The following is a 102,669-nucleotide window of genomic DNA, read 5'->3' on the forward strand; positions in this document are numbered from 1 at the left end:
ATGTGTTAATTAATTGAAGTATTCACAAATTCAAAATGTACTTGGTTAACAAAAAAAATTAGTAATTCCATGAGTTGAAATTGACCAATTTTATCTTATAGTATTCTATCTATTTATATAATCACAAAATTATGTTTCGATTTTAAACTATCAGGATAGTTACTGAATAAGTTATAAGTTAATATAATTTCACTAAATTAGTCATTGTGAGTCTGTGCCTCCCGGAAAAATTCTGATATAGTAATAAGAAATTACAAATGAAGAACTCCCTTCGTTCCATTAGAAATGAAACGTTTTTTTTTTGGTCTGTCTTATAAAAAATGAAACGTTTTTAGAAATGGAAACATTACTCTCTCTACTTTTTCTTCTCTCTTACTTTACTCTCTCCTCGTTAACTCACAAAACAAAACCACATAAAATTTTGTGTCGAAAAACAAATGTTGTGGGAGGGATGTTAAAAAAAGAAACCAAAATAAAATGAGATAAATATATATAGAGAAGCGAGACGTTAATGAGGAATCCCAAGGGAGGTGGGCCCACAGGAGGAAATGTCCGGTGCGGTAGGGAGCATTGCACGCAGATATGAAACCCACAGTTGGAGTTGGAATAAATAATGAGACAAATTCCTGAAATTCTTACACCCAACTATCCTATAAATGAAGCCCCTCATCTCTTCAACCCACAAATCAATCAAACATCACATAACACAAACTCTACTTACCCTAAGCCAAACTTAATTTCTCTCTTGCAAGAAAGAGTGAGGGAAGAAATAAAAAGAAGATGAAGATGAGCAGCAGCAGCAAGAGAAGAATATCAAGCAGAGGAATAGCAGGAGTGTTGAGAGAGCAAAGGGCTCGTCTCTACATCATCCGACGCTGCGTCGTCATGCTTCTTTGCTACCATGATTAGCTACACCACACCATCCCACTTCACATGTAAATACACACATCATCATTAAACTAGAGCTAGTAGCTTCACAGTTTTGTACTACTCCTCCTACACTAATCTTGGCCTTTTTATTGTATTATTGTACTAGTTACTATACAATTATGATCAAATACAAACATTGTTTTCATTCCATTTCATCATTTTCGGTTGCTTTTCTTTGCTTAATTTCAAGAGACTTGCAAATTAGTAGCAAGTGTTTTGTCTATTGAGGCCGCTGTGTTACAGAATTTGTGGATCAGATTCAAGAACAAATTTTATATCTTTGTGGTCTGACAAGACAAGATGAAGGATGCAGGGTAGGTGAGTTTGGAATAATCATCTTTTTTTTTTCTTTTGCATTTTGGTTTTGCAGCAACTAAAAAAATGTGTCAGGGGGATATTGATTTTTTTTTACACTGCATTTTCTCATCTTTAAAAAGTGATAGGATCATAGAAGTGTGTGTGTGTGTGTGTGTGTTTCTTTTTCTTGTTTATGTTTGATTCCATATTTTACTTTTGTTTTATTTTCTACGTGATTCGATAATTTCTCAAGGTCTCTTTGGCTTTTATGGATCTTTTCATCAACTCCATATTTTATGTGAGCTTGTTTCATTACATTTAAAATCAAATGTATAATGTTACCTTGCTTGCTTTTATTTGGGGTGTTCTTTTATGAGGGAATCTTCCAACTTTCTTTAGAAAATAAAACTTTTGTTTTTACTTTGAATTAAACGTTGAATTAAGATTGGGATATTGTACATAGAATTATACTCCATTTGTTCATCATTACATGATCATATTTACTTTATTCTTCATCAGTTACTAAAATTTTCATTTCATTTTTATTAACTTTTTAGGTGAATTACGCATTCTACTGATCATTTGACTTATATTTTATTATAAACTTAATATAATAAAAATTGGACTCAAGTATTAATTATTCTCATTCAATTTCCTTTACAAAATCAAATTATTTTTCAAAATTTGTGTATAATAATTCAATAAATTCAGAATTGAGATACGGAGTAGTATTACTTTTTTGAAATAAGAAGCTTCTTTATTTTGGATAACACAAAGTATAACATCATCATGTATAAGCTCTAAATATCAAGCAAATAAAAAAAAAGCGTATGTTGCCCACAACAAATGAGTAGTACTAGAATACATAGACATTTTCCAAGCATGCTTTAATTTTACTTACAAAAGGCCTCTTGATACTATAATATAACTTCCAAAAGTGATTACTTAAACAACTAACAGTCCAAAAAGCAAGATTTGGGTAATTATTTCTCATGATTATCCGATCTTTAATCCCATAAATCATTAAGCGACTTACACTATGATTGCTAATTCAACCATGCTTTTTTAATTAGTCAAACAATTTTTGCTAACTTTTTTCGCAGTCATCCACTCCAATAAGCACGTAAAAAAAGCGTGCTAATTAAATCTTCTAGATACGAAATTAATCATGCTTTATTCGTCTTTTTTTTTTGTTGGGTGCCTATAGCAACAAAGGCATGCTAATCAACCACTTGATTAACTATTAATTATAATAAAAATCGTTATCAGGTTTGGCTGATTTATTTTAGGTTTTGTCCGTTTCTTATTATTGAATGATATCAGAAACATAAAACTTCTTATGATAGTTGCTTAAACTAACCTTGATTCTTGTCCACGACAAACAAATCCGATTCACTTATGTGATTTTAAAACTTTCGTTTTATTATTTTATCAATACTAACAAATAAATTGTATATGTAGCCTATAAAATTACAAAATTAAATAGTGATAAAAACAAAAAGTTGATCAAAACATTGAACAGAGGCGTAATATCGAATAGCTAGAGTTTGGTCAGCTATGAAACTCGTTTTGTGGGGCTGCTCAATTTTGCACCCAATCCATAATAATAATTTTCTTATTTAAAAAAAGTAAGTTACAATATTAATCAAGAATATTTGATTTGTATCGTAGATTCTAGAAGAACATATTCAAAACTGCAAATTACATCCACGTTTCACTAATCTGTCTTTTAATGTCTAATTCTTTAATTGAACTATCTTTTTCTTAGACATCGTATTAACTAAAAGTCTAAAATATAGTACTCCTATTTCCTATATCAAACCCTTAAAAAAAAAGAAAAAAAAAGATGGGACGGGAGAGTGATGGTTTTGAAAGAAAATATTGGTGTCGGCCACAAAATAGTGATCCATCTAAGCATATCAAAATAAAGCCAAAATTCACCCGGCATTTTTTTTGTCACCCCACGTGCACTTCTTATCTTCTCCCCCTCCCAATCATAATCCTTCCTTTTCTCACTTTTACTCTCTTTTTTTACCATAAAAATTAAAGATAGGTTATGGTCAATTTCATATATATGTAAATTAGTTGATTAATTATAAAGCTAGTTGTTTATGTACTATTATATCCTATTAAGATGAAATAGTAGTTGTTTATGATATGTACTACTATTATATCCTATTGAGATGAAATACTAGTTGTTTCCTCAAATGATTGAGATGTCACATTCTTAGCCAATTTAAAAATCCAAAACTCTTAGGCCATGCTTGGTATGATGGAATGGAATGAGGAGGGAATGGAATGGAGATGAGAATGGAATGGAGGTGAGAATGAAATGACAATTCCATTCCATTCTTGTGCTTGGTGAATGTAAAGTTTACAAATGGAATGAAATTGTTATTCCTTGATTGATTTCATTCATATGCTTGGTAACTACAAAATAATATATTAATGGAATGGAATGAAATATGAATAATTAATATATTGATTCTATAAAAAAATATTTATTCAAAAATATTTTTGTCAATATTTTGGATTATATAAATTTGTACGATACACGTAAATGAGTGTGTGCATATGTGGTGTATGTATATGTTGATGCGTGTGTGTATATGTGGTGGTGTGTGCGTATTTGTTGCTCTGTGTGTGTTGTTGTGTGCTGTGTGTGTTTCTGCGTGTGTGTGTTGTGTGTGTGTGTATGTGTTGTTGTGTGTTGCTGTGTGTGTGTTGTGTGTGAGTTGGTGTGTGTGTGTGTGTTTTGCTATGTGTGTTGTGTGTGCTGTGTGTATTTGTGTGTGTGTGTGTGTGTGTTTTTTTTTTCAATTATTAAAAATTTTAAAATTTTAATTTATGCTAAAATTGAGATGATATTAAATTTAAATATAATATTAATAATATGTATATAATTTTGTTAAATTTTAAAATAAGAAGAAAGGAAAATGAAATGGATGGAATATTTCCATGTGGAATGGAAAAAATTTACCAAACAAAGGAATGGAATGGAGGTAGGAATGCTATTCCATTCCCCCATTCCATCATACCAAACATGGCCTTGGATATACATGTAGACTGTAGTCAATATTTCCCACTAAAACAAGACAATTTTACACCTATCCCCAAGCCCATTTAGAGGACCGGTCTAGCACCTATGTAGTTTCGAAATTTTAATTTGGATGGTTTCACAACTTGAGTGCCACTTTCACACTCACATTATTATTCACTTGTACAATTATTGCTACAAATATTATGCCTTTTGTGGAGGTATGTTTTTAACTCTTTATAACTCCCTCTATAGCACCAACCCTCCGTTTATTTCAATCTGCTTTTATTTAGTATTTATTTGGGGATGAGTGTTACTCCCTCCATCCCCGATTAAGAGTCACACTTCACTTTTACCATATATGGTAGTAGGTCCCACATTCCACTAACTCACTCCACTCACATTTTATTATAAAATCAATATAAAAAAGTGGGTCCCACATTCCACTAACTTTTTCAACCAACTTTTCTTTACATTTCTTAAAACCCGTGTCCGGTCAAACTGTGACTGCTAATGGGGGACGGAGGGAGTAATATATAAAGATTTTCATGAGATGATGATGGAAGTAGTTGCCAACTGACACGCCCATGTCAAGATGACTTAATGCCTAAACAGCATTACCAACTCTACTTAATTAAGTTTAAGCGTTTGGAAACAAACAAATGATGGTGGAATAATTTGTGATTTCGTCACGTCCATGATTGGCAGTTAAGTAAGATCTTGTTTTGACAACATAATCTGTTTCTTGATTCGCTGCCTTTTTTTGGCCTTTGATCTCAACAAGAAGCCATTAATTTGTTCGCCTTTCCTTACATATGAGTACAAATTGAATTCTCATCATTTCAAAATTATATGCTAAAATAGCATCAAAATTCCTATTTTGTAGTAGTATATTTTTCTTGCAATAATTAAAATTCTGAAACTTCTACAAAATGTAGACTCTTCATATGTCAGAGTTCAATTTGAGTTATTGTTTGACTACTTCAAGTTCTAGATGTTTAATTAGGATGCTCAACAACTCCATTTTCACATTAAAAAAAGAAAAAAAGTAAACCTACATAAATTATAATGTTCAACATATCTCAACAATCACCGTGTTGTCATAATCAATTGAGATTAGATAATTTTGTACACAATTTGCCCACCAGTGTAAAATGCGCAGGTTGTGGAGACCCTCGATGTCGAAAATGCAACAAAAAAGTTGGCAGCTCTAGTTTTAGAAAGCTATTTTGAGACACAAAGATGGCCCATTTTCATGTTCTAGAACCAAGATTTCAAAGCCTCCTATCTAGTTCAGGTAGACCTAAATATGCCACGTCCCCCTCAACCCAAAATTAGTTTTCTTCATAGGCCCAGCTGCCCCCTTCTCTACCTCTCTCATGGTTGAACACAACCTTAATGATCTGTAACACTCTCTCCAGGTTCATGTACTTGAACCAGTTGTCTTCGATTTCAACAACACATTTTTAGAAGGGCTACTACTGTGAGAAGATGCGATTCAAGATTAGAACTGTTGCTTCGGCTTAAATATATATTCAAGAGGCTTCAAACCAACGACCCCATTTTATATCGCATTCATTTACTACACTTCATTCAGCTCGAAAACAAATATATTCAGGAGTCAAAGAAGAACAAAATCATTCAAAGTTATGCGAAACTATTCACAGAATCGAACAGTTTTGTATTTTTTGTGATGGTGAATGACTTAATAAATTATCAGTCACCTTCAAACCAATGTGATTTCACAGGACTTTAGGCTTTACCTGGCTAGGCCTGTGGTGTAACTAGCTATACATCGTCATGTACAAGTAGCCGCTCATCAATGTATACGCGGCAGATAGGGCATCTCTTGCACTTCTCACAGCAGGTGCTGCATATAAGGATCAAGCCATGATCAGAATTATTAAAGATAACATGAAGAGAGGAGAGACGAACATTCTCATGACAACGCTTCTTCTTTCTCATGCTTTTTAGGTTTTCCGACAAATAAGGCAAAGAAGAGAATGGATTGATAGGAAAACAGTGATACCTGCAAAGAGCATAATGCCTGCAAGGGAGCAGGACTACGTTTATTTGCTCATCAAAGCAAACTCGGCAAAGGATTTTTTCCTGGAGATAAAAAGTATCGTGGGCGTTCTGTGAGATAACAGAATTTCAATATATATGTATATTGAAAGAAATTCAAGTGATTTTTCAGATGGAACCAATGTTCTTATTATCGAAGTATTCAAATTCTTGCGTCTCCCATGAAATATGAGACCTCGTGAATCAAATAAAATAATCCATGAAAAGATGATAGTTTTTTACTCCCTACATGAGATCTAATAGAAGTTAGACTCACATTTAAAAGTCTGTCAAACTCTTCCTGGCTGATATTTGTGATTTCTGTTTGTGAAATGAGTGCTGATTGAAGCCTCCCTATCTGATGACAAAATGTAGCAACATCACAATGAAGTATATTGAATGAAAAATGCATATAGTAAAAAAAAAATCTTTGGGACATAAACGAAAATTCTTCATATTTCAAACAAAATCAATATGCATAGAAGATCACCTCCTTAGCAAGTTCAGACTTCGGCATCTTCTTGACAGTATCAGGCGAGAACGTATTGTACCTGTTAGGAACGAAGGAAAATTCTATGAGATGTTGCGATGAGATCAATATGCATAAAAAATTAATGTCAAATTCTGCTATAGAAGAACATGAAGCTTTCAGTGAAGTAAATTACCCTGAAGCCCATGAAGAATATAATCGAGCTTGCTCTTCACGGCTTCCTTCATCAATTGACCACCATCCCAGGAACCTAAATCGAGAAAATCCATAAAGATCGACAACAAAGTATGATTCTGGAGAAAATTTAGAATTTTTAACGATTTAAGAGGCATTACCTTGATCCACGACGCAGAAACCCCATATAGTCATAAGCACTAGAAGGTAATCTAAAGCTGCTTCCAGTTTCAGCTTCATCATTAAGTAAGACGGAGATTTTCTCAAAGAATCTATATATGGCGAACAAAAATCCAACTCCTTGCAGCAACAGAAGAGGAGAAAACAAAAGCGGAATCGGGATACTTCTAACAGCAGGGGGGGTTCCCTAAAATAGAATTAGTGAATGAGATTTAACTCAAAAAGAAATCGATAACTGTCCCACTATAGATTTCATATCCTGACTTACCTCCAAGTACATGAAGAGCATAACTTGGAAACCAATCAATGGAATTTTCATGATATGCCCACCAATGTCTTGCAAACTGCACATTCTGTTTTCATGATTGTCTTCATCGGGTGGTACTAATACACCGTTATTCCAGGTAAAAGATCTGATATTTGATGACGATGATGCTGCTGCTGCTGCTGTAAGATGTGAACGTCTATGAATTGAAGGATTGTACCACTTAGTACAAATAAGGAATGCGAAGCACTCTGCAACCCTGAGAAGCAAAGACACAAAACAAATATAACTGTTATAGCATGCAACAGATAGGACAGTCAATATGATAAATGAAGCAGGGATATTCATGTACCCATAATTTATGAACAGATCCCACCAACCAAGACCAACTACATTACCTGCATATCATCCCACGAAGAGTAGAAGATGAGTACAACTTACAAATAATGATAAATGTTTCACAAGTAAAAGAAAATAAAGAATTTTTCATCTCTTATGGTTTCTGATACACATTAATTCAGGCAGCCGTTATTAAGATGTGGAGCAATGGGATTATGGAGCTGAAGTTCGGTTACAACTTACAAGTAGTGATATCATTATGGATAGTGGAACTTGAATAAAGTTATAGCTTTATCTCTAGAATTACAAATAGATGTACTTAATACTGAATGACTACTTATGAGTATTGTATTGGATGACATTGCTAAGGCTTTTTCGTGAAGAAAAGATGGCCTTCCTTTAAGGAGTTTTAAGTATAGTATTAAAAGAAATTGTCGAGGCTTTTCGAGAAGGAAAGACGGTCTTCCTTTCAAGCACAAAGTTCAACAAACATCCATTCGCTTCTTATCGCTTACAAATTAGTGGGAGGAACATAGATAGAAATGGTACTGACACGAAACTTAGATTCTCGTGTCAAGGCGTTAGCTAAAACGATGGAAGAGCAAAATGCATATTGATGCTATGGAGTCCTACATGGCAGAGCAAAACGATGGCATGAATGCTATGAAGGCCTACAACAGGACTTAATTAAAAAATAGTATCACACTCTTGACCACTACGAGGGGTGAGGGTTCATCCTCTGAGAGTTTGATAGCTCAGATTGTGGCAGCCGGGGAAAACAATCCCCCAATTCCAGTAGAAGTAGCACCGGAACTGATACAATAATCCCCCCGTCCATAAAAATAAAGTACTTTTGAAATGACACGGACTTTAATACACAATTGGTAAAGTAATATACATAGAAAGAAAAGTCATTGGAGAATGGAACCCTACCCCGATTGGAGTACACAATCGGAGTATCGTTAGTGGAGAATGGAACCCTACCCCATTAGAGTGAATTTTTCCCTAAAATAGAAGTTGCCATTTTTATGTGACGGACAAAAATGGCAAAAGTGATCTACTTTTATGGGACGGATGGATCATTAGTTATTACCATTAGATTCTTATTAGGAATCTCTCAAGTACAAGGGCTCTATATAATGGTTCGTTGAGATTCGTTTAGATATCATAATGAAATAATTGTAATGACATTTTGGTCAAGGCTTTCCTTGTAGAGAAGAGTTATCTATTTCAATCTTATTTCCATTCTCATTATCTTTAGCAAATTTATCATTGATGTTGTGCGACATGCTACCTATGCCACATATTATCAAGAGTATATGGTCCACCCACCTTTCACTACATATCAAATGGTGAGGTGAGCGTGGAATGTCAGAAGGCAAAAACTGTCAGATAGGAGAAGGCAGCTAAGCTTCCATCCACAGATGAGTGTGCAATCCTCTGGTCGATGCAGGAAATCCCCGAACACATGCTGCAGGGCCTTGATGCCCGGCTTCAGTATTCCCACCACTGCCCTTGCCCATTGAGAGTCCAATCGACAAGGCGGCGAGTGTCCCTGTGCAAACCTACTATCTCACGACGTGGCGCCAACATCTTTGCTGCAGTCCAGCCCTCCGCTTCATTCCCAGAAACATCAGCCAACCCCGTGGTTCAGTTCAGGCATTCAGCCTCTTACTTTGGTGCCAACAACAACACCTGTGGTGATTTCTCATCAAATATAAACTCCTTCCACGCCACAGAGTCATGCTTGCAGTGAGCATCCGCCACATCAACGCCTCAACCTATCCCACCGACAATGGCTTAACCATTCCTTCCAGAGATAAATGCAACGCACAGGAAACAACAAGTTCACCAGCCACCCATCTTCATGGCTTCACCAATTAAGAGCATCACGTTTAATGGTTGGTAATAAAGCATACATAGCTTTGGCTGGCCATTCTAGCATGGTTGATTGGTTGTCAGCTGGAACTCCTATATATGATGTGATGTCTGGATACACTCCATTTAGGGAAAAGGCTAGAAAAATGATTGTTGTCAAACTTTCTCAGTCGATGGTGCAACATTGGTTCCTTTGTGATTGTCATGGTTTCCTCAAGTCCACAAGCATGAGTATGAGCCTCCTCGAGACAACACAATGTGTTTAGGGTTCAATCTCAGCCTTGAGGACAAGTCTGTTTTGATAACGGTGCAATTGATATGCATTTGGTGGTTACCTAATCATGGAAAGTCTCCTTGAACATCAGTTACATTCTCATACATTAATTAATACTACTCCCTCCATTTCCTAAATATAGGAACTTTAGAAACGGCACAGGTTTTAATGCAAAATTGGTAAAATTAGAGAGAGGAAGAGAAAAAATGGGTAAAGTAGGAGAGAGGAAGAGAAAAAGTAGTGGTTATCCATTATAATCTTATTTCCATTCTCATTATATTTTGCAAACACATGATAGTCGTTGTGCAATGTACTACTTATGCAGACATATTATCAAGAGTATACGGTTCTCCCGCCTTTCACTCCGTATCAAGGACCTTGTGCTTCATGCCCCTCACGACATTTGTCCAACTCTGTGGTTCCTTCCCGACCTCAGCCACAAGCCATTCTTGCAAAAACACCCTTGTCCCCACCTCTTGTTTACGTGGCAGCACCTGATGCTTTTGTTGAGTCAACAATTGTGTCCGTTTCTATCCCTTGAAATTGTTACCGATGTTAATTCCCTTTTGGCGTCAGTTCTCGCTCCAACAAGAGTGGCTGTTGTTTCTAGTCCATCATCGGCTGACGGTCAGACACTCCATCCCCTTTCGTTACCAATGTTAATTCCCTTTTGTCGTCAGTTCTCGCTCCAACAAGAGTGGCTGTTGTTTCCAGTCCATCATTGGCTGGACACTCCAGCCCCTGTCACTGCCACAACAATGTATGCATACTCCAGCTACCTTGTTTTTCTGAATCTCAAAGTTACCACCAAGATTTTTAAAGGTTGCAGACAGTTGAGGTTTATGCTCTTTTCGTTCCTTCATATTCTTGGGTGTCTTCAGGTTCTTATTTCTTACTCATGTCCATAAACCTAAGTAGAAGCCTCCACCGATCCAAGCAAAGTGTTTAGGCTTTGACATCCAGCCTTGAGGACAGGACTATTTTGACGGCGGTGCTATTGATAAGCATTAATGCAGGCATCCTTTATTTGAAGGGGAACATTGAATGATGGAACCAAAGTGGAGAAATAGTGGATGCCGATTACTTTGGCTACAAGTAGTGGATATCGGTTATGGATAGTGGAGCTTGAATAAAGTTATGGCTAGTTAATATTATGTAGCACATTTTGCAATTATCTTCTTTCTATAAATATAAATATATGTTCTTGGATGTCGAAGGGGACTACTTTTGAGTATTATATTGAACGGAATTGTCGGGGCTTTTTGTGAAGGAAAGAGGGCCTTCTTTAGAAGGAGTTGTCTTTTATTTCAATCATATTTTCTCTACCATTTTCTGCAACATAAGGAGATGCCTTAATTGTTCCTAAAATGGATATCTTATTACAGAACATAATCAATGAGATTTCTTAGTGGTGAGTGAGCTGAACTTACCACATAGTTTCAGAAGTGTAAATGTTGTCGCAGCAATGAAGAAGACCATTGAGATGGAAATCCAAAAGTGCTTAAGACAAAAAAAAAACAGATTTAAACCGTTATAAATATACTTCAGTGTAACTAGCCATAGATAATAGTGGAAATTAGTATCAGATCCACAATCAAAATCAAATACTCTTCTTGGCAAATTAATACTCCCTCCGTCCGTGAAATGTTGTCCAGATTTGCCATTTCGGTCCGTCCATGAAATATTGTCCACTTTGCTTTTATTCCATTTTTGGTAAATGGACCCTACTTTCCACCAACTCATTACACTCACATTCTATTATAAAACTAATATATAAATGTGGGGCCTACATTCCACTAATTTTTTCCACACATTTTTCTTCACATTTCTTGAAACCCGTGCTGAATCAAACATGGACAACATTTGTGGACGGAGGGAGTAGAATTGCTTTAGTCTATTCCTTAAATCCTCCAAAGGGATAACTTTGAACAGCATGATGTGTAAATGTATTCCTTTAGCAATTCAGTATATTTTCTCTACCCACCTTTCCCAGAGAAAAAAAAAAGAACATGTACCCTCCATTGCAGAATGTTTTTTCATGCTAGTCAAAAAGCACAGACAGTGTCGATTCAAAAGCATATTCTAACAGATGTTTTACTAATAACTTACTGGGAGAGTCTCCCAAACAGCTTCATCACTCATACTATCAACATCATCATCTGCAGGCATAAGGGCCCTACACATCCTGAGCAGCAGAACACACAATAAGGACTCAATATACACTCTTTGAACAAAAAAGGCAAGGACCGAATAAAAAAATTTAAAACACCACCATCTATACTAGGATTGGAAGTATTACCTAATGTTATCAACCAAAATTGCAGCCTCTAGAGCTAGCAGAGGCAGAAACACAATCTTCAAATTTACAGCTGTTATTTATCACATTATAGAAACAGGATGAGTTCATAATAAACTTGTGAACTTTCCTAAAAGAGCATTGAGATAGGTATCTGAGTAAAACTGAAGATTTTAGCTGACATTGTATAAGCAACAAAAAAGCTTACCATATCTTTTCTCAAGATGTACACAGAGGAGAAGTTCGAAAGCAATAAGCAACGGAGCCGCCACAATGGCATGAAAAGGCGCCCACTGTCCGTCAAAGTGTTCAAGTAATAATAAAGAGGGATCAGTGAAGTTGGAGGAAAATATCAAGGGAGATATCAGAGCAGTTCAGTATATTCATCATACATGTCGGCCATGAGGCATAGAAGGGGCAGGTAAAGAGAATCTTCCTCTTGCTACGACTGCATGAAATAACCAGATAGGAGAAAAAACCAACCTACAAAAATTGCACAAATACAGAACCAACCAAATATTATAGAAGCATAAGGCTTAACACATTATTAGTGGACAGAGTCTACAATATTAACTAAAATGTAAAATAATACACTAGGACACACAGAAAAATGGTGTCTTGCTCAAGTGGAGAGTCTTCAGGTGTTCTACTCATTAAGCAACGAAGAAAAAGAAAATGAAACAAAAGAAATACGCTCTCAATTGCCTAAAAGGATTCTTCATCACCCAACGGCCTCAAGTTCTTTTCACACAACAGCCACATTTAGAAATGCAACAAGGGATATTTATATTCCATCACTTTTCATAAATTTTAGGGGGTGAACTTTCTCTGGCTAAAGAAAACCCTCCTCTCTACGACTCTACCTCTAAACAAGGTTACTCACAACTGGGAGCATTCGCATTTCCATCTTCATACAAATCACTCACAAAAAAGTTATAGGCACAATGTTGAGAAAAAAACTTACACATAAGCATATTAGCTTAATAATCTTCACAATTCAAAATACAATCCCTTGTTGCCGCATTCCCCAAACTACCTCCAAAGTTTGAACCTTTATTCTAATTAAGATAGTAATATACAAAATTCCTAATGTAGATGCAACTCCTGCACCAATTTAACAAATCATAACCCAAAAACCAAATATCATACAAATAGAGCATAATTCCTAATTCTCTAGCCATCTAATTACACCAATAAAACTCCTCACAGCTCAAAGTATCATTTTCAGTCAAAAAGCAAACAGAGTATAATTAACACCAAAATACACAAAGACGGACAAAGAAGAAGAAGAAGAAACATACCACCAAGAGTAGTTGACAGCATGATCGAGCTTGAGAGAGAGAATGACAGAGAAGGAGAAAAGCAAGCCATGAGCTATCGCCACTTGAAAAGACTTGAAAACTCTCGTCCAGTTCATCATCTCCCCAAATAAGCACCAAAGCGCGCGCGCACACAATTACAGTGAGTCAATTTTTGTATACAATCTATGCATAGCAACGGCTGATTCAGACATCAACGCAAACAGCTAAGGATGAGTTTGGATTTTCAGCCGAATGTCGCTTTTGCATTGATTGAATGTCGCTTTTGATTTTAGTTTGGGCCGTTTTGGGGATTGATGCGTAATGCCCCAATTTGTCAATGGTTTTTTCGTACTTGGGTACTTTTGTCATTTGATATGCCGTTGTTAGATTCCACACTCAATAGAATTAAAATTTTTGAGATCCATTTCGTCTGAATAATTCATACTACTACAAAATTATCGAAAGTATAGTTTCACCTTTTAGACCCCCTGTGAATATGTTTATTCATGTGAAACATAGTACTCCGTGTCTCTTAAATTTTGTCGCACTTTTATTGTACAGGAATTTTTAGAAATATAATGAAAAGTGAGTTGAAAAAATTAGTAAATTGTATAGGTTCTATTTTGTATGAGTTAGTGGGATATAAGTCCACTACAAAAAAAAAATTGAAAAATAAAATGTGACAAATTTTGTGGGACGAATGAAAATAAAAAAATGTGATAAAATTTAAGGGACAGAGGGAGTAATGATAGATCTATTTGTGAATTTAACTGAAAGAATATAACTACAAATTTAGTCAATGCAATAATATTAAATGTGACGCTCATTTTTTAAAAATATCTTCTTATGATTCTATCACTACAAAAAAAGCGATGGTTGCTACCAAATATTTGCTAGCAAAAGGCTGTGCTCGCAAAATTCGAAATATTTTCTAGCACATTTGCGAGCATATATGGAAAAAAAAATCATTTTTCGAAATATTGAGTGGTATTTCTAGCACTGGTATGTGCTAGAAAAATTGTGAGCACCTAATTCTAGCAAATTTACCAACTAGTCAAATTTCCTTCAGTTTGCTAGCACTAGTATGTGCTAGCAAATGTTTTTTCATGTAAAAAGGAAATATAATCATTTTCCTTCGACTATTTTGCGAGTGGGAGTAAAAGAGCTAGCAACTTTGCGAGTGGGAGTAAATGTGCTAGCAAATTTGCGAGTACACGTACAAGTGCTAGCAAAATTGTGAGCACCAAATGCTAGCTAATTAACCAACTAGTCAAATTTCCTTCAGTTTGCGAGCATTTGTATGTGCTAGCAAAACTTTTTACATTTAGGCTGTGTTTGGTACCCAGAATTCAACTCATGGAATTGGAATTGGGGGCTTGAATTCCAAATTTGTTGTTTGGTATTAGAAAAATATGTAGATTTGGAATTGAATTGTAATTCCAAAATTTTGAATTCCATAATTTTAATTCCAAAATTTTAAATGAAGAATTCCAAATCCAACATCTCAATTCCATGGGTCAAAGTGAAAAAGCGTGGATCCTAACCGGGTCAAAAACAAAAAACGGGTCAAACAAAATTCTCGCTTCCTCTCTCCCTCTCTCCCCCCCCCCCCTCTCTCTGCGACGGAAACCCTCCCCTCTTTGGAGAGCTTCCTTCATCTAACAACAATCGATCACGTATTATTAGTCATAAAAAATTTGTTATTCTTACCGTGTTTGTGCTTGATTTTGTTTCAGTTTTGCCAATTTTTTCAATTATCCATTTTTTCAAATCTGTTAATTTTTTGTTCATATTGATTGTAGTTACAAGCCATCTCCGTTGTCTTCTTCCTCTTGATCACCTTCTCGGTTGCAAACTCCATGAAAGTGTACTTTTCTGCGCTCTCTGTTCATAAAAGCTCTTGAGGATTCTTATTCTTACTTACATTCCTTGTTTCCTATTTTTATTCATAAAAACTCTCTTAGCTATTGTTATTTATTGGGAAAATTCATAGAATAGTAAATTTAGTTAAATTAATTATGAGGAATTGAGGATTGAATTTGTATGGGAAGATTTTGAAATTAGCGGCGTGGATATTTTGCTATGTTTGCTGCCCAACTTGTGATTCTGACTCATTCCAATATCTTTTTTATTGCTTTCTTAATTGTTGTAGATGGCCTCTGATTCACAAGCAAAAGAAAAATCAAAATATATCACTTGGACTATTGAGATGGATAAAGTCCTCGGAGCTTGTTTCATTGAACAAATGAATCAAGGAAACAAGCTAGATGGAAAATTTGCTAGGAAGTCTACCTCTTGGACGGCTGCTATACACGCACTTATGGTAAATCTGAATATCAAAGTTGATAAAAACAATATACAAGCTCGCTTAAAGACTTGGGAGAAACACTATGATATCTTGCATCCACTATTAGTATCATGCAATTCTGGCAGCCCAATCACGTGGGATTACACAGCGGGTAGACTTATGGTTCATGATGAAAATGTGGAGAATGAAAGATTAAAAGTAAGTTTATGTCTTTATGATTTCACTAATCTACTTTGAGTGTTTTGGATAAATTGGATTTTGATTTTTGATATTTTTATCTTGTAATGGAATTTAGAAGTTATGTGTTTAGTTTTTAGTTGGATTAATGGTTTTTGCAGCTTGGGTTTGTGTTCATTCAGCTGAATTAATTGATTATTGATGGAATTTTGGATTATTTGGTTGTCTTGCTAGCATAAGTTTGATGTTTATCTTCTGAAAATGAACAGTTCCTTACTCATATTTCTATTTTTCTACAATGAGTCACTTGATTTATATCAGGAACCTTTCACATGCATTATATGACTAGAAATGGTTATGTGTAGTTTATTTAGTATATTAACTATTGCTCATTATTGTTCTGAAGGCAAATTCAAAAATTGGACCATATAGGAGAAGAATTGTGGTAGAGAATTGGGATGATATATGTATTCTTTTCTCTCAAGATCGTGCTGACGGGCAAGGTGCAAAAACACATCTGGAAAACAATGTTGAGGCTGAGGTTGAGGTTGATTCAACTACCATTGGGGATTCACTTGACAAGTGTGATGAAGAAGTTGATGCTATGAGTGAGTCGTTGGCCTGAAAAAGGCGAAAGGAGACAGCATCTTCCTCAAGTTCCCTTGGACCGAAGAAGAAGAAGAAGACGGATTCGAAGATCATATCTGATTGTATGCATCGTATGTCCACTGATTTTGGTGACTATCTGTTGGTGGAGAGAAAGAAGGCTGAGCTTGATATAGAATAGAAAAAACTTGTTGTGGAACAAAAGAAGCTTCTTATGGTGCAACAGAAAATGATGGACCCCCAAGAAATTTTAGCAGCATTGAAGACTATTGAGTTAGATGAGATGCAGATGATTAAGGCTCTGGATTTGATGATGCACGATAGCATATTATTCCATACATTTGTTGGAATACCAGTACAGATTAAATACAAGTGGCTAAAAGTGCAACTTGATAAGTGAGGTTGGTTAGGATTGCAGAATCATCAAAACTTATATATGGTGCAGATTATGGATGGGGGATGACAGTTAAGTATGAATGCATTCATACATACTTATATGGAGCAGTTAATATTTGTAAGGCAAGACAAGGAGGAATCTAGTTGAGCTTCTCAATGTCTAAGGCTAAGATGGGTAGTTTTGAATTTTGTAGACGTGTTTAACAAACACTCATGCATCAATAGTTATTTGTAACTTTCTGTTTATTTTTCAACTATTCTCCAACGAAGGAGAAAATACAAAGTTGGAAGCTTTATCAAACATGCTGTGTGAACGCTTTATTTGGAGTTTACTACGCATATTCTGATTTAATTACATAAGTTTCAGTTTGATTTGCTGTTTGGTGTTGTGTGTGCATACCAGTTCTAAGTCAATATCAATTATTTGAGATATTAAATAAAATATTTGAAATTATAATACAATTCTATTTCAATTCCATAATTACACCAAACAAAGGAATTGGAATTGAATTACAATTCTATACCAATTCTTTAACTATACCAAACAAAGGATTTGGAATTGAATTGTAATTCAATTACTTCCAATTCAATTCCATAGAATTCCAATTCCAATTCCATTCCAATTCCGTGTACCAAACGGAGCCTTAAAAAGGAAATATAATCATTTTCCACCGATTGTTTCGTGAGTGGAATTAAAAGTGCTGGCAAATGTGCCAGCACACATTCAGGTGCTAGCAAATTCTTTAGTCTTATCCAGATCCGCTTTCTTCATTCTCATTCTTCTCCATTTCCAAATTTTCGCTCTTCCATTTCCTTGCATGCGATTTGGAGGTGTTTTTGTTGCCCATGGTCAGTCCAACTTCACATTTTCCAATTATTTGAAGGTATAAGTTTATTTATTAGCTATTCTTCCAAATTCTCATTTTCCCACATTTCAAAATTTTTAAACTTACACTTTTCTTGCCTAGGATTTCTGCGATTTGGAGGTGTTTTTGTTGCCCATGGTCAGCCCAACTTCACATTTTCCAATTATATGAAGGTATAAGTTTATTTATTAGCTATTCTTCCAAATTCTCATTTTCCCACATTTTAAAATTTTTGAACTTTCACTTTTCTTGCCTAGGATTTCTGCGATTTGAAGGTATTTTAGCTGCCCATGGTCAGCTCAGCTTGACATTTTTTCCAATTATTTAAAGGTACAACTTTTATTTGTTAACTATTCTTCAATTTGTGGCTAATTAATTCTAAATATTTTTATACTTGATTTGATTTATATTATTATATTTGTGTGATAGATAGTGAAACGAATAAAATTCCGGTAAGAGAATGGATGTATGAGAGAAAATGTTATAGTGGAGGATTGAATCTGGAATTTATTGATGGATTAGATAAGTTTATAAGTTTTGCTGTGCAACATCCCTCGAGAATGGATGGTTTGAAAATTAGATGTCCATTCTTACGCTGTAATAACAAAAAATTTTATCATCCGGACACGGTTAAGGAGCATCTTTTGAAAAAGGGATTTACTCGAAATTATTATGATTGGAGATTTCATTGTGATGTTGAAGCATCGTCTTATGATGTTGAAGCGTCCTCCAGCTCAGGACAGATAGAATCCATGCATTGTGATCCTCCATTGAATTCTTACCAACATATGGTGCACGATGCATGGGAACAATCAAGTGCTTATGAGCATTGGCAACATGTTCCGCCTACATACATGCCAGAGCCCCCCATAAATGAGTCGCTACATTTCTACAATTTGTTGGAAGCGTCTAAGTCTGATTTGTGGGCAGGATGTGATTATTCTGAGTTGTCAACAAATGCTCGAATAATGACTATGAAGGCCGAACATCGAATGTCGCAGCGAGCTGTTGACGAATTGTGTCAGTTTATGGAGGAGCGTCTGCCAAAACCAAATCGTATGCCTAACAGTTTCTACAAGTGCAAGAAACAAATGCAGACTTTAGATATGCCTCGTCTAAAGATACATTGTTGCATGAAAGTGTGTATGATCTATTGGGGAGAAGACGAGGATATAACCGAATGCAAAGTTTGTGGTCAGGCCAGATTCAAGGACAATGGTAGCAGTCCATTCAAGGAGATGTATTATTTTCCTCTGGGCCCAAGATTAAGACGATTGTATGCGTCTGAAGGTACAGCTCAATCCATGCGATGGCACGCAGAGCACGCCCAAACTCCAGGAGAGATGCGTCATCCGACAGATTCTTTAGCCTGGAAAACTTTTGACAAGACACATCCATCATTTGCTTCTGAATCAAGAAATTTCAGGTTGGCACTTAGCACAGATGGATTTCAGCCATTCGGGCAAAGTGGTTCACAATACTCATTATGGCCAGTAATTTTAACCCCATACAATTTGCCATCGTGGATGTGCATGAAAAATCCATACATGTTCCTCACTGTGATAGTGCCAGGTCCGAAGAATCCCAAACAGAATATTGATGTGTTTCTACAACCCCTAATCGCAGAGCTCAACGATTTGTAGCCTGAAGGAATTCCAGCATATGATATATCAAGAAAACAAAATTTTCAGCTACGCGCAGCGTTGATGTGGACTATCAGTGACTTCCCTGCATATTCAATGTTGTCGGGGTGGAGCACATCTGGACATCGTGCATGTCCATATTGTATGGAGGACTCACAAGCTTTCTCCTTGAAGCATGGACGAAAAACCACTTGGTTTGATTGTCACAGGAGGTTTCTCAATAGAAATCATCGGTTTTGTAGAGACAAAAAGAATTTTATAAAGAACAGAACCGAACATTCTGGTCCTCCTTCGATCTTAAGCGGAGAAGAGATACTTGATAACTTGGAACAGTTTGAATTCAAGAGAGTGTTTGATGAAGGTGCAGAAACATCAAATTTCGAGTTGAGCAAGATTTTGGATGGAATAAACGAAGCATATTTTGGGATCTTCCATATTGGAAGACAAATTTGATTCGTCATAATCTAGATGTCATGCACATAGAAAAAAATGTTTTTGACAATATCTTCAATACCATCATGAATGTGGAAGGCAAGACGAAAGATAATCCTAATGCAAGAAGAGATTTGGAAGAGTTTGGCATACGACCTGAACTTTGGCCATATGACGGGAAATATCATAAGGCAAATTTCACACTTGACAAAGAAAGCATGAAATTATTGCTCAAGTGGCTCAACATTTTGAAATTCTCGGATGGTTATGTTTCTAACCTGTCAAGATGCATTGATATGAAGAAACACAAGTTGTATGGTATGAAAAGCCACGATTGTCATGTGTTTATGCAAAGATTGCTACCAATTGGACTTCGTGAGTTACTTCCACACGCTGTATGGGAACCTCTGACAGAGTTGAGCAATTTCTTTAGAGATCTCACTGCCACAGTGATATGAGATGTTGATATGGCAAAGTACAATGAGTCGATTGTAGTTACCTTATGCAAGCTTGAGATGATATTTCCCCCGTCTTTTTTTGACTCCATGGAGCATCTTCCAGTCCACTTAGCATATGAGGCATTGATCGCAGGACTGGTGCATTTCCGATGGATGTATCCGTTTGAACGGTACATGCGCAGGTTGAAGTTGAATGTAAAGAATAAGGTTGTTGTGGAAGCATCGATATGTAATGCATATTTGGCTGAGGAATCATCTCATTTTTGCACTCATTACTTCGAGTCACATGTCCGTTGCCGCGGTAGAGATGTTCCTCGTAATGACGACGGAGGGGGATCTACTTACCCTAAAGATATGCTTCCGATTTTTACATATGATACCAGATGTGTTGGAAAGGGACTGACACGATGCTTGTCAGAAATCGAGTACAAAGCTGCACATACTTACATATTGCTTAATACACAGGAAGCAAAGGAGTTCGAGCTATAAGTTTGATTTCCTTAATTATCAATTATTGAACTACCTATATACTACTTAGTTAACGATTTTTTAATATGACAGCATGTTCGTTGAGCAATTGCGTGAGTGCTTTCCAGGAATAACACTGCCCCAGATAGATCAAGAATTAGAAAATCACTATGCATCATGGTTTAATGAATATGTAAGTATTCTATATATTTTATTTTGTACATGTTAAATTGTCAAAAAGATGTTAATTTACTCACTACTAAGTGTTCGGTATCCAGGGCCAAAATAATTTGCCTTGCGATAGTCATATGTACTATCTGTCACAGGGACCATTGATCCGGGTCACGAGGTATAATGCTTGTATTGTCAATGGATATAAATTCCACACATACTCTTATGGAAAGAGTAAATCCACGGTCAACAGTGGGGTGTGCATTAGAGGGTCGAATTACATCTATGACGAGGATGACTTCTACGGCATTTTAAAAGAAGTTGTGGAGGTGGAATACCGTGCGAGACCAATAAAGAAAGTTGTCTTATTCAATTGTGTATGGTATAATACGGCTCCACCTCCACGCGGTGGTACAATTATTCATCCGAAGTACAAAATTACAGAAGTGAATATTATGAAAGAGTACCCAAAATATGATCCCTTCGTCTTAGCCAAACAAGCATCTCAAGTTTATTTTGTACCTTTTCCAAGCAAGAAAAAAGACAAAGCGAACTGGCGAGCAGTGTTCAAGGTTCGAGCAAAGAAATTTGATTCTAGTTACACCACCATGAAAGAGGCAGAAGAAGATATGGCTTTCCAAGAAGATGAAGTGGAAATTCACGAAATTTCTGATGATGTGCAATGCATCGATCTTTCACACTGTGATCCTAGTGGTGCAATGATTCCAATTTTAAGAGAGGTTGTAGATGATGATGAAGAAGAAGAAGAAGATGATGATGATGATGATGATGATGATGATGATGATGATGATGAGGAGGAGGAGGAGGAGGAGGAGGAGGAGGAGTGACGATTCCAATTTTAAGAGAGGTTTGTGATTTTATGAATAATTTGGTTAATATTTGTTGCTTTGTTGAATTTAACCCATCATTTTTATTCAGGGATATGATATCTGTATGATTGATTTTAATTAGGGATGTAGACTTTGTGTATTAGAAAAAGATGAATGGTCCTAATTCTCATTTATAGAAAGATGAATTAGGATTATCTTTTATAATTTTTTATACATTTTTATAATTTCTGAAATTATAAAATAATTGCCGGCAGATTTAGATGAATTAGGATCAAACTACAATTAGCTAATTCTCACTTAATCACTTTTCACTTTTCACTTTTCACTTTTGTAGAACCGACCTAAATTCTCGCTGCTTGTGAGCACAACCTCCAGCCTCCAGCCACCGATCAGCCGCCAACCAATTCTCTCCGCCGCCAACCACCAGCCAGTCTCTCTCTCTCTCTCAAATTCAGGAACAAACAAATTTCAGTGAAGATCGCTAGAAGTAAGATCGCTAAAAATCCAACAGCTATGTTTTCCTCTTCCTTTTTTTCTGAAATTTTATCTGTTCGATTGTATCACAGTTGTTCATCTAGCAACGCATGCTATTGTTTTAATCATCGGACTAATTTGCATACTTAAGTGTTTAATTTTACTTTTTCAATTTTACTTGTTTCAATTTTACTGTTTCAATTTTAATCATCTCCTTCACCTCTGAGTGCGTGTTTCTGTGTGAAAAATGGCGTCGACTACAGCTCAACTTGCCAAGTCTATGCCGATTTCTGGCTCCATATGTAATCTCTTCACCGAAATGTGCTTTTTCTTAGATATGGTATTTTTTTTCTCTTTCTGTGTGCCACGAGAATTTAGACAGGTATTTCATATAAAGGATGTTATTTGGAGATTGATTTCCTTTTAGTTATCCTGGTTTAGAGTGCAAAACGTTGGATATTATTGAGCACACTGCCACTGATTCTCATTTCTCCCCTAATTCTCAGTGGAGGTACTTATTGTTGCTTATAAACTAGTAGTAATATATGATGCTTAAAGCATTCCTTACTCCACAAATTAACACGGATGGAATTATCGATAGATTTTAGCCGCTCGAGTTTTTATTTTTCTTTGCTTTCATATTCAGATAAAGCATGTCTGTGTTTGAATTAGAGCTTATGCATCAATTTTGTGTATCTGTATTTTCTCGGATTTCTAATTTTGTTTTGGATGATTACTGATTTTGCAGGTAAGAAGGATCGATCGTTTCTCTCTGGGGCTTGCAGTGGAGTGGTAATTATCACTTCACGTGCTCTAGACGTTTGTGTATTTGCATTCTGATCGCTCCTATTTCTTGCTCCTATTTCTAATCTAAAGTATGCTTGCTGAGAAACAGAAAGTTAAATCTGATAAATTGATGGAATATAGTAACTATTTATGTATGCAAAAATATGTTTTAAGGTAGATGCTAATACGATGAATATACTTGTTCCAACCCTTAACAATATTCCTACAGCTTGCAACTCTTGAAAGCTTGCTAATGTTTGTGCGATGATGATGAGACTCGAAAATAACTTTCATGTGACTTAGCTTAATCACTTTTGGTGAAATTGCCTTTAAGGTCTATTTTATTCAAATTCATATATATTCCATCCTATCTCTTATCTCTTTTTTTACTAGTTTTCTCTCAATTCTCATCTATGTCATAAGTATTTCTTTATTTCTTTCTATTCTCAACTCTAGTCTACATTTCTACAATATTACTCCCTCCGTCCCAATAATTATGCAACATTTGTTTTTTGACATAGGATTTTATATAGTGTTGTTTTGTGAATTTATGAAGAGAGAGTAAAGTAAGAGAGAGAAAAAGTAGAGAGAGTATTATTGTCATTTTTAGAAATGTTTCATTCTTAATGAGACAAATAAAAAAGGAAAACGTTTCATTTCTAATGGGACAGAGGGAGTATAAAAGAAGCCAAATACTGCAACCCGCGATAAATTAAGAAATCCACATTACTGTTTGTATCTGAACAGAGTATATATTTTAGATTTTGTTCAATTTAAAGATTGAATTTCATATGTATTATGTTTGATTTACGAGATTAAAGCTCACAATTTAATACTAAAAAGATAATTATAAGATAATGGGGCATATAATCATTAATATTCTTCCTTCAACTAAAATAACCTTTTAAGTACTGATCAAGAGAATTAGGACGCGACAATGAATGACCGAGTAAGAATAATATATCAAAATAGTAGTAGTAGAATTTAAATTAATTATATTTTCGTTTATTCTCTAATGTTGTTAAACTACATTATCTTCATTCATGACATGGATTAGTATAATCGTATAGTTAGAATCAGAGCATCCAGGCCCATTAGCTCAGTTGGTTAGAGCGTCGTGCTAATAACGCGAAGGTCGCAGGTTCGAAACCTGCATGGGCCACTTTTTTTGATCTGATATGTTTTTTACGTATTTTGTATAGTAGGCGTAATTGATGCAAAAGACACTACGAGTCTACGACTATCTATAAAAGGAATGTATATGTATCTTTTTTACTACTACTATATGGAGTATTACTTAGAATTTACATATCACACATGGAAAATTATAATAAGCCGAAGTTAGTTTAAATTGAAACATAAATTAACCTTTTGTGCAAGGCTATACTTCTTACTTTTAGATGTTTTATTAATTGATATTCAATCTATATTAATCAATAAAATTACTACTACAAGTTTGCAAATACTGACACATTTTATGTATATTGCTAGACATAATATACACTCCCTCCGTCCCAATAAATATGAAAAGTTTACTTTTTGTCACGAGATTTTATGTAGTGTACTTGTATTATTTTGTGAGTTAAAGAAGAGAGCATAAAGTAAGAGAGCGTGAAAAGTAGAGATAAAATTATTTCTATTTTAGAAAATGTTTCATTTCTTATAGGACAACTAAAACGGAAAAATGTTTCATTTTTAATGGGATGAGGTATCAATACGTTCTAGAGAAAGATTATTTCAAACTAAATCAGTAAAAATTTAATGAAGCCAAAAATAAATAATAATAAAAAGATAAATCAAGGTTTTTTCACTAGCAGTGCAACCAAAAATCTTGCACTTTGATTACAACCAACCCTAACCAAGGGTCAAGTCCACGTACCTATATACTTAATTCTAACCTTCCAACACAGAATAAGGAAATATACCAATGATATTTGGTCTATATACATTCCCACTCTCCTTATATAACTGTCCGTCACGACCGCCGGCGGAGGAGGCCAGCGTAACGGCAGCGGCGCACTTCACTTTCTCAAAACCCAACATAAAAAACGAAACACAATTTTTTTCTCCCTCACATACCATGTTAGCTAAAAATAAAACACAAACAAAACTCCAAAAAAAGTGGGAAAATTAATTTAGGTCATAAAATCTTGAATTCAAATTCAAAGAGACCTATGTTAAAGGATATTGATATTGGTTCTTTGCCTCTTGACACTCCCTGAACCAGATTCTTCACCTCCTTTCTCCATCACCGCTTTAAGAGCCTCATGAATCGAGCTTATCAATTGCTCATCACAGCTAGTAGATTCATCATCTCCGGTTATGAACAACACATTCCTCACTCTCCCACCAAGCGTCGTGATCTCCGCTTTGAGCGTTCGCAGGCGGAGGGCTTTCAGCGTCTTGATCAGATCCTGCAAGAGGTCGGACCGGTCCTCGCAGCATATAGACGCCTTGATGACCGGTCTGCCCTCCTCGTCCGGTTCGCTATCCACGGTTAACTCGTCTGTTTCGGTCGGGACCGGGCTTGTCTCGGCTATTAGGGATGTCTGCCGCTTCAGCTCCTTCACGTGCTGGATCACTTCAGCCAGGAGTGAGGCTTTGTCTGTCTAAATAAATATAAAAAAATGTATTTATCAATTAAAACAAAAAGGAATAAAGCTAGGGATGTGTAGAAACCATTGAATCTAAAAGAGTGGTGTGTTGCTTCTGCACAATGTATAAACGGTGTGATTTTTATTCCATGGTTGTGTTTGGAATAAATTAATGGGGATTAATCATGTAAGATGTAGGTGGATAATAATGTGTGAAAATGAGGCAGATAGGCTGACAAGAATGCTTCTTTGTCTGGCTTTTTTGGAGTGTTTTTCTTTTTGAGATAGTATCATACTTCAATATTTTGACTGCGAATATAAGCTTTTCGCCTGCTGGTTCCTCTTTATCATGTCAAAATTAGCGATATTTACGCTTGTTCAGAAATTAATTTCCGGTAGAAAAAATAATGAAAAATCACAAGAAACATCAACAAGTTTTGGTCTTTTGGAGGCTTTTTCTAGTGTGAATGATACACCAAAATGAGGAGCCTTGTCGCATTAATTCCCACCTCATGCTTAAATCTTGATAATTTGGTGATATGGAGTAACATATAGTGAAACACGGAAATAAAAAATTAGTACAAATTGCCAAATAAATCACGAAAGATAACCTGTTTAGCACTTGATAATATAAAGTTAGGCAAAACGACAATGTCTAACGAAGTTCGAATGATGTTTTGTCCACATGTTTTAAATTGAAGTAATTTTATTTTTCAGATCTTGAAAAATATAGGATGAACCAAATTTAATCATTTTTTGTGATTTAGTACTATTTGGCAATTTGCCCTAAAATTTAATACTAGTAAGAAAGTAATGCTTACTTTGGTGGTGCTAGGGAGCAAGCTTCGGAGCTTAGCAAGATGGTTGTTGATTCTCTCTCTTCTCCTCCTCTCCGCTTCGCTGTGGCTCTTGGACGCCGCAAGGGCCTTGGCATCCATGATTTCCTGCGCCGTCATCTTCTGCAGCTCGGCGTGGAGCCCGAAGGGGGCTGCGCTGCTGCCGGGGTGTACCACCTGCCCTAACGACTCCGTGAGGAATCTCAGGTGGTGTTCGCCTTCGTACCCGAACTGCAGCCCCGACGGCCTCCTGCCGAAGAGCCCACCCTGCTGCGGAGGCGGGAGGAGGAACGTCGGGTCGTGGACCGGGTTGAAGGCTTGGACCGGGTTGAGGGCCCACGGTAGGATCTGTGGGACGTCGGCGTAGGCGGCGGCAGCTCCATTTAGACCATTTATGTATGTGGTAGTGTTGTGATGCTGCTGCTGCTGCATTTCTTGAGGGATAGTAGTGTTTAGATTTTGGTTTTGGTCTTCAATTTGGAAACCCTCAATGTTATCGGTTAAGATATGGATCCCATGAGAAATGTTTTCTTGATTCTCTTTGTTGTTGCTGTTGTTGTTGTCGCACATAATATATATGTCTATATGTCTGTGTGTGTGGAAATATGGAGAAAATGAAAATCCCAATTGAGGATTTATAGGAGAAAGAGGCAAGAAAGGAAGATGGCTTTAGGGTTGTTTGACAATCATGCCATATTTCTTTCACATAGAGATGAAAAGAGAGAATATATGATCAACAACTTCTTGATCTGGAAAAAGAAACAAGATGGAGAAAAGGAAAGCCTATTTAGTCTTTCTCTTTGATTCAATTTTGGACTTTTATTTGACAATCTCTTCTCTATATATATATGGGAAATGTGGTTTCTGAGGAAAGATGGGGAGTGAAGAGAGACACCCCTTTATCCTACAATCAAATAACCTTTCAAATTTTTTGCTGTGCTTTGTTAGTACTAGTATATCTTTTTGGTCTATATCAAATTATCAACTCTCACCCCACCACCTCTCCACTCTCCTAATCTTGCTTCCTTTCTTCTTACGGCACTCTATTTTGAATTTTATCTCTCTTACCCCATATCCATTTCTGTAGCTATCACAAGAAATAACTTTTTTAGGGTGTATAATGTATATGGACACACTCACACACCATATTTTAATGTGGAGTGTACTTTGCTTAGTGATTGGTTCAAAGATTATAATTACACTCCCTCAGTGCACACACACACACACACTCAACAAACAGATTGTCGACCGAGCAAAGACAAATAAAATAATTAAAGCTAATTAATTAAGTGTGTTAAATATAGGGTATCCCACGTTCTTCAATCTATAATGTTATTTCCACGCCAAACCTTTCTGCTTCCCCATGCAATCATTGTGTCTTGGAACACACTCCCCTACCTCTACCCCCTCCAGGTTATCTTTATTCTTGCATACAGTTTCTGTCTCTATATGTTTAGCCTCCCTCGGTTTCAGGTGCATGTATTCATGACATTTACTATTTGCTACCTACTGTCCCTTTTCCTATTCAAATTTTCTTGCAGAACAAACTGCATTTAGAAGTTGAAATAATACAAGGAATAATGTGATATTATGATGGGGGACTGGTGAAATTTTTTAGTATGCTTTATTGGGAAGTTTGAAATAATAATGAATATAGTAAATTAGCTTTTGTTGGGAAACAGTATAGTTAAATGCAGTGTTTTTCTTGTCTGGATATGGGGTGTTATGATTTGGATTTTGAATACTAGGTTGCTTCTCAACTTTAATGAAGGGAGTGCTCCTTTTTCTCATATGCCAGCGTTACATATTTGTAATATGAATTGATAATGTATAAAATCATGAATTTCACCTTCTGATTTTGTTAAATTATAAAGAGAATATTTTATTATGCATTGTATAGTTTGGTCAAATGAGACTACACTAAATACATTTAATTATATATTTCTTGTCCTTTGAAAACTTTTTATTTCTATAATATAAGATGTGAAAGAGATTAGTTGAAATTTATATTTTTTTTCATTTACTACAAATTAACTAAATATAGAAATAAGAATTGATTGGCAGACAACCTAATTAGTTTTCGTTGTCTAATAAGAAATGGTAGATTATTGGGTCTAATTTATTACTACTTCCTCCGTCCCGTCTATAATTAAGTGTCCTAAGTTGACCTGGCATAGTTTAATAGAAAATGAATAAAAAAAATTAGTAGACTGTGGGTCCTATTTTTATACTCCATATTAGTTTTAAAATAAAATGTGAGTGTGATTAGTTAATGGAATGTGGATTCCATTACTAAAATTAGTAAAAACTAAATGAGACACTTAAATTGTGGATGTAGAAAAAGAAAACTTGCATCATCAAATTTTATTTACATCAAAATCACAAAATTCAAAACAGAGGGATCTGCATTCTAAGAAAAGAAAAAGGTACAATGGACATGATCATTAAAAATAAAGATGGTACTACTAAAACAAGAAAAAGTGTTTCACATTTGTTAGGAGTCTTCGCAAACAAAGTCTGAGTAATTACACAGTTAATAAGAAGGTTTTGTAGATCACAAAAAGTCTACTAAACTTTTCTTTCTCCTCTTTAGCCTCATCCTTATTTGGATCCACAGCACATCTAAATTTATCTACCATATGCTTTAAATTATGCCAAAATTAGTTTATGGCTTCCATATTGTATTTACTATTTAGTAACTTTATTAGTAGTATAATTATGTATCTGAAATCATTTCGAATGTCAGAAGTCCTACAAAGGAGACTAATTTTATCACTAGAAAATGGTAATAGAAGACAAACCCTAGTTCTTGAAAATGGTCACACGCATGGCTGTTTTGGTCCCATTTTCCATAACCTTTTTGAGCCCTACTTTATCATCAATTTTTGTTGAGAGTTTTTACATATTCTAAATTGTATGTTATTTATAATATTGTTTCCTATCATCATATATAAGTTGTGATTTTAATGATATTTTCAAAGATTTGATGATAGCTCCAACCCCCACTATTTTACAATTGCCCACGAGAAAGTATGCTTGTTTGTGGGGCTTATGATGACATCAGTCTCACGCTTTTGTGACGTATGTCCCCTCTCCACTAAGCACACTTAGTAGTGCTAATTATACATAATTAGTCTTAAACTTGTGGCTTTAACCATGATTAAATGGCATTCGCATTTTTAGTAGCTTGACCCTCTCCAACACTACGGCAAAACCTAAAAAACCTAAAATGCAGTAGAATAATACTTCAACAGTACTGCAAAACCAATCCCATTATAGATTTTTAAGGAAAAATATCTATCTTTAGGTTTGCACTAAAAGTATACCAAAAACACTTTTCATAGTTTGAGTTATTGCATTCAAGTCCAAATCAATTCATATTTATTAAAATAGAAGAAGAGAATGAAGAGAAATTAAAATACAATGAAATAAAAAAACTTACAGATAAGAAGGAATCGGCGGAGAAGAAGAAGATGTGAATTAACCTAATCTAATCTTATTAATATTTGATTTAGTATAAAATAGTGGGTTGGCTCATATTAGTAGGAGTATTATATTATTCAATATAATTTAAAAAATAATCTATTATTTACTAAGAATGAGCGGTCAATTTATTCCACCACCAATGGCGGAGCTACGCTGGGGCATGGGAGGGGCCCAGCCCCCCAGCCATTCTACTTTTAAGTATATTATATATATTCAGAAACTTTAAAGACATGACTTCGTAGTGCAGTTGGCTAGTCCGCCGGCTTCAAATCATAGTTGTTTGGGAGGTGCTGAGTTCTATTCTTAGCCATGCCTTCTTTTTTCAAAGTCCCATGTAAGCCATTTCTTGTCAAATAAATTGCATATTTTTACCTAATTTATGAAAGATTATTTTTTCAAAGACCATGTAAGCCATTTCTTGTCAAATAAATTGCATATTTTTACCTAATCAGTATGAAAGATTATATTTATATTTTTATCTAATGATATATTCTAATTTTTCATACGACTAATTTCGATGACAAAATAATATATTTTTATCTAATGCTATATTCTAATTTTTCATACGACTAATTTCGATGACAAAATAATATATTTTTATCTAATGATATATTCTAAATTTTCATACGACTAATTTCGTTGACAAAATAATCGAGAGATACCTATATTTATCTTTATTCTAATTTTTCATACGACTAATTTCGATGACAAAATAATCGAGAGATACCTATATTTATTTACAGTGAGTGCTAAAAAAAATTTCTTCTTGGACCCCCCACTACAAAATTCCTGGCTCCGCCACTGTCCACCACATAACCCAATTTTATTATATAGATCAATTACGTACAAATTAAATCTTTGAAAATAATTATTTTATTAGTTAGTAATTAAATACTATACGCATGATATATCCAAATCAAATATGCTATCATAACAAAAATAGAACTATTATTGTATTTAAATTTTCTAAATTTTGTAATTTATTATTTAATGAATAATAGATTTCATATTTAGTTATATTAATTAATAAATCTTATATTATATTATTTAATTTAATTTAAGATATTGACAAAATGTCATTGGGGTTAGTGTGTAATTTAGATAAAATATATAGGTATGATTGAAAAGTATAAAAAGTTAGTGGGTGAGGAATATTCTTATAGGTTTGAGTTTAGTGTAAATGGTTGGAGCAAAATCAATATTTAGTGTGAAATTTACATTATAATAGGTTTGAGTTTAGTGGAATGGTTGGAGATGCTCTTAGAGAAGCAACAATGCAGCCGCTCCGGGCGGCGGGCGGGCGCCCTTTCCCTGTGAGGCCGCCACCCACTGGCTGAAAGTCGGGTGCCCGCGTGACATTGTAGGGCTCACGGTGCCCGCAACATGTTTTTCCTTTTTTTAAAAAAAAGACATAACTAAAATAAAAATATATTTATTTCTAATTATTATTTATTCTCTTTTTATTTAATACGAAAAAATAACACTATATAAAATTTCATGTCACACAAAAAAGAGGCCATCTTCCTTGAAACGGAAGAAGTACATCGGTGCTAGCCACATATATGCTGATTTGGGGTGTACATGTATAAGAGATAGGTAATAAAATGAGATATGAGAGAAATATGATATGAATCTATGATCAATATCGGAAGAGTTTAATTACATATATATATATATATATTATTATCATGCATGCTATATTTACGGTGTGGGTGTTGAGGCAATCATTAAAATTTATGTGCTAATGATGCAGCATTAATATAATCAATGGTTTGAATAATTAGTTTAAGAAGTGGTCCATATCCACGAAAATATCGTACTCTCTCCGTCCCGCTTAAGATGACACGTTTTCTTTTTTAGTTTGTCCCAATTAAGATGACACATTTCCTTTTTTGGTAACTTTCTCTCTCCAATTAATACACTCAACTACTTTTTCTCACTCCTATTCAAATATACATCTTTCTTCATCTCTCTACTTTAATACTACCACATACCTTCTCTCTCTCCAATTAAACACTTTAACCAATAACTCCTAAAATCCCGTGCCGGCTAAGCAATGTGTCATTTTAGCCGGGACGGAGAGAGTACAAATTAAAGTGGGTAAACACATAAGTAAAAGGTTAAAATCTGAGTTAGCTAGTTAAATCTGATTAATTTTTCATGTGTGTATTTATAAATTTATTTGCGGTCCTTAATTTATAGAGATTTTTTTTTAACATGACATAGAGTATAATTATTCTTTTGTAGAAAAGATAATTGCCTTTTTCTTAGGGTGGATTGTAAGTTAGAATTGATGATAATATATGTAGTTTTTGCTTTTTCTGCAAGAAAAAGAGAAAAACAAAATCTTGCAAAAGTGACTTTCGGCTTTAGGTTTTGTTGAATCGCACAAGTGCAATTTAAGTACTCCCTCCGTCCTATTAAAGATGACCCACTTTCCTTTTTGGTTTGTCCCAACCAAGATGACTCATTACTTAAAATGGAAACCCCTTTATCTCTACTCTATTCCCTCTCTCTTACTTTACTCTCTCCATTTAACACACAAAATAAAGTTGCATAAAATTCCGTGCCACCCAAGAAAGAGGTCATCTTCCTTGGGACGGAGGGAGTATACATTAAAAAAATATTTTCCTTTTTTGTTTCGTTTTCCTCTTTTAAAATGTTTAATCCATCGAATGTGTGTTAAATAATCTCAAAATGTAATTGAAAATCTTACTTTTTTGGTGTCAATTTATACTTGTGTTTTTAAATAAAGAGAATTTAATGAAAGGGACGGTTCGTGTTAATTCGCAATTTGGCATGAATAATAAAAACTAATCTTGTCTAGATGTCGGAAAGTAATGTTAGATCAATTTGTCAGCAAATTAATATGCTACTGAAGTACTGAATGACGGACCCAGAAATCCAACCTTGTGGGCTCGAAAATAATTAATACTACTTAATATACAATATAAAATACTAATATTTAAATATTCTTTTTTAGGCATGGTAATTAATTAATGCAATCATCCATATTTTGAAAAAATAAAAAACACGTCACACAATATATTGTTTAGACTTACATAACAATTTTTAATATTTTAAAATATTTTATTTTAAACTAGTGATATGTAATGCAATTTTTGTATCATTTTTATTATTTTAAGTATGCTTTTGTTAAGCCAAACGACTCCACTTGAATCTGTGGCCGACAAGTTTCTTCATTTGTCCAAGACGTTCCTTCAAGACAAGCTTGATACTTTTGATCACTGGAAAACAATATCTGAATCAATAGTTATTGCTGAAAAAGAAAAGGAAGTTCTTGAAGATTTGACTGAATTTTCAACTTTTAAATTTGGACATTTTCTTTGATGAAGTAAGTACATCATTTTGTTTACATATGTTTCTCTGAGTTGACAATAGATTACTCCTACAGTTTATATACAGCATTGTAGAACTAATTTACAATCAGTATGCAGAAGAAAGAAACAGAGAAAATATCCCTACACCGCCAGGTTATCATCCTAAAGAGATGAGCCAAATCTTATTTTTTGTTATTTAGAATTAATTCAAATTAATTTAATATTAATTATAAATTACTAATTCAATAGGCTGCTAAAGAAAAAGAAGTAAAAGGAACAAAAGAGGACACAATGGGTGATGAGAATAATGAATCAGCCTCTCCTATCTCACCACCAGCTGCTGGCCCAATGAATAACGCACAAGTTGAAACGAACAAATAAAAGCAACAAGAGAAAGGGAAAGAGAAAGAAAGAATATTGTTAAAATAAAATAACTAAAACTAAGATTAAATAGTACTCCCTCCGTCCCACAAAAGATGTCACACTTTCCTTATTAGTTTGTCCCACAAAAGATGTCACATTTCTTTTTTTGGAAAAAGTTCTCTCTCGCATGAATATAAAAATTATATTTTCTCTCTCCATTTAACAAACAAAATAAAATCTCCTAAAATCTCGTGCCGTCCCACAAGTGTGACATCTTTTTGTGGGACGGAGGGAGTACTATAAAAATTATATTTTCTCTCTCACATGAATATAAAAATTATATTTTCTCTCTCACATGAATATAAAAATTATATTTTCTCTCTCACGTTGAATTGTTGTTCACATTGCTTGAAAGTGTAGTTGACATTTGGTTATAATTGTTGTTGACATGATTTGTACGTGTTGTTGACATGACTTATAATTGTTGTTGACATGGTTTCTATGTGTAGTTGACATGGCTTATAATTGTTGTTGACATGGTTCTATGTGTAGTTGACATGATTTATAATTGTTGTTGACATGACTTATAATTGTTGTTAACATGGTTCTGTGAGTAGTTGACATAGTATGTAAAATAGTTGACATGGCTTGTATGTGTAGTTGACACGATATGTACCGTAGTTGACATGACTTGTATGTGCCGTTGACACGATAAGCACCATAGTTGACATAATTATATTAGTTGTTGACATGCCTAGTATATATATAGTTGACATGATTTTTAATTGTAACTAACCTTAAAAACATGAATTATAATTGAGCATAATTAAATTATATGTTTACGTAATCTTAAATTATATGACTACATCTCCATGTGTAAGTAATCTTAAATTATATAGTTGGATGGGTTTTTAAACTATAATTGTGGATTCTGAATTTTGAACTTAGCAGTTATATCAAATGTTAATTAGTTCAACAAATTATATTGAAATGTCAACAACTTGGTTGAAATGTCAACAACCTATAACCAAATGTCAACAATTTATAACCAAATGTCAACGGCTTGTATAAAGTGTCAACAACTCAGAAAACAAATATTATAATTAATAAAGAAAACCATAAGATAGATGTCAATAGAGAGCAAAATCAAATATCAACAACTAACAAGAAAATGTCAATAACTTTTTGTATATGTTAACAACTAAAAAACAACTCTGATTGTTGTTGACATGGCTTATAATTGTTGTTGACATGGTTTCTATGTGTAGTTGACATTGCTTGTACGTGTAGTTGACATAGTGTGTAACATAGTTGACATGGCTTGTACGTGTAGTTGACACGATATGTACCGTAGTTGACATGACTTGTATGTACCGTTGACACGAGATGCACCATAGTTGACATAATTATATTAGTGGTTGACATGGCTAGTATATATAGTTGACATGATTTTTAATTGTAATTAACCTTAAAAACATGAATTGTAATTGTTAATTACCCCTCCAGGCAGGACTAGGGCAGCTTGGACGCCCTCATCAGCGAGTAGCATGGAGGTAAGTCTGACTCCAACTTGTATTGAAATGTCAACAACTTATAACCAAATGTCAACAGCTTGTATAAAGTGTGTACAACTCAGAAAACAAATCTTAAAATTAAAAAACAAAATCATACAATAGATGTCAATAGAGAGCAAAATCAAATATCAACAACGGGTCTTGTTAGATTGAGATTTTTTAGCTTAATTGAGAATTGAAATGCATTTTCAGCCACTCATTCACAATTTTCGCGCAATGTCAACTACTCAAATATTATGTCAACTAGGGGGCATAATTGTCATTTTCGCGATGTCAACTACGGAGACATTATGTCAACTACGATGTCAACAACGAACATTACTTATGTCAACTACGATGTCAACAACAAACGTTATTTATGGCAACCACGATATCAACAGCAAATGTTATTTATATCAACTATTATGTCAACAACAACATTTTACAAATAATTAATATCAACAACGAATATTTTCATGTCAACGACCTATATTATCTATGTCAACAACAACGTTTTACATATAATTCATGTCAACAACAACGTTTTACATATAATTCATGTCAACAACAACGTTTTACATATAATTCATGTCAACAACAATGTTTTACATATAATTCATGTCGTTGAAGTCGGATTTGACTGCAGAACAATACGACAACGATCCAAGGGCCTTCGCTGCGAAGTGTACTATACGCTCCCTCACAGCTGCTTTAGACTTGTTAAATGTCATCTTCCCATAAAATAGTTCCTGTTTTAATTTTCAATCAATCAATCAATTTCAAGTGCAGTTAGCATGTTATGCAGCATTGCAATCTTCAACTAAGTAATTCGAGTTTTATACTACACAACCGCGCTTGAAAAAATTAACCACACACAAGATTTCATGAATTATAAGATCAAGAACTGATGTAGGAGATTCACAATGTACCTGATGGTGGAAAAAGACTTCCAATACATGGAATGTTGATGAAGAGTTGATCTTATTGGCTATATACAGAGCCTTAGAAGTTACAAATGAATTATCATGGTAACTGCAATCCAATTAGATTCATCTCTCAAATTATGCAAATTGCATAAGCAAGCAATCATAAACGGAAAGTATCCAACAGCTAAACGCAAACCCCTAGATAAAATACATACAAAAAAACATCTTCCCCAATTCGATTTCACAAGCCTTAAAAAAAGACCTAATCGTTTAGAATGTCAACAACTAAAAAATAACACTTATAATTCACATATCAATAGCCAGAATATCAAATGTCAACAACTAAAAAATAACACTTATAATTCATATATCAATAGTCAGAATATCAAATGTCAACAACTTGCGTATCAAATGTAAATAGATTGTCAACAACTCATATATAGTGCCAACAACTCAAAAATAATTTTTGAAATTAAAATATAACAACTATTTTATCTTTTTTATTTTATTTGACACAAGTTCTGGGATTATGATCATACAACACATGTCAATAGCGCATATCAAATGTCAACACAAGTTAGTCCTCTTCATCTCCAACATTTCCCCCAAATTATTTAACCTAATTTTCATTTCCATCGCCCAAAGTAACAAAATTCCTAATCAAACAAATACTAACAAACTAATGTACTTCTACAGTTCTATATCTATTTCTGGCAAATCATAATGTGGAATTCATAAAATCGAGAAAGGAAATTACAAACAGAAAATTCGATATTCAGAAAGTAGAAACTCACATTCCTCTTCTTTAATTTGGAATTTCCTCTGGTGGAAGCAGTGGTCTGGCCTTTGAGTAAATCAAGGCTTCCTCATCTTCTCCACCTCAATCGCCGACAACTCAACCTTAATTGGAAAATGCTCCAATTGTCTCGGATCCCGTACAACCGCGACGCCATTCGGTCCCCGGACCAAGCCGTCGTCGACCAGCTGAAGGCGCTCTCCGATCTCAAGCAGTGTTATGTGAATCAACAGATCTATTTGTCGCCGCCGCACGAGGCGCTCATGCTAGCGGAGATTCAAGAGCGTTAGTCACTGATGAATACGTACGAGATCACCATGAAGCAAATGCAGGCCGAAATCGACGCCAAGGAGGCACGAATCGCGTCTCTACAGAACCACCTGCGAAAATCCGTTGAGAGGAAGATAAATGCAAGTGGATCCACCTCGATTCTCGTTGGAATCGGATTCTCCGACGTCAGTCATAAGGATTTCAATCGCCGACAGCTCCGCTGCAACGACAAAGGTTTTCCGATTAACTGCGGCGGATTCAGCACGGAGGAGGCGGTGAGAAGGAAGGGGATTTAGAGAGAGAATGTAGAGAGGTGAGAAATCACATGAGACTGTTTCAATAGAGGTTGTTTTCATTTGTTTTCATTGAATTTACTATTATATCCTTTCATAATAAATTAATCTAAAAATATTTTTTGTGTGGCAAAATCTGGACAATTCATTTAATAAAAATGAGTGACTGATATTGCATCTCATTTCTCAATTAGCCTAAAAAATTTCGATTGATCATGGACATATATATATATATATATACCTCGAGCATAGCCAGTTTCTTTCCCTTTCGTTTGTCGCCCTCGCCAAACAAGCCTCTGCATAAAACTTTGTAGTAATATATTTCCATTAAATCATTCTCAATTTCTCATTCAATTTCATTGGCACCACCATTATATTCCCTTCATCTCTTTTCTCTCCATAATGCTTGTGAGTTGTGACTGATACCTTCTCCTTTAACTTGGCCGTTCTTTCGATTGAAACCATATATTGCAATAGAAGTTCCCATATACTGTAGTAAGTACTTGAGAAATTTGTCTTCTCACTCTAATAATAAAAGTAATTCAATAGCTCCAAAAATGTATAAATATGTCGTAGTATATACTCCCTCCGTTCCGCGGTAGTTGAGTCATTTCATTTTCTGCACTCTTACTTTACTTTTTTTTCCATTTTAATTATTTATTATCATTTTTCTAAAACGTGTACAGAAAATGAAATGACTAAACTACCGCGGAACGGAGGGAGTATCATATTAATAACTTTAATATTAAAACACCCTAGATAAATTTGAGTATTGAAAGACGGTTGCTGTCACACCCGCATTTTCTAAGGATAGAAAACACGGTTTATCGTGACTAGGGGAGGGTTAAAGAAGCGGGGAAGAAAAGGGGAAACAAACATATTGGTCCAAAATATTTTAATAACTGAAAACTTAGAAAAACAAAGTAGTATCATTTCAACAAAATACCACTCTAAAGAAATAGAGACTGGAACGTAAACAATTTTGAAAAGTGTTTGACTCTCAATTCTAAAAGAATTTTAAGGAAAAGACACACTGCGGAAGCGTTCAAGACACGGAAAATGCCGAGTATGAAGACACGACATATCCAACGATACTAAGCAAGCCATAAATAATCCATGAATTCTGCTCAACATCCTCTCCGTCCGTAGCCGCTCAATCTGCACATTAAGAAAACAAATATGCAGGGCTGAGTACTTGATGCACTCAGTGGACACATGCCAAAACAGTTTGTCAAACCATAACGAGTGATCTTGGGGGTTTTAGAAAGAACCCATGTCACTAAAATATATTTCACAAGTTCGGTTGCAACCGTTTTCCATCCACATTCACCATCACCATATCTGAACATACATGACAAGGAACGTGGCCACGAACCAAGTCACTAGACCGGCCAACTCCAAAGAGATAGCGCACGATCTACTGGGTGTACACTAGTCCGAGCAGGGTTTGCGGCCCTACTGGGACCCGAATTCGATTAAACATACATGGCATAGCCACTTCAGATAGGTTCATTCAAACACAAAACATGGCAAGACAAACAATTTTTACCTCCTTTCACATGAAAATAGTATTTAGGACATAGTCCTTATTTAAAACGAAAGCCTACCTCAAAAGCTTAATTCCTCAACCACTTTCTGTTCCAACTGCCAACGGCGTGCACAAGTTCACCCTTTTCGAAATAACATGATATGCAAAAATTAGACCTTGCAAAATAATTTAATATAAAACAATGCATGCATCCTATTTGTGTGTGCTCAAATTATCCTTCTAACATTTCGTCAAAAATAATATAAAGTCCTCGTATTTTTTTCCGATTTAATATATATCCAAGAAAACTGCCTAACACTATTTAATTAAACCCAATACTATTTAAACTGGCCCAATAATTAACTAAGTAATACTCAACTATTTAATTAAGGAGGCCCAAAAATTAAAAGAAGTAAGGTGGCCCAAAACTTGTAAGGAAAATAAATGGACCAAGCCAGAACTACTCCAAAATATACTCCCTGCCGTCACTATCCATTTCTCTCTTTCATCATTCTCAAAAAATTCTCAAAACAGCAATTTATCTTACAATTCACAAAACAGAAACAGTCTACCCATCTCCCTCTCCTTTTCAAATCTGCACTCCTCACAACCATAGGGACACACAATCGGATCTCTCTCCTTTTAACACCAGCGGCTGCCTCTCCGTCAAAGACCACAGCGGCGCCACTGCCTCAGGCCGCCGTTGTCCGCCACCGCTCCAGGCGGTCAGCTCCTCCGTCGGCAGCGCCGATTCCCACAACCGGTAAGTTCCTCTCCCTTTTTCCCCAATCCAAATCTTTTATTAAGTTCTCTAATGGATCGATTCAAAAATTAATTGGGTAGACAAAGGATTTTCAGGAATTGAGCTCGAAGGTAAATAGAAGGCTACTAAAAGCATTAAAGATTGAAACTTTATCAAAACACAACATTCAACAGTTTCAAGAAATTCAAGGATGAACTAAATTCTCATGGATGTACTACCGTGAGTGATATGCAGTGGAATTTAGGAAGAGAAATATACCTTTGATGCAAAGAGTTGCAGGAAAACAATTTGAAGGACTCTCGGCTCTCTTACTCTTAACTATTTCTTCTCAACTGTGATTTCAAGAATTTATATTATGGAATCAAGATATGGAAGTTCCTATTCATGTAATTGAAGAGAAATTGCCTTTGTGAAAGAAAGAAAATACGGCAGAATGGATGTTGAAATCACAGTGTTCTCTGTGCCTCTCTTTTTCTTTTGTTTTGAAGGAATGAGAAAACTGCATTGTGCAGTTGAAACAAATATACGGGGTTACAGATTTTGCTTGGAGATTTTTCAGGGATGTAGGGATGTTGGTGAAACCGTGTGATGTTGGGAGGTGAAAAGATTTGAAGTAAAATTGGGCTGCAAAATAGAATAAGGAAGAATTGGTTTTGGGCTTCACAAAAGACTTCATTAATTTGAACGATCAGGCTAGATATAGTAGGCCCAATTATTGGATTTAATTCCAAATACTTGTAAACGAAATTTCTACTTTCTCATTAACGATACTCATCGCACATATCAATTTCTTATCCAACACGATTCGACAATATCAACCGAACATTCACAAAATTCCACTTTCATTGGCACTCCAAACAAAACAAGGGCGGTATTTTACTAAGGTCTATCACTCGCTCGTTCACAAAATAAAAATCTTAACGTAAAGAGGTAATAATAAAAGCGGGTGTTACAGTTGCAGTTGTAGGAGGTGGTGACATAAATTTATCCTAAATTTAACGAACATACGATTTAATATAATGAAGAATATACATCGCTAATAAAATGAAATTATTTGATCATCCCTTTTATTAAAACATTTTATTATTTCTTCTTGATTGGGTCAATTCGCAAATCATAAGTTAACGTAAGCCCAAAACTCACTTAGTGGGCCGAACTCGATCTGTATGCTTCACTTTCAACTTTTAATTTAAACTGAGGGCTGAGGCCATAATTAAATAGTGGAGCTTGTTTCAAAAAAAAAAACAAAAAAAAAAAATAGTACTCTGATAAATCACTACTATCGAATCAAAAAAAAAGTTTATCATTAGTGATGTTTTAGAGTTTAATACTATGATTGTATTTTATTAATTAAGTGATGGGGTGGTTGAAGGACATGTTGAATATCTAGCTCAATCGATCGTCTTTCTCACACATGGGTGATTAAATTGGAGATCAAACTTGTGATTATACTATATATTAAGCGCGATTGTGATTTAACCAGAGTTCAAACCATGTTTCTGACTTTCGCTTGAACTTGGTTGGGTACTTATTGATTCAATAACTAGAATTACTGTTTTGGAGACTAACGATGACATATATGTAACTCAGAGAAAGAACAATTTGGTTGATGTGGTAGGCAATTCCTTTCCTTATCAGATTGTGACATTGAAAAAAATTCTTTTGGAACGAGAAATTCAGCCAGCATTAAGCCAACATCGAGTCAATGCAGTAAAGATTCTTCGTGTTGCTACCTAGATGGTGACAGTTATAGAATGTCTATTAAGAAAATAAGTACTGTATAAATTAAGATAGAGAATACTATTTCATGATCATGACAAAAATCTGAATTTGATTCATGGTTATATTTAAGTTTACATTGCTAGTTAAATGATGCCGTTCGAGCTTGGAAAAAAGTCAACAGTCTTGGAATGATTTATAATTCGTATTGGATTGGCGAAATAGCCATTTTATTGGGGTTTTTTTTGGATTTTATATTAATTTCCTTATTTTCACTTCAAGTTTCTAAGACTTCTAGATCATTTATAAACAATGAAACTTTGATATTATTAATTAATTTAATTTTTTTTAAAATATGATTTCTTTGATAAATCTATTATTAATTATAGCACATTTACATAATTAAAGATATATGTAAGTAAAGGTAATATGATCGGTCAACAAGAATGACTCTTATATAGACTTATTAAACACAAAAAGAATGAAAATATGAAAAATATAGCTAGGCTTGAAGTTGAAGTTAAAATTCCTAGGTAATAAATAAATTGATGTTCATAGTATGTTAATTAGTTTTTGGTGTTATACTCTCCCCAAAAGGCATGAATTAATCTTTATTAATTCATCTATAAAAAGTGTGAATTTTATAATTTTGAAATAGTTAAACACATTACTCTTACGCATCATTATATTTAAAACTTAAACTATTACATTACATTACTAACCACTTACATTACCATTTATCTCTCTCTTACTTTACTAATTATACATTAAACTAGTATCGAACCAAATGTTCATATTACTTTTCAAGGAAGGCATAATTGTAACTGTGCCGTGAAATATAAAATCCAGCCACTTAATTAATTGATCAAAAAAGGAATGTGGAAACAATTAATTGGAAATAGGTTCAGTTGCAGATTCTCCTAAACTTTGGAATTCCTATAGTCCTAAAAGATATTCGACTCCCCTTCTCTCTCAATCTATCTCTATCTAACTCCTGTTACTGATTAGGCTGTGGTGGAAGTAAACATGGTGGGAGGTAGGGTTTCAGATCGACTTTAGCAGTGAAAGAGACATGTAGTCATACAGTCAAAGAAACATGGCCTTCAATGGAAATAAAGCAGTTTTAAATACAGCTCCAAATAATTGCCCTACCCATAACACCTACCTACATGTCTAACAACAATTGTATATCACAAAATAAAATAAAGACATTGGTATTAATCTTGGGTAAGCTAATTATTGCTGCCTTAAACTCCTAAGATCAGCCTTATCCCCACCTGCTCTAGAGGTGCCCATGGTTCAGGAACCGGCGGTTACGGTTCGGAACCGCCGGTTCCGCGAGGGTGTTTCGCGGTTACGGTTCCGGTTTCAAAATCGCCGGTTTCGGTTTCGGTTCCGAACCGTCGGTTTTTTGCAGTTCCGGTCTGAAACCATCCGGAACCGACGGTTGCGGCACAGTTTGGGTTCGAAATTTTTTGAACCTGAACCGAACCACGATTCAAAAATTGACAGTTTCGGTTCGAGTAAATTCTCACGGTTTCGGTTCGGAAGGTTACAGTTTCGGTTTTAACCGCCGGATCGGTAAACCTTGGGCAGGTCTAACCCGCTCAAGTGTGAGTTGATCACATTATACAATTGGACATACCTCTCTTTCTCCAATTTAGTTTATGAAGAAACTCCACATGTTAAGAGTGAAATGATGAAGGATCCAAGAATTAGTTTATATCCAGAAAACCTTTAAGATATAGTATCATTGTTCACACTATTTAAGGAATCGGGGAATCAATAAAGACAAAAGATATAAAAAAAAGATAGGGTCATAAATACTAGTAGTACAATTAATAATATTTGACAATGTACCTATATATGCACCAATAATATGGCAATAGGCATCGCTTTCTTTAGTTAAAATCCCAGCCGGCCAAGGCTGACATTAAATTGTACAGCATATATGATCTAAACACTCTACAGGAACATTAGAATTTTGCAAAAAATATATGATCTGCACATGTAAATTTAGAGATGTATCAAACAACGGACGGATTACCTATGTTGTTGGCAAATCTGGTGCCTAAACATCGTACCACCAGCCATCGATGATCCGTTGTTAATACAATCTACGGATAATCCATTGGACATTAACGAATACTAGTTGTACGTTGCCAATTTGCGCTTTTCCAAGAAAAATAAAAAACAAATATATCCACCGTTTACAGAGCTCATATCAGATATTTTGCCTCCCAACAAAAAGGTTTCGAGAATCAACAGCCTTAAAATTACATGAGAGAGAAATCTTGCGAATATCATCAGAAAACAATATGTAAGTTATTGAAAAGAATTAGGTTTTCTTATGATGGCCAAATTTGTAACTAGCTAATCTATTTAACTTGTAATTAAGCGTAACAGTAAACTATAATTAACAAGATATTTCATACAGCAAATTGAGCCCACCATCCCTTACCTAGTCTCGTACATCATACTTTAGCCACGCTCTTGCCCTAACAACCACAAAAGTTGCACTACCACTTCTCTCTATCTATTGCTCTAATGAGTATGCATTCTCCACTTGACACCCAAAACAAGTAGCCAATTTCGCAACAATGTTACCATCGGGAGATAACCCTCTAATCAAAAAGCCTCCTTTTCAGCTTCACGATCAAATTCAAAACCCTATAATCGATGAATCCCCATTTTTCTCCACCTTCCCCTCCCCATTCTTCGATGAACACCAACTCATCTTCCCGGACTTCCACTCCAATTCCAATTCCAATTCCAAACCCCCCCTGCCATCATCAGATCATCACCCCCCAAAACCTAAACAGAAGCAAGCAGTCCCGAGGAAGAGGACCGGAAAGAAAGACCGGCACAGCAAGATTTGCACTGCGAAAGGGATCCGAGACAGGAGAATGAGGCTCTCCCTTCAAGTCGCGAGGAAATTCTTCGATCTCCAAGACATGCTGGGCTACGACAAAGCGAGCAAAACCATCGAGTGGCTTTTCAGCAAATCCAACAAGGCGATGAAGGACCTCACCAACACCAAGGATGGTAAGTTCGCGTCGGAATCCGGGGAGAACTGCTCGAACAATGCAAAGGCGAAAGCGCAGTGCAGAACAGAGGAGAAGGTGATGGTAAAGCGGGTCGAATCGAGCCCTAATCAGAATGTTTTAGACAAATTAGGGTCTTCGAGCAGCAGTCCTCCATTAGATCGAGAAAGGGTTTGTGTAGCGGACGATGTCGGAACAATCGAGAAGCTTCTGGGGAATTCCACTTCTGATCATTACAACTGCTCTACTTTCATGGGATTTCTTGGAAACTGGGACCTGCTTGAGCAATGATCAGATCACAGACTAAATTAAGCAGGTAATTATCCCACCTCAATTTATTCACCCACCACCCCACATTTTCTACTATTTATTGGATATGTACCTATTAAAAAATATTTATGGCTCAATTTGACTGTTTGTAAATTAAATCCCTTGAAAAGCATGTAATAATCTTCTAGTACTGCTTATTGTACTAATTATCTTAATAATAATCGAATTATTCCAGTATCAATCATCAACTCAGCATCTTGTTATATCTATCTAACTGCTAATTTTTAGTAATACTAATGTGAGAGCATACTTAACACAATGTGTGTGTCTTGAAATGGCTGTGGAATCGGAAATTAATCTACTCTTTTGTGTGTGTTTTATCTGAGTGTTTAAGTCATCATGTGTTTGTTTAGATTGTAGGAATAAGAATATGATTCTGATAATAAACTTGGAAGCTAGCTAGTACTTAAATTAAATTCAATATGCGTGACGACATCAAGCTCAAAATCACAATGTGGCCAAAGTAAGTAAATACTAGCTTATACTTTTTGAAGGCATAAATTTCAAGCTATTACCTCATATGGTTTATAAGGTGGTAGTTTTCAAAAATCAAAAGAATGTTAGACGGATCATGAAATCTTGCGATAATATTGTGGTGGAACATAAATTTAAGTAATAACAAACTTATAATGAACTTCATATTTCCAAATTATGCATGATGATGTCATTGTGTTTAAATCTCAGAATTTCCTATAATGAACTGCAAATAAAGTTGTAATGAACTCCACATTATTTTATAATGATGTGTTTGGCGTTTAGCGTTTAAAACTAATTTGGTACATAATACAACCCTACATGCATATATAAACTCTTGAAAATTTAGTACCTTGGGGCTGGGAAGCATGATATATGAATCCTTTTCATCTTCAAAGATGGATTTTCAAAACTACCTTAATTTGCTTCTAGTGCTAGCTTTCCTGTAAATTAAATCAGTTTGCTAATTTGGTATTTATATACTGGTATATAGTGACATTGTTGTGTTGTATACATAAATAACTGGCAATAAAGTTCAGTTATTCAGATGAGCAACCGGAATTCACGGATCGTAAAAGCTATATACTGTATAATGCATGTAAGTAATTAAATACTATGACTATTTGTGGTAGACAAGGGATTTATCATACATTTCATTAATGGTCTGCCAATTTAGGGGAGTACTTAACCTTTAACCAATTAACCTAGGCTATATCCATCCACGCCCTTATTGAAGACCACAGAGAGATGATAAGTTCACTTTGTCATATGTATGTCACTATCAGTATGTACAGTTCTGTATAGTCCATATAGATAATGCTCCAATTAAGGTTCAATCAAATTTACTATATTAAAAGCTTCTATTTATATTTCAGAAGTGCGTCGCAACCTCCGTTATTTTTTCCGAAAAAAAGCCCTCACTAAATATTACTCCTACGTACTACTACATAAGTTTAGTGCTTTAGCCTTTAGTTGTGTACTTATTTCAGTATGTACTACTATCATTAAAATTGTTGAAAAGACTGTCATCGACTCATATGTTGGTTAGTGTGGTTTCCTAAATTAATTTATTAACGAATAGTAACCAAAATAATTACTCCATATTTGCTTGTCACCGAGTTAAGTGCAATCTATTCTACTACTATATGTTATCTTGTGTGGTTTGTATCATAACTCATATATATAACCGTCATTCATATTGATCGAATTCACCTAAATCACATCTATGCATATACTTAATTAATTAATAATAATAGTTATAATAATAATAATAACTAAATTTACCAAGCGCTATATTTTAAACATTTAAATCTAGCCATAAATAAGAAACTTTACTAGTCGGTAGATTTTAACATGAATGCAAGATTTTACTTAATTATGTAAATAAATTGAAGCTAGGGAGTCGGCCCAAAACAGGCGTTTGAAAGATTTTGTTCATCAATAGCAGAATTTAAAGTTTCAACTACATATGTATTTCTGATATTCAATGAGATTTATATCCATTTATTATATTGGCTTACCACACTCCTGATCAAAATTCATGTCTTAGGTGTGTCTATACTATGTTCTTTTTATCCAAGAATTTAAATATACATATATAAATACCCAATCCACTCTACAAATCTTGACTCCAAACAGAGGTGCTGAAAATGACCTTTGATGTATTGGGGTTATCGACTATATTCACAAAAGTTTTGGAAATGTTCAAATATATATAATAAATAAATGCAGACAAAATAATGCATGGTACATGGGATAAAACGAGGAATGAAGATTCTACAATAGTATCCGACAGTTCTGTGCTGCAATCATTTTGCATACATACATACACACACATATATATATATCTACGCATCAAAAATGAAACCTAGCTTATAAAAATGAAAAGTTAATTCGATTTCAGCATCTTATAACATAGCTGCACTTAGCAAGAATTAAATACTCCACGATACTTTGCCTATCTAGCTAATCATGCTTTTAATTGTAAGAGAGAGTTTTGTCGAATAAAATCACATAAACGTACGATGGACTGCATCAATATATAATTATGGTTTATCGGTCCTTTTCAATTGGACTGGAAAATCCAACCCTACTTCCCAATCCCATAAATCTTTGGATGGAAAAAGTTGAATCATTGAAATTACTTTTGTATTTTTCTGCTGCGGCAATTAATGTAGTCGACCACAACTTGGCATGTAATTAACATTTAACATAAATAGAAATAAAAATAAAGATTTATATTCAGATTCACCTTAAAATTGATATTAAATGGTGTTCAATGCTGAAAGTAGTGGGGCACCAATTAAGATGATGGGAAGAGGGGACAGTAGTTATTTGGATAATAAGGAGTGTGTTAATGCAGTCAGTCATTATTATCTTTAAAATTTTCATTTTCATCTAGAGAGTCTTATACAATTGTCCTTTCAGATTAACAAAAAGGATCATAGTTGGATTATTGTATTGAACGATTTTGTGGGTTCCGAGTCTCGGATTTAGATGGTTCTGTTTTTAGTTGCCTCTTTTTGGTACTTTATTTGGTGGAGGGAGATGTATTGGTCGTGGTTTTGTCGTTTACTTCTTGACCATTTGTCCATCTTGTTAATTTAGATAGCGTGTATTGGTGATCTGTTGTTCGTTTTTTAGTTTTATTGAACTTCGTACTTTTGATGCTCACTATCTTTAGTGGTTAGAGCCTTTTTATCCAATTAAAAAGTTAGAAAATTACTAATTCGATCTTCAACTCTTCACCCAAGTTAGCACACATAAAACTAAAATATATATACAAGATTTACCTTAACCATTAATTGATATATAGGAATATGAATACTATATATAATTATAAATTAACTCGAAGCCCTAAGCTTAAAATACCAAATTAAACTAGAATTCTTGAATGACGTATGCAAGTGTTTATATATAAACAAAACATGTCTCAAAGGAAAAAAAAAAATTTAACTGACCAGCCATAGAATAATGATCCAAATAAATAACATTGAAAAAAAATACAGTACCTTTTGAATTAGGAAGATGAATATTGAATCATTCACAACTTCATAGGGTGGTCTCCAACTGAATGCAAATCGTGAAAAGTTTTTATCCCTGTGAATATAGCAGAAAATGTAAAGATATTGGCAGATAAATTGGGAAGTAGAAATCCTCATATCCTGCGATTTTGTCAAACACACAGAGCAAAAGCATGCGCATGGGAGAAAAAGAGGGCCCTAAACTGAAACAAGAATAATTTTACTAAATTTGTCTGTTTATGTAAGCTGTTTAAAGTGGAATCTATGTCCAATAATAGCTATCAAAAATCAAGATTATAAAATCAGCCTAAAGATTTTTGCACACACATATATACATGTGTAGCTATATCAGCCATATTTTTGTGTACTTGATCATCATACCAAAAAAAGTAGATGGGCCACAATTATGCAGCTACTAGCAATTACTACTATATCCTTGGAGAGAGAAAAGATTTAGCTGAAAAAGTAATTAAAAGCCTATAACTTACTACTAGAATAAAGTAAATCTTCTACTTTAAAAATGGCATATGATATACTAATGCAGTAGTTGATGTGTAGGGTTGCGTGGTGAGGGAGAAATGTTAGGTGGCTAAGACTACGCTTCAAATTTCATGTATATCCATGTGATAGCACCTATGTTTTGAAAAAGGGGTGCATTTTCTGTTTTGTAAGAATTTAAGGAAATATCTTTATTTTTATTGATTAGGAGTACATGCTTTTGGTAATTTTGCTATGTACATCAGCCATGATTAATTTCCTGGAGGGTCCTTTTTCCTTAATTGTGATAGTGAACTACTCCCTCCGTTTCATAGTAATAGAGTCATTTTGCCATTTTAGTACGTTCCATAGTAATAGAGTCATTGCCCTTTTTAGTAAAAGTCAACACATTTTTCCACACCTAATTTATTCTCTCTTACTTTATTCTCTCTTCATCTCTCTCACTTTCTCATTTTTCACTTTATTCTCTCTTTACTTAACTTACCTAACACAATTTATCTTAATCTCTGTGCCGAAAAGAAACATCTCCATTAATATGGAACAGAGGGAGTACATAGTAGTACTAGTACTTGTTGCAAATCTAGTGCATAGGAAATTAGGAATAAGTTCTGTAGAATTCTAGTAGGAGTATTGTATCTAAGATAAAGATAATGAATAACTACTATACCTAACTTTGCCGTTTGCACGTCTACGATCCCTAATTCAAAATATCATTTGTTGTCCATCATTGTACATTTTTGGTCCTCTTTACATATTTTTCAATGATTTTAGATATAAATACCCCATGCCATAGAGGTCATTTGTGTACTTTTCTTTACTCACTCATTTTGTCTCTTACTTTTTCCGCTGGCAAAATGAGTAGGATAAAGAACAGTATATGAATGTTCTTCATGGGGTATTTAAATCTGAAAAAAGGTGTAAAATGACAAAAAAAAAAGTACAAATATTAAAGTGGATAAACCGCAAATCATATCATTTCAAAGTTCAAATACGCAGCAAACGATAAAGTCCAGAAACCATTTTAATAATTCACTCTTTAAAGTGTCTAGAATATAGAAGTGCAAGTAATATTTTGAGGTATAAGTGTAAACCACAAAAGCAAAATTTGGAATTTAATAGGCAGTCCTAAATGATGTCCAAAATAGAGTAGGACTTTGATCTATAAGCAACGAAATTTAAGATTCAAATCACATAACTTCATCTTTCACGACACAAGGAATAACTATCTACGGATTATATTATAATTCAAAGTTTTGGATAATTACCATCACTACCTAGCTTCATACTCTGCCGGTAGCCTATTGTGTTTTTTCAGTTTTGACACTTCACTTTTTATTCTTTTTTCCTTTTTCTAATTTCATATTTCATACACTTTTCTTTTGTTTTCCACTTCATTTTACAGTCTCAATAACTTGTAATTACATATTTCGGATCATACACTTTGAAGTCCTTAAAAGTTCCAAAAACGAAGATATATAACTGCGAATTCGGGCTCAATGCAATTTATAACGTACAAAAATACAAAGAAAGAGTGGTTTAAAGGTCAAAGAAACTTAGGCTCATTGGTGATACACAATATTTACAAATTGGGATTGCAAATTAGCAAATGGCGAGTTACTAATATTACACAATATTTACAAACTGGGATTGCAAATTAGCAAATGGCGAGTTACTGATATACCAGTGGTTACAGGCGAGATAGTTGTTTATCACCTTAGGATCTCATGGATTTTCGAGATGGGGCAGAATGACGAGCCCATGACGATGGCTTGACTCCTCCAGCTAACAGCTTGATGCAGTGGTGGCATTTATTTTTCTCCTTGTAGCTTCTAGCTCTAACCGTCTTTTCTCAGAGGCAGAAGAAGATGATCCAGAAAATATCGAGGCTGCTTGAATTAGCGCCCTCTTGTCTTTTCTATTCTTCTCAAACTTTTTAGCAAATTTAATACGCTTAGCAGATGCTGCATCCTCTTCTGAGCTTGGGAGAAGTCTTAACCCAAATCCTGATTTCCTAGCGCTAGCTTCTTCTTCAGCTACCCTTTTCTTCTGATTCCTATGCGTCACCCGCAGCGATTTGTTCAGTGCATAATCATCTAAATGCCTGGAGTCTGATATTCGCAGCAGGTGTACCAATACAGGCTCAGCTTCTTTCTTCTTCTTCATATCTCCTTCCTGATGTTCAAGCCGCTTAAAAGGATCCGCAAGTTTACTCTTATCTAAAAATAAAATGTAAAGATTAGTTTAAGGGGAACAAAATAAAAATCCAGGTGTATTTGTTTGTATACATATGCAACACTCACCATCATCTACAGGGAGTGCCAAGGTCTCAGCATCTTCGGCATCATATTCCTCAACCTTTTGTCTGGCTCCACTCATAATCACATAAGCGCAATTTTGTGGATCAGTTTGAATAACAATCTCATGTTTGCAGCAAGGTGCCTTCATACTAAAGCTCCATATCTGCAGAAAAAAGAAGGTATTTGTAACCAGCTGAGCTGATAATTTTATGAATGAGTTCAGTATCCAGTTCGAGGCAAACAAAATACCTTCGTAGAGTAGTAATTCCCCACTTGCTTTTTCTCTGAATTGAACCTTACACCCTTTGCAATCATAGACTCACAGCCACCACACCAAATATTATAAGGCATCTCAAACCTGTGAAAATTAAGGCAAATGATAAACATGTATTCAAATCTCAAAATATAAAGATGGCATTAGCTTATGGAGTATAAATCAGTATTATCTTCACAAACGCCTGGTGCTCCTTCAGCAAGTAATTATAATCATTTATTGAATTGTTTTACAAACAGTCATGATAACTATTAACACTACAGCCAAATTATTCCTCATCACAGGAATTTGAAGGAAACCATGCCTTTTGTTTGTGAATACTAGACTACATATTGGGATTACACTTGTACTCCAAAACTCAAAATATCCTCCCTATTACCAGAATTGCAGTCAGAAATCATGAAGAAAAATAATCAGATATGGAGTATCAAAAAGTCATTATTATTGCTCAAAATATCCATGAATATATATATATAAGTTGAAAACATGTTCTTTGGAGAAGCAATGATAGCAGCATATAACCTGGTGTCCATTGTCCAAAAGACTTATTGTCATATTACTGAATCAAACTGGACTGGGCATTCGACCACAACTTACATTACTATCATATAATGTCAAAGCCATATCTAGTCCTAATCTTAACATCACTTCCCTCTGTCAGTAAAGCACCCTGAATCCAATAAACATGCTTTTCACATTTGACAGTCAAGGGGTTTAACAGAGGTTCACTAAATATAATCTAGCATGGTTCAGTACCTTATAATCAAGATGCCTTGATCTATTTTTCTTGCTCTCTCCCTCAGAGCATGCTGACCATTGAACTTGTTTAACCCACCCTGCAAACAAATGCAACAAAAGATTATTAGCATATAAATAAACACAATCCTTGTAAAAATGCAAGTGAGGAAGTTAAAGCAGAAACACACCTTCTTCGGCTCCCATTCTGGTGGGTAGTAATAGTTATCTGCCCGAGCTGCTGCAAGCGTCGACTGCAGGAACCGAAATATACTATTAATAACTCGAAAAACAAACTTTTCATTACAATAAAAAAGCGTGAAGCATCAATTAAGAAATTTTTACAATACATTGATTAAACCTAAAATGTGAAGAAGCCCCTCCCTTTATACAATACTACTCCTTATAAACTGTTGTACCCAAGGGGAAAACAAAAAATCACCTTCCTATGAATATACGAACAATTGAATTTTAAAGCTCGGAAAAATACGTTGATGTCGAAGACCTAACTAGAATCACTGTACAAGAAATTAAGAACTGCAGCTGATGCCGCATGATAAATACAGTCTTCCAATCAACCAAACAAGCTCAATTTCGCATAGAACAATCAAATACGTTCCCGATTCCCGTAAAATGCTGTTGTTAAACTCATGAGTCGATCACAAAACAGTTTCAAAGCCTAAACCCTCAAAAATCATATGTGAGAAAAGCAACAGAGAGAGTATTCCATACCATATTGCGATTTGGTTGTCTTGCGCAATGAATTTGATGATTACGGCCAAGCCTTTAAAATTGTGAATCAAGGATTTTTCCTCTCCTATAACTTTTTACTACAGGTAAATTCGGTTTACGGCGTCGTTTTATAATTTTGGACTTTGCGCGTTTTGGCGCCAGGCCCATTGGGCCTTCAATTTTTAAATAATATTCAAAAGCCCAACCCACTCCTATTTTATGATGTTATTGAAATTTAAAATGATGCGTTATTTGTGTTTTATGAATAAAGTATACTTTTAAGTTTTAAATATAACATCTCACACCCATGACCCATTTGATATTATCTCAAAAAATTTTGACAAGTTTGATTCGATTTTTAAAATTAATGAGTTAATAACGATGAATGACATCAACAATTAGGTTGTAAGAATTATCCACCTCATAATTGAGGTGGAAAAGTAGGCAAAAATTACTATTATTAAGAATTTTAGGGGGCCCATGACATACGCACAAACGTAATCGCGAACTTTTCATGATTTTTTCTTATGATTGTACAATATAATTATGATCCAAAGAATAAAGATGATCTAGAGGGATTGTGTGTGTGTGTGAGTGAGAGAGATATGACCATCAATATTCATGTTGTTATTCTTCTTCGTCAAACTTCACCTTCACCTTTTTCTTTTTCTTCCAATAATGATAATGATTTTTCTTCACCTTTCTCAAACTGTTCATCCATTTATTGCTCTATGAAATATGTCAATGATACTTGTCGGCACATAAAATCTTAGTGTTATAAAATTAGGTGCATACCTATCTTATGAAATACTGTACATTTTATGCACTTAATCATTTTATGAAATAATTCAGCTTAATATACAAATCGTGACATTATTTTCTCTGGCCTTGGATAATTGGATTCTCGTTTCCTAATTTATTTAATGGGATTTGACCGAGAGCCTAGCTATGGAAGCAATTTTTTAATTTATTTCCTCACAAAAAGTGAATTTGACTTCCATATATACTCCCTACTTTCAAGATATGAATAGTAACATTGAATTCTAAAACATAATTAATCAAAGAGAATATAATTAAGGAGTTGACAATAACATAATGACCATTTTTCAACTTTCTTGAATTCTAAGCAACATTTATTGAAAACTGCCCCACCTCCACCCCCCCCCCCCCCCCCCCTAATTCTCTCTAATGCCTCATTAAACTCCATTATTAACTAGCTTAATTCTCACATGTAAGCAAGTACAAAAAACCTATAAATTCCCACCCTATTCTCCATAAGATTCAAGCTGTCAACCGTTGAAAATTTCCCATTCCCACTATACAAAATTTGCCCTCATTATTCTCCTTATTCCATTGCTCCATGCTTCCTCTTCAAACCCTTCTCCTCCTTCACCAACTAAACTCTCCACATTATTATGATTATGAAAATCCATCTCCTTCTATACTCCCTTTGCTTCTCCCTCTTCCTCTTCTTGGTTCTCTCTCATGAATTCCACCACCTCGAGAGGCCCATGCCGGCGCCCGGATCACTCTCTCATCGCAGAGCACTAGCTAGCCACAAATTTGATTTCACTCCATTCCTCAAACGCCACCCGCGGGAAGGACCACCCCCGGCCGGTGACGGAGGCAAAATCGACCCACGTTATGGGGTCGAGAAGCGATTGGTACCAACCGGTCCCAACCCGTTGCACCATTAGTTAGCTCGAGCTTGAAGATATTCGGTATGGTTACACTGTTAGTGTGATATGTTACCAAATTAATTCTTGGTAATCACAAAATATACTTGAATTATTTTGAATTATCGTCGAAGTGTTGTACATTTGTATGATGATGAGAAATAAGCTTAGAATTCAAAGTTTACATAAGATACATTTTGATATTTCTTTTAGTTTCGTTAGAATATGGGGTCGATACACATTGTAAGGCATATATTTGGAATTTGATGAATAAAGTTTTATGGGCATTTTAACCGCCGTTATGTATGTAAGTATGTAACGGTGAATGAAATTTTAATTAATGGGGTGTTTTCTTAATTTAGATAGCTCATGAATATTGGTTTAATTAATTTTGTTTGGTCAAAATATTTAGGAGCACATACTACAATTAATAGTACTAATATTCATATTGGCGTGTGTAACGCACGTGATGAGCTGGCTAATTAGACGTGTATTCGGTTGGCCCTTAAAAATCTTTTTTGAAAGAAGTCCATTTTAATCTAGTTCACATAATATCATTACTAAATCCTAAACTTTAGATTTTTTTTTTTTACTTTTTTCATATAAGGATGAAACAAGCTAGGAAGCAGGAAGGGTATTGTTATAATTTTATTATATAACTGATCTAAGTAAAAGAAATTGTTCTTACAGATGATAAAAATGTACAACTATAATGAGGACATACAAAAAAGAGCTTTCGTAAAGAATATATATATACTCCATTAAACAAAAATAAATTCATTCTTCTTGATTATTATTTGCTGTAGCAGTATTAGCACGGCTTCTCAGCTCTTCAAAAGCCTTCATGCTCTCTGCATCGAACCCTCCCGCAAACTGAAACAATTATTCGAAAGGTCATGAGCTCGAATTCCTTATTTTCCGACTATTTTTATTTTTCACCAGCATTTAAAAATGTGTATACCTGATGCACTCTGAAAGCAAACCGGACACCTTGTAGGAGTAAGAATTCCTTGTTAGGTTCCTTCTCCGGTTCATTCATTGCATCGAGCTCTGTTGCAACGCGCTTCATGTATTTTCGCGCTAGTTGAACAGACGAAAGCTTGATCTACATACATAAATGTTAATTTGTGTCATTTATCATGAAAAGCATGATAATGAACTTGAATTTATAACTGATGGTTGCATGTTTAAGCCCTATTTTGATTCTGTTTTGGGATGTTACTTACCTTGCCTACTACTCCAGAATCAAGAAGCCACTCCACTGGAATGCCAAATTCTTTATACCGGGAAACGGCCATGTCTCGTGTTCGTAGCAAGGCATAGACACCATTCTCCACTCTGTGAGAGACGAAAGTTACAAAAACTCAGCAATATAAGTTTGAAAGGCTAATGTTTTTTCTAGAGTTGCGTCGACCATTTGAACTGATTTGAGTAATCCAATTATCCGAGAGTGTCTTGCTAGAGAGAACTTACTTTTCGAGCAACTTATACATCTTCTTCAGAGCAGCATCACAAGGGAGATTCTCATCATCAGTGAATGTTCTAACGAGGCTCTCCAGTTTCCTGAGGTCCTGATACTCGAATGCTGCCTCTCTTAATGCGTCTGCTTTCCCCTCTGGCCAGTCGAAGTGCTTGAGGACTGCGCGCTCATCAACCTAGCACAGATGCGAGCACAAAAGATTCATTAACAACATCTTTTCTAATAATACACGACTCATGTACTTGTAACATGATCGATTACAACTATCATCAAAGAGAAATAATTTCCGAGCACACTCCATTTATGATTTCCCGATTATGAACAGAGCAATTTACCAAGAAGGAGAGCTCCTCGTCTAGCCAGTTTACGAATGCCAGCAAATCATCTACGTTTGTAAAAGAAGCTGCTCTGACTTCAGAAGCCAATGACTGGACAAATTCACCTTGGGTTTCCACATCAGCTTTCACCTGTTTGCAAGAGTTCGAGATTTGTTGCATTGTTAGTTTTGACAAAGGTTGAGTGATATTACTACTGAAAGAAAGAAAATGGAGTTTTAGTATACAGCTAGCAGGAAGGATGATCTGTTCTCAATCTCCCCAATCATGTTGCTTCTTGCTTCAGAGGTGTTTGATGATGTAGAGATCAAGGCGTTTGTATTCTTCGCCTCCCGTTTCATCAATGACTGGTAGAACTCGACAAGTTCAGGAGCCCGGTGAACTTTATCACCACCTGCACCCCCTCGGGTAAGACTTCCCGGTGGAGGCGGAGGGCGAGGAGGCCCACCTGGTGGAGGTGGAGGCAGAGGTGCACCCGGAGGGGGAGGTGGTGGAGGCGGCCCTCCTGGCACTCGGCTTGGAGCACTCGTGTTAGTGTCGCCCGAAGTACCTCCTGACGCCTTGGGGGGTGGTCGAGGAGTCCTTGGAGCGCGTTTCTCAATCTCTACAAGGTGCATTTTGCTGATTATTGGAGAATCGGTTTTGCTCTCACCGGACGGGTCATTTGCGCTTGCAGAGATAATAGGTTTCTCTTTTATAAGAGCAAGCTTTGGGGGCAGAGAAACAGATTTACCATCCACCCTCAAAGGGTCACCAAATTTCACAGCTCTTGCTTGCTGAGCTTTCTCCTTGATATGTTTCTCTCTCTCCAATGCGAGCTTATGCCGGTCTTTGTATGCAGGATACTTCTCATCAAGAACGCCTTCGACTGATTTGGACATCAAATGGAAAGATGACGCTACATTGTTGAGTGAATCACCAGGAGGCAATTTTGGAGTTTCAGGGGAATTGAACTCATCATTCTCTCCAGTTCCAAAGCTAGTGATGGCAATGCCATCTCCTGCATTTCTTAGCATCAGAGCTTCTAGGGGGCCTCTAGGTTTCCTGGCTGGTGATCCTCCTGCAAAAGATCGAGCAGGAGAGGAGAGCACGCTTGAGTCGTCTCTCTTTCCCCACCTCTTCAGCTTCTGCATCAAACTAGGCTTCTTGCTAAGACTGCTGAATCTGCTCGTGGAACTATCAACAGACATATTATCAAAATCCTCACTGTCAACAGAGGTATTGTCGAAGTTGCTCTCCATATCCGTGTCCCCTCCTCCACGCTCTGATCCTGCATACTCCAACATGAGCTGTTTAGCCTTCTCTTGGGATCTTGGGCTCAAACTTTTACTAAGATCGCGAGCTGACACTTTCCCGGAGGGCGTTTGGTAGTTGCGCAGCTCAAACCTTAGGCACGCGTTCACCCAACGAAGATACACAAGCTCTTCAACTTCACTGAATCTGTTCATTTGAAGCCCTTCGACTTGCTTGACGAGATCCTCGTTTGCATGCTTCATTTCATTGACCTCTTCTCTCACCTTGGCAACCATTTCTGTCTGAAACAGCACAAAACTAGATCATATCAAGAATCTTCCAGCAAAATATGCTTGTACAAATATGCAGTGTGAAAAAAAAAATTACCTCAGTAATGTTCGAAAGAGTTCTAACTTGGGATTCAGCAGAATCCAGCTTAACTATCAGTTCCCTCTTTTCATACTGCAGCTCTTTGTTCTTCCTCTTAAGCTCCATCACCTCAACCTCCAACTCCTTGACGGCTTTAAGCTTCTTGTCGAGTTCTGCACTTTGCTGCTCTTTGCTTTGAAGCCCACTAACTTGCTGCTTCAGCAACAAGAGTTGGCCTTTTGTCTGGTTGGCTTCAAGCTGAATCTGCTTCTGCAGTTCCTTTATCTTCCTCCTCGCAGTATCAAGCTCTTTCCGAGCAGCGACTCCCTGCGACAGCTCCTCTTGGAGTTTCTTCCTCTCAGCCTGCAAAGAGTTTATGGTTATGTTGAGCATGTCAATCTCCACTGTCTTGATCTTAAGCTGTTTCTGCAGCTCAGCAATGCTCGACTCTTGCTCCTTGAGTCCGTAGTACTCTAGCAGCTCCCCTTCGAGCTTCACCTCCCTCTCTTCCAACTCTTTAACCAAATCACGCAGTCTCTCCAGCTCGCTTGCATTATTCGCCATCTCACTCTCGTAAACCCTGTCTTTCTCTGCTTTGAGATTGGCGGCCGTGTCATACTTATCAGTAGGCAATGGAAAATCAATCTCCCCAGACAAAAGGCTATCAAATTCTGGCAAATACTCATCCTCAAAATCAGGAGGGCTGCTTAGAGCAGGATTTATGATGCTGTTGATCAACTTCACCTCTTCTTTATCCTCTTCCTCTTCACCCTACAAAGTTTCAAACATCTTACAAAAATGTCAAATTCACATCAACAAATCCATGAAATCAATCACATGTAGATATATATGTATCTGTAACCACCTCTTTGAAATCCCTATCTGAATACACAGCATGCTCCTTCTCTTCCTCCCCTTCATTCCATGCTTCATCATTTTCTACTGCTCAAAGCAACCAAATTTCAAAGTGAATGACACAAATTAAGCATGCAAAATCACAACAAGCCTACACAAATGAAGCTGCTTTTGATTCATTACAATACAATAAGCATACCTTTGGGTTTTTTCGAATTACCCGGTGGCCTCGAGTTCTTGTTACCAGCCTGCTTAACTGCAATTGCTGCAATAGCAGCAACAACAAAGCCTAACCTGACAATCATGTAGGTATTGTTGATGGAAAATACTGTGTTTTCCACTCATAGAATAATAAAAACAGTGCCTCAAGAAGGCTTTCCCTCATCTCCCTCCAACCCCATATCTCATGCTTCAATCCAATAATCCATACAATCACAAGGAATAAGTTTTCTTCTTTCCTAGGATGTCAAATGATAGTACAAGATATTATTTTTATTACTCAAGAGCATTATCTTCACAGAAAATGAGAAAAACTTGCTTGCAAACAAAGTTTCTGATAAATAGAAATATTCAACACAGTCTGTGGAGTAGAAGCTACAGGAGCCACCAATTTTCGAGTGGCCAATTGGCAGTTATCCTCCAAGAGGATTGCAATTCTACAAACAGGTGGTGGGTCTGACTCGCTAACCAGCAAATAACTGGAAAAAAATAAAAAAAGAAAAAAAAAAGGGTGACATTTGATATAGATTTATGGACTGAAAATGGCAACAGTAAATGAAAGATGTAAACTTGACAAGAATTAACCGACTTGTATTAATGTTGCTTCAGCTTCTTTGAGAAATCGTGGTTAGTGCAACTAAATATGAAGTTTTTGGTCCAATTTCATGTTTGTATTTTTGCAATAACTTTTTTTCATTAGATTATACAGAAATATGTTAAAATAGCATATGGTTGGAAAACTAAAAAGAGAGGAGGTAAATTTGAGTATTTGTGAAGGCTGAGAAAAGGTCGAATTGGGTGCATATGGATGGATAGAATTAGTTATCCATAACAAAAGTAGATTAGACCAAAGATCTGCGTATATTATTGGATATGCTTTTTGGCTGCATTTGTGATTATTTCATGACAAATTGAGTGCTATATAAAGCTGGCGCTCACACTAAAATCCGACCAAAATTTAATTCGTTTCTAGTGGACCCCACAATAAGCATGTGAATAAATAGAGTGGCCCATTGGGTCGACTCGAGATTAGACTGTGAGGCCGTTAAGTTATATAGTTGGGCCTTTGGCCCTACGGTTACATGGAATGTTTTTTTTATTTTTCAAAGAAATTTCAAACCGAACCAGATTATGTAGATTAATAATCCTAGGGAAGTAGAGTGATCGATAATCTACATCCTTAAAACCAACAACACGTATTTATTATGAAAAGATCAAAGATTCAACGGAAGTGTAGTAATTGGAAATCTATATCATAAATACATTTTATCCATGAGAACTGAAGCAAAAGAAATCGCTAATTCAATCCCTACATTGTGTGAGACACGGAGAAAATTATCTAACATTTCAAAACTGATTTAATAGTACTCTATTATTTTGTACTACACACATTTTTTTGTTTTTATTTATATTAGTATTAATTATATTTAGAATATATATATTGATGGTTCGAAATAAAAAAAATAGTAAATGGCACTATCAGGGTGGAAACATTGATTTAATCCAATTTCGGCAACATGATTTATTTATTCTTTAGAAGCTTTAATGAATGGCAGGACAATAACGAATTTATGAAAGCGGATTCCGAATTTGAGTCCTCTTAGTTTGTCTTGACTCAGTAAACTTTTGGGTGTTGATAAAAACATAGTTATGTACAACCCCATGACCCGTTGTGTTCGTAAACACACATTAGCTGCAGCCAAATCTCTAATTCAAACAAAACACACTAATTGCCAAATTCGTTCGTGCGTTGTGTCATGTTTTATCTGCGACAACGTTGTTGTTACCGTTACACAAGCTCTTGGCATCAAAATCTGATACTATTAATTTGAATTAAAATTACTCTAGTTAGGCAGCGGCAGATGCCTTTCTACAATGCAAAATCCATCGACAAAATTCACGCAACTAATCAACCTACAATATATTCCTTGAAGCTATACATCATTTCCAAAAACGACAAAATACGTGGATTACAAAGTGATGATCACAATCAATTGATAAGTAGCACAGCTTCCTATAAATAGTATAGTTTCCAAATTGTATCAGATACATACACACATACATTGCAATAATATGGAGTTCAGTTGCAAGGATTTCAAGGTGGGGAAGTGCGAGGGCGAGAAGCAGATCGACGGAGAGACTCTGCCGCTCGTGCTGCAGCCTCCGAGCGAGGCCAAGAGCGACGTCAAGTCGTTGCTGGAGGCCTTGGATAGGAACAAGGAGTGGTTCGACCAGATGATCACCAAGAACAGCGCTGTTCTCTTGAGGGGATTCGACGTTCAGAATGCCGTGGAGTTCAACGACATCATCGAGACCTTCGGCTGGGAGGACATCCGGTACGTGGGGCCCGCTCCTCGCACCCACATCCACAAGAGGGTCTGGACAGCCAATGAAGGCCCCCTCTCCGAGTTCATTTACTACCACCACGAGATGGTCCTTGTAAGTATTCCATCCACGACTAGTCTTGTTTTTCTATTTTGGTCCGTCTCACAAAACTTAGTGTCTTTTCATTTTTACATTAAAATCCGTATTTTCTACTATTAAGACTATTGATAGTGAACGAAGGTGGTAGTAATATCACTAATATCTAACATTTATTATGTCCTTCCAGATAAAGGAATTCCCAAAGAAGGTGATACTATTCTGTGAAGTACCATCACCGGAAGGCGGTGAGACGCCTTTCGTACCGAGTTTCCGGGTGACGGAGCGGATGGTGCAGGAGTTTCCGGAGATGGTGGAGGAGCTGGAGAAGAAGGGGCTGAGGTACACCTTCACAGCTCTGAGCAATGACAACACGGGGTCGATGAGGGGTCGCGGTTGGCAGGATGCCTTTGCCACCACGGACCCTGCTGAAGCCGAGAGAAGGTAATGTCTCCCTTACCTAACATATTTTTGCTATCTAGTATTTGTTTGAATGATCTGAAGGTTGCGTTGCGTGTTCAGGGCGAGGGCACTGGGGATGGACGTGGAGTGGCTGGCGAATGGCGGGGTGAAGACGATACTGGGGCCGAGGTGCTTGACGAGGGTTTTTGAGGGCAGGAAGGGGAGGAGGATGTGGTTCAACACGGTTGTCGGGATGCATGGGAAGGACCTCAGCTCCGCCACCATGGCCGACGGCTCTGAGATACCGGCCGATGTGGTCAAGAGATGTGGGGAGATTATAGAAGAGGAGAGCATCCAGTTCAAGTGGCAAAAGGGTGATGTCCTATTCCTGGATAATTATGCTACACTTCATGGTAGAAGGCCTGCACTTCCACCTAGAAAGGTTTTGGTTGCTACTTGCAAATAAGATCCCAATCACCCCAAAATAAGATGCTCTTCATTACCAAAAATAAAGCCCTCTCCTCTCATCACAGGGCATATATACATGGGCATCTACTGTTACTCTTATATTTAACTACATCGATTGTATCATTCCTATCAATTACTATAAAATAAATTTTTTCTTCTGAATGATTGATTCGTTCACGATAAAAGTACATACTGATCAACCATTTAACACTGAGGAGAAAATACTTCAATTCTTCATTACCTTGCAGTATAAATACATCTCCTATAAACGAAATATATATCAGCAACTAGCACCACCTCTACTCGTAGCCTCTTCAACTTCATGTCGATGAAAATAGGAAGGATTTAACAAAAGAGGAAGATCAACGACTCTATCCCTTCACCCTAAGTTTAACACTAAAAATCACAATCACAATACAAAGACATTACACAAAAGTTTATACGCTGATCACGGTCACTAGGAAGCTGGACTCTGCATGCTGCGCCCACGCCCCCTATTTGCATATCCATAACCTCCTCCTCCTCCTCTTCCATAGAAAGACCCACGATAACGACCACCACCACGATATTGTCCCCGGCCTCCTCTACCAACTCGATACCTTGAATATTCTCCAAATGTCTGCACACAGCAATAAAATCACTAAGAGCCTATCGCATAAACCAAAAAACTAGAAGATAGATAATCAGGGTTTGGACATATATATATACCTCTGTGTCTAACTTTATTTGCTCCGAGTATCTTGTCCTTCCACGATTAGGATCATTATTCAGGGCATTGGAAGAAAGGGAGTCAAAGAAGTCATCCTTATTGTAAATAGGCTGCAGCAAACAGAAACATAATTCAGCATTAGCACGAAATCTTTTACAAATTGCTGGGAATCAAGTTGAGCATTGACTAAAATTGACCTTGACCTCAACATTAGGAAATTCAACATCATCCTCATACTCTAGATCTTCCTCATCACTGCCATCACCGTGTCCTTTATCCTTTGATTGCGACCTATTACCTTTTCCCAGATGGCCCCAAACTTCGTCCTTCTTGAATTTCTCATTCATTGCCATAAAATCAAAATCTTCAGTAAATTTCATAACTGGCCGCTGGTTCTGCAAGGAAGTAAAATGCTCTATTATGAAATTGTATAACATTTACAAAGGAACCAGTAACTGAGCATAAAACAAATTGATGTATGTATGTGATTGTAAATACACATGCAAACAGAGATCTTACCCCAGATCCTCTTCCGCCACGCCCTCTGTAATTGTTACGCGCATAATACGGGCCTCCATTTGGCTAAGGGAAATCAAGAAGATACAATATTAGCTCCTAAAGTCCAGTAGTATCAGATATTCATATCAATTTAATTGTTCATAAATCAATAACAGGATAAGAGTATCCAAGTTAAAAAACATTATGATCTACTACCCAACACCAATCGACTCTCCAATTATTTTTAATTCAGTTCCAAACTCATCTTTCTACTACTACAATTTAACTAGGTTTTAAATATGGAATTCCAATTGAATTGCAATTTCTATACATATTTCTCATACTTTGCTCAAAACTAAAAAGTTAGGAGAACATACTAAATGAGATGTATAGGAAAAAGAAGATAACCAACCTTGTGTGCACGAGCATTTGGTGGCAATGGTAATATAGGTGGTTGAGATTCCGCTGCTCCAGGAGCTGATGATTCAGCCACAGGCTTTGATGACACTTGAACTACTTCCACATCCTTATGTGTTGTTTGTAAAGATTGAGGTGCAGGAGCAGCAGATGATCCAGATTGTAACAGATGCCCTGGGGTTATCAAAGAAGGTGGTGGAGTCTGAATTCGACCGAAACCAGATGGCCCAGCATTAGATGTTACAGGCTGAGATATGGTCTGCTCAGTTACAGCTGCTGGGACAGGTATTGCGCTCTTGCTAGTAGCGGAAGTTGTTCCTGCATTGTCAGGAGCAGAAAATGGAGCCAATGATGGCAAGCTAGAGCTCAGCATTGAGGTAGAGATGGCAGAAACAGGAGCCTTGTTTGGCAACAGATTGGCCATTGTTTCAGATGCTAAAGAAACAGGTTGCAAAGGGGGCAGATTTAAAGACAAAGTTGATGCAGGCAAACTGCTAGAGGGAAAACTAGAAGAGCTTGTACTGTTAGGAATAAACGAAGAATGGTGATCGGGCACCGTAGAACTGGGCAGGCTAGATGCAGCTGTTGGTAAAGATGAATTGAAAGCAGGAAATTGCATCTGTTGCATAGACGGAGTAATTGACATGCCAAGAGGCGGCCGAAGCAAGGACTGTTGCGATAGTTGTGGAAGGACATTAGGTGTGCCATAGAATCCCTGCCAATACATTGGCATAGGTAAGCCACTACCATTTGCATTAGGTGGAGTTGGGCCCCAAGAATTCAAGTTCCCTCCAGGTTGATATAAAGGCAGGCCACTTTGGAAATTTGACCCAGGGAGTCCCATTGGTGTAGAATGGAGACCAAGATCTGCTAAAGACCCATTAGGACCTGTAGGCAAGCTTGTAGGTGGGGCTGTCGGACGTAGATATTGCGACTGCATCAGAACTCAGACTAATTAGAGTAAATTCTTTCATGCATCATATCATGAAATACATTGCAGTACTACGTGCCTGAATGATTGCAGGATCACTGTTAATAGGTGGTGTAGTCTGAACTGGAGGGGAAGCTTTGACCTGCAAATCCTGTGGAAATAGACAAGTAAAAACTTAGGTCTGGAATGAATTGAATGAGGAAATGCAATACCCACATACAGCAAAAGTAATGGATAAGGAAATAAACCAAAAATGAGTCTACTGACAAAATGTGCCAAATTAAAGGTTGATACAATATAACAGCCTGAGATGAAATTATGAGATGAAGGTACCTTAATATCAGTTCCTCTAAACAGTATGTATTCATAAATTTTGTCGCTAGGAGGGACTTGAGGTCCATCCTTTTTCCGTCCTTCTGTTCCAAATGATCTCACTGCAACAATATAAATAAAGATAATCAATGAATTATTTAATCCAATATGAAAATCAAAGACCAAGGAACAAGTTCGAGTACACTACTATTCTCATACACGGGCATGTAAATGAAGCCTAACATAAATTACTATGAGATGAACGAATCAATCAAAATCGATAAATCACATTCAACAAGAAAGAAGCAAGAGCAGCTTTGTCAGTTGAAACGCCACCCTAACTATCAATAAAAAGTTGAGGATTTTCAAGTTGAAACATAAAGCATCCTTGATTTCTAACAAGTACCTTAAAATACATAATTTTATAAAAGCAGAAGACAAACTCCTGCTACTTAGTTATATATGCACAACAAATGAAAGGTTAGACAGTGAGTGCATCAAAAGTAGTTATATATGCACAACAAATGAAAGGTTAGACAGTTAGTGCATCAAAAGTGTATCCACAAGTATTCATCATTTGACGATATGGAATACTCATCATAAGCAATGATTAGAGATTTCACAAGCTGAATTGCGATAAACATCTATCGACTTCGGACACATCTGACAAAAGCAGTCTCTCTTTCAAGGATAAAAATGGTAATGCTGACAATTGACAAATGCGGTGAAATTTGAAAACCATATGCCACTCAATATCTGGCACACGGAACGTAAAAATTCCGAAAGTTAAACAAGCGAACAATACAGCTATTGAAAGGATGAATAAAAATGGTGATCAAACCAAATCCAAATTAGCGGCAAATGAAAATTTGAGAAACGCATAAAATAAAAAAGTTGGACGATTTCTGCAAATTAAAAAATAGGCTCTCACCGTTGCGTAGGCCGATGCTGGACTCCTCAGTGTTGATGTTGTACAGTATACCTTCGTATCTGATCTCACTCTTCGAAGTCAAACTAATCAAGCTGCCGATGTACGAATCCGCCGATGCTCCGCCGACGCCAGATCTACCGCTCGACGCCGCGGTTGGAGCCTCCGCCATCTTCCAATTCTTCTGCTGATTCTCTAAATATTGCCGGTTATTTATGCCAAAAATGAACAATCATTCCCGCATATATGCAAATTTCTTTCTAGATAGACAATTTCCTTCCATCGTTTTTTTTTTTCTATTAATAAGTTAGGGTTTTCAGGATTTTAATCGCAATGGATATACATTTATAAATTGTATAACCACATTAAATAGGGATGTTTTAAAGATTCTGAAATAGATACGGAGTACCTTTTGTTATATCGGTTTTTATAACTGAAATATCAAAATAAATGGAGAAAGTAAATAGATGTGAAAACCATTTTTAGTAGCATTAGTTATTATGGATTGTGATCTGTGAGTGTAAAAAGTTTATACCATATGAAATCTGCATATCAAAAAATGCAAATAAATAAATAAATGTCGTGGACTCGTGGATAACTCAAAAATAGTACTAGTAAAATGATTCTTTAAATAGTGGACAGAGTATTATTAAATCATTTTGAAGAACTAGAGCTTGATATTATAAATTGAAAAACGATATCGATATCATTTACTACCAAATAAAATTTACATTTTGAATTATCTCAATTAAATCATATTGGATTTGGATAGTATGTTGTGTAGGACAAAATAAATTGTTTTTAAAAAAATATTGAATTGAAGATTAAAAGTAGTCATACTTAGAGCATTTGTAATGCAGCTCCACCCGGGATGGCCGCCCGGTGGGGCTGCAAGGGGAAAATGAGAGGGCGGCCCGGCAAACCGACCCGAATGCGGCCGAAACGCCAATCACTGAACCTAATTTTCCTTTTTGTTTTTTATTAATTTAAATATTTATTTTCTTCATAAATACACACGTTTCTTTCTCATTTTCACACCTTACTCTCTCTTTTTACACTTCAATGTTTTATCGATCTTCAAATTAGTCGGAAATGGATCAAAGTGCTTAGGCAGCATTCATGGCCTGCGCATACGCATTGGGGTGAGATTCGAATGATTCGAAAACTTCGATTATTCTGAAGAATATTCCATTGAGGAGACGAGGCAATTGCTATGGACACTCTCCATTTGTCTAAGGTTGAGCTCGCTTACCAAAACAAGATGATCGAGGAGCTCAAGAAAAAAAAAGGGGATTTTAGTTTTTGATTCTAGATTTTAGATTTAAAGTAATGCAATTTATATTTTCAAGTAATTTGAAGTAATTTTTCTTTTTTTAAAAGGATGGATGTGAAATTGAGTTCGGCTGATAATGAGGTTGAATATATTGCAGGTGTTGGGACAAAATGACAAAAACTGATGTGAATGTGACAACTAAAAAGATTGAGTTGAGGCTGAAATGGAGCAAGAGAGGGAGAGAAACATTGGATATGCGCAAATCGACATTCTTATAGTAGTATTAGATTTTGCGAATGAATACACAGGAATCATTGAAGAAAATGGGGAATTGAAGAAGTGAATCAAAAGGGTGTGCAGAGGTAACTCGCTCAGCGCTACAGCCATAGAAACGAGCTGTGAAGATTGATTCAGTTCTGTTATAGGCAGCAACATATGTGGGTGAGGTAGGACGACGCCACTGCTGACCCATTAGTGCCGCCGGAATCACAATCATAACACAAACATTACAAAAAAGTTTCTATGCTGATCGTCACTAGGAAGCTGGACTCTGCATGTTGCGCCCACGTCCCCTATTTACATATCCATAACCTCCTCTTCCATAGGAAGACCCATGATAACGACCACCACCACGATATGGTCCCCGGCCTCCTCTACCAACTCGATACCTTGAATATTCTCCAAATGTCTGTGCACAGCAATTAAAATCACTACGAGGATATTGCATAGACCAAAAAAAACTGGGATTGGCAGTCAGGGTTGGAGTTGGACATATATACATACTAACATACCTCTGTGTCTAACTTTATTTGCTCCGAGTATCTTGTCCTTCCATGATTAGGATTATTGTTCAGGGCATTGGAAGAAAGGGAGTCAAAGAAGTCGTCCTTATTGTAAATAGGCTGCAACAACCAGAAACAAATTTCAGAATTGGCATGAAATCTTTTGCAAATTGTGGGATATTCAGTTGAGCATTGACTAAAATTGACCTTGACTTCAACATTAGGCAATTCAACATAATCCTCGTCCTCTCGATCTTCCTCATCACGGCCATCGCCGTGTCCTTCTTTATCTTTAGATTGCGACCTATTACTTTTTCCCAGATGGCCCCAAACTTCGTCCTTCTTGAATTTTTCATTCATTGCCATAAAATCAAAATCTTCAGTAAATTTCATAACTGGCCGCTGGTTCTGTAAGGCAAAGTAAAATGCTATCAAATTGGATTTTATTTACTACTACCACAAAGGAACCAGTAACCGCGCATAAAACAAATTGATGTATGTATGTGTGAGTGAATACATATGCAAAAAGAGATCTTACCCCAGATCCTCTTCCCCCACGCCCTCTGTAATTGTTACGCGCATAATAAGGGCCTCCATTTGGCTAGGGGACAACAAGAAGATACAATATTAGCTCCTAAGGTCTAATATCAGATACTCATATCAATTTAATTGTTAATAAATCAATATCAGGGTGAGAGTATCCAAGTTAAAAAACAAATATATCAAAAAAAAAAACATTATGATCTACTATCCAACACCAATCGACTCTCCAATTATTTTCACTTCAGTTCCAAACTAATCTTCTACCATAAAACAAGGTTTCAAAAACTGAATTCCAATTGAATCGCAAGTTCATACACATTTGTCAGAGACTTTGCTCAAAACTAAAAAGTAAATTTAAGAGAACATATTAAATGAATAAGCCCATGTGATGCATAGGAAAAAGATGATAACCAACCTTGTGTGCCCGAGCATTTGGTGGCAAAGGTAATATAGGTGGTTGAGCTTCCGTTGCTACAGGAGCTGGCGGTTCTGCCACAGGCTTTGATGACACTTGAACTACTTCCACATCCTTGTGTGTTGTTTGTAAAGATTGAGGTGCAGAAGCAGTAGATTGCCCAGACTGTAACAGATGCCCTGGGGTTAATAAAGGTGGTGGAGTCTCTATTAGACCAAAACCAGATGTCCCAGCATTAGATGTAACAGGCCGAGATATGGTCTGCTCATTTACAGCTGCTGGGCCAGGTACTACGTTCTTGCTAGTAATAGAAGTTGTTCCTGCATTATCAGGAACTGAAAATGGAGCCAATGATGGCAAGCTAGAGCTCAGCATTGATGTAGGGATGGCAGACACAGGAGCCTTGTTCGGCAACAGATCGGTCATTATTTCAGATGCTAAAGAAACAGGTTGCATAGGGGGCATATTCAAAGACAAAGTTGAAGCAGGCAAACTGCTAGAGGGCAAACTAGAAGAACTTGTGCTGCTAGGAATAAACGAAGAATGGTGATCGGGCAAAGTAGAACTGGGCAGGCTAGATGCAGCTGTTGGTAAAGATGAATTGAAAGCAGGAAATTGCATCTGTTGCATAGACGGAGTAATTGACATGCCAAGAGGCGGCCGGAGTAAGGACTGCTGCGATAGTTGTGGAAGGACATTAGGTGTGCCATAGAATCCCTGCCAATACATTGGCATAGGTAATCCACTACCATTTGCATTAGGTGGAGTAGGGCCCCAAGAATTCAAGTTCCCTCCAGGTTGATATACAGGCAGGCCACTTTGGAAATTTGACCCAGGGAGTCCCATTGGTGCAGAATGGGGACCAAGATCTGCTAAAGACCCATTAGGACCTGTAGGCAAGCTTGTAGATGGGGCTGTTGGACGTAGATATTGCGACTGCATCAGAACTCAGATTGATTAGAGTAAATTCTTTCATGCATTGTATCATTAAAGATGTTGCAGTACTACGTGCCTGAATAATTGCAGGATCATTGTTAATGGGTGGTGTAGTCTGAACTGGAGGGGAAGCTTTGACTTGCAAATCCTGATGGAAAATACACAAGTAAATCTTGGATCTAAAATGAATTGGATGAGGAAATGTCATTCCCACATACAGCAAAAGCAATGGTTAAGAGACAAACAAGTATCAAATCAAATAAATACCTTTATATCAGTTCCTCTAAACAGTATGTATTCGTAAATTTTGTCGCTAGGAGGGACTTGAGGTCCATCTTTTTTCCGTCCTTCTGTTCCAAATGATCTCACTGCAACATTAAGATAATAAATTAATAGATTTAATTCAATATGAAAAATAAATGACCAAGGAATAGGTTCGAGTACCCTGCTATTCTCATTTACGTGCATGTAAATGAAGCCTAACATAAATTTCTATGGGATAAGCAATCACTAAAAATTGAGAAAGCTCATTCAAGAAATAAGAAGCGAGCAATGTTATCAATTGAAAATGTCACCCTAATGATAAATTAAAAGTTAAAGATTTTGAAGTTCAAACAATAATGCAAGCACATCAAAAATACACATTTTGTAAAAGCAGAAGACAAACTCCAGCTACTTATTTATATATGCACAACAATGAAAGGTTAGAGAAGTTAGCGCATCAAAAGCTTATCGACAATAATTCACCATTTGATGATAAGACTACTCACTATAAGCAGTGATTAGAGAAATCATAAGCTGAATTACGATACGCATCTGACAAATCGAACTCTCCCGAGGATAAAAGGATACTAATGGCTACTGAAAAGACAAATGCAGTGAAAACCCTATGCTACTCAATATCTGGCTCACGGAACGTAAAAAATCCAAGTTCAGCGAACAATGCAGCTATTGAAAAATAAAGAAATTATGATCAAGCCGAATCCAAATTACCGGTAAACAAAAGTTTGAAAAACGCATAGAATAAAAGTTGGACGATTTCTGCAAATTAAAATAGCAGGTTCTTCATTTGCTCTCACCGTTGCGTAGGCCGATGCTGGACTCCTCAGTGTTGATGTTGTACAGTATACCTTCGTATCTGATCTCACTCTTCGAAGTCAAACTAATCAAGCTGCCGATGTATGAATCCGCCGATGCTCCGTCGCCGCCAGATCTACCACTGGACGCCGCCGTTGTATCCTCCGTAGCCATCTTCCAATCTCTTCTGCAGGTTCTCTAATTATTTCCGGTTTTTTATACAGAAATTTAGCAATCACTCAAAAATATATGTAAATTTCTAGAAAGACACTTTTCATCTACTATCAAAAAATTAGGGCTTTCAGGATTTTAATCTTTTGTTATTTTATAAATTAGGGCTTTCAGGATTTATTGTTTATAAATTCGGTAACATTAAATGGGGTATACTTTAAATTATCTGAAATACTAGTAGTGAGTATATTTTATTGTGAATTAGGAGTAGGTATGATGTGCACAGGTGCTCAAGGTTTACCGTTCTCATGGCTAACTGTGAATCTCTAATCGGTGGTTACGGTTTGAATCAGAATCGTGAGAATTTATCCGAACTGAAATCGTCGATTTTAGAACCGTAGTTTGGTTCATGTTCGAAAATTTCCGAACCAAAAGCGTGTCGGAACCGCCGGTTCGGGGCGGTTTCAAACTGGAATTACGAAAAACCCTCGGAAACCCATGAAACCGAGACGGAACCGCAAAAAACTGACTGTTCGGAACCGTTAAAAATCGAAAAAAACCACCGAAAAACCATCGGTTTGGAATCGAAACCGAAACCGGCGGTTTTGAAACCGGAATCATAACCGCGAAACTCCCTCACGGTTCGGTTCCGAACCGTAACCGCCGGTTTCGGAACCGTGAGCACCTCTAATGATGTGTATATGGACTACGGTCGGTTGAATTTTTAGAGCTTGATATTGTGATACGCTCGGATTTTGCATTGTTTTAAAGTCATTATTTGGTTCGTTTTAAGTATCAAAGTTGCATTACATGTCCATTATTTGCATATTTTATCCATTTCGGTATTCGGAAGCTGGAGCTGAAAACCAGTCCAGCGCATTCTGACTCTCTCCGGCGGCAGCTAGGCCTGTTCGCGTGCGGCAGTCCCAGTTCAAACTCATTTTGTCGGAGATTCTGAAGTCCTATCTGGCCGTGCTACATACCATTCTCTTTGTCTTTGAAAGAGCTTTGTGTTGGTACCTTAATCATCTCAATCGGAGTTTTGTGGAAAAAGTTATGTCTATTCTACCAAAGTCGCGCAAAGCTTTCAAGTGCAGAATTTATGCGGAAATTCAAGGAAGGAAAGAAGACATTACCTTGTGAAGCCAAATCTTTTCCTTAACCTATGGGGCACGAAAATTCCATATTTGCTATTACTTGGACGAAACTTTTGATCAAATTTAAATCTTTTTCAAGCCTATGTATACCCATAACCCAATTCATAATATAGACCCATTTATAGCCTCCAAGATTGGAGAGCCCCAAGGCACCCCCTCCACTCTCCAGCCCTAAATCCTCCATCCACCATTCTTAGAGATTGGATAATTGTGTTTTGTGTAAACTTGTAACAGCCCAGATTTCTAGGGTATAATAAATACGGCAACTGCTATTTAGGCGAACTTAAAGGCAACGAGAACGTAGACTAGGGTTTCATTTAAAGAGATTTGACCAAGTGTTTAATGAACTATCAAGGCAATAAGTCAACGGCTTAATCACGAAAATCAGGATTTGATAGATAACATAGGCTAAGCTCAAAAGTCAAGGGTTTGATGTAAATCCAACAAAACGCAATATTTCACAATATTCCAACTCAAGAAATAAGTTCAAATCAACCAAAGATAAATAGTTTCAAAACAAAAAATTCAGCGGAAGCAATCCAAGAGAAAGCGAAGCCATGTATGAAGACACGACTACACTTAAAGTTCCAAACATCCATTTTATTCGATTCAACTGTCTCAACACCGCCGACCGCCCGTCGCCGCTCAACCTGCACATAGGGAAAACACATGCAGGGCTGAGTATTTTAAACGTACTCAGTGGACTCATGCCAAAACGTTTTAATAGTTATGCCACCCTTACCATAGTGAACTCGAGGTTTAGCATTTAATTTTAAAAAATAGCATCGAGTATCACAAAATATTTCATGGACTGGTCAGTCAAACAATACCTCCCATTTTCTCATCAATCAACACTATCATGGTGCGACGAAGTGTGGCCACACTTTCGCCCACGAGATCGGCCGACTAGCAAGGACGGCTCCCGATCTCCCGTGTACACTAGCCTGACAGGGTTCGCGGCCCTACTTAGACCCGAATTCGTTTATATAGCCCTATAGCCTAATGGAGCGCACTCGCAAGCTAGGCATCAGGCACACACAATATCCAAAATAATCATAGGCATGGCATAACAATTTAATCCGCCCTTATTGCTCCACTATCATAATTTGCAACATAAGAGAGAGTTAAGAATAAAGCCCACCTCGATTCCTAGATTTCAAGCACGTTCTTCTTCTTGTTATCACACCAAGAACGCGAGCTATCACCTTTAATTTATGTATTTCACCAGTAAGTTTCAAACATTGATCAAAATCATGCGTGTTCCCAACGTTTTCCTTTTTCCCATCGTTTAGTTTTAATATCATCATCCAAATCAAAGTACGATTATCAAGGACGGACTAAAAAGGAAATTGTTCATACTTTTCAAGGACGAATAGAGTATTAAGTTAATAATAAATGATTAAAATTAAAATTAAGTTGCATACCATAATTATATAAGTTAAATTGAAAAGTACTATAATGAAGTAGTAAAATACTCCGTCAGTCTGCCATTAGTAGTCTCATTTTCTTGGCGGCACGAATTTTAAGAAATGTTAAGAAAAGTGGATGGAAAAAAGTTAACAGAATATTGGTCTCATATATATATATATATATATATATATATATATATATATATAGGGTCTTGTTAGGATGAGATTTTTGGGCATAATTGAGAAATGACATGCAATCTCAGCCACTAATTCACAAGATTAACTTAATGTCAACAAATATCACATTATGTCAACACGGGGGTATAATTGTCTTTTCATTAAATTGTATTTGAAATCATTTTCTAAACTCCTCTCTAAAACTCTAGCTGCAAAGTCTTCAAATCTTCAACATTCAAATCTTCAAATCTTCAAATCTCTTCAACATTCAAATCTTCAAATCTCTTCAACATTCAAATTTTCAAATCTCTTCAACATTCAAATCTTCAAATCTTCAACATTCAAATCTTCAAATCTTCAAATCTTCAACATTCAAATCTTCAAATCTTCAACATTCAAATATTCAAATATTCAAATCTTCAACATTCAATAAAATAACACCTATTAAAATGTCAACAACTAAAAAATAACACTTAATAATTCACATATCAATACCGAGAATATCGAATATCAACAACTCGTATTAAAATGTCAACAACTAACAAATAACACTTATAATTCACATATCAATACCGAGAATATCGAATGTCAACAACTCGTATTAAAATGTCAACAACTAACAAATAACACTTATAATTCACATATCAATACCGAGAATATCGAATGTCAACAACTCGTATTAAAATGTCAACAACTAACAAATAATATTTATAATTCACATATCAATACCGAGAATATCGAATGTCAACAACTACTCGTATTAAAATGTCAACAACTAACAAATAATACTTACAATTCACATATCAATACCGAGAATATCGAATGTCAACAACTCGTATTAAAATGTCAACAACTAAAAAATAACACTTACAATTCACATATTAATACCGAGAATATCGAATGTCATCAACTTATAGTTGACATTATGTGTATAGTTGATATGAATTGTATATGTAGTTGACATGAATTGTATATGTAGTTGACATGATTGTACATATAGTTGACATGAATTGTATATGTAGTTGACATGATTGTACACATAGTTGACATTATATGTATGTAGTTGACATTATACGTGTGTAGTTGACATGAATTGTATATGTAGTTAGACATACATTATATATGTAGTTGACATTATATGTGCGTAGTTGACATTAACAAAGGAATATCACCAAACATCTAGAGTGCATTATGATTAAGCTTGATTCTCCAATCTAGCTACATCCAACACAATTGATAATTGAAAAATAAAAATTATTTTTATCTAATCACAATTGATTAACACCATATTCACTTTCCAGAAACACAAAGCAGAATTTGAAGTTTTTTTGGAGATTCAACTACCTAAGTTCAAGTTTGCAGAAATAGGAACAAATCCAACCTCAAACAAGCAAATAATTGAATAAGCAAACACAATTTGATGCAATATATACTGCATTTATCACAATTAACACCAAATACACTTTCCAGAAACACAAAGCATAACAGAAATTGAGAATTGATTTATATACCAACACCACCATAAAAAAAAATCTGAAAAATCAGAAACGGACGAAGTCGGTTACAGCAATCCGCTACAAAATTCTGAACTTATTTTCATATAGTAGAGAATCAGCAACTCCATTATGATCACAGATCTGACCTCGCTTACGCTCGCGATTCACACCGGAGAAACAAAATTTCTAGAGAAAAACAATAAACTAATGATTTCTCCTACGAATTGAACCTTCACTCATAGCCAAACGCAACGAGATTTCTCAAAATCCGAACAATTGCATAAAATATTCAATCAAACAGTTGAAGTTTCTGTTTCTTCAAAACTCAGTGAAAGCCAATCAAACAGTTGAAGTTTCAAATTGAAAAAAATGAAAAAATCACAATTCGCGCTTCTAATCAAATTAGCATTTCAATCTCCCAACGCTATGCGAAAACACAAAATTAGATGAAGCAGCATACTTAATTCGCTCTTCTAATCAAATTAGTTTTGAATTAGTTTTGAGGCCACCGGAAAAGATCAAGAAAATCACACAGCTCCGATTCCAGCGACAACGCTGAAAAATACCTGAGAGATCTTTGCTCTGAAACTGATAGATCGGACGTGTGCTGGAACATCCTCAGATCGGAGGTGCACCGCTTCGATTCCGACGGCGACAGAGACATCGCCTGCGGCGTGATCGATCTGACGATAGCGAAATCGAAGGAGATTCACGACAAGCTTCAGCCGCGGCGTCAGCTTGATGCGCCATGACCTCCGCCACGTCACCCCGCCGGAATCACCTAGCTCTACAACTCGCATCTTCTGCTTGTGACCGGCGCCGGCGATGCGCTGGTAGCCCTTGCGGCGTCAGTAGCCTCTGATTCCTCGGTAGACAGTGGCAGAAACACCTTCCATTGGCTAATTGGTTAAAGATTTGGTGAAGGTGTTGCTTTAATGGAGGAAAATTGAGAATGGAATTGGAGGAAAATTGGAAATGGAATTGAATTGGAGTGCTGGAAACCACGTTTCATTTGTTTTAAACTTAAATTACCATTCTGCCCTTTCATAATTAATTAATCTAAAATATTTTTCATGTGACAAAATCTGGACCACTCATTTAATGAAAATGAGTGGCTAATATTGCATCTCATTTCTCAATTAGCCTAAAAAATCTCAATTGATCATGAACCTATATATATATATATATATAGGGGAGCACTAGGGTGCCCCCTTATTTAGAGTCACAACGTACATCTAATCTGGTGCTGCCATGTGGCACAAAACATGCAATATTTTAAACACAAAAATGCAATCTAGTTGTACATGCATTTTTCGCAGATTGCATTTTTGTTGTATGTAAATTGCATTTTATAGTGTTGAGTTTTGCATTTTCACATAAATTGCATTTTTTATTGTTAAGTTTTGCATTTTCACATATAAAAATGCAATTCGTCTATATATAAAATGCAATTTAAACAGTCAATATCTAAAATGCAAAACTTAACAATAAAAAGTGCAATCTGCATATAACAAAAATGCAATCTGCCGAAATTCATTTATAGCTTCTACAAATGCGTATTGCATTTTTCTGTATACAATATTGCATTTTTCGTGTCATGTGGCAGCACGTGGTTGGATGTACGTTGTAACTTTAAAATTAGTTGTTATACTAGTACACCCCTATATATATATATATATATATATATATATATATATATATATATATTTATTTTGATTATTGATAAATTTTGGTAGAAAGTAATTGTATTAAGCGTGTAATTGACCTTTATGGTTTTCTCTATTTGTTTGTGATTAGGTCGTTGTTGTATTTAGTTTTATTTTGCATCAATTGTCATTTTATTTTCATGAAATCATCCATTGCTTACAAATTTCCGTGTTTTCTTTTCGTTAGTTTCAGTTTGTAAATTTTCGACAAGTAATGCACTATATTAAATGTATAATGTAGATCGTATTAATGTACGATTATAGTTGTATAATGTATATTCAGCTTAGAATAATGTACATTACAATGGGTTTAATGTGTGACAGAAGTTAAATCCATTCCCCTTTGGGTTTAGCAATCCATGTGGCTAGAGTATAGTACCGACCGAAATACGAAAACGTGACCAAGGGCAGAGAGTTTGAATCATTCCCCTTGGGTTTAGCAACCCATGGGGCTAGGTTATAGCACCACCACATGAATTAAATTTCTTTTTTTAATGCGTTTAAGATTTGGTATAGTAAATAATGTACCAATAGTATCTAATAATGGGCACGGATCATTGAATAATGTACAGACTGAATAGAATAATGTTGAAAGGAAATTGAATTCATGCCCTTTGGGTTTAGTTATCCATGAGGCTAGGTTGTAGTACCCACTCACAAACGGAACCATCACAAAGGGCAGATAGTTTGAATCGTTCCCCTTGGGTTTAGCAACCCATTGGGCTAGGCTATAGCACCACCACATGAATTAAATTTTATTTTTTAATGCGTTTAAGATTTGATACAGTAAATAATGTACTAAATAGAATCTAATAATGTGCACGGATCAGTGAATAATGTACAGATTGAAGAGAATAATTATGAAAGGAAATTTAATTCAAACCATACCAAGTGCTTTACATCGTCATAAATCTAGACAAAATACCCTACAAATCTATTTCAAATCGGTTGGACACCTCCTGAAGTACATGTTGTTGTCTTTCTTGTTTTGACTAGGTGCTGCAAAATCCTCTCTCACCGAGACCGCCACAGAGCCGTCGCTGCCGCCGCAGCGCACAAGGAATGGGGTTGATCCATGGGCATGAGCATTTCCAAACAAGCCTACTTGGTTCATCTTTCTCCAACACCTCCTGGTTGGGTGAATTAAGATCGTCATTGCTGCCAAGTTCCTCCAACACATTCTGGTTTAGCAAAAGGAAATTACATGTATCAGTGATGTAACAGATCAATAATGTGCAAAAATATATGTATAATGCATTTGTAATAACAACAACAGTAATGGTTAATATATCAGGTCAGTAATGTACGATAAATAACACATAATGCAAGACAACATATCAATAATGTACCAAAAGATAATTAAATTTTGCCATGCAACTCAATAATGTACCAAGAAGTTCATATAATGAGTAGTAACTGGCTAATAATGTACCAAACTTTACAACGAACACAATATTTCATACTGTAACTTGTCAGTAATGTATGTAAATTGGTAATGTAATGTACAAAATGGTATAAATAATGTAGCTTGCAACAGAACTGGATGAATAATGTATCAAATTAAACTAATGTAAAGTACAAAACGGTATAAATAATGTATCATATACATGCTAATGTGAAAATCCAGTTAAATGCATAATATACAAATGGAAGCAAATACTGTACAAATCCGAAATCATCAACCAAACAATTACAGCAACACAACCATGTTTGGCAGTAAATCTGAATATAGCATTTTCCCTATTAGACCGATTGATGAAGCTTAAAAAAAATGCACGCCACTACTCTATGAATTAAAGAGCCAAATGCAATACACTGCTCACCTGCAGCCTGGGGGGGTTGGGATTTTAACGGTTGGCATCTTTTTGTCATTGTGGATCTGTTGGACGAACAAAATATCAAACTGGTTAAGATTTTCAGTACGTTATCGTCCATTCGACAATTGTAGACCGGTAATTAAATAAAAGCTTCAATTATGTACAAAACCCTAACGAAAATGCAGACAGTTTCATGATTTACAAAAATATCGACCAAAACGCGTGTCCCAACCGTGATATTGTCTGAGAGAAAACATTGAATCGACTGCTAGACGGTGTTTCGTAGGTGAAAATCGATAATTAAAATTGGGTATTACAAAAAGTCGAAGCATTTAAACCCTACCTTGTTGTGGTCTTGAAATTCATGGTTGAGCGCGACGGTACTGAGGTTTCAACTGACGAACAACGTCGGAAGCTTGGTTAATCGGTGAAAATCGAAGCTTGGATTGATTTCCAGTGGCGGCTAGGGTTTGGAAATGAAAGGGAATTAGAGGAGATGATTTTTTGTCGTGGGTTGAGGAGTGAGACAGTTGGAATGAGAGAGAGAGTGAGTATCTATGAAAATCTTGCTTAAATCTCGCTCCTTCCATTTTGAAATGCGTTAGATTTACTGTAGTTTTACAATTATACCCATATAATGCACAGATTATGCCGAATAATGCAACACGGGATCCTTTATCAAAGAATCATCTAGTCTGTCCATCCATTAAATCTAATGGATGATATTAAGAAGGAAATAGACACTAAGGGGGCAAAAGCACCTTAATGCTCCTCATATATATATATATATATATATATAGGTTCCTGATCAATTGAGATTTTTTAGGCTAATTGAGAAATGAGATGCAATATTAGCCACTCATTTTTATTAAATGAGTGGTCCAGATTTTTCCACATAAAAAATATTTTTAGATTAATTAAATATGAATGGGAAGAATGGTAATTTCCTATTTTAATTAGGGTTCATCTTCATCGCCATGACCATTCTCATCCCCACCTTCTCGCACTTCGTCCTCGCCTGCACCTACTGTGATTCCCGCAACATCGCGCAGCTCTCCCACAGCGGCATCGCCGCCATCTCCTCCATCTGCCTCTCAAATCTCATCAACAAGTACGGTCTCCGAAGGTTTTTGATCTTCGATAAGCTTCGCGATGAGAGCGAGATCGTCAGAAAGAGCTACACCAAGCAATTTAATGTATTTTCTATTCCTTTATTACTTCAATTTATTTGCTGGTTAGGTTTTGAAATCAATCAGTTGAATGAAACACACACATTCGATTCCAATCCTTTCGCATCTTCATTCGATTTTGATTTTATTTGCTGATTTGGTTTTGAAATGAATCAATTGAATGAAACACATGCTATTGACATGCCGGCGTGATTCTTCTACCCTCAACCAACCAGACCTGGAGTGATTCGTGGTGAGCGTAGAGCCCGACGTCAATATTTCTCTTTCAATTTTCAGGTTAGCATTCCCCGATTTCACTGATTCATTCATGAACTCCGTCGATCTCCAACCGAAATTGATTTCAGATGTGGAGTTCATGTTTAATTTTGCATCCACATGATTCCTTATTTTTTATTTGATTTTGCGTTTGAGCATTTTCAATCGATCGATGAAATTATTGCTTGCGTGGTTATGATCTTAGATACTCCTAACCAGTGAATTAGGATTTTTTTCCCCCTTTTCAGTTGCTTCTCCTATTTTCCCAATCATCGGAAGTTCTCATAAATAGCAATGTTTTTCAAATTTTAGTTTAGAGCTGAAAATTCCTATTGTTATTTTGTAGAAATTCCTGCTGAATCACCCGATATTCATGATACTGCTGAATAAATCGGCGCAAGAGTACGGGTACGAGCAGAAAGGATGGGGATTTGAGAGACGTGTTTGATGGGAAAAAAGATGGGCGGATCACGGTGGAGGAATTGTGGTTGGTTTTGTCCTCCTTGGGATTCAGTGAGGGGAGCAAGATTAAGGACTGCAAGGAGATGATCAGAATGGTGGATGTTGATGGAGATGGGATGATTGATTTTGAGGAGTTTGAGAAGATGATGACACAGGGCCTTGGAAGGCTTATTCAGTTTCTTGATGGAGTTTTTGCAGATTTAAATTCTTGTTTTACTCCAATTAAAACTGCTGCTACTACTGATTTTCCATCAATAGTATATCTCTAACTTTTGATCATCATCATTAGTGGTCTTAAATCTTGATTAGTGTGTTTGGATTATTAATTCTGCTACTACTGATTTTCCATCAATAGTATATCTTGAATCTTGATTAGTGTGTTTGGATTATTAATTTTGGGTGTACAGATAGCTTAATTAACATGTCAACTACACACATATAATGTTAACTACATATACAATTCATGTCAACTACACACATATAATGTCAATTATGTGTAAAATCCATGTCAACCACATTTACAATTCATGTCAACTACACACATATCATGTCAACTACATATATAATTCATGTCAATTACACTAATATAATGTCAACTATGTGTACAATTCATGTCAACTACATATACAATTCATGTCAGCTACACACATATAATGTCAACTACATATACAATTCATGTCAACTATGCACATATAATGTCAACTATATGTTGTTGACATTTGATGTGCAGGCTATTGACATGTATTGTATGATATGATGTCAGAACTTGTGTCAAATAAAAAAATTAAGATAAAATAGTTGTTATTTTTTAATTACAAGAATTGTTTTTGAGTTATTGACACTTTATACAAGTTGTTGACAAGCTGTTGACATTTTGCTATAGGTTGTTGACATTTGATATGCAGGTTATTGACATGTGTTGTATGATCATGATGCCAGAACTTGTGTCAAATAAAAAAAATTAAGATAAAATATTTGTTATTTTTTATTAAAAGAATTGTTTTTGAGTTGTTGACACTATATACAAGTTGTTGACATTTGATATACAAGTTGTTGACATTTTTATATAAGTTGTTGACATTTGATATGAAAGCTATTGACATGTATTGTATGATCATGATACCAGAACTTGTTTCAAATAAAAAAATTAAGAGAAAATAGTTGTTCTTTTATAATTATATGAATTGTTTTTGCGTTGTTAAAATTTCAATACAAGTTGTTGACATTTCAATACAAGATGTTAATTGACATTTGATATATATTACATACTACTAAGTTCAAAAGTCATAAACTACAATAGTTGTCCATAGTTTGTGTGGGTAGTGCAGGTTTTGGGAAAAAGCCTTCAGCAACCCAAAGTTTGATGAGTTTAGAGTCACGTATCTCACAATCTTCCGGGAATGTACCTAGGTAATAGAAAAAGCCATGAAGTCTAGTGGGCAAGTAAATTTAGCTGAGAGCCTAGATCTCCATGTAGGAACCCTCCCTCATTGCAGCAGCATCAGCAACATCTTCTTCGATCCTTTTCCAGAAATCATTATTTTCTTTCTCCTGAATGAGAAGACCACCAACCAAAACCAGTGACAGAGGAAGACCTTTACATTTCTCGGCGATCGATCTTCCAATTTCCTTCAAATGAGGAGGGCAGAGCAATGTAACATCATCATTATCATTTTTCAGCATATCACCGAAGGTAAGATAACAGAGCAACTGTCAGCTGTGCTCCAGCCCGAGCGGCTGCATCTCATGAAGTAAACTAGATTTTTCAGAAATTTTATCAGTGACCTCCCGGAGCCTAGTGGTGAAAAAAATCTGGTTGCCGTTCTCCTTATCCGGCAAGGCGTGCGCGATCCAATCCCAAGTATTAGTATCCCAGACACCATCCATGACGATTAGAAACTTGAGATTATAAAGCTCTTGATGCAGGCGCTGGAGCAACGTCTGCTCGTCGCCCTGGGTGGCATAGTGGCCTGCTTGGTAGTTTTTGCTTTCCATGATTACTAGCAGTTCATGACCTCAGCTATAATTTATTTACTACTATTGAATATCAAATGAACTTTGTAAATTTGTTAAATTTAGTCATGCATTAAAAACATTATTCCGATATTTCATACTGAGAAGCATGTTTTTACAGCGGGACGAAATTAATTGATATCAAAATCATAAAAAAATAAAAAATAAAAACACTTTGACGAACTTTCAGTAGCCAACTTCATTGATAACTTTCATCAAACGGTTGGCAAAAAGATTCAACACTTACATATGTCAACAGTATACAATATCATGTCAATGACAAATACATGTTGTTTTTAGAAAACACAAATATATTATTATAACCATGTCAATAGCTATTGTATAAAATGTCAATAATCTTAAAAATTTAAACAAATCCTTAACTGGAAGGAGATGATTGTTCTCTTCCTTTTTTATCAGCAGCAATGTTCAATTCCATCTCTTCCGTTCTACCATTGCTAATCAACAAAAAAAAAATCAGCAGAAATCAAATTCATAAGAAAACAAATCTAGATGTGTTTTAATACACTAAAATCAAAGAAATATACTTAAAATATGAATCAATTTCTTACATGTAGAAGTCGCTTCAACGATCGCCGATTTGGAATGCCTTTTTCCGGCGACAATCGGCGCTTCAGCTTCAACCGATTCGCTTACATTTAGTTCTTCGATCCTCATTTTTGGAAATTATTGATGTAGAAAACTGACTTCGTAGGTCTAGGACTAGGAGATGAATAACAATGTTTAATTGATTGAAGATTTGCAGAATTGTATAAGTGATTTTTGAAGTGTTGCATAATTGTTTGGGAGAGAAACTTGGGAGAGAAACGTTCGAGAGTTTTAGAGTGGTTTTGAATATAATTTAAATATTTTAGAACTGAAATGACAATAATACCCCCTTGTTGACATAAACTATATGTTATTGACATTTCATAAATATTTTAGATGAGTGGCTGAGATTGCATCTCAATTCTCAATTATGGCAAAAAAATCTCAACCTAACATGACCCTAATGTATTAAGATGACAACCCTCTTTATTGTAACATCATACCACCATTTTAGGTGGATCTGAAAATCGTGTGCTTGTCATGCTGCCACGTGTAAAAATGCGGAGGGGTAAAATAGGAAATTTCTAATTTTATGTTACCAGATTGCAGTGCTGTTCATTAAATATTGTAGTCTTACCACAGCAATATTGCAGTTTACCACGACTGCAATATCTAGTACAGTAGACTGCAATATCTAATACTGTACACTGCAAACCCGTGTTTTTTCACGAAACTTAATCCTAGGCGTCCATAAACGAGATCTAACGGACTATATTGGTGGTATGGTGTTATCCTATCTATGGTGGCACCCTAGTGCACCCATATATATATATATAGGGATGTATTAAGATGACAACACTCTTTATTGTAACACCATATCACCATTTTAGGTCATTGGATCTGAAAATCGTGTGCTTGTCATGTTGCCACGTGTAAAAACACGGAGGGGTAAAATAGGAAATTTCTAATTTTACGTTACCAGATTTCAGTGTTGTTCATTAAATATTGCAGTCTTACCACAACAATGTTGCAGTTTACCACGACTGCAATATCTAATACAGTAGATTGCAAATCCGTGTTTTTTCACGAAACTTAATCCTAGACGTCCATAAATGAGATCTAACGGACTATATTGGTGGTATGGTGTTATCCTATCTATGGTGGCACCATAGTGCACCCATATATATATATATATTAGTTTTAAATGAAATGCGAGTGAAATGAGTTAGCGGAATGTGAGATCCTATTACCATTTATGGTAAAAGTGAACCGAGACTCTTATTCGTGGACAGAGTAAAATGAAAAAACGGGACTTCTATTCACGAACGGAGAGTATATCATGACAAAACAAAAATATTAAAATACACCAAAACTATTTTTTTGATAATGTATATGTTATTGCGGAACATTGGTATCACTAGAAAATGATAATCGCTTCAATCGCACTGTCGCACAATCACATTTGTCGATAACTTTTAGTAACGACTTATTTAATCTCACTACACCACGTTGTTAATGATGTGGCGCCACCTATGAACAAGGGGGTACATCTACCCAAAATATTATGAAATATCATTTATACTCAAGAGAATGAGAGGCGTGAATAAAATGAATTGTAATGAATTTGTATATATAGATGTGAAATTAAAAAAATTAATATCGCACTCAGCCCACTCGACAACCGACCATGCCTTTCCTTGCGGCGACTGACAAGCGTCGTCCAATGGCGCTTTGTGCGCAATAGGCACCACTGGGGGCGTCGCCTTGCAGCGGGATGACACCCCTGTTGTAAATGTTGTAATGCCGTGCGGACGACGCCCCCTGTTGTGAATGCGAGAATATGTAATTTCCATATTTAACTACTCTTATGAAATACCAAAGTTACCCTTTTTAATTAAAATATACACCTTTGAAATTTGTAATGAGAATTAAGAAATTTTCCATATTTAACTTTTCTTTTGAATTACCAAAGTTGCCCTTCTAAATTCCCGATTGGAATAAGGTCATCCGCCAACTGCTAAGGGTATATATGTAATAGTAGCACCGCCAAACAATTCGAATATATTCCCACACTTCAACAGAAAAACTGAGACAGCTTCGCCTTTCCCTTCTCTACCATTTTGTTTCGCAGGCGCATAAATTTTTGAATATTCCGTCGCCGGAGCCCGAATATTCCGTCCATTGATAGCTTATCCGCGTCCCACTCAACTATCAGCACCCTCTAACGTCTACTTTCCGGCCCTATCAATTTTCCGAGCCATTGTTCGAAACATCTGAATTAGGGTTTCGTCCAATTTCTTCAAGAATCGGAACTAAGATTTTGAGCCTTCATCTGAATTGAAAGCCGCAATGTTCACTCCGAAGCGGCAGTGGCAGGGGCCGTCGAGAACGCCCAGGAGTGAAGCGCATAAGCCAAACCCTACAACCGTCAAGGGCAAATTGGTGTCGTTTATTGACGACCCTGCTCCGCCCCCGCCCCCGCCCCCGAGGGGCTTGTTAATTGACAATGAGGATAGAGTTGAGATGGAGAATATGGACGACTGGAGACGCTTTCGAGAGGTGGGGCTGCTGGACGAGGCCGCGATGGAGAGGCGTGATCGGGATGCATTAATGGAGAAAGCGCAGAACCTTGAAAGAGAGGTTAGAAAAGCTTAATTTGTACTTTATATGAGACTACTCTTGTTTATTCGTTTAATTTATTCCAAATGTTCATTAGGTTGCTACTTGGTTTCGATTTAATTTGTGATAATGGCTAATTGTGTAGTTAGATTTTCATATGCATAAGTATGATGCCTGCTGGAAATTTGCCATCTCATTGAGGAGTAAAGTAGTTGCTATATACTGTCCTGGTGCAATATGAAACTATCTAACAGGAATTAAGCCCTTGTTAATATTGTACCATGCTAAGAGTGATAAATATATCGAGACGAGACGTCGGTGAGGTGAATGAGCTCTTGTTAAAGATGAAAGAATGGATTTTGTTTTGTGATTAGATTTGGTGTATGTTGATCTTGTTAAGATGCATTAGATAGTGGAACTAATTTTAAGCTTATTTAATCTTCTGTCTGGCAGCTTCACGATTATCAGTACAATATGGGGTTACTACTGATTGAGAATAAAGAGTGGACTTCAAAGCACGAAGAAGTTCATCAATCTCTTCTAGAAGTGCAGGAGCTTCTAAAGCGGGAAAAAGCAGCTCACTTGATTGCAGTTACTCAAGTTGAGGAACGAGAAACAAATTTGAGAAAAGCATTGGAGGTTGAGCGACAATGTGTGGCAGAGGTGATTCATTTTTTTTTCATTGTAAATTCAATATGTATGGTTTTTGTCCTCATGAAATACTAAACGTTGCTTTTGGCAGCTTGAGAGATCTCTGCGTGAGATACATGCCGAGCATGATAAAATCAAGATAACGTCTGATACGAAGCTGGCTGATGCCAATCATTTGGTGGCTGGAATTCAAGATAGGTCTTTGGAGGTGCAACAAAGGTTGCTTGCTGCTGATGCAAAGCTTGCTGAGGCCAGCCGGAAGAGTCTAGAGATGGAGAGGAAATTGCAGGAGGTTGATACGCGCGAAAGTGTTCTTAAAAGGGAGCGCATGTCCTTCATATCCGAGTATGATTAATGCGATGACTCACTTGCTTTTCTTATTTGATTGTGGCTCATGTTTTTGTTTATAAATATCTTTGTCTTCTGTTCTAGGCGGGATGCCCACGAAGCAACTTTATTGAAGCATAAAGAAGATATGCGGGAATGGGAGAGGAAGCTGCAAGAAGCTGAAGAGAGACTTTGTCAGAATAGGAGACATATTAATGAGAGAGAGGAGAAGTTAGTTGAACTTAATAGGATGTTGAAGCAGAGAGAAGGTGAATTTGTCGAAGAACAGAAGAAGGCCGAGTTGCTAAATTTAAACCTAAAGAACAAAGAAGACGAGATCAACAAAAAACTTTCCAAGCTGATCCAAAAAGAGGAAGTAAGCTTCTGATTGATTATATCTAGTTTTTAAACTTTACTTAATAACTTCTTATGTCTAACTTTGGTTTGACTTCCCTGCAGAAAGCTGAAGCTTTTAGATCTAATTTAGAGATGAAGGAAAAAGATTTAAGTGCATTGACTGAGAAGCTGAGTGAGCGAGAGAGAGTGAGTTGCCGTGCATATTTATATATTTTGCTGTGTTTTATATATTTATATAAACCTCAGTTTCCGTGCATATTTATATATTTTGCTGGGTTTTATTTGTTTAACCTGCTTTAATAAACCAAATAATTTACAGTTATTAGTAATGGTATCCAATAATAACCCTTGTTCTGCATTTCCTTTCCTCAAGGACGAGATCTGTTTTGCCTAGTGACTTCTCAGTGTTGGAAAATACGTTCTAGATTTTGGAAAATTCGTTTGTGGCTCACATTATTGATTTTGCTTAATCTCAGTGCCATAATATTAGACTTTAAATTGAATTCATATCTGTAACTCAAACTTAGGGAATGTAACAGCTATAATATGCATTCCTTCTATATAATATTTATTGTTGTTCCTGCAATCAAGCTGGCTAACGTGTAACAAATATAGTGGGATTGAAAAAGAGAGATTACTCTATTATAGCTTAATCCCCCTATTCATGCTGTTTCATTTCCTTGTATTTCAGATGTTTCTTTGACTAAATTTAGTTCCTTTCCATTTTATTAAGAGTTGTTAAATGTTGATCCATATTGCAGGTGGAGATTCAGAACCTTGTTGATGAGCACAGAGCTGCATTTGAGATAAAAAAGCATGACCTTGAAGTAGAACTGGAAGATAAAAGAAAGTTGCTTGAGGATGAGCTAAGAGTCAAAACAGATGAATTGGTTAAGAAGTCAAACGAAATTAGCCATATGACGGAAAAATTGAAAAAGCAGGAGCAGGCTCTGGAGAAGAAGTCAGAAAGAGTTAAGGAGAAAGAGAAGGATTGTGATGCAATGTTAAAGGGGCTGAAGGAAAAAGATAAGACCCTCAAATTGGAGGAGAAGAATCTAAACTCAATTAGACAAGAAATAGTTTCTGAGAAAGAAACTTTACAGAGTCTCAAAGATGAGCTTGAGAAGATGAAAGCTGAGATTAGTCAGACAGAATTACAGATTCGTGATGAAACAGAGAAGCTTAGAATTACTGAGGAAGAGAGGGAGAAGCATAACCATTTGATACAGGAACTGAAACAGGAGATACAGAGGTACAATCGTCAGAAGGATTTGCTTTGTAAGGAACGGGATGATTTAAAGCTAGACAGGAAGAGATTTGAGGAAGAGTGGGAGGTACTTGATGAAAAAAGAGCCGAAGTTACTAGAGAGTTGCAACAACTTGATGAAGACAAAAAATCTTTTGATAAATTCAAACACTCATTGGAAAAGAAATTGGAAGAAGATAAAATTGCAACGGAAAACTACATCAAGAGGGAGATGGAAACTCTTAGACTTGAGAAAGAATCATTTGCTGCCACAAAGAAGCATGAGCTGTCAATGTTATCAGAAAAAGCTCGGCATGAGCACGATAAGTTACTTCATGATTTTGAGACTCGTAAGAGGGATCTTGAGGCAGAAATGCGAGATAAGCAAGAGGAGTTTGAGAAATCTCTTCAGGATAGAGAGAGAGCATTTGAGGATAAGATTGAGAAAGAGCGTTGCAATATCAGTCATTTGAAGAACGTTGCTGATAAAGAAATGGAAAATATGAGGTCAGAGAGAAGCAGATTGGAGAAGGACAGAGAAAACATTGCCCTGAATAAGAAGCAGTTGGAAGAGCAGCAGCTGGAAATGCAAAATGACATTAATGACCTTGGTGTTTTAAGTAAAAAACTTAAGTCACAGAGGCAACAATTTATCAATGAGAGAAGCCGTTTCGTTTCTTTTCTTGAAAGGATAAAGAGTTGTCAAAACTGTGGGGGCATGGCAAAGGACTACATGCTAGCTGACATTCTTATAACAGAACTGGATGCAAATGAGGCTTCTCCTCTTCAGGCAATGGGAGAACAAGTTCTGGAAAAAGTTGCTTCATATGAAATGAAGGCTAATAAAACTCCTGGCGAGAATGATGAAAAATCTCCAGATTCTGGTGGGCGTATTTCCTGGCTTCTTAAGAAGTGCACTCCGAGAGTCTTCAAGTTGTCTCCGACCAAGAAAGTTGAAAACATGCCTTCTAAAAACTTGGACCAAGCATTGTCTGATACACTGGTCAGTGCTGCTCAAAATGTTGGTGAACCCAGCATGCCAGTTGGTGCTGCAACTGAATCCGATGCTCCTGAAATATGTCGTGCAGCACCAGAAGTTTCAGAAGACTCCAAGCATTCAGAGATGCCGAATCGTCGACGAAAATCTGCTCGAAAACCAGGGAATGTAATCCATAGAACACGTTCTGTTAAAGCAGTAGTTGAAGATGCAGAAGCTTTCTTGAGAAGGACATCAAAAGATGGTGAGACAAATAATGACACCCCTACTTCCATCAACGAGGAAAGTCGAGGAGATTCTAGCCTTGCTGGTAAAGGAGCCAGTTCTGTTTGGAGAAAGCGAACTCGTGCAACATCCTCTAAAATGAGTGATGGAGATGAAAGTGATGGTCAGTCAGCAAGTGTGAGTGTGGGTGGCCGCAGGAAGAGACAGCAAACGGCTGCTCCAGTGGTACAAGATGCTGGGAAGTCGCGTTATAACCTTCGACGCCATACAGGGTTAGTCTTTAATCTTAAATACTCATTGACGAAATAATTACTACTATAAGAACTTATGACATCATTTTCAAATTGATTAATCAAATCCTTTGCTACGTCTAAAAAAATTGTTTTTTCCTTCTTATCCCCAGTAAAGGCAAGGATATTGCTGCCTCAACGGACACTGAGAAAAGACCAGATAAAGAAGCTGGTGATGCTGCTGGATTGATGGATAATGAAATTACTTCTACACCAACTGAAGAAGTCGCCAGTCAGAATGGGAGCCCTGACGATTCGGCCCAGGTTGTGTCTCATAAACGCGTACAAACAAAGACGGTCACGGTTGATAGAGTAGTCAGGGTAAGTCTGAGCTTGATATTATGATGTCATTACGTTCTTTTAATCATTTCACATCATTCCTAAAATCATTGCATATCGCGATGCAGTTTGTGCCATCAGAAGCCACCATTAATGAAAACTCAAATGCTGTCAAGTCCACGAGGAAAAACGTGGAAATAGTCAGTGAGGAGGTCAGTGGCACTCAAGAATACAGTGATGAAGTTGAGCACAGCAGCCCATTGCGCGAGGAAGAAGAAGTGGAAGATGACGATGAAGATGACGATAATCCCGGTGAAGCTTCAGTGCCGAGAAAGCTGTGGAAATTCTTTACATCGTGATGGCCTTTCTTGATCTTCATTTTCGATGTATTAGAGCTGCACAAGGTTAAATGTTGTGTGATATTCGTAGGTAAGTAGTGGATTCCGAATTGTTGGGGATCACCTTTATGTTTAGAACCCTGCAGCATATTCGGTTTTGTAATCAAATTCTTCTCCAAATACCTCACTCTTTATTTGATTTTTTCATACCAAGAATAATTTTTTAAGGATGGGGAGATTGATTTTTGACTTTTTGTCAAACTTTTGCAACTGTACTGTAAATAAAGCCACCTAAAGTTAGTAAATGCGCCCAAAATTATCATACCCTCCTAATCAATACAGAGTAGGAAACCTTCATTAATGTCCTAAAGCCGTTTGTTTGACAAATAATTTCCAAGTTGTCTTGAAATTATTCAATCTACCAATGTTAAGGTTGCAATTATGCATCTGCTCCATAATTCTTGAACCATATTTTTGTAGCGGCGAAGTCACACCCTATTCATTGTAATTGAAGCTAATTATTAGTAGTAACAAGTAGGGGGACCTTCTTCATGCACATGGCAAAAAATGGCCTGAAAAAAGAAGCAGGAAAAAGACCCAATTATTTTCATCAATCCCATAACAATTACAAATCCAGAAAAGCAATAGGCAATCACTTTCCCCTATTAAGTGACTAATCATCAAAGAAGAAATAAAATCAAATGCCAAATTTGGGAGCATTAATCTTTTTATCCATTTATAAAATAAACTTAGAGAAAAAAAGCATGAAGTTGAGAAAATGACCTATCACAATGTAAGGTCTGGAAAGGAGAGATTATAGAGTGGGCTAGCTCTCCCTTTCAATAGCCTTTTCTTTTGCCCTTTTCCCCAACACCAAAGCCTCATTAACTACCCATTAAACTGCATTTATATCATTGGTCCCCTCACAAAAAAAACATAGTACAACACACATTCGTGTGTGCTGTGTGTGAATGCATACATCTTGCATACAATATGCAATTATATTTTGGTTCTGCTGTTGTTACTATTGTTCTAACCACATAATTGTGCATGAACAGTTTCAAAAAGCAATAATTTAGCTCTGCCTTTTTGTGTAGTTGGGGTTTAGAATTGACATTACTTTGAAGGCTCTGTAATGAAATGCAACATATTAATTGAAGCCCACTATTAATTACAAGAGATAAAAAGAGTTGTGTCCAAATTTCAAAGACTCTGAATTCTTACCCACTCCTTTTGTCCTCTTTGATTACAGTAAAATCTGTTTTGAACCCAACAGCCCAAAGGTGAGAACTACTAATTCCCTCGAGACAAAAACTACCTTTGCCTTGCATGTATTTAAATGCCCATATTTCACTTTTGATTTCCAACCCCATCTCCCTAGAAACCCTTTTAATCAGAAGCCTAGATGCCTATATCCAACAATAAATCCCCCAACTGTTTATTCATTCATTCATTAAACTACCATCCCATTTGCTAGTTGCATTGGTTAATCACTTTGTTTTGGGTTATGTTAACCATATTATAACGGTTGATATTTTTGGAAGTAGATCTCTTTGTACAAACTAGAAGATGCAACTTTTTTTTGATCAATTTCTTGTTTCTTTGCCACTGTTTAGATCTTAGTATATTATTGAAGTTACCACAATTGCTCTGTATATTGTCTCTTTTTCGAACTGACAACTGTAGTAAGCTGAAAAGATGCCGCAGGCCTCCTCAGACTTCTGCTAACTCTGCCTCTCTTACAGTCTATGCCCCCTTTTCATTACTCCTCATTTACTACCTTAGATCTTCCTATAAACTCTTGCAAGAATCGAACTCTAGCCTCCACTGCTTTCTTGTTGCAATCCCACTTTGAAAAATCCCATCTTTCCACATTTCATTCCTTCCAAATCCCACCTTTTGCAACTCCCGGCATTACTTGATGCCCGAGAAAATCTACCATTTCTTGAAAAGCCCATTTCTTGCTTGCTGGTTTCTGGCTTCCTTTTCATCACAATCATGAAAAAGATTGAGTCTTTGAGCTTCCCAGTTCTTGTTGTGTGGTTGCTTCATTTCACTTCGCCATGCATCGGACAGGAAGACAGCAGCATCGGTGCTCCGATGAAGACAGCCGAGCAAGAAGCTCTGTATAATACAATCCAAGATTTTGTGGGAAAATGGTGGAATGGTTCTGATCTCTATCCAGATCCTTGCGGTTGGACCCCTATTCAGGTCTCCCTCTCTCTCCCCAAAGCTTTCCACACATTTTCTTGAATCTTTTGTCCAGTTTCAAGGTTGTACATGAAGTAGAATGCCCATCTTTTTTGAGTTGCAAGAGTAGTCAAATTTTGGTCAGGGGCTGTGCCACTTTTGTGGAAATTTTACTAACTAAAACTATGTCGTTTCTCATATTTATGGGCAATGCCAACTTTCGCAGAAGCTTTCTTTCATTCAAGACTTCTACTTTCTATTTCTAGTGTTATTCTCTACTACTATGCATTATATTGTGTAAGAGCCTGAAACAAAAAAATATCTTTTGCTTGTGCAAAATCTGTCTGCTGTAGTCAGTTATAAAAAACAAAACTTGCTCCAAATTGTCAATATGTTCATAATCCGCACGAATGAAAAATTTCATCTTTGTGCAACTCTTAATGCAGGGAGTTTCTTGTGATTTGTATGATGGATTTTGGTACGTGACCGATTTGAGCATTGGACCTGTTCATGACAACTCTTTAACCTGTGGTCAAGATGTGGAATTCAGCCCCAATTTGTTTGCACTAAGCCATTTAAAATCATTATCCTTCTTCAATTGCTTTGTCACGCCACGCCGCCGCCCTGTCTCGATCTCGGCCGGGAATTGGGACGCTTTTGCCGGAAGTTTGGAGTCGCTCGAGTTCCGGTTGAATTCCGGCCTAACCGGACCAGTTCCCGAGATTTTCGGGGGTCTAAGGAATCTTCAGTCTTTAGTGATCACTGAAAATGGCTTAATGGGGCAGCTGCCCGAGAGCATTGGCAATTTGGTGGAGTTGAGGCGTTTGAATCTTGCGGGGAATTCGTTCACAGGCAGGGTCCCGGGCAGCATTGGAGGGCTTAACCGTCTCTTGATTCTCGATATGAGTGGGAATTTGCTCTCGGGTACCTTACCCGCAACTCTAGGAGGACTGACGGCCCTATTAAAGCTCGACTTGAGTGGTAATCAACTAGAGGGCGAGATTCCGAAAGAGATTCGGAATCTCAAGAATCTCACCCTATTAGACCTAAGTGACAACAGATTAAGTGGTGGATTGGGTGAAACTATTCGAGGATTGAATTCATTGCAAGAATTAGTCCTCTCAAACAATCCCATTGGTGGTGACATAATAAGTATTGGATGGCAAAATTTGAGGTGTATCACAGCTTTGGAGCTGTCCAATACGAGCATGACAGGTGGCATCCCAGAATCTCTTGCAGATTTGAAAAGTCTAAGGTTCTTGGGTCTGAATGACAACAAGCTAACAGGGGATATACCTTCAAAGATTGAAACTTTGCCTAATGTTAGTTCAATCTATCTCCACGGCAACAATCTAACCGGCAAGCTTAATTTCTCAGAGGCTTTCTACGGGCGGATGGGGCCGCGCTTCGGGGCATGGGGCAACCCGGGCCTTTGCTATCAATCCGAGGAGCTCGGCTCAGCCAGTAATGCACCTTTTGGGGTCAAACCGTGTCGAGTTCAAGTGATCAAGTACGGGACCAGCTTCCGTGATCCTGCGTCGTCGATGCCTTCTTTAGGATTCAATGTGATAGGTGTTAGTAGATTAGTTTTGGTAGTTGAAGCTTTCTTGGTTTTGGCTTTGCAACATTTTTAAAATAGGCCAAATTTCATGGTTGTAAATGTGATGGTAAGTAGGTAATCAAGTTAATTGAAGTCATTACATTTTATCTTTGGAAATGATGAATGAAAACGACAAATAAAAAGGGGAAATTAAAATTGGAATAATCAAGAACAGGTTTGTTGATGGTAGAGATGGGGTTATTAATGTGGTGAAAGTGAAAGGAATGGGAGGAACAGGCTGTAGATATGTTTTGATGATAGGGGTGGATTTCTGAAACAAACACAAGTCACATAAATTTAGGCTGTAATAGAAATGTGGTCCATGAAAGTAGTGTATATAGATTGTGTTGATGATGAGTGGTGGACCATTTCAAGATACAAATTACAAAGTGCAGACTGATTCAAGCTGTCAGAATTCTGGATGAGGTTTTATTTCATTTCAGAATTCCTTGCTCTAGGTTATGTATCATTTCTTGATTTTCAACTTTGATTTTAGTGTTCTGTTTTGGCCTCCATGGTCCCTAGCATACCTGGCAAAACCAGTCTTTCATGCCCAAATCCATGCTCACTCCCACACCTTAAAATAGTCTTGTTTCATTTTTTGTGTCCATAATACTATCTTTATAGTTAGACATAATCGCAATAGTTTAAAGTTAAAATTCGAGCAACTTTCAAACAAGATTATATTTAGAGGTGAACAAGGTTTTGATTTTGATTTGATGATAGTAATATTTAGGGAAAAAGCTACGTGAAGTTAGTGGATATACTAAGTGTTAAAGCAAGATTCATATAGCTTCATTTACTCATTGAACTAAGCCATGGGATCCCATATCTTATGATTGTTACCACTATAATTTAATTTAAGATATGGGCTTAGTACAATTTCTAGCAATTTATGCATTTGATCAATGGTGTACCTCTTTTGTTAACGGAGCCATTAAGGCTGCGTTTGGTAGCTATGTTTCGCCAAGATAAGAGATTAATCTGGGTTTATTTGTGTGTTTGGTAGTTATGTTACCAAACATAGTAGCCCGTGTTTTTTATCCGGCCCGCACAAAACCCAACTAAAATCCTATGTTTTAATCATATTTGTAACCACCCAAAATCCTATATTACTTATCATGGAAGCCTAGTTAATTTTAGCAAAATACATATTTACCCATAACTTAAAAATTTTCAAATCCTAATCAAAACATAAACGCCGTCACTTCACAAAAATTGCGAAAAGAAGTTCTTCCACAATTCTCTCATTCTGCCTCCCTCCATTTCTTCCGGCGAATCCATTTCTGAATCAAGCTCAACAGAGACTGAAATCTCTCCCCCTGCATCCCCAAGTTCCCCACCACACTTTGTATCCTCCCCCCCTATACTCCTCAGTCTATCATACCACATCCTTAATCAATGCTTTCGAAAAACTTGATAAAAATATACACATACAAAAAATTGTCCAAAATAATCAAAGCTTAGTCAATGCTTATGCTTTGATTATTATCCAATTAAATCAAGATTCTGGATTGGCATGTGTCAATACAGAATTGACAATATATGGAGTCAAATTGCTATCCAAAGATCAGCAAAATTTTCGATGGGGAAGGAAGTGCATAGGGAGCAGTAGAAGTATTATGCAAAACAAAACATTTCATAGATGATGAAAACGAAATGACAATATCTAAAGTGCTAAAATAGAGAGAGGCTGCGGCTGTTAATTTTATAGGGAATATTAGGGCAACATAAGGATAATTTAGTAATTAAATTAAATTAATGAAGATAATTTTGGTAATTATAATTTTAATCCTTATTTGTCACTTGTTGCACCAAACACTTGAATAAGATAACTCATAATTTTCTTAATCTACCAAACACCCAAATATATTTTTTAACTAAACTATGATAACTATCATGAATTGTATTATGTCTAGTCAAAACATGACAAAGCTACCAAACGGCCCCTTAGAAGATTTTAATCCTCTCCAATTTTTAAGAAAACATTGAGTATTATAAATGCATGAGGTAAGAGGCTAAGTCTGACTTTTAATAATTCTTGAAATCTCGGGGAAATAAAGTGTGAAAGGATATCCATGAAAGAATCAAATATGTAAGTGAGAAGTGATGGCGCTTCATATATTGAGTCAACTTATAAATTGAAGGAGGTTCCATATGGTCGTACTGGACACAAACGTGATAACTGATAGAGTTGAGACAATATTGTGCTTATTATGTTATTGATTCGGCATATACCAATGAGTAATAGTTCTAGGCATCGCGTTCACTAGCCCACTGGTTTTGCCTGATAGTATTGACTATGTAAGTTTCAAAATCACAAGTTAATTAATAAGTGAAGTGACGTCTACCAAGAACTAAGTGGTTGGGTCTGCATGCTGAATTTGCATTTTCTATGACTGAAATATATATTGGTTTGAGCTCGTAGGGTTTAGGCATACCAACAATGATAATTCTTTATTCTCTTTTTAGCTTTTAACATTTTAGTGTACGCATTAGAAGCGGTGTATTTAGCTTCTACTTAGTAGAAGGAAATTGTTTCATCTTCGAAAATCATATGCCAACCCATAAGTGCTAGTTGAAGCGTATCTCATCTTGCGGAGAGAAGGATATATCAACTCAAATTGATAAAGACAATAAATTTTTTTTAAACCTTTATTATAGTGTTATTATTTATATGTTTCTTGCTAATTTGCTCCATGTACGGCTATACTATGTCCAATGTACATCATATATATACTCTTGATAATTTTAACTAGTGTTGGATGTTCCTATCGAATAGTATTACTTACTAAATGTTGCGACATAATTAGTTGAAAACAATGGAAGGACACCGTTACTTAAATCGACACCTAATCTAAAGGCCGCGTAAGGAAATTTCATCATCTTTAATTATAATTACAGAAGTAAACTGAAATATATATACAAAATGACAACCTTAAATTTAAATTAAGCTAATGATCAAGAAACGTCTTATTAGTCTTTGATACGTATTACATTTTCAAGAAATACTGCTGTGGTTATCATTATAAACGAGAATAGCTCATGAAAATGAAAATTTGGTAGGTTTATTATGTTAAATTCGTGTTACCTAACATTCAATCATTTTTCATGCTATTTGAGTGAATGATGCACATTTTTCAATATTCAAAATATCATTACATATACTATCAAAGTTCAAACTTGACATTATTAATTCCAGTCTAACAACCCCGATTCTTAATTAATAAGTACTATATTTTAACTTACTAGAACTAAATTATTAATTGATGATCCAGTTAATGTCCGTACAACGTATTATGCTAGTAGTATTTATTTTTGCAATCGTTCCTATTTTGTTTTTGCATAAACTGTCAAAATATCTCATTTTTTAAATAAAACTGAAAATAGCACTAACACCTAGTCAACAACTATATATTCGTCAATTCCCCAAAGTATTTTGACTAAAAAAATTTAGTAAAATTCTCACTTCATAAATTAGGTCACTACCTAAAAGAGAAAAAATAATTTATTTTTCTTTTATACTTATGCGCGACAACATGGTATTCGAACTTTAATGTATTTGTGAAATGTGAAGTGACATTTATAATCAAATGTATTGATCAATAGCCACTTTAATTGATATATATTGCCTATAATTCAATTTTATATATGGTACCCTATTTCACACGCAGAATGTCTTGATATGTTAAATTAATAGTACTACTTTATTAAATTTTAGTCCCAAAAAAGAAAGGAATTTGTATGAACATGATTTGGTCAATAAAGCTGCCGCATAACAACAAAACAAAACGATTATTGCAAACCGAACTAAGTTTCTTAGTTAAAATATAATGTAAATGTATACTAAGATTTGAACCAATAATAGCACATGACTATCGTTGTTGATTTTAAAACAATAAAGTAACTGTTAACTGTAATTAGTGGACCACGTGTAGCTTCGTTTTCTTGAGGTAGCTTCTCAAGCAAAAGATTTCTATAAAGTTGTTCATAGTTGAAAATTTTAATCAATCTTTTTCCTTCAAGAATTCATACTAATGCACATTTTAATACACCTAATTTAATACACGTATGAAACATAAATTGATTTGTTACTTTGTGCCTTAATTTGTTCATGCTTATACAATTATTTTGCAATAACTTTTACTACCTATTTATGAATACGGCCGAAGAATTTTGTATTTTGATCAAATTATGGCATCTCTCGACTTTGAAAATCAGCCATATATAGTGCCATAAGTTTTAATATTTTTTTCAATTTTTCCAACAGGTCTAATTTGAGTTAATTGTATAATTGTTCAACGAGGACAATACCACTAGATAAATTTTAGTAGTACTATCATTTTTCTCAATACACTTAGAAAATAGCTGAACTGCGCACCAAATAAGCAACACATTACAAATAGGAAAGAAACCTTTTTGTCAAAGGAAAATTGAGAATTTTTTTAAAATTTATAGTAATTTTTAAGACTGACTTTCAAAACTATGGAATAAACATAATTTTGACTAAAATTCATGATTTTTTTTGACAATTTTGTCAGTGTGATCTATTCCGTTTTTTTGTATTATAGTTGCATTTTCATTGGATATGTTTGCCTGCTTATGTCTTTTTTTAGTATAGTGATTCTATCTTTTATAAATAGTTCATAATCATATTAAAACAGGATCGATAGTTGACCATTTTTGGTAAGATCTCCATGTGTCACGTGATGATAAGAACCAAACCTTTAAAATCCAATAAATAGATGTATAACTAAACCAAATTCCTACATATGACAAACAATTCAGCAATATTTAACGTACAAGGAATATTATCCTTGATTGAAAAACCTATAAATAAAGTAGGAAAAACTCAAGCCGGCATCCAATAGAATTATTCCCCTGCATTGTACAAACCGTTGACAATTGAAAAATAAACACTCTTTTGCGTGTTTAATACTATACTTTAAATTTTTTGATAATTCTCAACTCTTGACATCACATTTCCACCTAACCTATTTTTTGCCTCCCATGCAAAAACAAATCCTCAACAATATAAATGTATGCCCCTCTCTTCTCCATCAAGAAAAGTTATATCATTCCCAAAAATCCTTTTGAAAAGAAAGCAAAAGGAGAGAATTTTAAAGTATTCTTCTCTTCTTCGTCGTCGCCTCCATCTTCATAGTTGTTCAGAACTATACGAAGATCTACTCGGATGAATCCATCAGCGGTCTTCGTTGCTCTCCTTCTTTTTAACACGTGGAGCTCTTGCACCGCGAGTAGGCCGGGGAGATCGATATTGATTGTGAAGGAGGATGATCATTCTTCAATGGCTTTAAATTATTTTCAAGAAAAGGAAAAACTACGCAATGAGGGGTTGTACTTTGCTAAGCTTCCAAAAGGTGTACCTATCCCTCCTTCTGCTCCATCCAAGAGACACAACTCTTTACCTCAAGATTGAAAATGTGTTACACATTTTTTTGGTTATATTTTCTTCTTTAAAAAAAACATATCACATTGGCAATTATAATTTATACATGTATATTTTGCTGTACTGTTAGTATTAAATGAATGTATAGGGTTTTGTGGCCTAACTGGAAATGTATTAAGGCTTGGTTTTGGTATGGAGTAGTAGTATATAATTATTGTAGAGGAGGAGTATTTATTTATTTTTAGTCAACTTGTTCGATCTATATATAGTTTTAGTTTTAAGAGTGTACGTTTAGAAAGTCGGGCGTCATTCATTAGATTTCTGCATATATGCTGCTATTATATAGGTCAAATTGATGTGTGGTTTATATTTAGTTATGATAATTTCAATTTCGTGGTTTCTTGTTGATGAATTCATTTTTTCAGAGATTATTTTATTATTTACTATTAGAACATCGATTCTTTCACCTTGACCAGCCCCAAACATTCCAATACATTAACTGGACCAGACCCAAATATTCCAATATATTAATTGGACAAGGCCCAAACGTTCCAATAATTACTACTCCACTTTTTTTTTCATTAATGCGTATATTGACGAACAAAATTAGGTCCAAATCAACAAAGGCCATTGAAATATTATCATATTTCACTATATTGCTTCAAAACATGCCAATAATTTAACAGAAAAGCTTGTGAAGTAAATGAATATTGCTATTTGTTAGTTAGTAGTATTTCATTCCAATAACACTTGGGACTAATAAACTTACGTGGTGGAATATTTTTAGATATTTTTTAAATAAGAGAAACACAAAATGGTAAGAATATATTGTTATTTTAAGTAGAAATTAATTTGGAAAATATGTTACTATAGTACAGCTCCAAATCATAAATATATGAGATGGTGATAAGATAATAACTCACGAATAAAGCAGACGGCAAAGAAGTACAATAGTAGGGTATGATCGATGTGTAAAGCAAAAATTCAAACTTTGGTGCATAAAAAGACTCGAAAACTTTGAAAAAATTAAAGAAAAAGGAGTATTGGAATTGCTGTGATGAAATAAAAATAAAATATATTAAGACTTGACTAAAATAGTGGATCCAAATAGACATAATTGCCACTGCTGCACCCAACAATCGCAGTTACACACTACATTTTATTACAAGACAAAACAAGCAATAATTCTAATTGACCATTTGTTTCATGTTTCAGATTATGTCATATGAATTGTGACTGTCAAACACATGTCAATCTCTCTCTAACTCTAATTCTAAACGATAGAAATCTAACGGTGGGTCCATGAGACTTATATAGTGATTAAGTTTTTTTAGTATACCGATGTGAGATATTGTTATAGGTGTGCATTAAAATGACAATACTCTTAAAATGACAATGTGACACCACGCTAGACTACAATATTATAAACGCTAGACTGCAATATCCAATACACTAGACTGCAATCTATAGATTGCAGTCCAGCTTATTAGATATTGCAGGCGAGAAAAATTGCAGTCGTGCGTATTGAATATTGCAGTCCGCAAAAATTTACCCTTGATTAATTTTTATGATTGCCACATGGCAGCTGATTATTCGTCCATGTGTATAAATAATTGGCTAGGATTGGTGGTATGGTGTTACCTGAAGGAGTGTTGTCATTTTATTAACACAAACCTATTGTTACATTCATTTTATGTTTCAATTGCCAACACTAAACCATAGTGAATTAATTACTTTATTTGAGACATATTATAACAATCCAACGTTTAATAATATGCAGCCGCCGTGAATAAAAAAGGACGTGTTTTGATTTTCTGTATTTTAATCCAAGATCCGCGTGCTTAAAAGATTTGTTTAATTTCTTGAAAATTGGGAATTGAAGAATTTAAGAAAACAAAATCGAGTGTTGTTTTTCCTTTCAAGATTTTCTTCACTTTCCCATTTCTCTTTTTTACACCATTAAGAGGTTTTATTTTCATATAGTGTGCATTCTTGATACATATGTTCTACTATGTCACAGATAGACTTTCAATTTAATGGCATAATTCTTGTATGACAAATAAATGCGGACCTTTATTATTTATATTAAAAAGCAAAATCAATTTAAGCTAAGTACTAATATGAGAATGGCATATTAAATGAAGTACTTAAAGCATCTCCGATGGAGAGGGTAAATGGAAAGGTAAAGGGAATTAGCTACTGTATTTACCTTTTCTTCAAAAAAATTCATGTTCCAATGAAAATGGTATATAGGGAGGTATTATACCTTCTTTTATTTTGAGAAGGTATTTTTACCTTTTCATGGTAGAAGGGTAAAATGTTAGTTATTTATAGTTGTCTTTTTAATTTACTTTCTTTCCTTGGAGTACATTACTTTTAAGAATGTATAATTATCTTTTTGAAAAGGTAAATGAAAAATATGC

At 35.9% G+C, this 102,669-nt stretch overlaps 12 protein-coding genes, 3 long non-coding RNA genes, 1 other non-coding gene and 1 pseudogene across 18 annotated transcripts; 10 read left to right on the forward strand and 7 right to left on the reverse strand.

Annotated features, from left to right (window-relative positions):
- Positions 1–636: 636 nt before the first annotated feature.
- Positions 637–1,080, forward strand: LOC125199139 (small polypeptide DEVIL 4-like). Its single transcript, XM_048097270.2, has one exon. The coding sequence runs from the start codon at positions 781–783 to the stop codon at positions 907–909; it is 129 nt and encodes a 42-aa protein (XP_047953227.1). The 5' UTR covers positions 637–780; the 3' UTR covers positions 910–1,080.
- A 4,728-nt stretch (positions 1,081–5,808) lies between these two features.
- Positions 5,809–13,838, reverse strand: LOC125192204 (uncharacterized). The gene is made up of 14 exons (XM_048089717.2): positions 13,526–13,838; positions 12,617–12,707; positions 12,433–12,517; positions 12,228–12,297; positions 12,038–12,113; positions 11,359–11,428; positions 7,790–7,835; positions 7,441–7,696; positions 7,154–7,359; positions 6,994–7,068; positions 6,819–6,879; positions 6,606–6,686; positions 6,294–6,373; positions 5,809–6,134 (listed from the first exon to the last, which is right to left on the reverse strand). The coding sequence occupies exons 1-14, from the start codon at positions 13,642–13,644 to the stop codon at positions 6,053–6,055; spliced, it is 1,398 nt and encodes a 465-aa protein (XP_047945674.1). The 5' UTR covers positions 13,645–13,838; the 3' UTR covers positions 5,809–6,052.
- Positions 13,839–15,176: 1,338 nt separating this feature from the next.
- LOC125191778 (uncharacterized) lies at positions 15,177–17,339 on the forward strand. Its single transcript, XR_016137561.1, has 2 exons — positions 15,177–16,031; positions 16,417–17,339. It is a non-coding gene; the product is annotated as an uncharacterized LOC125191778 (long non-coding RNA).
- A 1,099-nt stretch (positions 17,340–18,438) lies between these two features.
- Positions 18,439–19,521, forward strand: LOC148927343 (uncharacterized). The gene has a single exon (XM_089056561.1). It carries the CDS (start codon positions 18,439–18,441, stop codon positions 19,519–19,521), a length of 1,083 nt encoding a protein of 360 aa, XP_088912687.1.
- A 4,728-nt stretch (positions 19,522–24,249) lies between these two features.
- TRNAI-AAU (transfer RNA isoleucine (anticodon AAU)) lies at positions 24,250–24,323 on the forward strand. The gene has a single exon. It is a non-coding gene; the product is annotated as a tRNA-Ile (tRNA).
- A 612-nt stretch (positions 24,324–24,935) lies between these two features.
- LOC125193021 (transcription factor bHLH30-like) lies at positions 24,936–27,502 on the reverse strand. Its single transcript, XM_048090719.2, has 2 exons — positions 26,577–27,502; positions 24,936–25,770 (listed from the first exon to the last, which is right to left on the reverse strand). The coding sequence occupies exons 1-2, from the start codon at positions 27,159–27,161 to the stop codon at positions 25,339–25,341; spliced, it is 1,017 nt and encodes a 338-aa protein (XP_047946676.2). The 5' UTR covers positions 27,162–27,502; the 3' UTR covers positions 24,936–25,338.
- Positions 27,503–38,548: 11,046 nt separating this feature from the next.
- Positions 38,549–40,517, reverse strand: LOC148927344 (uncharacterized). The gene is made up of 3 exons (XR_016128764.1): positions 40,169–40,517; positions 39,227–39,289; positions 38,549–38,777 (listed from the first exon to the last, which is right to left on the reverse strand). It is a non-coding gene; the product is annotated as an uncharacterized LOC148927344 (long non-coding RNA).
- Positions 39,638–40,334, forward strand: LOC148927345 (uncharacterized). The gene is made up of 2 exons (XR_016128763.1): positions 39,638–39,910; positions 40,006–40,334. It is a non-coding gene; the product is annotated as an uncharacterized LOC148927345 (long non-coding RNA).
- Positions 40,518–44,129: 3,612 nt separating the features above from the next.
- On the forward strand, positions 44,130–45,191 carry LOC125199133 (transcription factor CYCLOIDEA-like). The gene has a single exon (XM_048097266.2). It carries the CDS (start codon positions 44,230–44,232, stop codon positions 44,962–44,964), a length of 735 nt encoding a protein of 244 aa, XP_047953223.2. The 5' UTR covers positions 44,130–44,229; the 3' UTR covers positions 44,965–45,191.
- Positions 45,192–50,455: 5,264 nt separating this feature from the next.
- On the reverse strand, positions 50,456–53,127 carry LOC125196479 (uncharacterized; annotated as a pseudogene). Its single transcript, XR_016128662.1, has 6 exons — positions 53,037–53,127; positions 52,496–52,558; positions 52,326–52,405; positions 51,545–51,653; positions 51,299–51,458; positions 50,456–51,214 (listed from the first exon to the last, which is right to left on the reverse strand). The product of XR_016128662.1 is annotated as an uncharacterized LOC125196479 (transcript).
- Positions 53,128–55,347: 2,220 nt separating this feature from the next.
- Positions 55,348–59,667, reverse strand: LOC125195929 (protein CHUP1, chloroplastic-like). The gene is made up of 9 exons (XM_048094218.2): positions 59,184–59,667; positions 58,995–59,071; positions 58,148–58,900; positions 56,755–58,062; positions 56,528–56,659; positions 56,186–56,367; positions 55,939–56,050; positions 55,674–55,817; positions 55,348–55,585 (listed from the first exon to the last, which is right to left on the reverse strand). Exons 1-9 carry the CDS (start codon positions 59,287–59,289, stop codon positions 55,490–55,492), a joined length of 2,910 nt encoding a protein of 969 aa, XP_047950175.1. The 5' UTR covers positions 59,290–59,667; the 3' UTR covers positions 55,348–55,489.
- A 1,443-nt stretch (positions 59,668–61,110) lies between these two features.
- Positions 61,111–62,656, forward strand: LOC125195931 (clavaminate synthase-like protein At3g21360). Its single transcript, XM_048094219.2, has 3 exons — positions 61,111–61,642; positions 61,815–62,068; positions 62,147–62,656. The coding sequence occupies exons 1-3, from the start codon at positions 61,277–61,279 to the stop codon at positions 62,490–62,492; spliced, it is 966 nt and encodes a 321-aa protein (XP_047950176.1). The 5' UTR covers positions 61,111–61,276; the 3' UTR covers positions 62,493–62,656.
- A 49-nt stretch (positions 62,657–62,705) lies between these two features.
- LOC125194719 (protein decapping 5-like) lies at positions 62,706–66,628 on the reverse strand. Of its 2 annotated transcripts, none has more exons than XM_048092954.2 (8): positions 66,293–66,628; positions 65,383–65,483; positions 65,129–65,200; positions 64,114–65,052; positions 63,723–63,785; positions 63,401–63,598; positions 63,203–63,313; positions 62,706–63,113 (listed from the first exon to the last, which is right to left on the reverse strand). In XM_048092954.2, exons 1-8 carry the CDS (start codon positions 66,459–66,461, stop codon positions 62,952–62,954), a joined length of 1,815 nt encoding a protein of 604 aa, XP_047948911.2. In that variant the 5' UTR covers positions 66,462–66,628; the 3' UTR covers positions 62,706–62,951. The 2 variants fall into 2 exon arrangements, with proteins under 2 accessions (XP_047948911.2, XP_088913377.1); XM_089057251.1 differs by having other exon boundaries at positions 63,407–63,598; positions 66,293–66,627.
- Positions 66,629–67,817: 1,189 nt separating this feature from the next.
- LOC125195930 (protein decapping 5-like) lies at positions 67,818–71,618 on the reverse strand. Its single transcript, XM_089057758.1, has 8 exons — positions 71,318–71,618; positions 70,506–70,606; positions 70,315–70,386; positions 69,303–70,238; positions 68,883–68,945; positions 68,552–68,752; positions 68,354–68,464; positions 67,818–68,250 (listed from the first exon to the last, which is right to left on the reverse strand). Exons 1-8 carry the CDS (start codon positions 71,487–71,489, stop codon positions 68,098–68,100), a joined length of 1,809 nt encoding a protein of 602 aa, XP_088913884.1. The 5' UTR covers positions 71,490–71,618; the 3' UTR covers positions 67,818–68,097.
- An 8,607-nt stretch (positions 71,619–80,225) lies between these two features.
- Positions 80,226–81,424, forward strand: LOC125194721 (putative calcium-binding protein CML30). Its single transcript, XM_048092955.1, has 2 exons — positions 80,226–80,444; positions 81,095–81,424. Exons 1-2 carry the CDS (start codon positions 80,226–80,228, stop codon positions 81,422–81,424), a joined length of 549 nt encoding a protein of 182 aa, XP_047948912.1.
- A 4,383-nt stretch (positions 81,425–85,807) lies between these two features.
- LOC125194722 (nuclear matrix constituent protein 1-like) lies at positions 85,808–91,273 on the forward strand. The gene is made up of 8 exons (XM_089057126.1): positions 85,808–86,357; positions 86,790–86,999; positions 87,079–87,332; positions 87,420–87,690; positions 87,774–87,857; positions 88,433–90,411; positions 90,543–90,750; positions 90,837–91,273. The coding sequence occupies exons 1-8, from the start codon at positions 86,067–86,069 to the stop codon at positions 91,065–91,067; spliced, it is 3,528 nt and encodes a 1,175-aa protein (XP_088913252.1). The 5' UTR covers positions 85,808–86,066; the 3' UTR covers positions 91,068–91,273.
- A 1,064-nt stretch (positions 91,274–92,337) lies between these two features.
- On the forward strand, positions 92,338–94,953 carry LOC125193241 (piriformospora indica-insensitive protein 2-like). The gene is made up of 2 exons (XM_048091004.2): positions 92,338–93,257; positions 93,683–94,953. Exons 1-2 carry the CDS (start codon positions 93,045–93,047, stop codon positions 94,868–94,870), a joined length of 1,401 nt encoding a protein of 466 aa, XP_047946961.1. The 5' UTR covers positions 92,338–93,044; the 3' UTR covers positions 94,871–94,953.
- Positions 94,954–102,669: the final 7,716 nt, after the last annotated feature.

This window comes from Salvia hispanica, chromosome 4 (genome assembly GCF_029641045.1).
Source record: "Salvia hispanica isolate PSC_SH4W2 chromosome 4, Shi_PSC_v1, whole genome shotgun sequence".
Classification (NCBI taxonomy): domain Eukaryota; kingdom Viridiplantae; phylum Streptophyta; class Magnoliopsida; order Lamiales; family Lamiaceae; genus Salvia; species Salvia hispanica.

What these genes read in the sequence shown, in the direction of transcription:
- LOC125199139 (XM_048097270.2), top strand. Translation starts at nt 781, where the DNA reads ATGAAGATGAGCAGCAGCAGCAAGAGAAGAATATCAAGCAGAGGAATA.
- LOC125192204 (XM_048089717.2), bottom strand. Translation starts at nt 13,644, where the DNA reads ATGATGAACTGGACGAGAGTTTTCAAGTCTTTTCAAGTGGCGATAGCT. An exon ending in ATTTTGGTTGATAACATTAG is followed by an intron (nt 12,114 to 12,227) that starts GTAATACTTCCA and finishes TCTGCTGCTCAG; the next exon opens with GATGTGTAGGGCCCTTATGC. An exon ending in TACACTTCTGAAACTATGTG is followed by an intron (nt 7,836 to 11,358) that starts GTAAGTTCAGCT and finishes GATGATATGCAG; the next exon opens with GTAATGTAGTTGGTCTTGGT.
- LOC148927343 (XM_089056561.1), top strand. Translation starts at nt 18,439, where the DNA reads ATGGATGGTTTGAAAATTAGATGTCCATTCTTACGCTGTAATAACAAA.
- LOC125193021 (XM_048090719.2), bottom strand. Translation starts at nt 27,161, where the DNA reads ATGTGCGACAACAACAACAGCAACAACAAAGAGAATCAAGAAAACATT. An exon ending in TGCTCCCTAGCACCACCAAA is followed by an intron (nt 25,771 to 26,576) that starts GTAAGCATTACT and finishes ATATTTATTTAG; the next exon opens with ACAGACAAAGCCTCACTCCT.
- LOC125199133 (XM_048097266.2), top strand. Translation starts at nt 44,230, where the DNA reads ATGTTACCATCGGGAGATAACCCTCTAATCAAAAAGCCTCCTTTTCAG.
- LOC125195929 (XM_048094218.2), bottom strand. Translation starts at nt 59,289, where the DNA reads ATGATTGTCAGGTTAGGCTTTGTTGTTGCTGCTATTGCAGCAATTGCA. An exon ending in ACGAGGAGCTCTCCTTCTTG is followed by an intron (nt 56,368 to 56,527) that starts GTAAATTGCTCT and finishes CATCTGTGCTAG; the next exon opens with GTTGATGAGCGCGCAGTCCT. An exon ending in ATGTATAAGTTGCTCGAAAA is followed by an intron (nt 56,051 to 56,185) that starts GTAAGTTCTCTC and finishes CGTCTCTCACAG; the next exon opens with AGTGGAGAATGGTGTCTATG.
- LOC125195931 (XM_048094219.2), top strand. Translation starts at nt 61,277, where the DNA reads ATGGAGTTCAGTTGCAAGGATTTCAAGGTGGGGAAGTGCGAGGGCGAG. An exon ending in ACCACCACGAGATGGTCCTT is followed by an intron (nt 61,643 to 61,814) that starts GTAAGTATTCCA and finishes ATGTCCTTCCAG; the next exon opens with ATAAAGGAATTCCCAAAGAA. An exon ending in CCTGCTGAAGCCGAGAGAAG is followed by an intron (nt 62,069 to 62,146) that starts GTAATGTCTCCC and finishes TTGCGTGTTCAG; the next exon opens with GGCGAGGGCACTGGGGATGG.
- LOC125194719 (XM_048092954.2), bottom strand. Translation starts at nt 66,461, where the DNA reads ATGGCGGAGGCTCCAACCGCGGCGTCGAGCGGTAGATCTGGCGTCGGC. An exon ending in CAGCATCGGCCTACGCAACG is followed by an intron (nt 65,484 to 66,292) that starts GTGAGAGCCTAT and finishes ATATTGTTGCAG; the next exon opens with TGAGATCATTTGGAACAGAA. An exon ending in CAAATGCTCGTGCACACAAG is followed by an intron (nt 63,786 to 64,113) that starts GTTGGTTATCTT and finishes GATTTCCCTTAG; the next exon opens with CCAAATGGAGGCCCGTATTA.
- LOC125195930 (XM_089057758.1), bottom strand. Translation starts at nt 71,489, where the DNA reads ATGGCTACGGAGGATACAACGGCGGCGTCCAGTGGTAGATCTGGCGGC. An exon ending in CAGCATCGGCCTACGCAACG is followed by an intron (nt 70,607 to 71,317) that starts GTGAGAGCAAAT and finishes TTAATGTTGCAG; the next exon opens with TGAGATCATTTGGAACAGAA. An exon ending in GTGGGGGAAGAGGATCTGGG is followed by an intron (nt 68,753 to 68,882) that starts GTAAGATCTCTT and finishes TTTGCCTTACAG; the next exon opens with AACCAGCGGCCAGTTATGAA.
- LOC125194721 (XM_048092955.1), top strand. Translation starts at nt 80,226, where the DNA reads ATGACCATTCTCATCCCCACCTTCTCGCACTTCGTCCTCGCCTGCACC. An exon ending in GCTACACCAAGCAATTTAAT is followed by an intron (nt 80,445 to 81,094) that starts GTATTTTCTATT and finishes AATCGGCGCAAG; the next exon opens with AGTACGGGTACGAGCAGAAA.
- LOC125194722 (XM_089057126.1), top strand. Translation starts at nt 86,067, where the DNA reads ATGTTCACTCCGAAGCGGCAGTGGCAGGGGCCGTCGAGAACGCCCAGG. An exon ending in CGCATGTCCTTCATATCCGA is followed by an intron (nt 87,333 to 87,419) that starts GTATGATTAATG and finishes CTTCTGTTCTAG; the next exon opens with GCGGGATGCCCACGAAGCAA. An exon ending in AGCTGAGTGAGCGAGAGAGA is followed by an intron (nt 87,858 to 88,432) that starts GTGAGTTGCCGT and finishes TCCATATTGCAG; the next exon opens with GTGGAGATTCAGAACCTTGT.
- LOC125193241 (XM_048091004.2), top strand. Translation starts at nt 93,045, where the DNA reads ATGAAAAAGATTGAGTCTTTGAGCTTCCCAGTTCTTGTTGTGTGGTTG. An exon ending in GCGGTTGGACCCCTATTCAG is followed by an intron (nt 93,258 to 93,682) that starts GTCTCCCTCTCT and finishes CTCTTAATGCAG; the next exon opens with GGAGTTTCTTGTGATTTGTA.